A 134,858-nucleotide genomic window follows, 5' to 3' on the forward strand; every position below is an offset into this window, starting at 1 on the left:
GTTTTTCTTTTGGTTGTTTTGACAGTGTTTTTTTAAAACATAGATTTCACAGCAAATAACATCAAAAAAATATGTGGGAAGATTCTTTTACCTGTTTTTTAGACAGCTTTTGTTTATTCATGATTTTGCTTAGTTTCTCATTGGGTTATTGTTATAACAGTGAATGAGCTTACATTGGAGACCCACATTTCCTGCAACAAACCATTTAAAGAGTCTGCATTTGATTTTTGACTCAGACATCAAGAATCAGTGTATGGATCTCAACAGTGGTGACCAACAAATGAAAAGCTTACTGCCGCAATGCATGCTGGGAGTCATTGATGACTTTTGTACTTTGATGGTACCCAGAATGCATTGTATCTATCTTAAGAGTTTTTTTGGTTGTCACCATTGTTGAGACAAACAGATTTATTCTTGATGTCTGCTAATCCATTTTTCATGTGCATGATGTGTTGTTAAAGACCTTAAAAATATAATTTAATTTCGTACAGTAACACAAAAGAGGTGGACTAAATCAGTGCCTAAACTCTAAAAAAGGTTATGACACACCCAACAAAAAGTGATATGAAATCAATTTTGATTAGTTTTTCCACCTGTTTTAGTTTCAACACATAGTTATAAAAACTAGGAAAAGTCTTAACATAAAAGGCAAAGGGTCAAGATCCCAACTAAAGCAAACACTCATCACCATAATGGTGACTCAACAAAAACCGTCAACATGTAAACTTGTGTTGATTCTCAATAAGAACTTTTATAAACGTACAACAGAAATAAAGTGACAGTGGTGTCTGTAAGTGAAGGTGGTAATAGTTTTTACAAGTTTGTTTTAAACTCCACAAACACTATGTAATTTCACTGTTAATTTTACATACAATTTTACAGTGTTTTTCTGTATTTTTATGGACGTTTTCTGACAACAGGTTTTTTCTGTGAAAACTACAGAATTTCACTGTTAATTTCACGGGCACACTATCCGACATCTCAGCTCATACCCCTGATTCTCTCATATACACCCTTAAGAAAAGCAAGACAGACCAGTTTGGGGAGTCACTTCCCTATTTACATTTTTCGACTGAACTCCTTCCTCAGTCCCTATGAGCCTCTCCAGATACTCCAACCATTCATCTCCTCAAGAGCCACTCTTTCTGGCAGAAAACAGAAAACTGGCCACGAGATCTTGGTTCAGCAGACATTTTCAAAATGTTCTCAGCTCTTCTGGCATATCACCTGAACACTACTCCATTCATTCCTTTCGGATCGGAGCAGCCACAACGTCTGCCAGCATAGGCATCTCAGATGAGACAGTCAGAGCCCTGGGTCGCTTGTCATCCGAAGCATGCCGTTTGTACAGCCGTAATAATCTTAACGATCTCCTTCAAGCCCACATCGGCTCATTCAAATCTTTGGGGGTCTTTGAGCGATCTCTCCTCCCGCCGAGACGAAGCCCCCACTCTGAGTCTCCCTTGACAAGACTCCCCGATCAGCCGGACGAGAAAGCCTCCACATTTTCTCTTCTTGTTATGTTTATCAATACTATAAAATTAAATTACTACACATTACCATTGTGGCGTGGTCCTTGCTCGTGAAGGAATTATAAATAAACGTTTTGGGCCCTCTAGTGAGGAAGCCAGAGCACAACAACATCTTCACTATAGACCTATATGAGCTGCAGGTCTGATGCTTCAGCAGAACACAATCAGTTTCTTTTGTAAAACAAACATTACCGCAGATAATATGGTGTAGAAACTTCTATCCTCTATCATAATACATTTCAACAGTAACAATAATATAACAACAAGACATATTTTTCTGTGCAGGATTATGCACGATTACATCGTTAGGATGTTATAGCTAAAGATTTATAATACAAAAAACGAATGATTAATGAAATGTAAAATTATCCTGTAAAAAGCGAAACTACTATAACTATTATAGTAAAATAAAAATTTTAATCAAATCTACATTTTCTTTAACCTAAACAGACAAAGAAAGAGTTGAGAGGTAGCCGGAGAAAACATAACATGATGAAGCTTGGTTGGCCTACATAGATTTTTATCTGATCCCACCGGCTCGGACCTTCACGTCACTCGACCAACATGGAAATAACCCTTAGAAGTTAAAACACCTGTCATCACATCCAATGCAATCTCATCCAAGTCTCAAATTTGACTCTGTCAGCAGCACTATACACTCTCAGTCATAGTCATCGCATTATACTAAAAGAAAATAATGAATCAACGTTTCTTAGTATCGAGATTCACAAATGTGGACTTGCAGGTTTGTCTTTGAACATTCTGATCTGTAAACATCGTTACTGAATGTGCAAATAGTTGGGACATTTTCCATTGGGTTTCTGATGTGCATTGTCAGTTTTCACTACACTTTAACTTAAATTCAGAAAAACAAAAGGGCGATTGTGGTAAGAGGGCGAAATGTACCTTTAAATTCAAGGGAACTTCTCTTCCTTGTTTCTCATTCATACTGTTTGTTTCTGAGGAGGATTGTGATGAGGGGGTCATCCATTAATAACACATTGTATACAACTCAAAATCCAAGACACTCACTGTTGTTTTGATGTCACAGATGTTGTCAGGAAGTTTGCAGCATTACATCTGGAGTGACGTCACAAAGGAAAGCCATGCCAGGGCTTGTCGTAATGTAAGGGTTTGCCTGTATGAATCCTCCCTTTCCCAGTAACCCCAGCTGACTGTAGCAGCTCTTCAAATCAATCGTTCGCTCCTCTTCCCCTGCTGAGAAAACTGCTGGTGGTCTGGATTTTAACATCCAGCTGCTCATTGTGAAGGAGATCATCATCACAGAGATTGTGGAATTTCCCCATTTCAATAATCTCTGTAATCCCATGAGCAAGACCAGACATTTTGAGGACCAGATGTTTCTTGACATTGACATAAATGGGAATGTCGTGATGTTTTATCAGCAACAATACTCGATGTCAACAGTGCTATTGGTAACAAGACTCAATTCATCATTACTGCATTAGGAAATGACATCGCTGCTGTTCACATGCTTGCAGAGAATTTGGAACATATTTAAGCAACTTTGTGTCCAAAATCTGTGAGTTTGCCTTTCCATGGGGTTGTTTTGTGGTATTGGCCCAAGTAAGAGAGGCCGGCTCTAATGATCCTCAGCTCTCTTCTTGGCAACACTAACAGCGAATGATGTTTCGAATGTGAGTCGCACAAAAACGTACAACTATTAGACAAAATCTAGGCTCAGCCTAAGACATCACACAGACCGTTGGCTGAACGTCTGATGCATATATGGCACACTTTACAGAAAACACTTCGGGGGTATTGAGGTCGTCATCTGATGTCCGGCCAGTCTGGGAGACGTGTGTGTAGCTTTCTTTAATGGTCCACCTGGAAACAAAGCGAACTGTGACAGGTTGTTTACATGTCGGTCGATCTCTCACTTGGACAGTCCCCTGGCCAACCTTTCTGCCATCAGTCTGAAGGTCTGGCTACATGAGACTGGACAAAAGCACCCCTAAACCCAATGTCAACCAAAGCAGATCATAGAGGTATGCAAATTGCCATGAGATTGTCAATATTTGTATGACATTCTGAGAGTTGTCTACACTGTAAAAAAACTAGACGTAAAAATATAGTGAAATGCATGGCAGCACAGGGTGCCAAAGGTTTACCATTAACAGAAATAACGCTACACCCTGAACTGAGGTCACGTGTTTAAACTGTGAACATAAGAAAACCTGTGTCTACCATACAATAAAATAACATGTTTTCACTGTAGTATGAAATGATTTGTCTGTTAAAAAAAAAAAATGACTTCAACTAAAATGGTTGAATATGGTTGAAAAGCAACAGTATTCAAACTTTAAAAGTACACTGATAAAACTTTATGTGTGTGATTTACTACATTTAAATAAGTACTTTGTTAATTGGGTTGTTTATTCAACTTCTATTATTATTCTATTTTGTTTGTGTACAAAGCAAGCAAAGACTATGAGGTGATAGACTGCACAACCACATGAAGACTCAAAAGTGGACAGACCATAGAGCTTTAGCTCTCTTATATAGAGATGTGCTCTGTGTCTCATACACAAACACAAAACACCATCAGGGTAACACACGTAAATGATCGCGTAAACATTAACTAAACAACTTATAATGTTAAAAACACTCACATGTACACAGCTGCTAAAACAAATATATAAAGAAACTAAGTGATGAATGAAATATGACATGTTGTGCAGAGTTTAACAGGGAATTGTGGGAAAGTCCTTTACAGTTTTTCACATTATATGTGAAGGTTATTTACAGTTTAATTCTACAGAGATGTCAGTGTAAAGAAATAGTGAAGTGCACGGCAGCACAGGGTGCCAAACATTGACCATCAACAGAAATAAGGTCTGTACACTGTGAACTGAAGTGACGTGATCTGAACAAACTGACTGTGAAATTAACAGAGAAATTCTGTAGTTCTAACACAAGTGTTCTGGCAACCAGTGTTTTCTGTGAGAAATCCTCATTAAACTCTACAAACACCATCACCACCTTCACTTATTACAACACCACCTTCACTTTATTTCTCTTGTGCGTTTACAAAAGATCTTATTGACAATTAACACAAGTTCAGATGATGACGGTTGTCGTTTAGTCACCATTATGCTGATCAGTGTTTGCTTTTACCTTTACCTAGGTTTTGAGAGTCATCATCTACTGGCCTGTCTCCATTCATGTATTCAATGGTTACCAGACATTACAGTGTTAAATTATATTGTGAAGGACTTTAAAACACATCACGAACATTAAAAATGTCAAAACCATGAGATACGCAGACATCAAGATTCAACCTGTTCATCTCAACAATGGTGATAACTAACAAACTATTCAGATAAACGCAATGCATTGTGGGTACCATCATAGTTCAAAACTCATCAATGATTCCCAGCATGCATTGCAACATGAAGCTTTTCATTTAATGTCACCACTGTTCAGATTCATACATTGATTATTTATGTCTATGTGTGAAAAACCAGCTCCCGTAATTTAATGTACATTATGTTTTCAAAATCTGTTCATATGAATGTTATCGCAAGAAATCTGTGCTTTGAGCCAAATCTCTTTCACACAGATATAACAAAAACCCAACAAAAATATGAATCACGTAATACCAACACTCAACTAGATGACGATTCACATCATCATCATCATCATCATCATCAACCAGACAAATAAATCTGATCACTTTCTCTTTTGAGTGTCCTTCATTTTCCAGCCCAAAGAGAGATCACAGTATATTAGATGAAGGGTGAAGAGCTCAACTAAAGTAAACACTGATCACATTAATGGTGACTTTAATAACAAGGAAACGCCAAGTCATTCATGTTCTGCAGCATGTTGATTTGTGAAAGTCCCTGTGAAGCAGCAGTGGTGATTGTCTTCAGTTTTCTGACATATTTCACAATGAAACTTAATATTGAATGAGGAAGAATAGTGGGTGTGGCTCATGTTTTCTACTGTGATTTGATTGGATGAATAAAAACAACATGTTCTGCTCAAGCCGTCAAACTCACTTCATCAGAGAAAGATCATCACTAGAGGACAGAAGTGCATTTTCAGATTTCATGATCATTACTTTTGTTTAAAAGAAAACATCGTTTTTTCAGTAACATGGAAAAATGTCAATTTGGTGTAAATGTATGGTGTTTTATGGACTTTTACTATTTAAAAAAAAAAAAGTGAAAATACTGTTACGTTACACTGCATTTTACCTGAAAAAATACATTTATTTTTTACAGTGTACAGATAGCATCTAATTAATATTTACATTTATCACAAAGAACTGTGAATTCTACATGGTGTAAATAGAATATATAACACAACTAGTACATGTAGCCGCTGCTAAATTCAACTGGGAAAATATAGACTGTATTTGGTGTCAATGTGTTTTTTTAAATATTTTTTACAGTTATGATAAAAATGTGATATGGCTGTGAAATTCTAATGGATTTTTCAGTAAAAATACACTTTATCCAACTCTGACAAAAAAATAAACATGAACATTTTTTAAAGGACATGTCAGGTTAACAATACACAACAATGACTTTAATTTAAAGGAAATGGAGTGTTTTTTCCAGTAACACATTTAATCAGTTAAAGAACAGGCGACATGTACATTAGGTGTCAATGTATGCTTTTTTATAGAATTTCACAGTTCTGATTAAAATGAGATGTTACTGTTAAATTCTACTGTTTTTTCTCTGTAAAAATACATTTATTTTTTACAGTGTAGGTAGGGTCACTTATAAGCTTCAGTTGCCTATGCAGGCAGGAGACAGCTGATTAGGTTTTATAACAGAGCCAGTTAGTCTAATGTAGCAAAGGCCTTGTACTGAAGTGGATAGAGAACATGATTTATCAATGAGAGGCATCCCATGAGTTCCCCCTGACTAGGGTTGGGGTTCGATTTAATTTTAGCGATTCCGATTCTGCTTATGGAATCCGGTTCTTATCGATTCTCTGTTCCGATTCCAATATTTTTTTGGGGAGAGAAAATATAGCAAATACTTAAAGCCACATTTAGGCTATAACCAGTAGACTGTAACTGTTAACTGTGACAATTCGTTAAATAATTAAATAAATAACACTTCCATTAAGGAATAACCAGAAGCAATTACAAACCAAACTATTTAAGTATAACACAAAAATACAACATCAAATATATAACACGCAGTTGATAGATCATCCATTATCTAAACAATTATTTGTGAATAAAATACTGAATTCATTTTAAATAATTCAAATGAATATAATTTAAAATAAACTAGAACATGTTGTCCTGTAGCTTCCCGAATGTATTTAATTGTGATCACTATTTAAAAAAATAAAGTAACTCAAACAAAACTGATTGTCTTTTCATCTCTATCTGTGTTTTGTACCTCAGTGTAATACGCTGCTATTGCTGCTAATATTGGCTGTATCTGATGCGTTGTATCAGGAGGACTCGAGGCTGGAGACTTAAACATTCCTTCAGATTAATGCCGTGTTTCATCATAAATGAGGTACTTCCCCCTTGCACGAAATATCTTTACCACATGTATTGCATGTGGCAATGCTATCATCTTTTTTCGCAAAGTTTCACCAAACTTTGAATGTTTGCTAAGTTCAGTCAATAGTGCCGATGGTAATGAACTGCGCATGTGCGTAATGAGATAAGGTCGTGCGATACAGATCAGAGGACGAAACGCATGGCGTCCGTATCTCCTTTGGCCTGCAGACAGCGGATAAATGACAATGAGGCAACGTGACACTGTGGTGAAGCACCTGTCACCAGAAGGTCAGAGTGTCCCAGACAAGAACAACGTGCAGATGGACAGTCCTAATGATGCTGAATATTTCAAGAAACACTGGAAATAATGGCGTGTCAGCAGAGGGGCTTTGTTCCGCAGCTCGCTGCATAAGCTGTCCATACTTGCAAGATCAAAACGATGCCCACTAGGTGTTCATTGGTGAAAATTAGAAGCAGAACTAAACTTTAGCAACAAATGTGAAGATAAACCTAATGATATCATATCCCAGGTGAGAAAAAGTGCACTTCTGCAATGTACTTAAAGTGCTCTACTTTCACACACTAATTTTGTGCTAAAAATGATGCTTTAGTACTTCTTTAAATAATCTTAGGAACATCTGAGTGTCCTTCACTGTGCTTTTTTGAGACACCATAAATATAACCTAAAATCTGCTGATAACATACTATCTCTGTAAAAAAAAGGTGACATTCAATTGTTTGGCTGCTGCAGCTGTATTATCAAACATTTAAAAGTCTTTAAAGGAGCAGTGAGATTTTAGTGGCATTTCACGTGTCTGGACCTGCTGAAGTTACAGTAAAACACCACTTGGTGGCGCTCAAGCACAAAACGGTCTTGCCGAGCACACATCGACCAAAGGAAGCAAGATGAATTCTTCTGTGTGACAAGCGAGTGTCAGAAGGCATAAAGTTGCACAGCGCCACCTTGTGTACCGGGGTATTTCTGTTTTTCATTAAGCGTCATCTATGTCAGGGATTGAATTTGCGATTAACGTCCCAGTCTGCGCGTACCTTCATTGGAAGGCCAGTTTTTAACGCGGCATGTCAAACCAAAAAAACAAGCCCGAGGCGTTTAAAAAAAATGACGCTTTTACACCGGACGTTTTACGCGTCGGTGTGCACACTCACATTGGCGCTCTTTGTTTAATCATGATACGTTAAACATCGACGATAAACACGCGCGATTATCGTCTCGGTGTGGGCGGGCCCTTAGAAGGTTGCAGCCCCCAAATTGGAACACAGTTTACGTCAATAGATCCTCCAAAACATCACACACTGGACCTTTAGCACTCTGCACAGTCTTCTTTTGCTTCTCGTTCTTTCGTGGAACACAAAGGAGTGGCTACGCAGAATGATCACAGTGTTTACGATGAGTGAATATACACAGTAATAGACATATTAGTGTTTTGTGCCAAAGCTGTTGACCTGGTGAAAAGCGGTTCAAAACTGAGTTTAAAAACAAGCTGTCTGGGTGATAATGTTTTATGCTTCCAGACAAAGGGACACATTGATATTGGTCCAGCTCAGTTTTCTCAGACATTCCACGATAAAAAAAAACATATTACATAAAGAACCACCACACTTCTTTAAAACTCTTAACCCATCCAATTTTAAATTGCAGGTACACATTTAGGATTGTAATGCATTTAGTCTGAAGGTATCTTTTCGTGAATGATGTCAGAAGCTGTGAAGAAACAGGATACAGCTCAGCGCTTTCATTGGTACAAATTCTCAGAATCGTGACAGGAAAAAGCACTTTGGCCTGCTAGACCAAAAACACCAGATCAGCTCAGCAGATGTTGTGTTACCATCAGATCTGAACACTGAAACAAGCTTTTGATCATCTTGCAGGCCAGCAGGATCATCTTGCATGGCATGTTATTGTCTCTTTTTAATTCTCCTGAGTAATTCTAAAAGGAACATGTTAGACAAAGCAAACTGTATGAGCACTAGTCTGGGTGAAGCAAATGTGTGACCAATGACCACTTCATCCAACGCTCTCGATACCTTCTTATAGAATGTGCAGAAAGAACCAGTTGCTTACAATACAATCAAAGACAGCCCACATTAGGGCTGCAACGATTAGTCGACATTATCGATAACATCGACAATAATAAAATTGTCAACAAATAATTTTGTTGTCGGGTAGTCGTTTGATTTCACCTGATGTATTTTAAGGACCCGCAATAACGTGGTTTGACCTGTGGGGCGCTGTAGCACGACTACCCTTCAAGAGGCAATGCAATAGAAGAACATGTGACAATTGCCACAGAGAGATTTTTGCATTTTACGCCTATTTCGCCTAGCATATAATCACATTAACCCACCTTCAGTTGGTTTATTGAAAGGCACGTGTGTAATGTAATGTGACAGGATTGCATCCATACTGTGAATTTAAAATGCATCCAGAGTCACAGAGCGAGCGTCTTGCAGTGAGCGAGGAAATATACTGCAAACTCTTTCTTGATCCCCCAAAAACATGTTCTCTTAGAAGCTGAAGTGTATCATTTAAAATGCTCCATCTGTACCTGCATAAAAGGATTAAACGTCCCGGCTGAATAAACAATAGAATCCTGCCCAAAATACCATAGAAAATGTCATGGATTATGGTAATTGAATGGGTTGTAATGGAAACTATAATGGTCTAATGTTTATTGGTACGTGATGAATTCTATTGGTAGGAATAATGCCCAAAACACACCACAAAAATGAAAATTGAATTTCTTTGATGGGTTCTATTGGGTTTCTGTTGTTTCTTTCCAGCTGGGGTAGCCTACATTTATCTTAAATAAATCATGTAATTGATCAGTCTTTAGAATCATTAGTTAGAACATTATTATTTTAAAATCTATGGAGTTGTATACAAATAATTTGTATAATTTTAACATTTAGTGTTGTACTGACTTGGTTCCCTGTATAGTTTTTACATCATTAGTTGAGTTTTTCCTTAAGAAAAAAAACTTTTTTTACATTTACGCATTTAGCAGACACTTTTATCCAAAGCAACTTACAGTGCATTCAAGCTATACATGTTTTATTTATTAGTTAAAATAGGTCAAACTCAATATTTCAATGAATTGCAAAAACAGAATAATCGATCAAAACCTACTGATTAATCTGTGAAATAATGGACGATTTGTCGAATAATCAATTATAAAAATAATTGTTTGTTGCAGCCCTAGCCCACATCACCACCGGGCCTTTGATGCTGGTATCTGTACGATTGTTCATTAAAACACAGCAGAGAATGGCTTCAGAGAGACTACTGATGTTATGACGAGATCAGGTGAGAAAGAAATGCCATCCGCGGAAAAAAAACTGCACAGTATATACATGCATTTTTATTTACCGCTTTGTCTGCAAAAATTCATCATCTTAAAAATTGCAATATTATTACATATTCATACAAAACATCAACGTTTTGTTGGACTAGTTTGGGTTGGAGCCCAGCTGAGCATTTGCATGATTGTTTGGACAAAGTCCAGCAGCCTGTGAATGGAGAAAATACATATGATGCTGCATTATATCCGTGAAAGAAATACAGATAAGGGCCAGAACGGAAGAGCGAATGCAAAGCACTGACAAATTCAGTCCACCAACGCAAACTAAAAGCGCAAGATAATAAAAAGCTGTGCAAATACAGACACACTACAGACTGTCATTCAGTTATGAAGGCTTTAGGCAGAGCTGTGCTCCATCCAAGTGTTTCCAGAGCTGACAACAGGATTCACTGTAGTGTAAACTGAATTTGCATTTGAAAACGCAATGCAATTTAACATTTGTTACTATCATTTATTCAGAAGCACTTCAAATTGAGCAGGGTTGCAAAGTTATTTTCAAGAACAATGTTTAAGTTTTGCATAATAGTGACTGTACAATATTTTAGGTATAGGAAAGACATTTTGAGTTTCACTTCAGGGCTAGACTTGATTTGCCATTGGGATGGTTTTTCTTAAGGAGATCTGGCAACCCTGAAAATTGAGCCATAAAGCAGACTTTAAACATTTAAACCTTCCACAGAACTGCTGAGAATTCCCTTTTTTACTTAAAAAATAAACAGGAAATAAAAATGTCCAAATTGAGAAAACGTCAGCGAATTAATAATGACTCTAAATCAACAATCAGCTTTATGGTCATCGAGTACTATAGAAATGCGCAAGTAGGTTTGCACATCCTTAAGCAACGTTCTTGTGGCAATAACAAACCTCTCAAAGGAGGCGATAAACTTCCCTTTAAAAGGCTTGGCTGCCAGCCAGCCAAGTTAATATTCAGGTAACTAGATGTAAAACACAGTAGTTTGTTTCTGAGGAGCGCCATAAAATGTGTCCCAAATGATACCAATGCATGCACTCAAGCTCACTGCATATACAGCGCACAAAATAAACAGGCAAGAAGATTCGATTGACTTCATCTTTACAGTAACATCGTTTTTATTAAGAAAGAGGTTAATAAATAAAACAATGGAAAAATATAATGTTTTGTCAATTGTTGGGAATTGCCTAAATATTAATAATTTGTTCTTAAAAGGTAAATAAATACATTTACAACGTAAACTGGTCATTTACAATTGGGCAGAATAATCACAAATTATGCAAGAAGCTCAACAAGCTAGCACCTTTAAAACAAATGACTTTAGGACGAAACCGAGAGACATCCCAAAGTGTAAATATCAAACGCAAACCACAGTCCGGGGCAAAAAGTGGTCTGATGAGTTTGCACTGAATTATAAAATATATTATGCACTCTCTTATGTGTCACAGCGATTCAAAGTGAACGCTTGCGCCAACTGTGGTTTCATTCCATCCTCTCAAAACAAACAGTAATTGCTCTCTAAACTAACAAGATTTACCACAGAACAAGGATTGACGAAAGGAATTACGAAACGAAAAGGACCATGTTAGATATGCAAAGAGTTCTTTCCCATGTTAATGCCATGTTAAAACTGAATCACCGGTGTGCTGTATACGTCTGGATGATGAGAAAAGAATAAAAGAATGGTAATAATTTGACTGAGAACTTAAAGATTTGTTACCCTTTAAGAGCCCTTTTTTCTTTGTCGATAGGACAGAAATGAACAGGAAAGTAAGGGCAGGTGTGTGTGCTTGTGGGCAAAAGCGTTCAGCGGACCAAGAGAAAGGTTAGACCAGCTAAACCCACTCCTGCGGCTGCGAACAGTGCGGTCTTCATCGAGGACTCTTGCTTTAACTCTCTGGCGGTGTGGAAAAACCTGTAGAAACCCTCCTGAAACAGACAGAAGGAATCAGGGTGAGTTTAAGCATGACACGATGAAGACAAACGCAGCAATTGAAGACGGTAACATAACGTCATGACCAGTTCCTCACGCTGAGCATTTGGGAGAATGACCTAACACTCACCCTCACACCCTGTCTACAACGGACACGACACGACAAAAGACATTGGAAAAACGCATTAGAACCCATTTTAACATTACATTTTGTCCACACTGGATGTGGCGCGGAGCGACACGACATACCCATTAAGAACAAGCAGGTTGTCATGTTGCGTGGCGCAGGTCACGTATGGTGTGGACACCGTGTCAGCGGTTAAGACATGAGATCATGCCCTCTCTACTCTTCTGCCAGTTCTGTAACATTACACCCTATACACCTAAGCTATTGTTAGCTTAACCACAGTCAAGCTCTGTAGCTGTTCTACAGACTTGTTTCCTGACCGATGCTCACTAATCGACCATTAACTGGTAAGACTAAAGTCAAATTACAATTTGTGTATGTGAGCCATTAAAAATAGTTTTTTTTAGATTATAGGAGACTTTGTTAACAATAGTAAATTAATAACCACGAACTAACAATGTTTCTGCAGTTTCAAAACAATGCAGCTGACTCCCTAGCAACTCTTATCATGCAAAAACAGCCCAAGAGACCGTCTGACTGACTGACGCGTAAAGCAACCAATGACGATACGGCATTGTTCAGCGCCATGTTTACGGGCGTGAACATGTCGAGGTCCCTGTGTTTGAAGCTAAACATGGTTTCATAATAAAAGTATAGTGCCATGTTTTTTTGATGGATTGACTGCCATTATTATACTCATGGTTATACTACAAATACCTTGGTTAAACTAATCTCTTAAAAATAGAGGTGCTTCAAAGGTTGTTCACAGCGATGCCATAGAAGAACCATTTTTGGTTCCACAAAGAACCATTCAGTCAAAGGTTCTTTAAAGAACCATCTCTTTCTTACTCTTTTCATAATCTGAAGAACCTATTTTCGCCACAAAGAACCTTTTGTGAAACAGAAAGGTTCTTCGGATGTTAAAGGTTCTTTATGGAACCATTTAGACAAAAAAGGTTCTTATACGGCAGCAAAGAACCTTTTGAAGCACCTTTAGTTTTTTACACCAGACGTGGCGCGACAAGAGACTATAGAACGCATTATAATTAAACATTTTGTCCACACTGGATGCGACATGACAATCCACATCGCGCCGCGTCTGGTGTAGACACGGTGTAAGAATGTATTACTGAAGCAAAACCATGGTGAATCATTGCTTCCCATAGTTTAACTGTACTAACACTATGTTTGCTGTAGTAAATCCATGGATCATTTTGGTAAGGGAATAGGAATAAGCCCAAACCAAAGTAAGTAGCGTTTAACTTTACAATCAGGTTCTATTTGTACCCCAAGTAAATGCATTGACTAACATGAACTAACTATGAATAAATGTCATTTCTGAGTATTCATTAATCTTCATAAGTTCTACTAAATGCTGAAATGACCATGATCTAAGATGAATAAATGCTGTTGTTCATTGTTAGTTCATGCTAGCTAATGCACGTATTACAAATACAATCCTACTGTAAAGTTATTAGAGTTATACATAGATATGGAAATTTCACAAGCACATACGGGTGTAACTGCTGCGCATAACTGTCTGGAAGCAGCAAACAAACAGAAAGCTTCTTCAGACACAACACCTGCTCTACTGCTCCAGGCGAGTCCAGGTGCACAGCTCATAATCATACGCAATAGAAACCAACCATGCGCTTTAGACACAATAGACAAAATGGATGAGAGGCCTTTCTGCTTTCAACAGCTGTCACATAAAGACAAAGACAAAACAGAGCAGAGAAAGAAAGAAAGAAAGAGCTACGCCAGGCCTCTCAAACTGTTCATTCAAATGCATGTTGCCATTTGCCTTATGGCACAAGACTTGGAGTTGAACTGTACCATATCAAACATCACTGGTGGCATCCTTGTAGATTAGACCAAAGAATATAAACCTAAGGGGTTAAAGAGACTGTACACATTCTGTCATGTTATTCCCCACCTGTAAGAATGCATGATGCCACAAACGATTCACTCAGGCATGAGTCACAACAGACAAGGTTGAAGAGCATGAGCACAGTCAAAGACCTTTGCTCGGTTTCTTACACAAGGCAAGCAAATGACTTTAGAAGACTTATACAGAATACATTTCTGATCATTTTATGGACTTTGACAGCCTCTGGTCACTGTATGAAAAAGCACCAGCGACCTTTTCCAAAATACCTCCTCAAAAAAAAACGGACATAAGAAAGTCACATAGATTTGGAAGGACACAAAACAACGATAGGGATGAAAGGATTACCGGTTTGACGGTTAAAGGAACAAAAAACGGCGTTTTTGATCTATTGACAGAAATGCAATACAAAACTATTTCTTCAGGTGTTTAAAGACCTTACGTAATGAATCGTTATGTTTGTAATATCTTAGAATAATCTATTTATATCTACATACAGAGCGGGCCTACATACATTGAATTCGCCGCCATGTTTTGTACAGCAGCCCTAAACGGACAAACAACTCTACAACGCGCGTTTCCTCTTCCTTTCCGCTGCGGTATCGTGGTGAAACGGATCGCGGGATGATTTGTGATCCGTACGGATCGTGCTCTCCGGTGCAGAATGCATGTGACCCGCGGATTAACTGAAAGTTTATTCATCATCGAGTAAAAGAGTAAAACGCACTCTCGCTCGCTCTCCAGTTTCAGCTCCAACGCACTCTCGCTCTCTCTATCCAGTATCTGGACGAGTACAATATTAAAGCGGTTCCAGATATTATAATAATATATATAATATATAATAATATTACAACAACAACATATCTTGGTATGTTAGTATGTTACTCATACTGATCCGAATCAAAGCAACCTCCTTGGGGATGATTTTTAGACGATCTTTCTCTCCAACGACTCTGCTGGAAAGTATCTGCAGTGGATAGCAGTGATACAAGCAACGATGTTTCTTTACAAAGGTAAGGCAATATATTAACGTAATTAATCATGTAACATGTATTCTATTGCGAAAGTTACTGTTACAATTCTATAATTAGATATATTTCTTGCGTGCTATCTAGTACACGCTGAGAGTAGTGAAGTAACTAAAGTTAGCTAATCGTAAATAGCAATGCTGTTCAAAGCGTTTGATCTGACAACGACATAGGCAGTTAGGTGTAAGTTAGTAGACGTTTGTCTCCCCCTTTGTAATATCAGGAACAACCGGAGTACGTACTGCAGGGACGGAAAAACATTATTCGGAGGTTATATGGCCATTTGTATAAAATGCTAACATTACCGTTTCAACAAAACAGTTGTTTGGTAAACATTGAAAAAGTGGAAACATTGAAAATGTTGAATTATCTTACCAGTCTAGCAGAAAACAGGCAACTTCGGCGTCGCCTTGAAAACATTTGTCTTTCAACAGTGCCTTCCATCTGATAATAGATACACCGATGTTTATCCTGGATTTCTGCCGCCGTTTGTCTCTAATTCGTCTGGCAGCATCACGTTTGCGCTTCTTTGACGATGGAGATTCACGCTCTGTCGGCGCTTGTGCACAATACGCATGGTCCTCCATTTTATCAAAACTTCTAAGACAGAACAATCAATTGCTTCAGCTAGACGACGACGACTACTCCTTCTCTCCGTACTACGACTTACTACTTTGCGCGTCTTCAACTCAGTGATGACGCAAGCTGCTTCTAAAAACACACGAAGAAGACCAACATATACGAAACGCGCTCTGTAGAGCTGTTTGTCCGTTAGAGCTTACTGTACAAAACATGGCTGCGCAACATAACAAATTCCATGTAGATAGGCCCGCTCCCTATGTAGATACAACTGGTTTATGTAATAAAAACATAACTTTTCATTACGTAAGGTTTTTATACACATCTAAAGACACAGTTTTGTATGTTATATTGCATTTCTGTTAATAGATCATACAAAACATCCTGCACTGTACCTTTAAAGGGACAGTTCACCCCCCCAAAAAATCTGTCATCTTTGTTCACTCTCGGCCGGTTGTTCCAAACCTGCATACATTTCTTTGTTCTGCTGAACACAAAGGAAGATATTTGGAAGAATGTCAGTAACCAAACAGATATCATCCCCCATTGACTCTCACAGTATTTATTTTCCCTACTATGGCAGTCAATGTGGGATGAAATCTGTTTGGTTACTGACATTCTTCCAAAGGTCTTCATTTGTGTTCAGCAGAAGAAATTAATTTGTGAAATTGAATGGTGACAGAATTTTCATATTTGGGTGAACTATCCCTTTAAGAGTGGAACGATTTTGTTATCAAGCTGTCAATCTTAAAATGATTTTATTTTTTGATGTTATTTGGATTAGGGACATGACTGATTCTGTTTCACAGTTATGGCAACCCTGTCAAATCGGCCTGTGAACACTCAAGAGCAAGCTGACGGGTGTATGATTATGAAAACTTATTTACGGTTGTGTTAACGGACACGAAAAATGGCGGACACATCTACATGTCTGGAGCACTCTGATGCGGCATCTAGTTATACATATCTATGGTTGTCTGCAGGCGTCATAGGAAAACACCTGCCGGGTCCTAACGCACACTCGATTTCTGACGACACGATAGCTGCATTGGAATTGGTTCACTTATTCAATAGTCCACTACATGGGGAAGAAGTGAATGAAAAGGAGTCAACAATATCGGACACTGACGTATATAGCCTGCGTGGACATGCGTCATAATCATAACAATGAGCTTATATTACACCTATTTGGATTGTTTTATAAAATAGTTCATTTTCACTTCATTTGTCACGTTTATTGTATTAGTTTATAATAAAGAAAACAACAAAACTGTACGTCACGTTTGTTTGCTCTTGTGTTTATTTATTATGTTTAATCAAATGATTTCGTATATTTGAAATAAAACACTGCTGTTTATCACATTCATTAATGTTTATTCTTAAAAAGTAGAAAATACTGCCATCTGATTTAATCGGGTAAAATTTTGGCCTGATCTCTCCTTGTCGTCATGTAATTACAGCTGATCTCCTGGAGAGGATATTTTGGCAGGGGACTGTGGAGTAAAACATTCATAGTTCCGCGCATTCGAGTGGAAGAAGTCAAACCAAGAAAAGAGACTTGGCGAGACGTCGCAGAGCAGTTTTAAATGTAGGTTACTTTAAAGAGCAGTATAACGTCCCCACAAGCATTCGCAAGATTCTTTGGCTTTCAGCAGTCACTATAAACAGAGCAGCCACAAGGCGGCGGATGCTGTTCTCCACCAAAAGATCCCCACCTACTGATTACAGTATAAATCTCTGACATTCAAAGGACACAGATGGAAAGAAAACCCAAAAGATCAAACACGCGGCACAAATGGGCTGGCCTTTAAAATACATGAACAATTACGAGAAATGTGAAGCGAGACATTTTCAACACCCACACATCAACCAAAACGAGAGCGTGGGCTGCGTGCGTGGCTAGGTTTCTCTAGGTGTGGAAACCCCCTCGCCAAATACTCGATCAGTTTTAAATTGAAACCTATGGATAACATCCAGGGTACTGCCTATAGTCAGTTTTTCACAAGCGCTGAAACCTCGATGGGTACCAGCTAAACACAGTATTGCTATGCTTACCCAGCCTCCGTTTTCCAGCAGCCAGTCTCGCTTTTCCCCACCCAGGTAGTCCGCTACGGTCTCGGCCAGTTTCGGCGAGCACTCCGAATTCCCTCGCCTGGAGAGAAGCTCACTGGCCAGCACTCCAGCGAAAGTAAAGATGGAGACCACCCTTCCCCAGTTCAGTTTCCCATCTCCCACCAGTTCCCTCATGACCCTGTGCAGACACTGGCTGGGATCGGAGCCGCAGGTGTCCAGGAACTCCTGGGAGAGCGATCTGAATTTGCTTCTGTGCTGCTGCTCCATCTCTTTGGCCAGGTATCTCATGGCCTGTGCTGACTCGCTGGGAGGCGTCTGTTGGATCCCGCTGCAGAATCCCACGTAATCTTCTGCCAGCACAAAAGTCTCTTCCCTCAACCAACAAGACATTTTCTGAAAGTCAGGATCAAACATACATGTATGTATTACGCCGAGCTGCATGCTTTTAACAGCCTTTTCTTGTCACGTTCGTATGGTGGTTTTTGCACACAAAATATAGCTGATCTGACTAATCATGCAAACAAAACAAAAACACACACCGTTTTCAGTATACACGTACATACATGATTTTTAGCCGAACAAATGGTATGGTTTCTGATATAACAGCTTTAACTATTGTTATGGTTGTGAAACTGACAATAACCGAATATCTCCTCCCAAAATGTCATCATATAAGACGTTTTACTTTCATTTCATTCACAGTATTACTGCACATGACACCTCGAGCGCACTGAACCCAGACATCAGTAAATCATTTATAATAACGGCCTTCATCTCGGTAATAATTCGCGGAAACCTCGGGGAAAGAAACGGATTCAAATGAACCAGTAGAAACCTCGAACTTGTTTAAGTAGCGATGACCCACCGCATAAACGTAGCATCTACGCAAATGAAAGATATTTGCTAAAACAGTATATTGTCGTGCGAAACACAAAGCCGGCTGCGCCATTGCGCACCAGAACACAAAGACGCGCAGCAACACGCAGTCCGTCTAAAACATACACACATATTTCTCTATCTAATCTAACTCTGTTTACATTTCACCCACATTTTCGTATGTATTCCAAGAATATTTGTGTACAAACGTGAAAACAATACAGCGACTCACCCTCCCAGCGATGTCAGACTGCGCTCTCCACCGACAGTTGCACAAGCGTCAGCCAGATCACAGATCAGACGCTCTTCCGACATTCCGCACTCTTTCACGAGCTCTTATCCACGCCTCCTCTCTTTTAGACACGCCCCTGCTATGATGTCATACGCCGGTCGTCAGAAAGGGGTATGTCCAGTGTTGCCAGAGTGGGTGGACAATTTCCAGCAATAGTATCCAGCTGTAGGCCCGCAGCCACTCGTTTTAGGACACACGATCCAGACCACCAGTCTCAGGCCGGAAGGGGCGTGCCGGCAGCACGCGTTTCGTAGACGTTGTAAACAATCTATGTATGTATTAAGTAGGTGTTTATCGCAACTATTATGTGCGCATCTTTCACAAAGTTTAAAATCGTTGTAGTATTTCATTGTTTTTTAATAGTTTTGTCTCATGGGGAACCCTTTACATTTTTTTATTCCAGGAAGAAATGGGAGTATTTTTTGTGTAAAACGCATGATAAAATGGGACTGAAAGTGAACTCTTCTTTTTAGGAGTCTTAATATCCAATTGTTTATTATTTCTGTTGCAATTATACATCTATTACAATTTAAAAAATGTGTTTTTTGTTGAAATGTTTGTTCATATGAGAAATGCAAGACTTTATTTCTATTTATTTAAATTCTGAAAAGTAATGTCTAAAACATGTCTATTTGACATTAATAGTCTACACTTTGTCCCTAATAGTCTACACTTTGTCCCTAAGTGTTTGTTAAAAACTGAACAGATATTGATTATTTAGATATTAATTATGAACATCAAGTAAATCATATTTTGAATTCTGAAAAATAAAGTAGCCTATATTTCACATTGAAAGTCTATACTTTGTGCCTAAGTGTTTGTTTCAAAATGAACAGATATTGATTATGTAGATATTATGAACATTAAGTAAATGTTATATCTAGCAAAATAGAAAGCACTATGCAAATAATAACTACATAAAAATGTAGGTTATGCATTTTCTAGCGTTTTCAGATATTGTACATAAAAGTCACCAAAATCTATGCGAAAATAAGAACATAAGCTACAAAAACTCTTTGGTAGCAAAACCATAACGCTTCTCCTTCATTTCCGGCCTAAGACTGGTGGCCTGGATCGTGTGTTCTGTAACGTGTGGCGCTGCGGGTCTGCAAAAACCGACCCAAATTTTAACTGCCAGAATAATGTGATAGAAATTTATCGCAATGTCAATCAACGATGATAATGATCATTTTATCTCCTTAAGACGAAGTATGACAAGAAGATCAAACGGATCGAACATAGCAAATTTATTAAAGAGAGTTAGAAAATATGACTAATATGTCCAGAAACCACTTCACTTTCACACCACGTAACGTTGTATAATCAATTGCATAAAGTTGTTGTGCAATTGATTATACAACGTGGTGTGAAAGTGAAGTGGTTTCTGGACATATTAGTTATATTTTATATGCACGTGAAGTAAAGCGATTCACGCCCACTGAGTGGCAGAAAGACTTTCTGCCACTCAGTGGGTGTGAATCGCTTTACTTCACGTGCATACCCTCTAGACCAGCGGTCACCAACCCTGTGATTATCAAGCAAACCTGAACACCTTGATTAGATAGTTCAGGTGTGTTTGATTGGGGTTAGAGCTGAAATCTTCAGGACGGTCGATCTCCAGGAGCAGGGTTGGTGACCACTGCTCTAGACCAAATGTGATCCTGGACCACAAAACAAGTCATAAGTAGCACAGGAATATTAGTAGCAATAGCCAACAAAACGTGGGTCAAAATGATAAATTTTTCTTTTATGCCAAAAATCATTAGGATATAAATATCATGTTTCATGAAGATATTTTGTGGATGCAGCAAAATCGTGAACAGAAATTATGTGTAAATCTCAATTTAAAAAAATTGACCCTTATGACTGGTTTTGTGGTCCAGGGTCACAAGTAAACATTTCCCAAGTTTCTTATGTAATTATTAACATAATTTTAAACAAATTTACACATCTAAAAAACAAGAAGGCTATACCGATCATCAGTGGTATTTATTGAGATCCTCATTAATTCAGCATTAAATTGTTTAGGAAAAATATATTTCTAAAATATATGCATCTATAAACTGATCATTTACTTTGTGACAAAGAAAGATATTGTTTTGCGTAAACGATATTTAAGCAACTCCACAGCAAAAAAAATCCACACTGAAAACACTAAAACAGTCCATTTAATTCTTCTGAATACAGTGTCTATAAACAATAATTTAGACAATAAAAATAATTAATACAGAGGGTATATAAACTGGAATAAAGCAAACTGTTTGTGGATTGATACAGCAATTAGCCATTTGATTCAGATCAACACTAGAACAACATTTGATATAAAAAAGACTACTGAAAAACTGAAAAGGGTTTTCTTTACATTCTAGCGCAACCAAAACTCATATAGTTATAATAATAGCATCATGTAAGCTACACACACTACTGCCATTATTTCATATATACTGTAACAATAAAGTAAATTTTAAATACAGTTTTCAATATTTTAGGGCCGGTTTCCCGGACAGGGTTTAGATAAAGCCAGGACTAGACAATAGTTAAATGAGGACATTTATTCATTTTTACAAGCATGCCTTACAAAAAAACATTACTTGCGTGGGTTTTGAGATGAAAGAAATGGCACTGATGTATCTTAAGATGTGTTTTCAGTTTAGACAGCTCAAACAGTTATTTTGGTTTAGAGTTAGTCTTAAACCCTGTATGGGAAACCACCCAGTCATTTAAACTAGACCGTTCCACAAGGTCTTTATTTTGAAATCATTACCATAAAAATATATCTACAAAAATATAATTAAAATATACTATGCTATTCTTAATAACTACTTAAATGAATTCGTTCATTTCGTTAATAGCTTTAGAGACAAGATCAATCACATTTATGAATTTGTGTTAAGAAATAGCCTGGAAGACAAGTACAGGTAAGACTCCCTACAGTGATACAAAGAAGTCCATGTAGAAACATCTCTTATCACACTGGTACAGAGCAACGCCTCAAGCCCAAATCTGCAGAAAATAAAAACACAATGTGCATGATATTGGTATAGAAGGATTACAAAAGGAAACCAAAATATGCTTTCAAATCCAAAAAGAATTAAAGAAGGTTTGGGGGGGTGTTGTGTAAAGTCCCTCCTGCTCTCAGGCTGGTGTAAAACACCTATCACTACAGACACACCCTTTACTATAAACTACATCTGGCCCAACATTACAATCTTATGTATAATGTTTAAACGCATTTACTGTACCAACGCCAGTTTAACTATTAACTAGTTTTATAATCTCATCACACTGTAGCTCATCATAACCTGTAACCATGTGTACATTCTCACACACGTTCACAAGTCAGAATGCAACGCACACATGATTTTTGTGCATGAAATTGCAGTTAGATGTACAGATAAAATATATTTGTGGATTGTACATATGCATTAGGATGAGTGCATTTGTAAATAGAGGGCATGTGGATTGCTGTGCGTGTGGATCTCTTGCGTGCATTTGTGAATTGTAGTGCGTGAATGTGGATCTTTTTAACGTGTATTTGTGGGAAGTTTTGATACTGTTTTTACTCCACATTACATGACCATGCCCCTCCCAAACTTAATTTAATAAACTTCACAAAGTATACTGTATAACAGGTCTATCAGACGGTTTGAATTTGTATGTGTCACTACTGTAACCACAGTATATGGGTAACGTATGACATGAAGCCTATATGGTCATTTTCCTCACAAGGTCCGGAGCTGGTACTCACCCGCAAGGTGCTATCCCATGATCCCGAGCAGAATGCCGTACCATCAGGAGAAACTCGGACAGTGCTGATCCGGTTTTCATGGCCAAAGAGAACTCCCACCCTGGTACCTTTCAGCACATCCCAAATGTTAATGGTGTAGTCATTGTATCCAGCAAACAGCAACCGACCTGAGAAAAGCATACCGAGAACACAAAAGATACGTGTATTTTATCGAATGTTCAGTGTTTTTTTTCTCCAGTTATAATCCAAAAATCCCCCCCAAATTCTTTGTTTCTCACACGCTATTGAAGTTATTGAGCATGGACAGCTTTTATAAAATACTTTAAGAAAAACAGCGCTCTGTGATTGGGCCAAACATCATATTTTATGTTCCAGAAAGAAAAATCATGGGGTTTTACAATACAAAAGTGAATAAAATAAATAAAAAGTTGATTTTTTTGGGGGGTGAACTATTGCAATGAAATGACTGATTTACTCATTTTATAGGGTTGAATTTTGTCCAAAAACAGAAACAATTTTATATATATATAGCAGCACTACAACTAATATAAGCCTACATGTTCTGTTACAAGTATATAATCACGAGTGAACACAAAAGTTAGACACAGTCAAGATATTTGCCTATCCTCTCATTTTGACGTCTATGTGTAATTACAGCTGATATTAAGTGATTCACTTTAGAAAATAAAGAAAGACCTAGTAATATTTCGTCCATCGTGGATGTGTTAGGGTGCGGTTCCTGAGCCTAGTCGAGGTGCCTCAAAGGCCTTAAACTGCTCAAACCCCGCAAATGCTGCTTGCAGCTTTACTATTTCACTGAATCAGTATACTGTCTTTTTTAGTTTATATATACAGTACTGTATAGCATATGTGAAGTTTATAGAAGAGTCAAGAGAACAATTCTGTCACCATGTACTCCCTTATGACTTTCTTCCAGAAGCCACTATTTTGAATGTTCACAAAACATGATGTGACCGAGGACAACTGCCATCTGCTTATGACTCGCTCTGTAGCTCTTAATCTCATTAGTTTACACCAAGTTGTCCTCTGTGTATAAAGATTAATCTCAGCATCATACAGTCACTGGTGAACATGGGTCATGTATTCTGTGCTGTGGACTTTGTGTGAACATCCGTTGTCAAATGACTTGTTCAGGGCAGCACTATATATATTTTTCAGAGTATTAACTACTATTATAGAAATGTGTTTGGCCCTTTTGTTTTTAGTCCAAATCATCCAGTTTTTACTTTTGTTGTATGCAAAATAACACAACATTACAGTGTTCTGCTAAACTTCTTTTGAGTCTCACCACTGAGGGAAAAGTCCACACTGGAGGCTCCAAATATGACACTCTCTTTAGAGTAGATGGCCACCTCACGGTCAGCTCGCAAGTCATACAGGCGACACTGAAATGACATCACAGAAGGGTGGATTGAGATGCTTTGACTGGCTCCTCATAGATCACTGGTTGACTAACACGTCACATAATTCGATTTAAAAGGAAAGACACGTTGCATGAACCTTGATCAGTGATATCAACATCAGACAAACAACACACACACGCACACACACACACACACGCACACAAGTCTCTAAACCTGCATTTATCAACTCATCAACATTATTAAAAGGGCATTAAGATAAAAATCTGATCAAATGACCAATGAAGGATTCACTGACTAAAGCCATGATTTGGTCATCTGTATGTATGTTTGAGGGAGCATTCAGTGTACACAAGGCAATTGGAAACAGACGTGATCATCACTGTTGTTCAGTAAACTCACCGTAGCATCATCAGATCCAGATGCAAAAGCATCACCACTAGGATAATACCTGCAAATAAACAAACAAATACATGTTAATGTATAGCATTGAAATTTCCAGAGACATAGAAATATCACCAGGGTCAACAACACTAAGCTAAAGATATGCTGTTCAGCATTTCTCGATGTATTGTGTCCATTCCAGTCCAGTGTCTGTTGAATTTCAACCAAATCAAACCTCAGAAGTGGCAAAATCATCCAATATGAAAGATTGACAGCGTGACAAGACACATGAAAACTGTGATCAAAATCCAGGTTATCGCAAAAAAAGATTGTGAAAATAAGAGAATATGAACTTCCTTTGCAGAATTTGAGGTCTGAAAAAATACAGAGCATCTTTTCTGTTATTTTCACCTGTTCTCCAGTTTTCATTTTCTGCAAATATTACATATTTTTATTAGAAATTTGGGAGAAATATATATAGTAATTCACAGAATGAAACATAAATGATCATTTTATCAAAACACATAAAACCTAAACATTAGTTTTGAAATGGTCTCTTAATTTTTTCCCCGCGGCTGTACGGGTATATGGGTCATTCTCTAGAAGTGGTGCAAATGAAAATGTTTGTATCTTTTCAATTAGATTTTATATTTGTATTGCTCTGTATCTGAAATGTATAAATTTACAATTTACGTGCTTTTCATTTATGTTTATTCAGCATGAACCCCCGAGCAAAGGCATGTCCAAAAGACTTCTTGGGGTCTTGGGACCTCTGCACAGAGTTAAAACTTGCGCAGATGTGGTGTTTTTCAGACTAATTTCAGCTTTCACATTGAAATAAACTTATTGAGTTAAATGATCTGAATGCAGTAAGACTGTTTATTTGCCCTGATGGCAAGCAACCACAGAATCAATTTAAAAATGGTTGATTTGTCAATGTTAATAGCATTGGATCAATATCACTTTTGAACCTGCAATACGTTGAGAAAAGTCTTCAGTCTTTGGTTTAGTTGGGCTTTTGACTCTTCTATTTTAGTGCTAAGTTAGGTTTTCTTGAGCCATTGTAATAGTGGGTTAAAATACATTTGTTGTGGCAAAGGAAGCTAAAATACAGTGAACTCGGACTTCTAAATGATGATACAGTATACTCTATTCATTACGAAGTTGTTTTATCATTGTTAGTCATTGGGTTTTTGTTATGAATGTGTCAGCTCTGCGATACTACAATATGAGGTTAAAGCATTGTTATGACTGTGATATTGTCTTAGGAACTAACAAATATATTCACTGCTAAACAACTGAATGAATTAGACACACAAAGACATCATCATATATGAAGCTCAACAGTGGTGACAACCAGCAAAAGAAAGCCTCATGCTGTAATGCATGGTGGGTAACACCATAGTACAAAACTCGCGGTTTATTGGTTTAACGGACACCATTGTTGAGGTTTGTATGATGAGTGTTGATGTCTAAGTGTTGCAGTAAAGTTATCTGTTTAATTTGCCAAAGTAATTTTACATTTGTAAACTAGAACATTTATGTTGTTGAGGTTTGTGTTATGAATGTTGATGTCAAAGTGTGACATTGAAGTAAAGCTGTTTATTTTGTATCAGCCAGAGCACTCACAATCAGTCATTAATCACTCAATATTATTTAAAACCACTACTATATTTTATTACTTTGTGTCTTTATCAGTGCACAGTCAACAAATACTTAAATGCAAGGAAAAGATGTATTTTGATGTTCGTGAAAATTTTGTCTAGACAACACAGGCATCTTGGTTGCAACAGTGCTTGCATACAGTTTTGCAATGCACTAAAATGTAAAATACTTTTACATGACAAAAAAAGTGCATACTTTTAGTTCATAGTATAAGAAGGCGAATTGGGACGCAGCAATAGACATTCAAGGAAAAACAGGTGAATGGTTTCATTGCCACATGGGAAAATATAATGGAAATTTGCTTGCAAATTTGGAAGATTTTTTCATCGTTGGTATAGATGTGTTTTAATGGTTCACTCACTTCACACAGTTGATGTCAGACTCATGGGTCTCAAAGGACTGAACGTTCTGCCCTGAGCGCATGTCCCACACATTAGCCTTTCTGTCACAGCCCTGAAACACACACAAAGCACTCCAGAGTGACAATCCAACATAACCGATTTCCCACACAAGGGGAACAATTGCCAAAATAGTGTTTATAGATGTGTAGACGGATGAGCAGGTTTTGAAGCTCTGACCCCTGACACAAAGGTGTTTCCAGTCTCAGAAGGTGCGAGATTCAGTGAGAGAACATCTGCGGAGTGACCATGGAAACTCTGCAGTAGTTGCGCACTTTCTACATCCCATAATGCACATGAGCCATCACCGCTTGATGTCAGAATCTGAAACACACACACAAACCTGCATATCATAACAATTACCTTTAGGGAGAAATATGGTATAGAGCAGGAGTCTCCAACCCTGCTCCTAGTGAACTACCGTCCTGAACATTTCAGCTCCAACCCCAATCAAACACAGCTAAAGCAGCTAATCAAGGTGTTGAGGGTTGCTTGATAAAACAGAGTTGGAGTTCTTGTGGAGGCATTGGCAAGGAATTTGCTTTCCTGTGGCTCAATGGTTAGAACAGGAGTGTCAAACTCAATTCCTGGAGGGCTGCAGCTCTGCACAGTTTAGCTCCAACCCTAATCAAACACACCTGATTCATCTAATCAAGGTCTTTAGGATTACTAGAAATCTCTAAACAGGTGTGGGTTGGAATTGGTTGGAGCTAAACTGTGCAGAGCTGCGGCCCTCCAGGAATTGAGTTTGACACCACTGGGTTAGAGCACAGCACTAGCAATGCCAAGGTCATGGGTTCGATCCCAGGGGATTGCACATAGTCAGAAACAAATGTATAATACAACGCAATGTAAGTCACTTTGGATAAAAGCGTCTGCCAAATGCATAAATGTAAATGGAATCGGCTGTTACCATGATGGCCTCATAAAGCAGGGGTCCTTAACTTCGGATTTCTTGGTCTACTTTCCTGCAGAGTTTAGCTCCAACCCAATCAAACACACCTGAACAAGCTAATCAAGATCTTCAGCATTCCTATAAACTGGCAGGTAGCCCTGATAGCAAGAGAGCAGATGAAAACCATTGAATCAATAATAATTTTTTTTGATTTGTTAAAGGGGTGATATGACAGGGCTAAAAGGAATATTATGGTTTGTTTTAGATGTAATGCAATGTGTATACACGATTTAAGGTTAAAAAACGCTGTATTCTCCACATACCATGCATGTTTGTATCTCCTCTTTGCTCCGCCTCTCTGAAACGCGCAGATTTTTTACAAAGCTCATGGCTCTGAAAAGTGAGGTGTGCTTTGATTGGCCAGTTAACCAGTGCGTAGTGATTGGTGGAATACTGCAAGCGCGTGACGGAAATGTAAGGCCTCTTACCATATTTGGAACATCAGGTTCCTCTTCAATTGTACTGACAGGTACGCCCACCTTACTTGTGTCTACATTTGGGCGGTCTTAGTCGAATCATACCACCAACTGACGTAGATTTGTGGGGGTGTGGCTACACAAGGCGTTTCAGGCAGGTCTGGGTGAGCATTTGCTTTTACATAGAATGCATCTTTTGTTCCGACACTTTAATTTGAGCAATTTTACATGTCCAATACATGCATGGGCAACTAATAACACACCAAAGACACAGAAAAACACGTATTCACGCCATATGACCCCTTTAATGTTAATTGCATTGAATCAATATCACTTTTGCACCCGAGATTAATGTTGAAACAATGTTGACATTTCAACAAACCAACATTGTTGTGATCAGTGTTTTGAAGATAGATGATCTTTGGCCAGTGTGAAAATGTGTTCAAATGCATTCGTTGTGTCAAAGAAAGACAAGAGTCAATAGGATCAGGTGATGATGGGGATTTCTAAGTAGTGATGTAATCGTTAAGTCGTTTATATAATTGCTCTTAAATGTGCTGTGTTATTAATGCGAGAGTGTTGGGAGATTCCAGTGCTATGGCCGTCATAGTCTCAACTAACAGAACATACTCAAAAATTGCTGAATCAATTAGTAATCAATAATCAGTGTATGAAACTCAACAATTGTGACAATCAACAAAAGAAAGCTTCATGCTGCAATGCATGTTGGGTAACATCATATTCAGGGATGCACATAAGTGGTGCGCAGGTGCGCATGCGTGACCAAAATTAAAAATGCGCTCTGTAAGTAAGTTTAGAACGCTCATTTGCGTACTGACATGGTTGAAACCTTTTGATGCACAATCACTGTTTTAGACCGACTAAATGTAATACTGGATAAGATTTCCATTTGTACTGAATGCTGCTAAAACTACTGATATCTCGTTTGTTCCCGGTGATAAACGGGACCTGGGTGTAAATGATGAAAAACGGAGTATTGGTAGCTCCGCCTTTGTTGGTTCTGCTTTCGTTACTAGAGAAGCACGCGGCACGCGCAGCCTCTGTGAATGTCTGGAACTGCACTGCGCTGCGCTGCACGTCTACCAAAACATCGCTTCTCTTAAACTTTCTAAAAGGACAAGCTGTTTAAACTTGACACTTGCACGCAGCTTGTGTTTCTCTATGCTATACTCGATCCTAGCTCCGCAACGCAAGTCTCCATGTGCGTTCGCAAGTGCACTTCCCAGCAACCTGCCAAAAAACAAAAAGATTGTCGTTTCAGGTTTCAAAATTGGTGTTGAAAATTAATATTTACTAATGTAAAAAGAAAAAAAAGAAGAAATACATTACCATTGTATTTTAAGTGTACTTTAAAGTAATATAAATATAGTATTATCCCACTTTATTATTTTGTTTATTGTTCATTAAAAAGTAACTACTTTTTTACTTTTATTTTTAATAGGTAAATATAATTTGTCACACTATGTGCAATGTGAGCACCAAACCGAATCTCCAGGTGCTCTCTTGAGAACCAGAACTTATGTGCACCCCTGATCATAGTACAAAACTCATTTGTAACTCCCAGCATGCAATGCGGTTGATCTGAATTAGTTTGATGATTGTCACCACTGTTGAGGTTTGTGTGATGAGTGTTGATGTCTAAGTGTGTCACTAAAGTTATGTATAATTTGACAAAGTAATTTTACATTTATATCAGTCATGAAACCATCACCATCAGAACATTCCAAAGCAGCTTCTTACTTTATTACAAATATTTCAGCATTACAACACTCTGGGATCAAGAGCTCAACCAAAGCAAACACTGATCACAATAATGGTGATTCATGTTTTTACATTAATTGCAGGTGCAAAATTGAGATCGATTGATGACAAATCAACAATTTTTAACATTGAATTAAGGGGTTTCTGTTGCGATTGAACGTGTTTTATTTATCACACAGAAGAAGAAGAAGAGAACAGGGGACAGAACTGCAGTGACACCTATTGAAGAAATTACGATATTACAACACTCCCACTAAATTTTTTTCAATAGCATTATGACTTTTCAGTAAATTATATTACTAAACAAAAAAAACTCATTTCTTTTGTTTAAAGAATGTCATGATACCATAAATCATATTAACATAACTAGTAAGACTCTTTTCTTAGTCCTTTTCTCATGTTAACCAATTTAACAACAACAAAAAAACAGTATTGGTAATCTGGTGTTACCTTAACCAGAATTAAATCAAACAGAGCCCAATCTCACTCCTAAAATGCTCAAACTTCTGTCTCATTAATGGTTTGGTCAAAATATCTGCCTTCATGTTTTCTGTAGGACAATATTGTAAGTGAATTATCCCGTTCTGCACACATTCACGAATGTAATGATAGCGAATGTCTATGTGCTTTGTTCTTGAGTGATCCACTGGATTCTTTGCAATTGCAATGGCTCCTTGGTTGTCCTCCAGAATCACCATAGGAGTAGTATCCATTCCAAGATCACTCAGTAGTCTTCTAAGCCAGACACATTCTTGAGCCGCTTGACTTAATGCAATGTACTCAGCTTCTGCCGTTGAAAGAGCAACAGTTGACTGTTTCTTGCTGAGCCAGCTCACTGCTTCTCCACTCAGTATGAACACATTACCGGTTGTCTAGTGACGATCGTCCTGATCTCCAGCCCAGTCAGCGTCTGAGAAACCGACTAAAGTTCCAGACTCTGATCGCTCATACTTGAGAGCAAGATTAAGTGTACCCTTCAAGTACCGTAGAATTCTCTTCACTGCCGTCAGATGTGCAGAACTTGGATTTGTATTGAATTTGGACACTGCACTCACTGCTTGTGCTATATCAGGTCGTGTGCCCAGTTCAGCATACAGTAGGCTACCTACCATAGACTGGTAAGTATTTGGATCCACAGGCTTGCTAACACCATCGTTCTTTCTTAGCTTTTCATTTACATCAGCTGGAGTTGCAGTGGGTTTGGTGTCATACATGCCATATTTTTGAAGAAGTGCTTCAATATACTGCTTCTGGTGAAGAAACACAAGGTTTCTTTCTCTGTCTTGGATGACAGAGATTCCCAGGATATATGACAGTTCTCCCATGTCCTTCATCTTGTAGCGCTTCTTAAGAGCAAGTTTTAGCTGTGTCATGCTTTCCATTGACTCTGTAATCAGAATCAGATCATCAACATATACAGCCAATATCTCCAGCTCCTGTCGAGATTTTATGAACACACACGGATCTGATGCACTCTGTTGGAAACCAATGTTCATCATGAACTCTGTGAATGTTTTGCTCCAGCAGCGAGGGGACTGCTTCAGCCCATATAGTGACTTCTTCAATTTACACACCAGGTGTTCCTCCCCTGGTCTGATGTATCCCTCTGGTTGCTCCATATAGATTTCCTCATCCAGGTTACCATTTAGAAATGCGGTTACCACATCCATCTGGTGCATATACAGATTATTCTGGACAGCGAAGGACAGCAGCGTGCGAATTGAGTTGAATCTTACCACTGGTGAGAAAGTTTCATTGTAGTCAGCACCGTATTTCTGCGAGTATCCCTTAGCGACGAGTCTGCACTTGTATCTCTCCACTCGTCCGTCACTCTGATGCTTGACTTTGAACAACCATCTTGATCCTATGGCCTTCCGATCCCTTGGTAGTTCCACTAAATCCCACGTTTTGTTTTCCAGCAGCGATTCGTATTCCATATCAGCAGCCTCCTGCCATTCCTTTGCTTTAGGACTCATCATTGCCTCTTTTAGTGTGCTTGGTTCTGAAACACAACAAACATTAGCATAATGATCAACAGCCACCAGATCGGCAAACTCAGCGTATCCATATCTCTTGGGTGGTTTTCTGACTCTTCCCGGTGTTTTTTCGGTTTCATCAACAGTAGTTTCAACTGGGATTCTCTCGTCAGTTCTCATAACAACTTCATTCTCTGAATGAGGAATATCCACTTCTTTTTTCACTTCAAAGTCAGATTCATTGAAGATAACATCCCGGCGAATTAGAATCTTTCGTTTTTCCTCGTCGAACAAGCGGTAGCCTTTGGCATTGTTAGCATATCCCACGAAACGGTGCTTCACAGCCTTCTTGTCCAATTTTCGTCTTTCTGTGTCTGGAACATGTGCATAAGCTACGCAACCAAACACTTTAATGTGACTTACACTTGGCTGTTTGTCGTACCACCTCTGGTAGGGCGTTACATGCTTATGGGTGGATGTGGGTAACCTTTTCTGTATGTAAGCTGCTTTTGCGACAGCCTCTGCCCAGTATGTCTTTGGCAGTTTAGCATGAGAGAGCATGGTTCTCGCTGCCTCAATTAAAGTCCTATTTTTCCTTTCTGTAACACCATTTTGCTGAGGTGCGTGAGGTACAGTTGTTTCATGATGGATACCTTGAGATTTCAAGTATTCTCGAAATTCTTTTGATGTGTATTCCCCACCATTGTCCGTTCTTAGTCTTGTTATTTTCCGTCTGCACTCATTGGATAATGTTCTCTCAAATTCCTTGAATTTTTCAAACACTTCACTTTTTTGTTTCATAAAGTATACCTTGCAACATCTAGAATAGTCATCAATAAACGTCACAAAGTACTTTGATCCACCAATAGATTCAGTCTGCATGGGACCACAGACGTCACTATGAACCAACTCCAATTTGCGTTTGGAACGTATTTTTCCCACTGGCTTGTAGGGCTTTCTTGACAGCTTGCCTTCAACACATGCTTCACAGAAATTATCTTCTTTTTCTGCAGGAAAGTTCATTCCCCTCACCAGATTCTTAAGTTCCTTCAGCTTGGTGGTGTGTCCCAGTCGCTGGTGCCACATGCTGGCTGACTCTACCTCACTTGATGCACAGTGACTGACAAGTGAATTCCCTTCAACATCCAACTGAAACAACCCATCAGATCTTTGTGTTCCCATTCCTCTGAGTTCTCCTTCTTCACTACGGATGTAGCAGCGAGACTTCTTGAATTTCACTGCATTTCCTCTTTTAACAGCAGCTCCCACTGAGAAGAGATTTCCTGATAACTTGGGAACATATAGCACATCAAACATTGTGACAATTTTGACATCACTGACTTCGAAGGTCATTATTAGTTTAACGTTACCAAATCCTAGAGCTTCAACAACTCTCCCGTCTCCAAGTTTCACAGATTGTGCTTGTGAGAACTGCTGGTAATCTTGGAGAATTTCTTCATTTGATGCCATGTGCTTTGAGGCACCAGAGTCAATTATACACTCGACTTGTCGCATCATTTGATCCTGGTTTGCCTCTTTAGCAACAAAAGCACTCGCCGAAGAATTATCTGAATGGTCACATGTTACATTTTTTGCTTTGTGGATTTTATTTCTTTTTTTTTCGCTTGGACAGTCACGTTTGATATGTCCTTCTTTCCCACACTTGTAACATCTCCACGAGCTGGATCTGTCTGCTTTCACTGTCTTGGAATTGCCTTGCATATCACAGCGAACTTGTGTTGACATTGCTGATGCCCCACCGGTCTCGACAGCACTATTGTTACCATCAGCAGTCACTCGTTTTTGTTCTTCATTTATTAATGCTTGCTGAACAAACTGCAGCGTTAAATTGTCCAGTTTTGTTTCCAGAGCAGTGACAATTGTAGCATAATTTGATGGCAAACTACCTAGCAGCGTTACAATTTGATCCTCCTCTTCAATCACAGCACCTATCGCTTGTAACTGGTCAGTTAATTCCTTCATACGCTTCAAATGTTCAGTTATGCTTTCTCCTTCCTTCATTTCACATCTGAAATATCTTTTCTTCAGAAACAACTTATTCGCAAGAGTGTCTCTCTCAAACTGTGCTTTTAATGTGTCCCATGCTTCTTTAGGGGTCTTACAGCTTGTTATCAGATACAACTGGGGCGTACTTACATTTAGCACCAACACAGAGAATGCCTTCTCTCTCCGTTTTTCAAATTCCGCTCTTGCCTGTGCATTTGCTCCCTCTGCCATGGTCTCAGTCTCCATTGCCATGCCCCATAATCCTTTAGCTTTCATCAAATGTTCCATTTGAAATTTCCATGTTGCCCAGTTCTCTTGTCCGCTCAGCTTCTCAATAAACAGTCTATCTTCCATTGTGAATTCCACAACACTGTCTATTGTACACAAAATCCTGTGTAAAAGCACCCTTTCTTAGCGTTGAACTGGGCCCATAACCTGTTGCGATTGAACGTGTTTTATTTATCACACAGAAGAAGAAGAAGAGAACAGGGGACAGAACTGCAGTGACACCTATTGGAGAAATTACGATATTACAACAGTTTCCTATTCTCTCTTGCTAGCAGAGCTACCTGCACGTTTGTAGTAAACCTGTAGTAAGATCTTGATGAGCTTGTTCAGGTGTGTTTGATAAGGGTTGGAGCAAAACTCTGCAGGAAAGTGGATCAAGAGGTCCGGAGTTGAGGACCCCGGTCATAAAGCTTACTTTCCCCCAAACCTCAGAGACCTCAGAGTTTAATGCGTGCCGTGAATCGCACCATTAACACCACCTGTGGCATAAACTGTTTAAAGAAAAAATGGAATACAAGAAGAAAAGAGCAGTTTCATGTACTTATTCTAAACAGATTTTCACAGTTTTCAATTACAGTTATTTGGTGTGAAAAATCGCTTTAAAAAACTGGGTTTTTATTATCAGTATTATTCCTCAAATGCTGTCAATAAAGCTTATAGGTGAAGTATGTATGAAGTTGTCATTTCTGTGGAATAGCCACTGGTTTGATCAAAAACACCCTGATCTCAGGAGAAAAAGTACTAATCTTACTAGGAAGTGATTTCGAATAAATGCGTACAAAGTAAATCATACAAAAACATATGCTTATTAGAAAAATGCAAGATAGAAGCTCCAGCCCCAACCTGTTACTGAAGGAACGGAATGCAAATCATATTAAAATGTACAAATAAATCCATATTAATTCATGCTAATTAGCCAAGTTGTGAAATAGTTACGAATTGCCATGAGAATGTGAATTGAAAACATTCCAGCTCCAAACTCACATGAATATTTGAGGTAATGTTCCTGGCTGGCAGGACAGTGCAATGTTTTGATCGTTTTTTTTTACCTTATGGAGACAGCAACCCACTACCCACGTAGTGTCTCTGTATATTAATATGTGATATTAGATTTTTTTTAATTACATTTCTCACAGCCATGCACTCATATAATAAATAGAAGCACACTCTGTAGTCTCTGTAAATTACACTTGACCTGGGCAATTCCATGCAAATGTCAACCTTACCATGAACTCAGATATCAATATTCGGAATTCAATATAATGAATGGATTCTCTGAGAGGTTATATTTCAAGTTTTGACCACAAATGTCACACCCATAAATGCTGGAATTGCCCACCTGTTTTTCAAAGGTGATTTCACCAGATCACTCAATTGTTTCCTTTTAAATCACTTTAGGAGGGAAAATCCCTTCTTTGTGCAGACTTTGTACTGCTCTTTAAATAACTATATTAAATATTGACAGAAAATATTTCACTTCATCTTTTTATTACTGTGTTTGGCAGGAACCTTAAAAGAGGAACAATCTCTGACATACTGTAATACTCCAACGAGACAGAAAACCCCAACTCATTCTTCCTGTAACACACTCTTCACAAACTGTTCTATTACTGCTAACAGCTGGTGCGATCTTAGACCAGAGTAAACACACCCGTCACATGCTATATTAGTTGTAATTTATGAAGTCTAATGAAAGAATTGTTTATTCAGGTATTAATTACTTGAAGCATTTGCTACTGTAATGCAGCATAAATGTTGTGAATTCTTTGTTATGGTTTGTACTTGACATCAGTTCCGCAGTAGCACACTGAAGAAACGTTAATAAATGTAACACATTTCAGACTTGAATAAATGTTCTAAATAAATAAATACCTCGAAATGCCGACACACCAGAGAGTCCTTTGCCTGGGCTGACTGGTCGCTAAATGCAGACAGAAAAGGAGACCCCTGTTACCCAGTACTGGCAGATGTCCAGTGTCTGGACAACAAATTCTGTGAGGTAGGGAGAGATTACGCCAGCTCCAGTTAAACATCCCGTGCCATCCTCCTGTGAGAGTCTGCGGACTGACTGACCATCCCAGCTCCAGCTCAGGCAATTCCATCACCAACCAAGAGCAAAGATGGTCTACTTGTTGTCACACTAATAATAATAACATTAACAGTACACTGACCAAAATTATAAACGCAACACTTTTGTTTTTGCCTTCTTTTTTCATGAGCTGAACTCAAAGCTCTAAGACTTTTTCTATGTACACAAAAGGCCTATTTCTCTCAAATATTGTTCACAAATCTGTCTAAACCTGTGTTAGTGAGCACTTCTTTGCCGAGATGATCCATCCACTTTACAGGTGTGGCATATCAAGATGCTGATTAGACAGCATGGTTATTGCACAGGTGTGCCATAGGCTGGCCACAATAAAAGGCCACAATAAAAACAATAGGCCACAATAAAAGGTTGTACAGTTACCCAGGCAGTGTGGTGCACAGTGCATACGCTGCCGGTATGAAAGGACAATGGGCACGCGCTGCTGCCGCTCTGCCGCGCTGCTCACGGGTGCAGTATGAAACGGGTATTAGACTCAGCTGTTCCCTGTTGCCATTGGCGCTGCCGCTAAATTGCCTCGCACCTGTTCTCTCTTACCTTGATTTTCTGTGCTACTTTACTCTGCTGTTCCCGCAGCTTCTTTGCCAAATTATTGTGATATAGTTACGGAATGCTGTTCAGTTTTTCCAGAGTCTTAGTTATTTGACCCTGTCTAGTTTAGTCCAGTCGTGTCCGTGGTTTTAGATCTGTTCTCTGTCCAGTCACCCTGCTGCCTGTGCGTGCCAAGTCCTGTCGCTGTGAGCAAGAGAGAGCCTGCTGGCTGGGATTAGCGCTCGCTTCACTAACCCGTCTGCTGCCGGTTCTGCTGGTCTACACACTAGAGAGACCCTGCCTTTGCCTCCCGAGTTCCTTCCGGTTCTGCACCCGCCTGCGCCGGCCGGAACGGCAGACTGCCTTTGTTTCCTTATTCAATAAACTGTTGCATTCATCTGCTTTTTGGTCCTCCTTTATCTCCAGGGACGTTTCTAGCTGTTTGTGGGCCCTATGTGAGATACTATTTTGGGGCCCCTATTTTTTCAAACTCTGAGGTAGAGATTCCTAACTTTTTCATATATTCTGTGACGATGCAGCAGTCTGTTACATTTTAAGAGGAAAGCTGGCTAGAGTACATTAATAAATGCAACAGATACAGTGTGTTCTTGAAAAATGTTTAATGTAAACTTTGAGGTGGCATAACATAAAAAAGCTTTAACCCACCATTCCAAAACAGTAAAAAATAAATAACTAAACTTACTTAAATAAGTATATAATGGACCAGCATCCATGTTACGTTTCGATGACATTGTAAATAGCGTCTACCGTTATTCTCATCACTTCAGTGGAAGGTGGGGGGCTATCAATCATCCCGTCAGACCTGTCGGCAGACGTCACTTACCACGGTGACAGCCCAGCCCAAAGGTGATTTTGACCTGATTACCCCATGAACACGTCCATGCTTTGCAAATGAATGCATAATGAATGCATGCAATACATGAAAATAAAGACAGGTACTTTTAATTCTCCAAAATATAATAAAATATGAGGCTGTACTTGCAGTTTGGGGGGCCCCTGGTGGCTGCGGGGCCCTATGCAGCCGCATTGTCCACATATAACAAGAAATGGCTCTGTTTATCTCTGTGACATTAGTAGTTTTTGTTATAAACCAAAGTGCAGAAACCAGATTTATTGCCATTTGTATTACCATTATAATTAAACTATGGTAAATTATTTTATTTTTTTTGTATATTTTTTATTTCTTTCCCCCCCAAAAATACACAAAAACAGGAGCATCCTACATCGAGAGTATAGGCGTTTCACAATACGAAAATAATAATAATAATTAAAAATGTAATGAATAAAAATTAAATATTTATATGTATAAATACACATAAATGTAAGAAGAAGAATAATAACTAAATACATAAGCTTTTGAGTTGGGAACATATGTATACACTCGTACGATAAATATACCGTTTTATATTGATCACAAATTACACCATACTCATACACCCATACTAGTGCAAAACATAACATTTTCGTGTCTAAACAAAACAGTGACTGAACATGCAAAATTTCAATATATATATATTTTTTAATAATAATGATAATAGTTATAATAATAATAATATAATACAAAATAATTAAATACAACCTACACAGGGAAGTCGGAACATCTCCCTCCCGGAACCATCCCAAGACCCAAAAAGCTACTAGTTGAGGCGTTCTATCTATATGATTCAAAATATTTAGATGTTATGAGAATACTTTCTCAACACTATAAGCATGACACAGTCAAAACACACAGGGCACACATGTATCCTTACCTAGTGACTCCTTTAATTATAACTCAAGGTTGCCAATCAATAATTTTATTGGATTCCATATCTTCTTAAATGTCTTATGTCTATTTGTCAGTTTGTACCTTAACTCCTCTAGGGGCAACACATTAGCTAATTCTCTAAGCCAAATTTCAAATGGGCGTACGCCTGGGAAAGCGCCTTCTCCCCTCTCCAGGCAAGTCTAGCGCGCTATTTTAGCCACCCTACTTCCCCCCTTAGGGCGAAGTACAGGCATTCCATCCATTACTAAGCATTGGCAATTATGTTGTAACCAAGTCCAGTACTGGTAGAGTCACCCCTGCTCAGGTGGACCCCTATACTCGGACTGTTGCCCCATACGTAGTGACTCCCCTACAGGGTCATCCCGTATGTTGAATTCCTCACTCTTGGTTCCCCTGTCGGTGAACCTGTGACCTCCCCTCCGGTGGATTACCCCACCCAGGTTCTGTCCCCCCTATTCGGGCTGGCACAATTTTCTCACATGTTGTTCTCCCCACTGGTGAGACCATGCTGGTGTCTCCACATGTAACCTCCCCTTGTGGTAGGATGTGGCCTCCGTAACACACTCTTCAACGAGGAGAGCAGTGTTTCCCCAGTGTTCCTTACAGCGCCGGGTGGCGTCTTGCTAATAGAGACGAATGCCGCAGTTTGTGATGGCCGTCGGTACAAGCCTCTCAGGGTATGCTACTAAATGCTGATTCCACTGGAAGATTATGTCTCGCAGTAGCGCTCACTCGCTAGTTCAGTCAGTGTCGCTCCGCTGGAGGTCGTGATACGGCTCAGCGCCGTGGTGTGTAAAGATAGGTCCCCAGTCTGTCTCTCAACACAACGTCGAGAGACTGACTGAAGGGCCACAACGCATCGCCGACCCGCTGCAGCAACCGGGAGATGTCTCTCAGGTTCCTCAGCCTTAAAGATGAGTGAATGTCCGCCGCCATCTCCCTTTTATACCCGAATTTGGCGTTTTAAGATTCCTCTCGGAGATGATAGGTTCTCAAGATCAAACCCCAGTCTGTCTCTCAACACAACATGTCTCCCTTGGTCATTCCGTAACATAAATAAAGTAAATTCTTATAGATTTCTGACCTTGGACCACTGTTTAAAGCTGCTGAAAGTTGTTTAAGCTGTGAAGTGCTAATTTAACACACAATGATGCCACACATATATGCGATCTACTCGCGTTATCAGAGAAGTATGCTTCTGGTCAAAACTATGAGAAAGAGCTGGAAGTGTAAAAGTTTGAATCTAATAGAAAGTTAGAGAGAATCAGACTCTGATCACCACCTTTAACACATCTGTTTCAATCTGAGTGAAAAAGAAACGGTTTTGAATTGAATCATATTCAAATCAATTTGCGAGGCATCTCTATTAACACTTACAGTATGTTTACACAGTAATGATGGATTAGAAAATGTTTTTTCGTTTGTGTTTAGAAAAGTTTTATGTACAAACAATGGCGTTTTGCATTTACATTTGCATGGCAAACCAGACATTGGCAGTGTCACTTTGTAAAGAAAGACTACACACCTGTGCACATACTCATACCCAGTTTTAAGCCAAAAGCAATCTTTAATCTTTAATTGTGTTTTTACAATTGTTGTATGTAAATAATGTGTCTCTATTGGTCATAGTGGTGCAGTAAATCTACACTTTGCGGGAAAACGTTAATAAGTATGTTGCATAGCACAAGCACACATTACTGGAGGCAACTTTTATTATAATTATTGGTCTTACAGTTTTGCGTTTTCACAGTTTACACAGAGCTGATTTCAAAAACGTTTCAAAGGTTTGTGCTTTTAGTCCCCCAAATGCTGTTTTTGTGTAAACGAACAGCCAAAAGCATAAAACGTTTTCTGTTTTTAGTTAGAAATATATTGTGTAAACAGCCCCTTTGTCTAGAAGCTCATTTATGTTTCATAAAACCTAGTCAGTCAGTAAATATAAGAAAGTGAAAGCTGGTGGAGGGGGTTTTCCTGTTCTCTCTTTCTCACACACGCACACATAGGCTGGTTATTACAAGTAAATGTATTTGGCAACACTCTGTTATAAGGTTGTATTTGTTTACATTAGTCAATCGATTAGCAAACATGAACAATGTATTTTTACAGCCTTAACTGTGAAAATGCTAGGTTAATTTCAACCCATTGTTGGGTCAAATATGTGCATGTTCTGGGTTAATTTACCCTGCAGGTTGGGTTTGTCTCCTTTTGGCTCAACTATGGGTTGAAAATAACCCAGTGCATATGAGTTTATGCTAAGGTTAGTAATACAAATTCACAATTGTTCATTCATGATATTCATCTTCATCTTATTAGCATATTTACTTTCTTTAAAGGGACCATCGGATGAAAATCCAAATTTTTAAGTGCTACAGTGCCTTGCAAAAGTATTCATCCCCTTGTCTTATCTTAAACTACTTTAAATTATTTTTTACATTAATCTACACGCCATGCACAATAATGTAAAAAAACAGATTTGTGACTGAGAACTTTGAAAATGTATCAAAAAAAAGAGAGAAATGTATGTTGCATACGCATTCAGTAATTGGTTAAAGCACATTTACAGACTCAAATCTTTTTTTGTATGATGTGACAAGCTTTATACATCTGCATTTGGCCATTTTGTGCCATTGTCCTCTTCAAAAACTCTCAAACTCTATCAGGTTGGAGATCATCAATAAACAGACATTTTCAGGTTTCTACAGAGATGTTCAGTTGAGTTCAAGCTCAAGCACTAGCTGGGCCACTCAAGGATATGGAGTTGTCCATAAGCCACTCTTGCATTGTTTCAGCTGTGTGCTTAGGATCATTGTCATGTTGGAGAATGAACCTTCTGCTCTGTCCGAGGTTCTGAATGTTCTGGGCTAGGTTTTCATGATCATTATCTCTGTATTTTGTGCCGTTGAGCTTTTGTTCTACTCTGACAAATGCCCCAGTCCCTGCAGCTGAAAAACACCCCCACATCATGATGCTGTTTCCACCACACTTTACTGTTAAGACGGTATTGTACAGGTGTTGAGCAGTGCCTGGTTTTCTCCAGACATGATGCATGAAACTGAGATTCATCAGACCAGAGAATCTTGTTTCTGACCGTTTGAAAGATTCGTCGAAAGGTACATTTTGTGTTTGAGTGCAGTCCTCCTCTGATTAAAAGTTGCGTTAGCTCAGCTACACTGAAGTTCCTCTCGCTGCTGCTGCTACTTGCAGGGATGCTGAGGATACTACGGGCCAGTCTTGACAGTAGTATGACAAGATCATAATTCTTCCAGAGTGCAGTTTTCCCTGCATCATTTGGAACTGTAATAAGTTTCCCCTCGCTAATAATTTGCTTTACAATCACTTGCTGTGTTGTGACAACGAGGACAAGAGCCGGAGGCGGGTGCATATGTGTAGAACAGTTTATGCAAAAAACACCCGTTTGGGGTGTGTGTTTTCTCTCGTGTTTTTTGTGGTCACAACGCAGCAAACACGCAAGCACATGCCACAGCATGCAAACTTTGTATATAGCCTTTTTTTTTTTTTAGTTACAAACCCGACCGAACCCAAGGGTATTCATTAAACATTAACCTGAACCTGTTTTTCAGGCCTTGTCGGGCTCGGGTCGGGTTGCAGACCTCGGGTCGGGTTGCAGTGATCATCAGCTTCTTGGTCACCATTCTAACTAAGACCCTTCTCCATCGATGGCTCAGTTTGGACAGGAGGTCAGCTCAAGAGGCTACATGCTTCTGTGAACCTTCAATACAGCAGATTTATTTCAGGAGTCATCCCCAGATCTGTCTTGATACAATCCTGTTTCAGAACTCTTCTGGCAGTTCTTTTGACCTCATGTCTTGGTTTTTACTTTGATATGCATTTTCAGCTGTTGCACCTTTTATTGAGAGGTATTTGCCACTCCTTATTCAATTGAATTTGCCACAGGTTAACTCTATTCAAAGTTCAAATCAAATGCTTCTGAGCTAAATTTCAAGTGTCCCAGAAAAGGGTATGAATACTCATGCAATGTACTTACTTCAGTTTTTAATTTTTAATAAATTTGCAAAGGTGTCACAGCAACATAACAAAATGTGAATAAAATGAAGAGGGATGAATACTTTTGCAAGGCACTGTATAATCTTAATTTCATGATGACCCTAATAAATCATGCCAACTTGTTAAAAATGTTCATCCGATGAGCCCTTTAAAAAAAAACAATTTTAATGTTTGCTCTGTAATCAAAGAACATAACTTCAATTATATATTAATGTACCTGACTAATTTCAAACATATGCCTTCAGATCAAAGTGTTTTAAGATCATGAAAAACATTTTAAACCTATGTGTATGGTTGACTGATTAAACATCAGGACCTTTCAGCCTGCACCTTAGGGGTTTCATAACTAAAACGGGTCATGTCATGTAAAACTTGATTTGGCTGTTTTACTGAACATAAGACGGCTTCACTTAACATTCGTACTCAAACTATTGAAACACGCACATGCGCACACGCACACACTCACCTGCATATCAGACCTAGTAAAGCTGCAGGAAGACACATAGTTGGTGTGCACCGCCACAGATTTCCTCTTAGATGCCAAATTCTCATTTTTATCCAAAGAGAGAGGATAGACTGAGCATTTATTATCCAGACCACTAAGAGAATGAGAAAGAGAGAAAGCAAATAATATTATATTTTCAGTAGTTGACATTACGCTCGTCTTACATCTGTGTTGCTACTTCCATTTTAACAAATCGTAGCTTGATGACGATGTGAAGGAGCGTGGAATGGCGGGAGTTGTGGTATTCACTTCCACTGGAAATCAATCTGATGAGACTTACAAGTTGTGGTCATGGATGGCACACCGTTCCGGGGCTCACAAACGACCAGCAACCTGCTCATAGACACCGCCAAGTCTGCCTTATAACCAGGCCTACACTACATGCTACAACAAATATTTCTGCCTTCATTCATGAGCCTCACTGTTTTGCCATGCACAGATCGATCGGCATATACAGTCAAACCAAAAATTACCCAGACACAATATATCATTTTTTATATTTTTTTACTAGTGGGTGCGGTACACTATAGTTCATTTATGTGTTTTGAGGATAGCAAAATAAAGTAAACTATGACATAATATACCCAAAAATGCTTCATACAGTGGACTACCAGTAAAACTGATAAAACTTTAGGACTAAATTATTAGACACTTTGACCTAACCATGTTTCGCTTGAGTGTTTTTTCTTTAACTGCTAATGCGACCTTCTTACACACAGACTGAACAAAATGAAGCATTGCTTGGTTTCCCTAAATTGGCATGCAGCTGACAGCTATTCAACCTAATCCATTATACGCCTTTCTATCAAAGTTATCTGACGTTGAATTTGTTCTAAAACTTTGAGTTCTTTTCGTATTTTATTACCATTTTCTAAACTATGGCCAAATGTGATAATGAGAATATTTGAAGGTGTCTGAATAAATTTTGGTTAGACTGCATCACGAGAGTGACTCGACAGTACTGCTTTAAAAGCGCTCTCGCGATACTTTGATGCCATAAACCAATCAGCCAGCACAACACTGATGCAGTCGAAACCACATGATTTCTGAAAGCAGAAACCGATGATACCCGGACATGATGACAGGCGACCCTATAAATGGGCGTGACGCTGGTTAAATGCGATTTTCTGTGGAGTCAACAAAATATATAATACAGTATAGGGGGCCGATCACATAGAAAGCATTTATTGCTGTTAGACGCGCCTCTTTTGAATTGTTTTCAGTTGGCAGGGAGCGTGTTGCCTGCTGCTTGTACGCGCCAGGCACCACGCGTTTTTGTTGCCTGCTGCGTCTCTCGTTGTGAAACCCCCCCCTGAAATAACTCAACTCTGAGCAGAAAAGCGCTTGACGTCATGCGCCTTTTTTCCCATTGTCCAATCGAATGAAAGGAGAGGCGGGCCTTCCGATGTGGTGACAGAACTTTACAGTTGCTTGAAAGGTCTGGAAACTGCAATGATGGAGAAAATTGTGTTGGCTGACGCGAGGTTAACCGAGCAAGGTCATTGCAAGCGCCCTCTGCTTGTACCTTTTTAAAGTGTCTTATAATATGACAGTTAAAAGCAACTAGAGCGCTCGCGCTATAATCCTTGACTGACAGGACAGCTGTTTTGGTGGTTACCTAGCAACTTAAGAAAACCGCTGCATGCTGCTCTTTTCAAAGAGTCAAGCAAAAGAGCAGCGCGGCGCGCCTCGCGGTTTCGAACATGAAAAGCACGTTCTATGTGATCGCCCCCTAATAAACCAAATATATAATACAGTACTAGTTACAACATTGTTGACCTTTAATAGCTAAATCATTGAAATTCAGACCTACCCACATGCCACAGCACAGCCAGAAGGGGCGTAAGCACACGCCATCACCCATGTGCACGGCATAGTGACTACGTGCTCCTGTGCAATACACACACATCACAATTACTCCTAAGAAATGTGACCAGCATGACAGAAGAAACAACGGGCAGATATAACAGCTGAGGCAACAATGACATTTTTAAGAAACAGTTAGGAAAATATGAATTCTGTGCATATCATTGACAGGGCACCGAAGCAGCCAGTTACTAGAGATCAATTGGCTGCGCGTCGCTATCGGCCGATAATCACATTCTGTGACTCGATTGGCACTAAATTTGGCCGATCTCTTCGGAAAAATCACTTTCTGCTTGTAATCAATAGGTTCTATCTGAAGCAATTAATTTGAAGCAACACAAACAGTTTACTTATAATTGGTTTTAAAACATAAAATTGGTGTTTTAATTGGTGTTTGTATAAAAATGGTATAAAAAGTTAAATTTAATGCTTTATTATTATTATTTCTTATGTTACATTATATTGTTATACTTAATATATTATTTCATATTTTAGGATGGACAACTTTTTGTCTTGTTCAAGTTAAGCATAAAAGGGAGTGCTAAATATTTTGTTTAGTTCAGATGTTAATTTTAGGTAGGAACCTGGACTTTATTCCACAGAAAGTGGGATAGGTGAAATGACTTTCTAAAGATACATTCGGCTGAAATAACATGCTAATGTTTATTGTTGTAATTAATGCTGTCTTCGTGTGAATTTGATAATTCCCACTTCTTAAATCATGATTCCGAGGTGGTTTTGTTCAGGTGCTTTGATGGCTTAACGCCAGATGACGCCAGATTCCTGCTTGCATGTCACAATCACCAGCTGGAGTGCCCTCTCAGGTCCACTAGAGGGCACTTTCCACATCACCTGGACTATCAGTTCACACTACAATTCCCATAACCCATTTCTGGACGTATTACCTACACCCCCCCCCCCCCAATTGCAATCACCTGTCTCACTAGCCTTGTTTTTGCTTCGCAAATTGTATGGAAGTATTTCAATGCCATTAGTCTTTGAAGCAAAAAAGCATGTTGAATTACCACTAATCAAAAATAAAGCTGTTGCATTACCAGTGCTTGCATTTTTTGAGTCTGCAATTCAATATGGTTGTATATTTAAGCTGTGAATATTTCAAATTGAAACATTTCACGCACAATTTCACCGTTAAAAAGTTCAATAATCAAAATTCGCCTTTTATATTTCACTTAAAATTTCAACTTGTTATAAAATACAACCTTTAATTTTCGACAGACAATTTTCAGTCCATATTATTTCGGTTTAAAAATTCGCTTCCACAAATTCAGTGGTTCAAATTCGACTTGAAATTCAAAGTTTCACATCCGGGAATCCCAGGAGAAGCAATAGAACGCCGATTCCGCCAATGCGTGATCTCTACCTGCTGCCTGACCGCTTCACCAGCAGGTGGTGCAAGTCGCTTCTGACGAAGACCAAAGCAAGAAATGCAGATACTTTTTATATGTTTGCAGCACAGTCCACTCATCTGCTCGATTAAGTGAATTTATTTGATCTCATAGATCTCTTCTTATGCATCATCAACATCAGAAATTTTAGGTTTCCTGCTCTGGCTCGAAGGAATTAAGTTATTTTTTACTTCAGCACATCGTGTTCACATAAATACTATGCATCATCAGCATTTACAGGACATGTATTGTGTTTGAAGCGGTCAAATAACTGAGATCTCAACTAGGAGCTTATTGACAAATGCTCTGATTTTAACGCGTACTCTCCCATGTGCTTCTGTTTATATGACGTAGCTGCAATCTCAATAAACATTCTTTTTATTTTCCTTGCATGATCTTGTTTTAATTTGAGACTCTCAGAAAATGCTGGATGTTGTGGAATTGTGGAAACGTTCGTTTGTTAATACGAGACAGAAAAACTGATATTTTAGCCAAGCGAACTTCTTGAGCAGGCCAGATAAAATAGACCAGATAAAAATAGTCAGCACTTTCTTTAGAACCCGACTAGACCCGAAACGTCTTGTGCAGCCTGCAGCCAAGCAAGATACCTCACGGCGTTATGGATCTATACGCGCAAAGATAAAAACTTTTGTTGCATGCTGTGTGCGTTTCCCAATAATGTGCCACACACGAACATGCGAGTATGACTACACGCTAATTGCTTGAGTTGCTGTCTGTTCATTAAATGCTAAAATGTCAATCACTCACGGTATATTAACCTAATTATGTCTTGTAAAGTTTGGCGTAACACATATTTGTTGTTTACCTAACCATAAAATGTAATTAATTTGTGTCTTTCGGGGCGATTGGTAAAAGCACATTCATTATAAATTACCAGAGACCCGATGCCATATCGGACACGACCTGTGCCCAAGGCATATTTTGTCAACGTTTTAGACCCGAAGCCGCTGGGACACATGAGGACCTCTCTAACATACACCTCAACGCAAGTCAGTTTGCATGGCCGAGCAGTGAAAAATATATTTAATTACTGGTCAGAAAACAATATGAGTGCTCCATGGCAATATACACAACTATCTGTAGATGTTGCTGTTTGGCAACATCTACAGATGTTATAATAATTTTTAATCTATATGCTCACATAATAAGTCAACATATTGTTAAATTTATGCATTTTAAATCACAGAAATACACTGAAACCACGTTGGAGAAACACGTAATGTACGTGTCTAAAATGTATGTGTACAGTTCAGTTAAATTATCAAATTTACCCTCTTTAAACTTACGCTAAACATTTAGCTGAATATCCACAACATGTATGGTGGCATGGTGGAACAAAAACGTTATAAGCTTGCAAGATTTGCTAAGGGCCTACTATGCCCCTTTAGCGTCCACGGACCACGCCATCACGGCCGGTGTACCATGCTAAAACGCTTAATGTTGCTTAATCTTCAGACCAGATGATTAGTATAGCCTACACCTTTTTAATAACCGTAGGCTACAGAAATGCGGAAGAGCCCTAAATATGAATGCAAAAAGCACAAAATGACACAATGAGAATTTTAGCATGTCCCCCCGTATTTCTCACATAATACCAGAACTAGGTATAGGTGTCTTTATTGTTGCAGTATTTCAGTTTGTTTTTTTATTCATTCGTTCATACAATAGGTTATAATTGGCTTTATTTTGTTTGCGTTCTCAGATTTCAGATGAAAAGTATAGGCATAATTATTTCCATTGATATTTCTCTTTTAAGTGGTGTAGTTATTCCTTTGTTTAAGTTACATTTATATCCTACATTTACTAAATATTTTACAATTACGTTTTTAAGAAAAGACTGTTATTTATATTGTAGATTATTTTACGTTCTGATGAAAAATTGTTCATGGCTTGTTCTTACATCTGTTTTCATTACTATTTCAGTTAGCCTACTACTATTGTCTGTTTAAAATGTATAATTATTGCTATTTTTCCTATTTAGTTTTAAACCGAAATAAAATGTTTTATTTGAATTTAAATGTTAAGTTTATTGTGATGGTGTTATGTAACTAATGTAATGATTTAAAAACTTGTTGTCTTGTTTTCTGGCACATTTAATCAGATACCATTGCATGTGTCATTCAAATAGCTTCATGCAATTAGCTTATTTTATTCAAACACAGTATGATTCAGTAATTGACTGTAACATACAATTTTCTCATCCTCGAAACTCAAACCATTATTTGATGACTTAAGATCGTGCTTATCAAAAGCACGATTTTATGTTTGCATTTGGCGAGCTACAGAAATTATATTTTGCGTGCATATGATACGCATGTGTTTTGCGTGCACTTTTTATGTACATACCGACTTAACCCACACCATACCAAGGGGTAATCATATGCACGTAAAAAGTAATGAATGCGTATAAATAGCAAGCCAAATACAAACATAAACTCTTACTATAGATAGGCAGTACTAGTAGATCGGGTAGGATATTTAAATAATTAAATTAATATTATAAATGTATGAATAGTCCACTGATTCCAGGCCACCTGGAATTGTCCCCGTGCTCCATGTCCGTTCCAGGGCTGATAGTGGTGAGCTAAGCTGCCAGTACAAGAAACAATTATTTTTTTCTTGATGATGCAGAAGAGATCTATGAGATCAAATAAATTCACTTAATCGAGCAGATGAGTGGACTGTGCTGCAAACATATAAAAAGTATCTGCATTTCTTGCTTTGGTCTTCGTCAGAAGCGACTTGCACCACCTGCTGGTGAAGCGGTCAGGCAGCAGGTAGAGATCATGCATTGGCGGAATCGGCACTCTATTGCTTCTCCTGGGATTCCCGGATGTGAAACTTTGAATTTCAAGTCGAATTTGAACCACTGAATTTGTGGAAGCGAATTTTTAAACCGAAATAATATGGACTGAAAATTGTCTGTCGAAAATTAAAGGTTGTATTTTATAACAAGTTGAATTTTTTAAAATTTCAATTTTAAATTGAAATTTAAAAGGCGAATTTTGATTATTGAACTTTTTAACGGTGAAATTGTGCGTGAAATGTTTCAATTTGAAATATTCACAGCTTAAATATACAACCATATTGAATTGCAGACTCTAAAAATGCAAGCACTGGTAATGCAACAGCTTTATTTTTGATTAGTGGTAATTCAACATGCTTTTTTGCTTCAAAGACTAATGGCATTGAAATACTTCCACAAAAATGACTCAGGTTTTCGAAGCGTTCGAAACACCACATGCTGGTGCCACCTACTGGTGAAAATGTTGTAAAAGCATTGAGATCTTATTCCAAACTCAATGACAGATTATACAAACAATTGCTAAAGTTTTATTAAAATTGTAAAATAAATTAGAAATCTATGTTTCATTAAATATTAGTGCATGCATTTTGTGTTTTAATTGTATTTAATTATAATCATCAGAGCATTAACACAATTAGGATAACCATCACTTTCCCCTTTTAATTATACACTTATTTGTCATTAAAGCTGTGTAGACAAATAAGCAGGTAATGTCATTGTTTGCAATGAGGACCCAGGTGCAGACAGTGATGGACAGGAAACAAAAAGACCTTATTACAAAACACAAAGCAAAACACCCATGATGGGGGAACAAACGACAACAAGACTATCAAAACATATAAAACATAAACCAAAACCTCCCACAAGGGGGACAAAACAGGCGAACAGGGAAACTAACTAAACTATATAAAACTTAGACAGGACTAACACTAAATACCCACTAGACCAGGCAAGAGCAATAAACGTGGCAACTTACTAAGGAATCAACAATGATGGAAAGCTAACAAGGGAACGAGAGGGTCGGGGCTATAAACGAGACCGCAGAGAACGCATATTAAAGGAGAGGTTGTTCGAATGGTTTTACTAGATGTGAAATAAGTCTCTGGTGTCCCCAGAGTGTGTATGTGAAGTTTTAGCTCAAAATGCCCAGCGGATCATTTATTATAGAATGTTGAAGTTGCCCGTTTTTGAGTGTGCGTAAAAACGCACCGATTTTGCTTATATCTCTTTAAATGTTAATGAGCTTTTCATCCAAGCCCCCTCTCCAGAGGAGGGTGGAGTTTCAGGAACTCGTGCTGATGCGTAATGTTACCGGCCAAAACAAAAAATCAAAATGTCAGTAATTGTTAGTGGTGTTCAGCCCTATATGTACGAACCGGAGTCTGAGACTGATGGAGAGACACAAGAAGTGACAACCTTAAGAATGGAATAGGACGTTTCCGAATGGTTAGTTGTCATTTTGCAGTTATTGTGAAATGAACGTTCTTCAAGTGATCGATAAGCATTAGCATGGTCCGTCATGATAATGTATAAATCGCTGTGCAGGTGCTCGTGTGGGATTTGCAGTAAAATGACTACAGAGTGAGAGAATAAATGCTGCATGGAGGTCGAGCAGGTATAGTTTAACGTTACTACAGTTATAATACGCTTTCAACGTTGTTCTATCATTTACTGTCACTCTTACTTTACTTATTGTTTACGATAAGCCTGACAGCATGTGAGGGCAGCGTCAATAAATACATTTAGACGCTGTACTTCTATTGTTAGCAACATTACCAATATAGCGCGATAACAAGCACATTAAGAGTGGCAATTTTCAAAGACTAATCAGCAACAATATGATGTGTGATACTTAACGTTACTGCTTCTGCTGGATATTAGTGATGGGTCGTTCATGAACGATTCGTTCTTTTTGAACGAATCTTTAAACGAGTGTCTCAGCGAGTGATTCGTTCATTTTGTGTTGACCGCGCATGTGCAACATTGTACCAGAAACAGTAATGAAGTTCGTCTCTCGAGTCATCGGGTCCGAGTCCTTTCGTTCTTTTATACCGGAAAGAGAAATGATTAGTTCGTCTCTCGAGTCATTGGGTACGAGTCCTTATACCGGAAAGCGAAATGATTAGTTCGTCTCTCGAGTCATCGGGTCCGAGTCCTTATACCGGAAAGAGAAATGATTAGTTCGTCTCTCGAGTCATCGGGTCCGAGCCCTTTTGTTCTTTTGTCAAATGGTAGCTCCGCAGGCAAACCTGCAGCCTGTACCGGGGTCTTCGAGTCCGAGTCTGAGTCTTTAACGTCAAGGCGGGCATACACTGTGCGATTTCAGCGAAGTTCTTGTGAAATACCAACTCACACTGTACGAGTAAACCGCATGCGAAGTAAATATCAAGCTCGCGATTTATGTGCTCTCACTGTGCGGTCCGATTTTCGCTCTGCGACTTGCTGCTTTCTCACTGCGTGTGAAATACACACGTGGGAACTCCGATCACCTGGTGTGGCAGTTTACTACATGCTTTCAACGAAGAAACGCACTGCCTTGGCCACCCTCGCAGTTCTGTGTGTCGAAACGCCTAAAAAAAAGAGAGACGCCGGCATATATGGATGCGCAGGTGGCTTGGAAGACGCGGCCAATGTGGTTTATCAATTTTGCAACGCGAACTTGAGATAAGCAACAGACCTCACTCTTTGCGTTTTATGTCGAAGAAAGATTATGCGTTTGAATGGATTGTGGCTCATCATAAGATCTTCAAGCTAAATATAATCTGTTCACAGTACATACAATCTTGTATTTTACCCAGACTATCACAAAAAGTGATACATACTCATACCTACTTACAAAAAATACATCATATTAAGGCTTCACTTGTATGTTTACGTCAGCAAATGTGTATTTCACTGCTTTCATGAGCTGATATCACTGTGCCATTTCTGGTCTTGAAATTGTGCATGTTTAATGTAAATGGATGATGGGCGCGGGACCTTCTTAGAATGTCTGTGGAGGACTTTCATTTCCTCTTTGAGAAAGTGACTCCACACAATAAGACATGAATTTTGCTACCATAATTCGACGAGTTTTGCCTCCATCACTTCTGTCCACTTCACACGCCGCGAAGCCATGGTTTGGTTTTAGCGCAGGCGCAGTGAGAGAAAACATAACGAATGCGATACACTCACGACCAACATTTCTGACATGTCAGATATTCGTCCGACCTTCCGATTGCCGGTCGGGAGAGGGTAATCGGCTCTCGAATCCCACTGTACACTGGATGACAAACGATGTACGAGAAAGGATAAATTTGGCCCGACTCAGAATTCCCCTCAAATTCGGACCGAACTCGCACAGTGTAGCCTATGCCTGCCTTTACGTGACCACTTCCCGGATCATCAGTCAAATGCATGATGTACGTGTTATGTTGTATTATAGGAAGAAATATAAAATGATCAAAAGATATGTGCAATAAACATCTTCTCTAAAACGTACCGTTCTGTTCTTTTTTCTGTCAGTATATTCATAAATGTTTCTTGTGGATTTCTGCATGTGTTTATAATTTACCTTAATAACTAACTATTTTGCATAAGAACTGTGCTGACAAAATATAAACATAAGCAACACTAGTAAAGTCAGTGTTTATGTCTAATGCATATATTATACAAGTGATCTCTTATTAAATAATTGCACATTTAAATGATTTCAATAGCCTATACTTTTCAAACTACATGAGACTTTTTAGTAAAAAACAACAACCTGTAAACCTTATTGCATACCTGAGTGACCCAAAATTGTTAATGAATTATAAATACATAACTTTACAGAAATGCTGCCAGGAAATAATTAAATAACTGTTTTTCATAACTTGTCCCTAACTACAATATAAGTTATTTCTTATTATACAGGTGCTGGTCATATAATTAGAATATCATCAAAAAGTTAATTTATTTCACTAATTCCTTTCAAAAAGTGAAACTTGTATATTATATTCATTCATTACACACAGACTGATATATTTCAAATGTTTATTTCTTTTAATTTGATGATTATAACTGACAACTAATGAAAATCCCAAATTCAGTATCTCAGAAAATTAGAATATTACTTAAGACCAATACAAAGAAAGGAGTTTTAGAAATCTTGGCCAACTGAAAAGTATGAACATGAAAAGTATGAGCATGTACAGCACTCAATACATAGTTGGGGCTCCTTTTGCCTGAATTACTGCAGCAATGCGGCGTGGCATGGAGTGGATCAGTCTGTGGCACTGCTCAGGTGTTATGAGAGCCCAGGTTGCTCTGATAGTGGCCTTCAGCTCTTCTGCATTGTTGGGTCTGGCATATCGCATCTTCCTCTTCACAATACCCCATAGATTTTCTATGGCGTTAAGGTCAGGCGAGTTTGCTGGCCAATTAAGAACAGGGATACCATGGTCCTTAAACCAGGTACTGGTAGCTTTGGCACTGTGTGCTGGTGCCAAGTCCTGTTGGAAAATGAAATCTGCATCTCCATAAAGTTGGTCAGAAGCAGGAAGAATGAAGTGCTCTAAAACTTCCTGGTATACGGCTGCGTTGACCTTGGACCTCAGAAAACACAGTAGACCAACACCAGCAGATGACATGGCACCCCAAACCATTACTGACTGTGGAAACTTTACACTTGACCTCAAGCAACGTGGATTCGGTGCCTCTCCTCTCTTCCTCCAGACTCTGGGACCCTGATTTCCAAAGGAAATGCAAAATTTACTTTCATCAGAGAACATAACTTTGGACCACTCAGCAGCAGTCCAGTCCTTTTTGTCTTTAGGCCAGGCGAGACGCTTCTGATGCTTCCTGCTGCTGACCAACTTTATGGAGATGCAGATTTCATTTTCCAACAGGACTTGGCACCTGCACACAGTGCCAAAGCTACCAGTACCTGGTTTAAGGACCATGGTATCCCTGTTCTTAATTGGCCAGCAAACTCGCCTGACCTTAACCCCATAGAAAATCTATGGGGTATTGTGAAGAGGAAGATGCGATATGCCAGACCCAACAATGCAGAAGAGCTGAAGGCCACTATCAGAGCAACCTGGGCTCTCATAACACCTGAGCAGTGCCACAGACTGATCCACTCCATGCCACGCCGCATTGCTGCAGTAATTCAGGCAAAAGGAGCCCCAACTAAGTATTGAGTGCAGTGCATGCTCATACTTTTCATGTTCATACTTTTCAGTTGGCCAAGATTTCTAAAACTCCTTTCTTTGTATTGGTCTTAAGTAATATTCTAATTTTCTGAGATACTGAATTTGGGATTTTCATTAGTTGTCAGTTATAATCATCAAATTAAAAGAAATAAACATTTGAAATGTATCAGTCTGTGTGTAATGAATGAATATAATATACAAGTTTCACTTTTTGAATGGAATTAGTGAAATAAATCAACTTTTTGATGATATTCTAATTATATGACCAGCACCAGTATATCTGATCAAAACTAGCATAAATAAACGTTATGGGGTAATTCGGCTATTAACATGCAACATTAATTTAACTCTGCTCAGATGAACGAAATGAACGAAATGACTCGAAAAAAGATTCGTTCATTTTGCTGAACGAGATTCAAACATCCGAATCGCAAAAATGACTCGAACTTCCCATCACTACTGGATATGAGGACTGGGCACGAAGTGTTGGTATTGCTCCCGGTTTCAGTAGCAACCTCATTAACAGTCCAGCGTTGTACTGGCCCTCATTCTTGAAGCAGTCCGGCGTGAAATGATTGGCGGAAACGTGAAATACATTACCGATTCTCAGCGGGACATTGCCTTCATGAAGGAAATTGAACCATGCTGTTCTCTGTAACTCAGCTTGCGGGAGTCTATGGAGACAGTTATGCTGGTCGGTACATCCTAATACAGAACAACTGTAGTGCCTCCGTGGCGCAGACATTGTTTAGCTCCAGTGACGATCTAACGATGGCAATTGTTGTACTTCCCACATGGGATGGGACTGTGTCTAAGCAAATAGGGCAGATCGTCACCACTGCAGGGCGGGCTTTGCCGTTGAGTGACGACATTAACGGCAGAATTCAAATCTTTGCTTTTACCAACAGGGTTTTTGAATTACGCAAATTATTAAAAAAGGAGTGAGCACATTTTTTACTGTTTAGACTGCTTGTTTACAGACACTGTGGACACGTATTAATGTTTTAACACATTATAAGTCGTGCCCTTTAAGTCGTGACAGACAATAATATGCTTCTCTCCACACAAAACACAAGGCTCTGTCATGATCCTGCCACCAGACCAAGAAAGACATGACATGATGAGGCAGAATCATGACAGGTAAAGTGAAGATACTGTTATACATCTGAAAAGGATTTTTTAAATGTTTCAGTGTCATACAAAGTTAGCTTTATCTTTATTTCCAGATATTAATTGTAAGAACTCAACAAGATGTTTCACATTTAGTTTTAAACCACACACACTTATGTATGAAAGGGAAATTATGTTTGACAAAGATTAAACTGTGATAAGACTACAACAAGACAGAAGCATCCTTTTATATTTTTATTTAACAAAATAAGCTTTTGTAATGTTTAAGCAATTGCAGTTAATGATTCACTTTTTGCAACACAACCTCTTTTTGAAAAAACATATCTCGCCCCTGAAGCCTCATCCTCCACCACTGAAAATGGCTGTCTCTTTGATCATGTCCACTAAAGCCTCAAAAATCCCCTTTGGTCAAGCTAAAAATAAATTTGAAATGATTCATGTATACTGTGTGTATTTTGTAAATATTTATAGTGTGCAGTTTTTCGGATTTGAGAGGTTAACGTTTCTTTAATCACATCAAAATTTGTTCTTTAATCACTTTTGTCTGTAAGATGTCCAGAAGAGTAAGTGTGAAGCACTTCATGCATGCTTTGTCTATGAACATCATCTCCATCAGATGTTTGCCAATCCAATAAATCAGGGTTTTGGGAGTGCATTTGTTTTAACATTGATGACATGGTTTTAAGATAACTTAACACTTAGTTAACTTAGATAACTTAGTTGCGGATCACAAACCATACACCTCAAAAACTTCACTCCACTTATCTTAGATATTATGTATTTAAAAGCCAAATGATCATTTTTGCCTACTCAGTCTTGTTTGTGTTTATAGTGAAATTTCTCTAGATTTCATGTCAGGTAGCATTAGGACATCTTAAGATGATAACTGACTATAAATTTCTACAAACATAATTGATTCATTTCTGGTTTATTTTAAATCTACATAGTAAAACTTGACCACCTATTAGTAAAAACCATAGTAGACACCGGTTTATGAGTTCAATTTCAAATCAACACCCCTTAGTGGTGAAACATGGGAGTTACAAAACCTTTTGAAATGGTAATGATGTAACGAAGCCTCGTTTCCCAAAGGCACGTAATTTGGCCAGTTTGATACGCGCTCCGAAGCACTGATTTGAAACAAAAGATTCATAAAGGTTTCGAAGCTTCATGAAGCAGTGTTTCGAAAGCGCCCATCACTAATAGATACCTGGTTCTTTGTTTTTGCCTTGTTCGTCAGATTACCCTGTTTTGCCTTTGCTCTTTGGATTTATTTGCCCTGTGTGGACTGATTGCCTGTGTTTGGATTATTTGTTTCATGGATTATTACGTCGGGAATAAAGGTGCATTTTTATTTTCAACCTATGAGTCTCGGAGCAGTGCGGGACACAATATAGTAAAAGTTTTCAACCATACATACTACTGTAAAGTTTTACCACATATTGGTGAAATACATGCTGTTTTTGCTGTGTATAAAACATACAGTATGTTTCAAATGTTTATTAATATATGTACTAATTACGTAAATATGACCAAGACAAGGCAATGAAGCTGTTGCGGAAAAAAAACAAATGAAGCATATCTGTCACAGCAGAAATCCTTCTCCCATGCGCCATGTTTGAAGTTTAAGGCCCGTCCATCTGGGGAATTTGGGTATCAAAATGATTTCCCAACTTCCCAGTGGGAAACGTGTCATCAGAGTGCGTTCATGTGCATTTTTTACCTCGGAAATTCAGAAACTTATTTCCGATAATTCCAAGAGCATGTGAAGGCAGCATAAGACCACATCAATGAATTAAATTGTTGACTTTTTGAACTTTAAGGCTTAATATTGTAATTTTAAGACATTTTAAGAATTAATAAAAAGACATTTTAAGAATTAATAAAAAAAAGATGGAAATAGGGATCAAAGAAAGCCGATCCTGATTTGGTCCTCTTGTGTGTATTCAAAGTGCTGATAAACTTACAAATAGAACCTTACAGAAGAACCAAGTTTGAGTTTGACTAGTTGGAACCTCTTAATGTTATAACAAAAGTCTTACAGAACTTAACTTACAGAACAACCATCACATAATGTAAACAAGTTATCACAGAATAGGAAAATGTGAATATTTTCAGAACCTTTTAATTCTAAGGTGATGAATTATATTCATATTTTCTGTAAAAAATAATATAAACAAGGCAGCAGCTTTATCAGAAATATTTGTCAGTCATCAGTGAGTCATTCATCAAGAGAATTTTTTCGTTTCTAACGAATTGGTTTAATGATTCACTGACTCAGTTAAAATATTCTGCCAACAACTTGTCATTTTAGTTTTAAATTTAAAGTAAGCCTAACATTTCCCTTTCTAAACTTTGCTGTATAAATAAATATGTCGCACATTTGAATGAATTTCCACGTGAAAAATGGTCTAGTGTACTTTAGTATTTACTATAGTAAACTGTTACCATGGTAAATATGAATTCATCCAATTACTATAGTTAATACCACAAAACAGTGTGGTGAACAGTATAATACAGTTTACTGTAGTAAATACAAAATGTTTCATTTAGATATGTGCATTAAGAAAATGTGGTTTATTTTGTAGATTTTAATTATGAACACGGCACAGTATGGTGATACTTCAGCTGGTATAGTATCGTAAGAGATGTTTATGTTATCTACACACATGTACAAAAACTAATGGTTACTTCAGATAATCTCTCTCTCTCTGTCTCTCTAGCATTTAAAACCCAAACCCATGTACCGTGTATGTAAAACCTGCAGATTAAGCTGCACAGAAAAAAAAACATTTCTCTATTTTACATACAGAAAAGTATAGTGCCACATATTGAAATATTTACCTTATTGGTTGTGTATGCATCCCACACAATGACTTTTCCATCCTACAGGAGACATGATAAAATGGCTTGATAACTAATTAACTATGGCTTCTAACCCTTTAGGACAACAGACAACATGTTAAAAGCAATTTCTTGTTTTTCATCCATGAAAACTGAGAAGTGATCAAGCAGTATGAGTAATGTTACCTGAGAGGAGCTGACCAGTCTTCTCTTGTCCAGGCACCAGTCCATACACAGCACTTTATTCCCGTGTCCTTTTAAAGTTCTCCTCGTCTTCATGACAAGCTGACCGAGAGTCTCTATCTTCTCTGCCACCTGATTCACTACAGCCAGACAGATACATCACCATTTAAGTGATAGTTCACCCAAAAATGAATTCCGCAGAACGCAAAAGAAGATATTTTGAAGAATGTTGTTAACTGGACCCCTTTCACTTGCATTGGTTTTGTGTCCATACAATAGAAGTGAATGGGTGCCGGCGTTTCTTTAAAATATCTTCTTTTGTGTTCTGCTGAAAAAAGAAAGTCGCACAGGTTTGAAATGACAAATGGGTGACTAGATGATGACAGAATTGTCACTTTTTTGGTTTGTTTATTTTGCATGTGGTATTGAGATTATTAATAAGGCAGCTTTTTAGACCTCTCACATTTACAACTTAATAAAGTATTTACATGGATTTTAAATAAATGTTAAATCAGAATAAAAATCTTAAAAAAGATCTTAAAGTACGCTTAATACTCCCCCTTCTCATTCTCCTACTACTACTAATCAGAGCTGTTGAAAGTTGCGACACTCCCGTAGACGTTAGACATAGGAAGAATGGAATGCGTAAGTAACTCATTGCATTGAAGCCCCTTTATTTCAGTGTTTCCCAAACACATTCACTGGTAAGTTGATAAAATACATCTCTGTTAAACTGGTGTTTTATTATAAGGATGTTTTGGGAAAAAATATAGTTTTGTGTGTTTGTATATGTGGTTGAATGAGTTTCTATGAAGACTGCTCATTAAATGAAAATGTTATCTACACTCTCCCTGTATAAATGATGTAATAAAATGTCTTACTGACTGCAGTTGGTTACTTTGTTTACTTTTCGGCATTCTTTATAGTGTTGCCAACTTGCTTTCCTAGCGCAGGATCGCCTCTCTCTGTGTCTACTCTGTTCACCAAGCGGCAGGGAGAAGCAGAACATTCATGGACAAACAGCGTTTCCAATAACTAATTACTTATTGACCTTGTTTTTTGCATTTATGATTCAAAATGCAATAACTGTCTGGGTATATAAACATGAACACAGACGGATTTTAGCAGTTCAATGAAAGAAACTGCTGGTGTGTAGTTTTAAGTGGGGGGGGGGGGGGTGGAATCAATTCTCCTAACTATCGCTATTCTTTTTTAACATTTTATTTAAAAATTGATTGGTTTATCTCAGAATCGATTTATATTTATTTATTTTACTTTTCCTAAGAGGTGGTGGAGTTACCACTTTTATTCCAACAGACGGCAAAAGGCATTTGTTGTTATCTGTATTAGATGACGTCATATCCGTTTGAAGCTGGTGCGAGAAAGCAAAACCATGGTGGAGGCCATGAGAATGAGAAACCTTGAGAATTATTTCGGCACCTTCACGTTTTAAATCCCAAGTGTGGAAACACTTTGAATTTTACACTTTGCCGGGAAAAGCAGCACTAGACATGACTAAAACAGTATGCAAACTCTGCCATACACTGATAGCATATTGTGGCGATACGACCAACTGAAGTGCACACCTTGCTCGGCACCATCTAGAGCTGAATGTTGAGCTGAACGCCAAACAACCTGCAGCAACCCAAATGACTCTGGATGTGACATTGAGTAAATTACCGAGCACTTCGGAGAAAGCAAAACGCATCACTTTGTTTTTACAAAGACATTTATCTGTGTAGCATTGGGGAAAATGCAGGTTTTAGAAATATGATCTATACTTTGGAGTCGAGGTACGTTATACCATCGAAGATTCTTTTTCAGAGACAGTCAAATCTTGCAGAGCTGCTTCGTCATGTAGTGACTGAATAGAACTTAACGGGTAAAGACCCTGCTTTAGTCACAGACAATGCATCTAATATTGCTATAGCTGCCCAATTTCTCCATATCAAATGCACATTCTCAACCTGGCCTCACAGTATGCACCAAAGCTGCCAGCTGTTGCAAAGTTACTTGGATGAGTACGACGCGTTACCGGATTTTTCCACGGAAGTGCTGCAGGGCTTCATGCTTTGCAGAAAAACAAGTTACCGGAGCTCCCTCCTGATAACAGACGTTTTAACGAGATGGAATAGTGCCAATGAGAAGGTTGAACGTTTCCTAGAACAACAGCCTGCAGTAACAGCTGCACTGCTCTCACCTGAGCAGTGGAAGAGAGAGAATGATATCAGCACCTTGACTGAGTCGGACATATCCAATGCAGAGGAATTCATTCAGGCCATGAAACCAGTGAAGGTAGTGCTACATGTGTTATGTCAGATGAGAATAACCCGATACTCTCTGTCATAGCCCCACTACATGCACAGCTCCTACATGACACCCAGAAGAACAGCTCAGGGGAGCGACCATCTTTACCAAGCTGGACGTCTGAAGCGCTTACAATCTGGTGCGTATAAGACAAGGAGAAGAGTGTAAGACGGCATTCGTGACACCTACAGGTCACTATGAATACTTAGTCATGCCATATGGACTGAATAACGCACCTTCAGTATTCCAGGATTTCATGCATGAGGTCCTCAGAGACTTTATGCATCAGTTCGTGATTGTCTACATAGACGACATTCTGATCTACTCCTCAAAGCCTCAGGAACATCAGCACCATGCTGCGGAGGTCCTACAGCGCCCCAGGGAACATCACCTGCACCTCAAAGCTGAAAAGTATAGCCTTCCACCTATCTTCCATCCAGTTTCTTGGTTAACACATCTCCAGTAAGGGTATCGCCATGGACGAGCGGAAGGTGGCAGCAGTACGCAACTGGCCAACACCCACAACCATCAAAGAACTTCAACTTTTCTGGGTTTTGCCAACTTCTACCGGCAATTCATTAAGAACTTCAGCTCCACAGTTCTCTCACTCACAGACCTCCTCAAGAAGAAACCCAAATCCCTGTGCTGGTCTCCCTTGGCCACCGAAGCATTTGAACACCTGAAGGAAAATTTCTCCTCAGCGCCACTCCGACGACGACATCCCGATCCATCTCTACCCTTCATCGTCGAGGTAGACATCTCATCTTCCGGGGTAGGAGCAGTGCTTTCTCAGCAGCAGGGCAAGCCATCTGTACTCCATCCGTGTCCCTTCTACTCCCATAAACTCACCCCGGCGGAAAGGAACAATGACACCGGGGATAAAGAACTACTAGCAATCAAGTTAGCATTGGAGGAATGGAGGCATTGGTTGAGGGGTGCTCACAGATACACAGACCACAAGAATCTGCAGTATTTAACTGCAGCACACAGAAATCCACCCAGGGGCCAATGGAACCATCTCGCTTCTCAAGGAGAGCTTCTGGTGGTCCGGTATGGCAGCGGATGTGAGACGGTTCATCCAGTCTTGTAGAGCCTGCTCCATCTCCAAGAGCTCCAGACACTTACCTGAAGGAAAGCTCCATCCTCTCCTAATTTCTCATCAGCCATGGTCACACCTAGGAGTGGATTTCATCACAGACTTACCTCCATCCTCCGGTAACACTTGTGTGTTTCCCCTCAAAGGTCTTCCCACAGCCATGGAATCCGCACAGCTCCTAATGCATCTTTTGTTCCGGTATTACCTGATCCCAGAGGACATTGTCTCTGATCGTGGACCTCAATTTATTTCAAGGGTGTGGCGTGCATTTTTCTCTCTCCTGGGTATGACTGTGAGTTTGTCCTCAGGTTACCACCTGATGAACCTGGTTAACAGGTTCTTTCTGACATTTTGCCATGACCACCAGGAGTCCTGGAGCCAGTTCCTCTGCTGGGCCAAGTACGCCCAGAACTCTATACGTCAGCCAGCCACCGAGCTAACCGCCTTCCAATGCGTACTCGGTTACCAGCCACCCCTGTTTCCCTGGTCAGGGGAACTGACTGAGGTGCCAGTCATCAACCACTGGTTCCAGGAGAGCGAGAGGATCTAGGACAACGCTCATCACCATCTGCAAAGAGCCATACGTCGCCAAAAGATTCAGGCACCAAAAGATTAAAAAATGAGACCTCGCAGTATCAGCCTGGGCAGATGGTGTGGCTCTCCATTAGAGACATCCGACTCAAGACTCCATGTCGAAAGTAAAGTCCCAGAATCATTGTCCGTCAAATGAACCCTGTCACATAACTCCTCAAGCTCCCGCCCTCTTATTACATTCAACCATCCTTCTATGTCTCACTTCTGAAACCATATCTCTCATCTCCCTCTGATCTCCCCACAGAGCCTTGCCAGTAAGAAGAACCCCCTCCTCCTAAACCTGAAAGACGGGACCATCTACTTGGTGAAGGAGATCCTGGACTCCCATTGCCGTGGTGGTAGACTAGAATGCCTGCTCGACTGGGAGGGGTATGGACCCAAAGAACGCTCCTGGGTCCCAAGGGACGACATTTTAGACCCCGCTCTCCTCACCACCTTTCCCCATGAGCATCCCAGTCGACCCGCACCACGAGGCAGAGGTAGACCACTGCGACGACTGGGTCCTCGGCCCTCAGGAGCGGGCTGTGGAGAGGGAGGTACTGTCATGGAGCCAGGCTCTCTCACCACACCTCCACCATGAACTCTCTCACCCGAATATTAATCACCATCACCTGTTCCTCATCAATCCCAGCATACAAGCACACACTCCTCACTCAGTTGTTGTATGGTCTCAGCAATGAAACAGACTCTAACCTGTATTACTTACCCAAGTACCTACCTGAAAGTCCCTCGTCGAAGTCTCCTCGTTTGAGTGTGTTCCTCGTCGTCATCTGTGTTCTACTTATCTTCTTTGTGCTACTCCTACATCTTCTTCCAAGCCATCAGATCTTCAGCTCAGCGTCCACGATCTCCTGTTTCACAAAGGATAGTATTACCATTCTGCTACTTGCATCCGCTATTTATATCTTCACCAACACTTACCTGCTATTGACTGTGTTGTGTTCAATAAACGTTGTGCAAAGTTACTTACCATATGCCTCCAAAGTGTTCCATTACAGTATCAGGATAGTATTGAATTGGAAGATTAGTGTATCGTTCCAGCCCTAGTTTTAAGTGGTCGAGTTCACTCACTATTACATACGTTTTTGTTGTCTGCCAACAGAAACATAAGTAAGTAAATAAGAACCATAACCTTGTTATGGTGTTAGAGTGCATTTTGGTGAATAATGGTTTTGTCATCTTGATTGGATTTTTTTGGGTGTAATATAACATATCAATTGATATTTTTTTTAAAGCATGATTTGTCACATATTTTACATTTATTGCTGTTTCCCTCCTCCTGAAAATTTTGTCCCTTGTTCGGTGAAGCCCCTCCCTCTGAAATGCGTGATGCACTCAGATGGGTTAGCTGGCCCAGTGTACTAGGCCCCTAACCATAACGGGTAGATGCATGTGCTCCGGTATATATTCTAACACTAGTTAGTGAAAGACCGTTTCATCGGACGTGCGTGCGCCGGGACTGCAGTTAACTTCCGGTCTGTGTTTGGCTAGTGTCTGATAATGAAACTATTTATATTTTATTTAATTTATGTTAATATTAATACAATTATTATTATTTAATTGCAAAGTAATTGTATTAAATAAACGATTTGTTAAATGGGTCCTATAGTTTGGTCACATTTAAACAAACCATCTGGGACATCTAGCGGTTGGGCTTGTTATCGCAGTCTAAATGAAAAATATCAAAGAAACTAGTTTAGCAAAGTAACGGTTCTTTTCCGTTTCTTTCGCTTGTTATCAGAAATAATCAACAGGCACTCTATTGTTTGCAAATGTGTACCAGAAGTTAAGGGCAGTCCACGAACGTGCGAATGCGCAGTAACGTTTGTGTCATGACAGAACCACGGGAGACCCAAGTGCGGGGGGGGAAGAAACAGAGTCTTTATTATACTGACGAAGACAGGGAGAAAAGTAACAAAAAACAGGTTGCAGGCGTATCCCTCCGGAGGAATCAACAGTCAGCGCAGAGAGTCGAGGATTGGCTGCCGGTGCTGAGAGTTGGGCGGTAGCGCCTGGTGACCTCACTCGACTCGGAGTCCGCGTAGACAGAGAGGGGAAAAGCCGTGCCTGAAGGAGTTGCTGGAGAGTCCACCCACGGGGAATCCTCTCGTTGAAATGACCACTGACCGGAGCGCCGATGCAAGCTGCTGAAGGGAACAGAGCAGAAGACAGAGCGAGGAAAGCAAGGAAGGTAAGTGCTATTAAACTGAGACAAGACTAGACAAGACTTGGCTAAGGTAGGCAAACTTGACAAGAGGTTTAGTATAAGGCTTCTACAGGCAAGCCGCAGCTACGCCTGGGGCAGTCTGAGGCAGAATAATCCACAACGAACAGACACTGGACAAGAAACACTGAGGAGTTATAAAGAGAACGTAACGAGGAGATCATAACCAGGTGTGGAGTAATTAAGGAAACGATAATGTCTAATGAGTGAAGTGCCAACAGGCGTGTGAACACGGAGTGGAAAAACACCAGTGCAGGGGAAGTCATATGGAAACACGAGGGTGGGGCAAATGACGCAGACACAAGCACGAAGCCAGCTGAAAGCTCGGTGACAGCCATGTGCTTGACAAAAAACAAAACAATCCCGTGCCAGAAGATGACCCGACCAGGCCGTAACAGTTTGTTTATGTTGTCTCTTTGAAACCATCTATAAATAGTAACAATGGCATCAGTTTAACACACAAATCGATCAGAAGCATTTTTTTCAAACGTAATGGTGGCATGTTAGTGTGTGAAAGTGTGCATGTGTAAACATCAATATTTTTTAGAGATTGCAAACACTATTTTTTCCTTCTATGGTGAGGGATGGAACACAGAGCGGTTCTGCGTTACGCAAACCGTAATAACAGTCAGTGACGTCGCTAGGCCTTTTTGAGGTGGGCTTTAGCCACCCTTAATTTCTAGCTTTGCCCCCCTAAAAAAAGCAATTTGAAATCGCTTTAGTCCTCTTTAAAACTCTTACTAAGAAAACGGTGGCAGGCTGCATTATTTAGTGCATTCTTCAGTTCACAGCAGCACAGAGTGGAGAGAATGTCATAAGCAGAATACAAGGTGTGTGCATTAACATGACCTCTGCATCTTTGCCCTTCTTTGTTATAAATGCAGCTTACATAATATGATGAGCGATACAAGACCCTTTTCCATCAACTGTAAAAAGTTTTGTCTGCGTTCACCCCTCGTCACACTGTTAACTAGTTGTTTACCTCCAGCAAAATGAAAGCACTTCACACCAATGACGGCATTCTTTAGAAAATGATCATGATGATATTGTTGAGCACAGAAATGTGTCATTCATGATGAAGTGCTGTTTTATTTTTCTGCACCCATTTATAGAGAGCTGACGGTAGTTCGTCCACTCCCTCAGTCTCCAGTGTTTGACTTCATTCGGTGTTGCGCAGACCGAATGGCATAAAAGCATCGTGGGACAGACTGCTCCATATGCTTTTAAAACACATCAGTTTCTGAACTGTCTCTCTCCCTCACACTTTAATCAAAAGCAAGGTCGGAAGCCAGAATCAATGTTTCACGTGGCGCATTCTGAGAATATTTTTACCTGAATTGCAGCTGGGTGTGAATGTGCTCAAAAACATGTTGACTTTTCTTCCCTTACAAGTGTTCCGCACATGAAGCTGACATAAAGGAAAAATCCTATCCAGTGAAGTGTTTTCCTTGTTCAATTCAATTAAATTCAATTTATTTATATAGCGCTTTTCACAATTTGCATTGTTCCAAAGCAGCTTTACAGGAGCAAATAAGAAAAACACAGAAAGGTAAAACACAGCACAGTGCATGGTGTTTACAGACCAAGCAAGATCATTATAATAAATAATATCTAATAAATAAATAAATGCAGTCTCACCGTGAGCATGCCAACACTGCACTGCTGTGGCGAGGAACCCAAACTCCAATGATGAATAAATGGAGAAAGAAAAACTCGGGAGAAACCAGGCTCAGCCGGGAGGGCCAGATCTCCTCTGACGTGTCAAAGCTGCACTCAGTGACCCCGACCAAAGCCACCGAGCAACGTCAACGAAGAACACAGAGAGCCCACGAGCCGCGACCCAGGAAGCCCCACCCGCCGAAACCGTGCAGGTCCAACCCGGTCCCATTCCGTGATCAACAACAGACAACAGAGGAACAACCAGGGAAAAGTAGTAATGGCATAATTAACTTTATTCCTCTGTTGTCCGACATCGACCACAAAACAAGACCAACCAGACCAGACCCACACAGTCCCAACAAATGAAACGCCCCGAACCACAACCAACAAGCCCCCCCACTCCCTACAAACACCCACCCAGCAACCTCCAATCAAAGTCACTGAGTGCAGCCATAACTTCAAACTGCTGTCATGTGATGTAAGTTTAGCATTAAATACGAAGTATTGTAAATTTAGCATTAATGTGACAAGTAGTCCGTCTTTGCTCTCGGTTGGGGATGGAATTGTCTGAGCTGGGCCGGTCAGATGGTCGCCTTTTTCTTGGGTGGTGATGGAATTGCCTTGGATGGAGCTGGGATGGTCAGTCAGTCCGCAGGCTCTCGCAGGAGGATGGCACGGGATTTTCCGATGTAGCTGGCTTAATCTCTAGTTGGGGATGGGCTTATGACGTTCATCTGGGCCTGGCGGAATCTCTCCCTACCTCGGGATGGGCATCCCGAGGCGAGGGCAGAAAGAGAATAATTAGCGTAGCTGCTGTTCATTAGCTATGTTTTAGTGAATGCTTGGCTGAAAAGATGTGTCTTTAATCTAGATTTAAATTGGGAGAGTGTGTCTGGCCCTCGAATAGTATCGGGGAGGCTGTTCCAGAGTTTAGGTGCTACGTATGAGAAAGCTCTACACCCTTTGGTGGATTTAGTTATTCTAGGTGTTATCAAAAGTCCGGAGTTTTGAGATCTTCGAGAGCGTGATGGGTTGTAGTGTGGTAGAAGCTCTGTTATGTAGGTAGGGGCTAAACCGTTTAAGGCTTTATAAGTAATTAAAAGAACTTTAAAGTCAATACGATACTTAATGGGTAACCAGTGAAGGGTTGATAACATTGGGGTTATGTGATCGTATTTTCTGGACCTGGTTAGAACTCTGGCAGCTGCATTCTGAACTAACTGTAGTTTGTTTATTGATGCTGCAGGACAACCACTAAGCAGTGCATTACAGTAGTCAAATCTTGAGGTCACAAATGCATGAATAAGCTTCTCTGCATCAACCACACATAAAATATTTCGCAATTTGGTAACATTTCTAAGGTGGAAGAAGGCTGTTTTTGTGACATTTGAGATGTGATTTTTAAATGACAGGTTGCTGTCTAATATAATGCCGAGGTCTTTAACTGTATTTGTTGGAGTAACAGTGCAGCCTTCAATTTGCAGGTTATAATCTGAAATATTCTGCTCACGTGTCTTTGGTCCGATAAGTAATATTTCTGTTTTATTAGAATTTAAAAGAAGGAAATTACAAGTCATCCAATGTTTTATATCGTCGATGCACTCTGCCAATTTGGATAGTTGGAAGGAATCATCTGGTCTTGATGAGATATATAGCTGAGTATCATCTGCATAACAGTGGAAGCTAATTCCATGTTTTCTAATAATGTTTCCAAGGGGCAGCATGTATATGGAGAATAGCAAGGGTCCTAAAACGATCCCTGAGGTAATCCATAATTTACTTGCGTTAGATTTGATGATTCTTCATTTAAATGGACAAATTGATGTCTGTCTGATAAGTAAGATCTGAACCATTGTAGTGCCTGTCCCTGAATACCGGTATAATTGTGTAAGCGATTTAGAAGTATTTTATGGTCTACAGTATCGAACGCAGCACTAAGGTCAAGCAGGACTAGGAGTGAGATGTTACCTTTATCTGATGCTATTAGCAGGTCGTTTGTAATTTTAACGAGCGCAGTTTCAGTACTATGATGCAGTCTAAAGCCTGACTGGAATTTTTTGTGTATGTCATTATTTTGTAAGAAAGAGCACAACTGAGTGGACACTACTTTTTCTAGTATTTTAGACAGGTAAGGGAGATTTGAAATCGGTCTATAGTTTCCTAGTTCATTGGGGTCTAAGTTTGGTTTCTTGATAAGAGGCTTAATGACAGCTGTGAATAACAAACAGCGCGTCATTGTACGCTAATGTCTGATTCGTGACGTAATGACTCATTTGAACCAATTCATTTTGTTGAAACAACTCAAATGTCAAACACTGAACTCATGAGAATCACTGTCTGAACCCATCAAATCAGTCAGTCAAACACCTCAGAACAAAAGCGTGCTTAGACCATTTAATAACAAGAGTGGTTAGTAAGATTAAATTTTTAACGTTTATTTATGACAATGTGTAGTAATAAAGTACATATATAATAATTTAGTTCTGAGTTACTTTTCAGTTTTGAGCTAGCTAATTTAATTTTATGTGGTAAAAATTAAGAAGGCCAGTGGCAAAAATACAGCTTTTTGCAAAGAAGGCAATAAAGGAGATTGTGAAGAGTGACAGGTTATATTTGTGTCAGATCATTTCATAGCCAATATATAACTTGCATACTAAATAAACTAAATAATAACAACTGTATAAAATAACAAATACAAAGTTTCTTTGCATTTATTTTGGATTTATTGGGCTCGCAAGTGTTAAAGCGCAAATATGAAGTGGTCTATAGCCGACTATTTTAAAAGACATTACAAATTAACAGAATGATTCATCAACTGAGGTCATTATGCAAGGTTTTTATGATTACTATAAAAAAGGGTGCGACCAATTTGTAAGTTGGTGCGACCAATGGAGAAAGTGGGTTGCAACAGTGCGACCAGTGGGAAAAATGAGTCTAGAGCCCTGTTATTCATTTAAAACATTGAGGATGTGATAGATGAACACGCAGTCATGCACAGGAGTGATGGGGCTCGTGCTAATCAGAATGAATGGCAGGGAAACATCATACAAGTTATTCCTTCTACTAAATAATGACTCAGCAGTTGATTGTGAAATTTATTATATGGATTTGTGGCTGTTATTGTCACTTTTAATTATAAATGTTGCAGATTGATAGATTACTGTGATATTAATTTTAAAAACAATAATTTGTCTTTATTCTGCATATTCTTACTTAATTATTTATTTTAGTAATGTATAGAGTATGTGGTGCTATATAGCCTATATATAACCTCATTGGAGGCTGAGCCCCCCCACTGAAAACCTAGAATCGCCCCTGATAACAGTAGCATCAGTTCTGCCAGTTCTGAGCACCAGCGTGTCGCGTGACAAATCAGCACCATCCGCATCACACATTTATTTTTGTAGCCCACCACATGTACTGTATAATAATCATAAAATAAAAAAATCTTAAAGATAAAAATGCAGTCATAATGTAAACTACTATGCATTACATTAGGGCTATGCAATTAATCGAAAATTAATTGTAATCGTCAATTTTGGCTTCAACAATTACAAAAACAAAATAATCGAGGTAAAACGATTATTGTGCCACATTCCATTTTGCAAGGATCCTCTCTTTTCTCGTGGTATAAATCCACAGTGCACCCCCTTCTTTTACAGTGGTTCAGCTGTGCTATTTCTTTACATTTATTTTTCAATTGAATTCACAGTTTAAAAGCAAAGTTATTTATTTTCTATGTTGTTTTAAAAGTTAATGAGTAATCGTGTTAAATAATCGGGATCTCAATATTGGCCAAAATAATCGTGATTATGTTTTTTGTCATAATCGAGCAGCCCTACATTACATAGGCTATTTCTTACCTTCACAGAAATAAACATATTACAAAATATCTCCCTTTGCAGTGAACTTTGAGCGTTGTAACTTTGTAGACGTTTCTTTATACCCAGACAGCAACATTAGACACCGAGTATGTTTGAAAAACATAGAAGCATGAGAAACATAAATGCATGCACACTGTTAATGTTTCCTAAATTATGCATTCTTCCTAGTCAAATTAAACACACACATTTGATTATTACTGTCTTTCTAACAATCGTCAGACAAAATTTGCTATAAATGTAATCAACATAACAATCACTCGTCAGACAAAATGTTACTATAAATGTAATCAACGTAATAATCAGTGCATATAATATGTTTGTATTTAGTGAAAATTGCTGCAAATACAGCTTGTCAATAGTCTCTCCCCTTAAACCCATTCAAACAGACTGACAGTTTGGAACTATTGAGAGCTCCATGAACCACGTGACCGCGCGGCAGCGAGATCAAAGTGTGTCGCAATTCAGATTTCCAACGGCTCTACTACTAATAATCCTAAAAAGAAAGTGCAATGCCCGTGTTGCGCAACTACAGTAAATCGGCTTTAGAGAAACCGCAGTCAAGTGTTTTTACTTACGTTCGACATCCTGCAGTTTTGCTCTCTCCTCCTCCAGTTTGGCTTTGAGAGACTCAGACTCGCCCTTAAGTGTGTTTATGGTCTCGCCCTTTGCCAGTCCCTGACATGCCATCTTTAAGGAAGCAAAGTTAGATTAAGGATGCATAACTACATTTGGGTTTTTCAGGAGCTGTAACTGATAGGCTACTCCACACACACTCCGCGCAGCTAATGATGCGCAAACGTCACCAGCACCAGCATGTCACGTGACAAATCAGCGCCATCGCATCACACATTTATTTTTGTAGCCCACTTTGACTGTAGCACGAAATATTCTGTGTACAGTACTTCAAAGTTTGCACTGCATGTACTGTATAATAATCATAAAATGAAAAAATATTTAAGGCTATAAAAGATAAAAATGCAGTCATAATGTAAATGACTATGCAGTAGGCTATTTCTTACCTTTACAGAAATAAACATATTATGGTGCTGGTGCGGATTATTTTTTTGATGGTGCTCTTGTTATAATGTTTATTTGCCATTTAGAAATTGTGCAGTGTGGTTGTGAATATATTTTTACAGATACTTTTAGCCATATACGTGCATACGGACTGAAGTTGAAACAAACTCAACTCTGAGCAGAAAAGCGCTTGACGTCATGTGCGCTTTTTGCCATTGTCCAATCGGATGAGTGGAGAGGCGGGGCTTCCCTTGTCGTAATGCTCGGAATGCCTGAAGACGTGGAGGAGAAACTTGTTGTGGCTGTTTCGGGTTTCGGGAACGTATTTTGAGCAGGGGGTGCTGTGATTTTTTTTATGACTGTGCCATGGGCCAGCCGCTTAAGTTTAACGTTAATAAATAACGGAGGCAAAAATTAGTTGCTGCCGAGAATAAAGAAGATCCCAGTGTGATTATAGTATGCAGCATAAAAACAAACATATAAACGCATGCATGTTATATGTATGCCTATAGCCAAAGCAAAATCTGTTGTACGAAAACTAGCTGTGCGGCGGCAGCTAAACCACCCAAACAAAAACCATGGGCAAACCGGTCACGCGATTAAACACAACTGCATGCTGCACGGCAACAGCACAGAAATCAACCCGTAACGTTACATATTCTGCCTGTAGACCTAGCCACAATCTCAAATCAAGAAATGACCGTCTTACATTTCTGCTGGCCTGCATGCAAAACTCCGAAAGTGGCATTTCTTTCTGGGTTGACGCTGCTGAAGTCCTGCGTCAGGTAAAAAAGTCTGAAATTCGTTTTTGCGCCATTTGGACAAGACCGCTCATGACACTTGACCTTCACTAACGCCGTGACGTCATTAGACACTTGCGTTGTCATTGTAACAGTAACGTTATTAATGTTTTAAATTGATATTAGTGCATTAATAAAATGTATTATATTTATTTTTGATAAAACATTTCATTTACGGAGTGTCTATTTACACAGAGTAATTTTACAAATAGCCTGCCCAAGGCAGCAATGCTTTTTACTCTAACCGAAAATAGCTCTATTTTCTTTGGATTAAGTAAAAATAGTAGTTAGATGCTATTGATACTTATAAATAGTGGCAAATAACGTTACTTTACCCTAAACTTTATGAATAATTTTTTTATTGAAACCAAAAGAGAGAGTTTGATTAGAACCCCGACCTCCTGTGTCACACTATACAGACTTCCCAGCAAACACAGAACGTTCCCCTAACGTTAGTTTTTGGTTCCCTTTTGGTTATTTTTGGGAACCAAAAAATAACGTTCTAAGAACGTTCTTTTCAGGGGTTTTTGCAACCAGAAAATAACGTTCCCAGAACGTTGCAGGCTGTTTTTTTAATAACCAGAAAATAACGTTCTCTGATGGTTATTTATTGGTTATTTTTGCAACCAGAAAATAACGTTCTCTGATGGTTATTTTTTGGTTATTTTTTGCAACCAGAAAATAAGCAGAAAGTAACGTTCCCTGATGGTTATTTTCTGGTAATTTTTTTGCAACTAGAAAATAACCAGAAAGTAACGTTCCCTGATGGTTCTTTTTTTGGCTATTTTTTATGGTAAAAATAGTCAAAACTGGTAAACGTCAGTGACATGTGCAATACATTAATTATAAGATCACATTGAAAACCAAATGAAATTAATAAATGTGCCCTTTAATGGCTGAAAATAATAAACTAGTTAAGCTAAATGAAAATACAATCATCTATATCCATGTGTATTTCTTTAGTGTGGTTGTCTGTTACTGTATGTGTGTGCGCTCGAGCACGTGCATTCTCCGCTCTGCCGCGCACTCCCGTCATTTAAAAATGAACGGTCATTTCGTTTTACCTCACCGACTAACACATTAGTTTAGCGGTTTATTTATTTTAATTTTTTATTTAAAACCGTACAGATTTGAGAGTAGACTTATATTTTCGTGATTTTCGATTGATTTGACACATCTAAATCAACAGACCATGATGAAAGGACTGAAACTCAGGGCTTTTGATTGTTATATCTAAAGACGGAGCCGCGCTATACTTCTGTGGTGGGACAAGAATACTGGTAGCCTGAAGAAGATAATTAAATGTTTATTCTTCTGTCAATAAAAATCTGCTTTAAATATTGTGTTGAAGTCATTGGTTATTTTATTTCGATATCTATAATGTCTGATGTTGAGGTAGGCCTACACACAGTGTGGTTTTATTAGAAATGATATGTGCTGTTTAAATCTAAAATTAGGCTACTTCAGTGATGAAAAAGGAATTATTAGGCTAAAAGAATAATCTAATGCATTGATTTCATCCTCCATATTGTGTGGGGTGATGTATTTTACTTATTTTAATTAGATTAACGTTAGACAAGCGATGGATAAAAACACAGCATGGATGTATTCATTACTGATGTGTAAACGGACCGAGAAAAATATTTTAGGCTAACGTTCTGGGAACGTTCCCTAACGTTAGTTTCTGGTTCCCAGAAAGTTTTTTTAAGGTTTGTTTTTGGTTATCTTTACAGAAATAAAACGTTAGTGTAACGTTCCCCTAACATTAGTTTTTGGTTCCCAGAACGTTATGGTAACCAGAAACTAATGTTCTATTAACGTAAAGAAAACTTTCCTGGAGAATCAAAAACGAACCTTAGAAAATAACGTTCTGTGAACCAAAAACTAACGTTAGGGGAACGTTCTGGGAACCAAAAATTGTTAGCTGGGTTTACACCTTATGCCACTGCAGTCATTGTTCAAAATGAAGTCGTTCTTACATATTCTCTATTCCAATCACATATTGGTGGGCGGACCTGGTGCAAATAGTCTCTGCCTTTATTTATTTATCTTTCACACTGTTTCAGTTTTTCTTTTCGCTCGACGCCAGGGGGTGCTGTTGCTGTAGCCCCCGCAGCACCCCCACTTCCCGCGGCTATGCCTCTGCTTGTACCTTTTTAAAGTGTCTGACAATATGACAGTTAAAAACAAAGAGCGCTCGTGCTATAATCCTTGACTGACAGGACAGCTGTTTCGGGTTTTCTCGCGTTTTCGAACAGAAAAGGCGCGTTCTGTGTGACCGCCCGCATAAGGGTCTGATCAGACAGAACGCGTCTTTTGCTGTGAGATGCGCCTCTTTTGAATTGTTTTTAGTTTGCAGGGAGCGTTTTGCGCGCTGCTTATTCGCGCCGGGCGCCTCGCGTTTCTGCCGCCTGCTGCGCCTCGTGTTTTAGGCGGAGCGCTCTGAGCACCAGAAGTTGAAAAAAACTCAACTCTGAGCAGAAAAGCGCTTGACGTCATGTGCGCTTTTTTCCATTGTCCAATCGGATGAGTGGAGAGGCGGGGCTTCCCTAGTCGCAATGCTCGGAATGCCTGAAGACGTGGAGGAGAAACTTGTTGTGGCTGTTTCAGGTTACCTAGCAACATACAAAAAAACGTTTCTAGATCCTTGCTAGATCGGACTTGGCAAGTTCAGACTCGGAAGTTTGAACTCAAGAAGACGGGAGGACGCAGTCCGGTTACATTACATATGGAACAGCAGAGATCTTGATGCATCACTCAAATTCAAGCAATCCTAGTTAACTCATAATATTTATTTTAATGTAGCTTTTCGTTTAAATGAAGAAAAATTTAACAACATGACGTAAAACACAACAGTGCTTCCTATAATTTTAATTTTACAAATATTAATATGTGAGTTTCAGTAGCACTTGCTGATGTGAGGCGGTGTTGGGCGGGGTAAATGAGCACTGAACGCCTAGTGATCGCCTTGAGCTCACATCTCCGAAATCGTCCTAACTTTATTAACCGACCCCAGATTTGAACTTTAAACACATATATTCTCACCTAAACAACAAAAATAACAGTAATATTGTGAGGATTGTTCCATTTTACTGCTTCACTGCCATTGTTGCGCAATGCATGTCTGGAAATATAGCGTCTTAGGGTACAATCACACAGAACGCGCTTTTCATGTTCGAAAACGCGAGGCGCGCCGCGATGCTCTTTTGGTGACTCTTTTAAAAGAGCAGCGCGCAGCGGTGCTTGTTTTTAAGTCCATGACCTTAGAAGGTTGCAGCCTTCGAACTGGGACACAACTTTAATGTACCGTATACTCCAAAATAGACTGAACGAAGGACACAAAACAAAGGCTGCCTTCCAAGTGTGGTATGGAGCTCAGGTTAAGCGGGCTGGGCAGGAACCAGGTAGATATTTAAAGGCACAGTATGTAACATTTTTGCAGTAAAATATCCAAAAACCACTATGGCAATGTGGTTTTAATGCAAAATAAACTTGTGTGGTTTTGCTCATTCAAGCACGAAAGAGAACTTAGTGACTGTATACACCAGACTGGACCTCGCGTTGCGTTTTGCCGCATCCCACCGCTACAAGCTGTCTATCTTCACTGAACGTGTCAAAGCAACTGTTTCAAATCACACTTAAGTGGTTTAAAAGCCTGTACATGAATAAGAGTGTGATTATATACTGTAACCTAGACAAAAGATGACAAAACAAACGGATGCTGCATTAATTGAGTAAAATATTTTTAACGTGTTAATCTGAAAAAAATAAGCGTATGCATTAACAGCCCTACTTATAATCAAATAAAATCATGTCATCAAACACAACGTTTATACAATTTTATTCTTGAACATTATTTCTCATCATGTTCTGATTGATTGCCATCAGCAGTTGAGTTGAAGGTGATAGTTCCCATCATTCCATGCTCCATCACAGCATTATCAAGCTAAGTCATTGTTGTATTGAACATAGATGCTAATGCGGCATCCAGTTATTTATACAGTATCTCACAGAAGTGAGTACACCCCTCACATTCGAGTAAATATCTTTTCATGTGACAACTGAAGAAATGACAAGTAGTGAGTGTACAGCTTGTATAACAGTGTAAATTTGCTGTCCCCTCAAATTAACTCAACACACAGCCATGAACCCTCCTGTTATGTGCAAATTTTGGCAACGCTTTTAATGTGTTGCAATCATTCAAATTGCAAATGTTACTTGTTTTTGTTTACTCTTACTATATCTACCTAATATTTTAAATAAAATATAAGGACAAAACATACGTTTTTATTATTATTTATTTATTATTTAAGTGTTCCATTTGCATAGAAAATACAAACAGGCGTATAACACAGACAAGTTCACATTTGAGTCCAAAATTAACAAACATTTATTTTTACTTGTAGCACATTAATTTACTAAACATTTAAGAAAGCAATAACATTTATAACCATTTATAACCAGATCAGTTTTACCAATCGGAACAAGTCTTAGACATATTAATTAAAAAAACTGATCGTAACAATAAGGGAACAAGCTTACAGGAACAATTCATATTTAATTTATGTATACTGTACATATACAGAAATATAACACTAAACATTCAACAAACACTCAATAACAAATACAATTTCAGAATAGAAAGTTAAGTATGCTATTCCATGCTACTGAGAACATGATGTACAGATTGTGTATGTGTGCTCTTTGCAGATAAAAAGATTGCACTTCTCACATCGTGTGCTTGTCTTACAGTCATTTCTGTGAGTACAGACCTGGCACCGGGATCTTTTCTGTCCTTGTGGTGGACTTGCTACAGCTGGTCTTGGCTGTGTTGCTTGAATCTCTTTTACCATAGCAGCAGCCGCTGATGTCTTTGGAAGGCTCCTTCTTCTTTCAATGTGAGGCCTTACCAGAGCTTGGCCTAGCTGCTCCAGGAAGATCCTTCTTCGGTTCAGCTTTCCATCTACCCAGTCATGATTTATTTCCCTCCAAATGACGAATGCATTGTATGCACTCACATCAATTATGTTGTGGAAAATGACTAGAGGCCAGCAGGCGGTCATGCGCTGACAGCTGTATGTGGCTGTCACTTTGTCCAGATTATCAACGCCCCCCTTTGTTGCGTTGTAATCAAGTCAATTATCAATTATCTGTGGCTTTCTGTCTTCGCTGCTGCTCAGGGTAGCATCTTTGTGCAAAGTGCTCATTAGCAGCACATTTTTGTTTTTTTTGGGACAGTAAGAGACAAGCGTGGTGGTGTCAGTAAAAGCAAAAATGGAGGAGGTTACTTTTTAGTTTTTCATGTTGAGAAGCTCTTTTGGAAGTTCAGGTTTATTTTTTCTAATGGTTTCCAAGATGGTTAGCTTCCTTTTTAGTAACTCCTCTCCAAGGAGGTAGGAGGTCAAAAAATTGTCACAGACAATGTCACTCAGACCTGTGGTCATGTCAAGCACCACACGCAGGCCCTGGTTCCTTTCTGGAGCACCACCTGAAGGCTTCCCAGTGTATACCTGCATGTTACAGGCATAACTGGACTGGGCATCGCATGCAGCCCATATTTTGATTCCATACTTTGCTGGCTTGTTCGGCATATATTGCCTAAATGGACAACTTCCACGAAATGGGACTAGCCTTTCATCTACTGTTACATTAAGTCCTGGATTGTATAGCAGTGGAAGACGTTCCACCCATTTGTCCCACAGTTCCCTTATGGGAGCAAGCTTGTCTAATTCCCTTCGCTGAAGCCTGGTTCTTTTGTCATCAAAACGAATTATTTGAGAGATAATGTGAAATGACTCTAAGGACATTGTTGCTGGAAAAATAGCCCTGCCAGTCTCAGCATTCCATAGGCTAGATGTAGATTCACCATTGGATTTGAAAACCCCAGCTAAAATCAATAATCCAATGTAGGCCTTGAGGTGGATCTCATCTAGAATTTTCCAGCTCTCACCATAAACTGATGAACATATAAGAAATTCATCAAACATAAGAGAAAAAAATCATCTGCCTATAAAAAATTTTTTTCACAACAAGAAATTGGGGTCAAAATGACCCCAGACATCACCGATTAGCTCAAAATGTGTACAGGCACTTTGAAAGCTCTGCAACACAAAATGCACACATTTATAAATTATTCAAATGAATTTAGAAAAAGTCATAAAGATTTAAGGTTTAAAAATGAATTTAGGATATTTTTCAGCGATACCAAAATTGCTTTGATACCAAAATATGCCCAAACATAACAGGAGGGTTAATGTCTAAACCGCTGGCAACAAAAGTGAGTACACCCCTAAGTGAAAATGTCCAAATTGGGCCCAAAGTGTCAATATTTTGTGTGGGCACCATTATTTTCCAGCACTGCCTTAACCCTCTTGGGCATGGAGTTCACCAGAGCTTCACAAGTTGCCACTGGAGTCCTCTTCCACTCCTCCATGACGACATCACAGAGCTGATTTGTCAATGTTAATTGCATTGAATCAATATCACTTTTGCACCCACAATTAATGTTGACAAAACGTTGAAATTTCAACAAATTACCATTATTGTGATCATTGTTTGATTTAGTTGGGCTCTTGACTTGAATTTTAACGTTAAGTTATTTTTAGTTGTCCATGTGTGATAAAATACTTACTGTATATTGTGGTAAAAGAACTAAGATCAGAAAATTATATTTTTTTAGTCACTATGAATTTCTTTCAATTACTTTTAAGTGTGTTCTGTTATTAACATGTGACTACCGAGTTATGATACAGTTTAAAGCGATGAAAGCAGTATTATGGACGACTAACAGAATAAATGATCTTCTCAAAACTGTTACATTTCTGAATCAGTTAGACATGAATAGTCGGTGAATGAATCTCAACAATGGTGCCAATCAACAAAAGAAATCTTCATGCTGCAATGCATGCTGGGTAACATCATAGAACAAAACTCAGTGATGATTCCCAGCATGCATTGCAGTTGATCTGTTTAAGTTTGATGATGGTCACCATTGTTGAGGTTTGTATGATGAGTGTTGATGTCTGTGTATCAGCAACTTTTACTTACATTTTTTATCATCTTTGTACCTTTATAATTGTGAACCAGAATTCAACATCAATCATGAATGGACCAAACACCAATATTATTTAAATAAGCTTAACTTATTAACTTACTTTACCCCTGCCTGACACTCAACATAAAGAAAATTGTTCCAACTTCAGCTTTTCAAAACACCTCTTTCTTTATCAATGTACAAGTGTTCTAATTAAAACACACATGTAAACATTGAAAGAGTTGCCTTTAAAGGAGAGGTTGTTTGAATGGTTTTACTAGATGTGAAATAAGTCTCTGGTGTCCCCAGAGTCTGTATGTGAAGTTTTAACTCAAAATACCCAGCGGATCATTTATTATAGAATGTTGAAGTTGCCCATTTTTGAGTGTGCGTAACAACGCACCGATTTTGCTTATATCTCTTTAAATGTTAATGACCTTTTCGTCCCAGCCCCCTCTCCAGAGGAGGGTGGAGTTTCAGGAACTCGTGCTGATGCGTACCGGCCAAAACAAAACATCAAAATGTCAGTAATTGTTAGTGGTGTTCAGCCCTATATGTACGAACCGGAGTCAGAGACTGATGGAGAGACACAAGAAGTGACAACCTTAAGAATGGAACAGGACGTTTCCGAATGGTTAGTTGTAATTTTGCAGTTATTGTGAAATGAACGTTCTTCAAGTGATCGATAAGCATTAGCATGGTCCGTCATGATAATGTATAAATCGCTGTGCAGGTGCTTGTGTGGGAATTGCAGTAAAATGACTACAGAGTGAGAGAATAAATGCTGCATGGAGGTCGAGCAGATATAATTTAGCATTACTACAGTTATACTACGCTTTCAACGTTGTTCTATCATGTACTATCACACTTAGTTTACGTATTGTTTACGATAAGCCCGACAGCATGTGAGGGCAGCGTCAATAAATACAGTTAGACGCTGTACTTCTATTGTTAGCAACATTACCAATATAGCGCGATAACAAGCACATTAAGAGTGGCAATTTTGAAAGACTAATCAGCAACAATATGATGTGTGATACTGCTTCTGCTGGATATGAGGACTGGGCACGAAGTGTTGGTATTGCTCCCGGTTTCAGTAGCGGGGTAAAGTTAGTTTTGTTTTCGATATTCCCGACACATTCAGCGATTAAACGCCAATACCTCCACAACGACTTGCCCTTCTAATATATTAATAATATTACCGCTAATAGGACAAGGCTGATAATGTTTCACAACCTTCTTTTATATTGTTTTCGCTCGATATGACAAACACTGCCCCGCTAAAGCCGTCGCAATGTGCATTTAGCCGGGAGACCTCGATCTTTGCGGAGCTGTGAGTAAGGGACCGTAGGAAAAGTGCAAGTTTTCTTCGTTTAGTATCTAGCCCGGTGGGTATTTTTAATAGCTTTTTTGTTACAGGGTATAAAGACATGAGACCTGTGTCGTTCTGTAGAGGGGGACAGTAGGCATATTTCACAACCTTTCTTTTTACCCCTACTGGTGGAAAAGGGAACTGCACGTCCAAAATTGACCTTTTTGTAATAACTTTGTCCAAGAGGTAGACGGATCCATACAACCTGGGTCATTCAACAGAGGGGGGCAGTGGGCAACTTTCACAACTTTCTTTTTACCCCTACTGGTGGATAAAGGGAATTACACGTCCAAAAATAACCTTCTTTTTGTAATAGCTTTGTCCAGCAGGTAGACAGACCTATACAACCAGGGTCATTCAACAGAGGGGGACAGTGGCCATCTTTCACAACCTCTCTTTTTACCCCTACTGGTGGAAAGGGAATTGCAGTCCAAAAATAACTTTCTTTTTGTAATAGCTTTGTCCAACAGGTAGACAGACCTATACAACCAGGGTCATTCAACTAGAGGGGGACAGTGGGCATCTTTCACAACCTCTCTTTTACCCCTACTGGTGGAAAGGGAATTGCACGGTCCAAAAATAACTTTCTTTTTGTAATAGCTTTGTCCAACAGTGTAAAGAGCATGAACACAGTGTCGTTCTGTAGAGGGGGACAGTAGGCATTTTACAACCTCTTTTTACCCCTACTGGTGGAAAAGGGAATTGCACGTCCAAAAATAACTTTCTTTTTGTAATAGCTTTGTCCAGCAGGTAGACAGACCTATACAACCAGGGTCATTCAACAGAGGGGGACAGTGGCATACTTTCACAACCTTTCTTTTTACCCCTACTGGTGGAAAGGGAATTGCACGTCCAAAAATAACTTTCTTTGTAATAGCTTTGTCCAACAGGTAGACAGATCCATACAACCTGGGTCATTCAACAGAGGGGGGACGTAGGGCCATCTTCACAGACTTTCTCTTTTACCCCCTACTGGTGGAAAAGGGGAACTGCACGTTCAAAATGAACTTTTTTTGTAATAGCTTTGGTCCAGCAGGTAGACAGATCCATACAAACCGGGTCATTCAATAGAGGGGGACAGTGGCAATCTTTCACAACTTTCTTTTTACCCCTACTGGTGGAAAGGGAATTGCACGTCCAAAAATAACTCTTTTTGTAATAGCTTTGTCCAGCAGGTAGACAGACCATACAACCAGGTCATTCAATAGAGGGGGACTAGGGCACTATTTCACAACCTTTCTTTGTACCCCTACTGGTGGAAAAGGGAATTGCAGTCCAAAATAACCTTTTTTTGTAATAGCTTTGTCCAGCAGGTAGACGGATCCATAAACCGGGTCATTCAAGAGGGGGCAGTGGGCCATCTTTCACAAGCTTTCTTTTTACCCCTACTGGTGGAAAAGGGAATTAGCAGTCCAAAAATAACTTCTTTTTGTAATAGCTTTGTCCAGCAGGTAGACAGATCCATACAACCAGGTCATTCAACTAGAGGGGGACAGTGGGCATCTTTCACAAGCTTCTTTTTACCCCTACTGGTGGATAAGGGAATGCCGTTCCAAAATATACTATCTCTTTTTGTATAGCTTTGTCTACAGGTGACGGATCATCACCAGGGTCATTCAACAGAGGGGGAACAGTGGGAGTTTCAAAGGTTTAGGTTCCTTATGCTTCTTACTTATAAGTCACTCCCTTATAAATTAACTGATCTGTTTTTAATGTCTTTGTCCATGCAGGTACGAAGCTTCTTCCAGTGCTACTTTCAATCTAGCCATTTCTACAGTTCTACACTTTTCTCTTTCCTTTTGGAAAAGAGGTATTGCATGTTCCTTAGCCTTCTTGTTGTCTTGTTCTTTGTAACAGCCCGATCCTATGATTTCTGGCACTCCCTTTACTTTCTCTCTCTGTTTGAAATTGCACTGTTACTCAAAGTAGTCTACGTTCCTTCTACTTTTGTAATACTTTTCCACAGGTGCACTCTTCGCTCCTCTTCTCTGCTCTTTCTTTCCCCCTCTGTTACCTGCTGATTTTTCACTTGCTTCTTTTACTGTTTACCCACTGTGGAAAAGGGAACTGCACGTCCAAAATTGAATTTTTGTAATAGCTTTGTCCAAGAGGTAGACGGATCCATACAACCTGGGTCATTCAACAGAGGGGGGCAGTGGGCAACTTTCACAAGCTTTCTTTTTACCCCTACTGGTGGATAAGGGAATTACACGTCCAAAAATAACGTTCTTTTTGTAATAGCTTTGTCCAGCAGGTAGACAGATCCATACAACCAGGGTCATTCAACAGAGGGGGACAGTGGGCATCTTTCACAGCCTTTCTTTTTACCCCTACTGGTGGAAAAGGGAATTGCACGTCCAAAAATAACTTTCTTTTTGTAATAGCTTTGTCCAGCAGGTAGACAGATCCATACAACCTGGGTCATTCAACAGAGGGGGACAGTGGGCATCTTTCACAACCTTTCTTTTTACCCCTACTGGTGATAAGGGAATTGCACGTCCAAAATAACTTTCTTTTTGTAATAGCTTTGTCCAGCAGGTAGACGAGACCATACAACCTGGGTCATTCAATAGAGGGGGCAGTGGGCAATCTTTCACAACTTTCTTTTTACCCCTACTGGTGGATAAGGGAATTGCACGTCCAAAAATAACTTCTTTTTGTAATAGCTTTGTCCAGCAGGTAGACAGATCCATACAACCGGGTCATTCAATAGAGGGGGACAGTGGGCATCTTTCACAGCCTTCTTTTTACCCCTACTGGTGGAAAGGAATTGCACGTCCAAAAATAACTTTCTTTTTGTAATAGCTTTGTCCAGCAGGTAGACAGACCTATACAACCAGGGTCATTCAAAGAGGGGGACAGTGGGCATCTTTCACAACCTCTCTTTTACCCCTACTGGTGGAAAAGGGAATTGCACGTCCAAAATAACTTTCTTTTTGTAATAGCTTTGTCCAGCAGGTAGACAGACTATCAACCAGGTCATTCAATAGAGGGGACAGTGGGCATCTTTCACAACCTCTCTTTTAGCCCTACTGGTGGAAAAGGTGCAAGTCCAAAATAACTTCTTTTTGTAATAGCTTTGTCCAACAGGTAGACAGACCTATCATCCAGGGTCATTCAATAGAGGAGGACAGTGGGCATCTTTCACAACCTCCTTTTACCCCTACTGGTGGAAAAGGGAATTGCAGTCCAAATAACTTCTTTTTGTAATAGCTTTGTCGCAAGCTGTTTTTTATATTTTAAGAACTTCCCAGATAACAAAATCACCTTCATGGTGCTCAGTGTTTGCTTGAGTTGGTCTTGCAGTGCCTCTTGACTTTGCCCACTCTCCCTATGAACTGACTGGTTTTATGTTCTGTCTATGTTGGACAAAGCTATTACAAAAAGAAAGTTATATTTTGGACGTGCAATTCCCTTTCCACCAGTAGGGGTAAAAAGAGAGGTTGTGAAAGATGCCCACTGTCCCCCTCTATTGAATGACCCTGGTTGTATAGTCTGTCTACCTGCTGGACAAAGCTATTACAAAAAGAAAGTTATATTTTGGACGTGCAATTCCCTTATCCACCAGTAGGGGTAAAAAGAAAGCTTGTGAAAGTTGCCCACTGACCCCCTCTATCGAAATACCCAGGTTGTATGGATCCGTCTACCTGCTGGACAAAGCTATTACAAAAAGAAAGTTATTTTTGGACGTGCAGTTCTCTTTTCCACCAGTAGGGGTAAAAAGAAAGGCTGTGAAAGATGCCCACTGTCCCCCTCTGTTGAATGACCCTGGTTGTATGGATCTGTCTACCTGCTGGACAAAGCTATTACAAAAAGAACGTTATTTTTGGACGTGTAATTCCCTTATCCACCAGTAGGGGTAAAAAGAAAGCTTGTGAAAGTTGCCCACTGCCCCCCTCTGTTGAATGACCCAGGTTGTATGGATCCGTCTACCTCTTGGACAAAGTTATTACAAAAAGGTCAATTTTGGACGTGCAGTTCCCTTTTCCACCAGTAGGGGTAAAAAGAAAGGTTGTGAAATATGCCTACTGTCCCCTTCTACAGAACGACACAGGTCTCATGTCTTTATACCCTGTAACAAAAAAGCTATTAAAAATACCCACCGGGCTAGATACTAAACGAAGAAAACTTGCACTTTTCCTACGGTCCCTTACTCACAGCTCCGCAAAGAGCGAGGTTTCCCGGCTAAATGCACATTGCGACGGCTTTAGCGGGGCAGTGTTTGTCATATCGAGCGAAAACAATATAAAAGAAGGTTGTGAAACATTATCAGCCTTGTCCTATTAGCGGTAATATTATTAATATATTAGAAGGGCAAGTCGTTGTGGAGGTATTGGCGTTTAATCGCTGAATGTGTCGGGAATATCGAAAACAAAACTAACTTTACCCCGCTGTTTCAGTAGCAACCTCGTTGAAAGTCCAGCGTTGTACTGGCCCTCATTCGTGAAGCAGTCCGGCGTGAAATGATTGGCGGAAACGTGAAATACTTTACCGATTCTCAGTGGGACATTGCCTTCATAAATGAAATTTAACCATGCTGTTCTCTATAACTCAGCTTGCAGGAGTCTATGGAGACAGTTATGCTGGTTGGTACATCCTAATACAGAACAACTGTAGTGCCTTCGTGGCGTAGACATTAGGCTTGTTCGATCTGATGCGGCGCCGAAGATCCGACAGGCGGATGACATCAAAGTACCGCGAGAGCGATTCGAAAAAAGATAAAAAGTTTGCTTTCGAATTGGTCTCGCGGTACTTTGATGTCATCCGCCTGTCGGATCTTGCGGTGCCACATCAAATCGAACAAGCCTATTGTGTAGCTCCAGTGACGATCTAACAATAGTGACTGTTGTACTTCCCACATGGGGCTGTGTCTAAGCAAATAGGGCAGATCGTCACAACTGCTGGGCGGGCTTTACCGTTGAGTGACGACATTAACGGCAGAATTCAAATCTTTGCTTTTACCAACAGGGTTTTTGAATTACGCAAATTATTAAAAAAGGAGTGAGCACATTTTTTACTGTTTAGACTGCTTGTTTACAGACACTGTGGACACGTATTCATGTTTTAACACATTATAAAAGTGAATTTTGCTAAATATGTGCCATTTAAAGAAAGTCCAGAGTCAAGAGCCCAACTAAATCAAACACTGATCACAATAATGGTGATTTGTTGAAATTTCAACGTTTCTTCAACATTAATTGCCGGTGCAAAAGTGATATTGATTCAATGCAGTTAACATTGACAAAACAACTATTTTTTAACATTGATTCTGTTAACATGTTAAGTTCCCCTTTGTATAATGCACTTTGGTACGGTGTGCTTCTACACCATGCACTACGGTACAGGGTACTGGGCAAGCGCATGCGCCAGAAAAGACATGACAGGGTTTTTGGGGGAGAAACTGTTTATGCTAGGTTTGTTGTTTTGCACCAAGCTGTAACGTTTACAAGCAAAAAAGTGTGTTAACAGAAACAAACGTTGTGTTTATTGTTAGTAACATGGTAGCAGAGGATGGCTGCTAGTTATAAACTTCCGCCGAAGTTTGATGAAGCCAGGCCATACGAGTGTTGGAAAAATGAAGTTAATATCTGGACGTAGGTTACCGATCTCGACAAAAAGAAACAAGCCCTTGCTGTTGCTTTGGGGCTTGAAGGGAGAGCCCGAGAGACGGCGATGGAATTACCGGCAGAGGATTTGGACAGTAATGACGGTATGGCAACGCTATTGGCAAAGCTAGACAACGTGTTCCTAAAAGAGGAAAAGATCACGCATATGAAGCGTATTCTTATTTTGATGGCATAACGAAGAATAGTTCAGTTTCTATGGCGGACTACATAGTTGACTTTGAGCAGAGATACAACCGGATGAAAAAGTACAAGAAAACAAAGCCAAAGCCTGCTGTTGGATTACCTTTAGTTTCAGAATACAACGAGACAGTGGCGATGGCTCTACATGAGTTAGAACCTGGTGTATGGTATCTTCACATCATTGACCATTTCACACGTTTCAGCGCTGGAAACATTGTGAGAACAAAAAAGTCATCTGAGATTGTCAACTCTATCATTCCCTCGTGGATTAGTGTCCATTGCGCCCCCCCAGAGGCTGTACAGTGACAATGGAGGCGAGTTCAATAACGCAGAGATCAGAGACATGGCAGAAAACTTTAACATTGAGACACGAACAACAGCAGGATACAGTCCTTGGAGCAATGGACTACTTGAGAGACACAATCAAACACTCACCGAGATCATCCAGAAGGTCAAAAGAGAAAATGGATGTGACTGGCACACTGCCCTTGATTGGGCCCTCATGGCTAAGAACAGTATGTTGAATGTTCATGGATACAGTCCATATCAGCTAGTGTTTGGATAGAATCCTAATCTTCCTTCTGTTTTGATTGATAAAATACCTGCTCTGGAAGGTACTACTGTGAGTGCTAGAACAGGAAAACACATCTCAGCTTTACATGCTTCTAGGAAAGCATTTACAGAGGCAGAGTGCTCTGAGCACATTCAAAAGCATTCTAAAGTCTGCATTTCATGTCAGATGTGAGGAACATGAACATTTTTGCTATGTGGGAATGGACTTTGCTACTATCAGCGCCGGCGCTATGGTGGGGCATTCGAGGGCCGTGCCCCCCCCCTAGCAGTCATTGATGCCCCTCCTTCCACAGGCCATGGCGTGGCCTAAAAATATCCCTTTTAGTTATTCTTTTAATATTTAAGTAGGCCCTACTTAATGGTTTTCTGGAAGTGCATAAACTGTTGAGAGGTGGATAAACTATTTCTGACATGTGTTGCGGGAATATGGGCATTGTCCCTTTAAGAAGCATGAGGTTTGTAGTCCTAGCCGTACTGAATGATGGGAAAAGTAGTGCGGGTGCGGGGTATTCACGTATGTGAGAGAAAAGTAGCAGACGGAGAAAAGGAGAGTAAGCTGCTTTAGAGGTTTTGTTGTTTTCTTTATAAGTTCGTGAAACCACCCGAGAGTTCAAGTGATTGTCAAATGGTATAGTGATGGTTGGAGCTTTCGCTGATGAGATTAAACAACTTGCTTCGTAATTACTTTGTCGGCTCATCATTGTGAGAAATGGACCAGAGCAAACTGTTACAGCTAACATTATCCGCGATCGGAGAGGCTGATTAACAAAAAGGTAATACATGTCAGAGATGGGTTAACTGCATTTATTTGCGTTTAGCCTCCACTACAGCCCTCCGCTGTGTGTGACTGTGCTGGAGTAGAGAGAGGGCATAACTTTACCCCACCCCTTTCTGCCTTTTATTATCGTCTTCGTGTGTGTGACTGAGTAAACTGTGTGCATAGGGCTACCACATAGCCTCGACTAAGTGACATGATATGGAAATTAACAACAACAAGAATAAACGAAATTAGCAAATAATAATAAAAAAAACGTGTTTAGTTTTTTATAGCATTTCTGCTGTGTTGGACTTGACTATGATGTTCGCCACTGCGTCAAAATATTTCTCAAATGGCAGTGCCCCCCCAATGCCCCTCCAGTAGATCTGCTCTGGGTCGCAAGACAAACCAGGCCAGACATTATGTTTGATGCATGCAGCTTGGCGTCAACTATAAAAACTGCTACAGTCCAGTCTATCCATGAGACAAATAAGGTCATCAGAAAACTTAAATTGGAAAAAGTGACACTGAGGTTTCAACATTTGGGACACAATGATGCTCTGAACTTTATGGTTTTCAGTTATGCTTCTCTTGGAAATCTCTCTGATGGGGGTACTCAGGGGGGGACATTAATCTGTCTTATTGGAGAGGGAGGAAAGTTTTCCCCTCTCTGTTGGCAATCTAAACGTATCAGACGTGTGGTGAGGAGTACTCTGGCAGGCGAAACCTTGGCCCTGTCAGATGGAAATGCTGAGCTGAATGCTCCTCCCTTGGTCTGTTACGGACAACCACTCTTTGTTTGAGTCACTTAAGTCTACAAAACAGGTGACTGAGAAACAACTTCGACTGGAAATAAGCAGCATTAAAGAGCTCATACAGAGTAAAAGGATTAAGAAAGTACTCTGGTCGGACACAAAACCTCAGATTGCTCACTGTCTTACCAAAAAGGGAGCGTCTTACCTGGGGCTATTGAAAGTACTTAGTGAAGGGCTGTGGTGCTATTAAATAGCACTGTGAAATATAAAAAGTTTGTACACATTCAAGTACATATGTAACAACTGTTTTGTTGTGATAATTGTTGCTTTTGTTATGCACATGTTATTTATAATTTTCTTTGTTTAAAGGATTAGGAGATTGTTAACATGTTAAGTTCCTCTTTATATAATGCACTTTGGTACGGTGTGCTTCTACACCATGCACTACGGTACAGGGTACTGGGCAAGCGCATGCGCCAGAAAAGACATGACGGGTGTTTTGGGGGAGAAACTGTTTATGCTAGGTTTGTTGTTTTGCACCAAGCTGTAACGTTTACACGCAATAAAGTGTGTTAACCGAAATAAACGTTGTGTTTATTGGAAGTAACAGATTCAATGGTTGCTTGCTATCTGGGTTACTAATGGAAACTTGACTTGACCTGCGTAAAAACTAAAATAGTTTAGTGCAACGGGTTTCCACGCAAATTTCTAGTAAAGTCAACAATTTGGGTTAAGAGTGCACGATCAAGTCACCACTTCAGTTGAGGGGCCACACACATGATGAAGTCCTGATAAGCAAATGATTAGTTAATAATAAGTACTATATTTGGATGTCAACAGAATTCATGTGCTATGTGCAGTGTTTATCCAATTTTGGGATCTGTGCCTACAGGCTACTATGACATAATCATGCTTGATAACTCGGATCATGATTACTGAAAAACATTATTTCTTACAATAATTGATATTCTGATCTAACCTTTAATAATGCATTAGGTAATGTACTTTTTTGTATATTCCTTTAACCAACAGGGCACGTTAAAACCGCCAACACTTATTTTGTCACTGTATCACGCCGCGATCTTCTCAAACTCTTCTAAACTCCTCTAAACTCTAGGGTCATGATTATTATTAGTCATCAACTATGTTTTTGTTATATTGTTTTATGTGCAGGGCTAGTTGAAGCAGGCTACACTAATCACTTTTCTTAACGGTCGGTGAATATAGGCTAAACTGCAATGACAGAATTAGGAGAAAATAAATACATGTTTGAAATAAATGAATAAAATGACACACTTTTAGTCAATGATTAGGAGACTTGGATACTTTATTAATTATATCATGATCATTCGTAATAAATCCTAATTCATGATGATGTACCCATCTTAGTTAATGTTTTAATTAAGATGTTGTTCTTTCATGAAGTCATGAATGGAAGACTTTGAACTAAGGTTACTTCCTGATAATGCATGAGGTATTAATGTGTCAAGTAATGTTTAGTCCAAGCATTAACGTATGCCGGAATTCATGATCATTCATGTACCCTTACCGTAAAGTGTTACCAATATTCCTAACACAGATTTAACTGTTTTGACATAATTTACTTGATCTTAGAATGAACGTAAACCAGTTCAATAACGACTGGATATACGTTTTTGCAACACAGAGAATATTAGACCATGAATGTATGTACTAGTTCATTCAATCTCTTTTAATTTAAATGACTCGTTCAGTGGGCGTATTCATTAGGTACATTCAACCAATGAAACACTCTGACAGGGCTCACACTGAAGCGCTATTGGCTCTTTGCATGAAGAACAGAGCTGCACTCTTTGCTTGAGAATATCTTACAAAAATACATATTATAGAAACTGTCTTAAATTTCTTCAATCATTCAAGCATGTTACATTCTTTCTTTGATCTTTAGCATGTCATTCAATCTTTTAATGTACAATATGACTTACTTCATCACTTCGCTAATCGGCAGGGCCGGACTTAAGAGGATGGGGGCCCCTGGGCTTGAGTTGTTTTCGGGGCCCCCCCGTACTATTTAAAATCATGTGTTTGTTAGCATTAGTAAATGTTTTTTTTCTCCAATGACTAACAATGACACGTGTTCATTGGTTTACACGTTTATAATGCTTGTTTTGACAGTGGGAGCCACAAGTGGTGCATTTATAGCGTGTAGGAAGTTTCAAACATACTTAAATGTAAAATCCAATCAACATTACAATATCAAGGGGACTAATATAGTTTTTGACATAATCATACAGCCCTACCATTATGTATTTTAAAATTAAATTTATTGATCCATAATAAGAAAACTACTAAAAAGTAACAAATGTGTGTGTTTTGCCTGTATTTCTGGAGGATCTTGAGAGATTATACGTCTCGGATCTAAAATTTGGGAACACCTGCATTAACATGAAACCAACAATGAGCAATACAGTTGTCAGCATTTATTAATCTTGTTTATTGTTAGTTAATGCCAAATACAATTGTTCATGTTAGTTCATGGTGCATGTTCAATGTTTTTAAAAATATTAGTAAATACTGAAAATAAAGATGAACAAATGCAGACATGTAATCTAATGCTTAACTAATGTTAACAAATGCAACAGTGTAAAGTGTTAAAAATATATTAGTATTCTATTGCAATTCCATCAGTAAAGCATATGACAGATCTATGAGTTTGAAATGCACATTAAAATTGTATTCATATAATGAGATGAAACGTCTTATTATGGCTTAAATAGTTTCATAATAATGAGATGGGTCCATAGTTTTGTAAAGTCTAGTTAACTGAGGTTGTGCAGGGCAAATAGGGCACCCCTCTGTTATAAATCGTTTTAATTACTTTATGACTAACATAACATCATTTTAATGTCAAATTCTTAAATGTAAATCTAAGAGACAGTTTAATGCAGCTCACAGGCCATGAATCCATGAATGGTATATCTGCAAGGTATCATCTTAATTTAGCATTTACATTTTGCCAGAGATCTCAACGTCAGAAATGAAATAACTATCTAAACGCAGTTTGTCCCTTCACGCGTCCCGTAGTTCGGTTGTTTTAACTTTGTTTATTAGTTAGCAGAATGTTTTCATTTTTTATTTACATGGATGGATTTAACAGTGTTTGCGTATTATTTACAAGAACCGCTTATGGCCACAGAACGGGAAATATTAGAAATAAACTCTATATTACCTGTTTTTATTCAGAGATGTCTGCAGAACACAACACTTTTCATAACACGTTTTTTGTAAAAGCAAAGAAAGTGTAACAACAACAACAGCTAGTAGACTCTACTGCATCTACCTGTCGATGAAACAATCTGTCGTCTTCAGTGAGCGGACACAGACTGTGAGGCGCGAGCGTCAAATGGAAAACGCGGAGTGGAATCATATAGCGGTGTAATAAGAGAAAGTTTTTCGCGGGGATGTGAATCCTCTCTACTCTACTTCGGCTACCGTTCAACTTCGCCTACCAAAGGCGGGCGCCAGCCACGTCGGTCCGCGAGTTTCAAAGGAGAAATAACTGAAATAAAACCGGAGGGTGGCGGCCTGGCGGGAGATGGTGACAGGTATGCTCTGGATTCTCTGCCTAAAGATCAAGGTGTGGTGCCATGGGTGTAAAGAATCATTATTTCCTAAATGCTGTTCTTTCGCGTTCTTGTCTCTCAGTTTTTGGTTTTCTTTAAGCGCGGCACTGCGATTGCGCTTGTCAGCCATTAGAACAAGCGTCTTAATGAGCAGACAGGTTTCAACTGAGGTAAACATGACGGATAGAATCCACAAATGACCAATCAGGAAACGCCAACATGACTGACGGAACGTTTAGCCAATTAATCGACATCATTCCTTACATAAGGCAGTGTTATTGAACCTTGGTAGGCCAATGCACAAAGTTTAAATGAAAAATAAAATGACTGGCATATAACTAAACAAATCAAATGAACGAGAGCAGGCGGCCCCCTGAAGGGCGGGGCCCCTGGGCTGGAGCCCAGCCAAGGCCAATGGTAAGTCCGGCCTTGCTAATCGGTACAGGACAGCGCTGGTTTATTGTGGCTTAACTGTTACTTTATGTTGCATTTCACGTTATGCAGCAGCTCTCATTAGTGGATAAGTTAACATTATATAAACAACATATAAAATGTTCGTGCTTGCCTTTATAATGAGTTCAGGATGACTCGCCTGAAGTTGCGCTTCAAGTTTGTGGCATTTTTCCGGCGATTGTGAAGGAAAATAAGACACTTAGTAAACCGCGTGGAGACAGAATACATGTCGGGGCTTCCTCTTTACCCAGAGACTTCTCTCTACCGCTTATACGAGATAAGCAGCGCAAACTGATGTCCGCCAGGTCGGACAAGAATATTTTCTTCTCGTTTTTATAAATTGACAAAAATGTCAGTATTTTTTTATTATAGTTTTCATTATCATGCATTCATTTTTATTTTGTTATCGTCTCGTTTTCGACAGTGAAAACGTCTTGGTTACGGATGTAACCTCGGTTCCCTGATGGAGGGAACGAGACGTTGTGTCGAACCGACAGATGGGGTTCGTCCCTGAGAACCAATCGCTTCCGACTTCTTAGAAAAGGCCAATGAAAATTGGCGAATGAAATTTGAATGCCAGACTCCGCCCCCGGAAATCCGGGTATAAAAGGGAGACGGCGTACCTCATTCATTCACCTTAGTTCTGAGGAGCCTGAAACCTCTCACGACTGCTGCAGTGGACAGCACGTGTTGTGGCAAGGAGGACACAATGGAGGTTACATCCGTACATCTCTCGACGTTGTGTCGAACCGACAGATGGGGTTCCTATGGAAAATGCCATAACACTGTGCCCTGTCACAATTTCTAGTGAAGCAACGGTGACTGGCCTGGGCGTGTCAGCCGTGAGTGCTACCGCGAAATTTTAACCTACCAGTGGGTAGGTAGGGGGTCCCAGAGCTTTCTTGAAAGGTGGGAAGGCTCCTGCCTTCGGCCTCACAGGCGGCGGCCTTGTTTCTCTAACAGCGAGAAGCCGCCCGGTACCGTAAGGCCACTGGGTAAGCGCTACTTCCTCAATTGGGGGATGAGCTACAGAGACCACTTCCTACCGCAGGGAGGAGTCTAGTGGAGATACCAGCATGGTCTCACCGATAGGGGAGAGCTCAAGGGAAGAAGTGCGGACTGAAGGAGTTAACCGCGAGGTGGAGGTCCACCTTAGGAGGTCATGGGTTACCAAGGTGGGAACCAGCATGAGGATACATCAGACGGAACCGCCCAACTGGGGGGTTGCAATGTCTGGTAGCACTAGGTCCGGTTAGAGCTATGTTGCGAATAACTCCGGATATAGTGGTCTTAACCACCGCAGGGGGTAGGCCACTCAGGATCTCCTCGTTCCGTCCAGGGGCCAGACATGGAGGTTCCAGAGGTCTAGCCCGTGATGCCATAACGTGCCCTTCCCCTGGGAAAGCAGGTCCTTCGTCAGGGGAATCGGCCAGGGGGGAGCTGTCGTCAAGAGCATTAGCTCCGAGAACCAAGTCCGGTTGGGCCAGTATGGCGCAACTAGTACACTTGATGCTCCTCTTCCCTGACCTTGCACAGGGTCTGTGCAATGAGGCTCACTGGGGGGGAAGACGTACTTCCGCTTGTCCCACGGCCAGCTGTGCACTAGAGCATCCGTGCCGAGGGGGGCCTTGGGCAGGGAGTACCTTAGCGGGCAATGGGTGGTGTCCAGGGAGGCGAAGGGGTCTACCTGAGCCCGCCCGGACTGTACCCGATGAGCTGGCTGCACGGGGGTGGAGTCGCCACTCTCCGCGAGGCGTCAACTGACGAGAGAGCTCATCGGCTGTCTGGTTCAGGTCGCCTGGGATATGTGTGGCTCGCAGGGATCTGCTCACCTGCGGACTCCACAGGAGGAGGCGTCGGGCAAGTCGTGTTTGCTGCCGTAAGCGAACGCCACCCTGGCAGTTAAATACACTACGGCAGTTGTGCTGTCCGACCGGACCAGCACGTGCTTGTTCTGCACGAGAGGTTGTAAGCCTTTCAGTGTGGGTAGCACATCCAACAACTCTAGGCAGTTGATATGCCTGCGCAGGCGGGGGCCCGTCCATCGCCCCGACACTGCGTGCCCGTTGCACACGGCACCCCAACCCTGCAGGAAGGCGTCTGTCGACCCTGACGCGTCTCGACCTGCCCGAGAGGGACCCCACGTCTGTAGAAAGGTCATTGAAGACCAAGGGGTTAGGGTGCGTCGGCAGAAAAGCGTAATCACCATCCGCCTGCTGCCGGTGTGCCACGCTCTCCAGGGAACTTATGCCTGACCCTTATGCCTGACCCTCGAAAGCGAACCGTAGGAACGGGCGATGACGAGGGAGAATTGAGACATGAGAGTAAGCGTCCTTCAGGTCGATTGCCATGAATCCATCTTGACATCTGATAGATGCCAGGATGCGCTTCTGCGTGAGCATCCTGAACGGCAGCTTGAGTAGGTGCCTGTTCAGCGTACGCAGATCTACCGACCCCCGCTCTTTTGGGGACGATGAAGTACGGGCTGTAAAACCCGTTGAACATCTCGGCTAGAGGGACGAGCACGATCGCTTCCTCACCAGAGGGGTGGCGACCTCGGCCCGAAGCACGGGGCCGAAACTTGGGCGGGCGTACGGGGAGTTGGATCGCGTAGCCGAGACGGAACGTATCCCGTAGTCACCGTGATGGTTTGGGAGCTCTTGTCGAGTTGCCGAACAACATCGTGTAGAGGGTGATAGCGGCTGTGATAAACGCCCAGAGAGGGAGAAAACTTTTAGAAATGGGCTGTTGGGACGGGGCAGGAACCGTCCCGGATCGACCACCAGCAATGGAATGGCTGGGGTCGGGCCCGAAGGTATTCTCGATCTCCCTGGGGTCTTCCCATGAGGGCCGCTTTGGCTTTCGCTGCGGCTGCTGACGGGGTGGTGGTCTCCTCTTTGATGTCTCGAAGAGGACCAGGGCTGCTGGGAAGCAGACGGTGCATGGGATCTCGGCGGCCAGAGGGCGGTCGAGTCGCGGCTGGGGAGGACATACTTGATATCCTCTGTCTGCTCCCTAACTGTCGAACTCGACAGTATCACCAAACAGCCCCCCCTTGCGAGATGGGTGCATCGAGAAAGCGGACTTTCTCAGTGTTACTCACCTGTGCAAGGTTCAGCCAGAGGTGTCTCTCCTGGACCACAAGCGTGAACATCGCCCGACCCAGGGCCACGCGATGACCTTGGTCACCCGAGAGCAAGGTCGGTGAAGCCGCGGAGTTCCTGCATAAGCGCTGGGTCGGTCTTACCCTCGTGGAGCTCTCTCCGCGCATTGGCCTGCAGGAATGCCATAGCGTGGAGAGAGGGGACAGCTTGGCCCACAGCAGAGTAAGCTCTCGACACTTTGGACGGGAGTCTAGGTCGAGCCCTTGGGGGACATCGACGTATCCTCTAGCTGCCCCACCATCGAGTGAAGAAAGGGTGATGGAACTAGTTGACATGTACGCGCTGAAGGGGGCATTCCAGGTCGTACTAGGTTCCTCATGCACTTCCGGGGGAACACGGCACTGGGGGCGAGTGCGGCTTGGAGCCGCTCTCAAGCCCGATGTACCGTGTATCCAGCCGCAAGCGTTGGGAGAGGCAGTGCGGTGCACCGCAACCCAATGCCGGTGGCCCGGGAAAGCATGACTGACATTTCGACGTCCGCTTCTTCCTGATCTCGACCCCCCGAGGGAGGGAGCTTCAAGGAATCGTCGGAGTCTGATGCCAGTAAGTCACCCTCCGATGCTGCAACAGACATCTCATGATCACGTACTGTGTCCGATACGTGATTGAGGGTCAGACGAGCAAGACGAGGTGCGAACGGTCCGCGAGCCAGTGGCTGACGGATTAGCGCTCACAGTAATCCTCATATCACCCTCGCTGCTCGCCGTAGCGGAACGGGAAGCAGACGAGGTGGTGGAGTCCCGTGGGAACACAGCCACCCGTGACGCAACGTCTGAATCGTCAACCGCGGGCAGGACGTATCCACAACATCTGCCCCAGCATACTGGAAGCTGACATCGTGTCCGTCCACCTCCTCGATGAATGTGTTGCACCCACGAGAACCGCGGGACATGCCACGCTGGAGAAATTTGCTGTTTTAGAGAAAAAACTCGAACACTTCTGGAACCGCCGAGACGCCCAGGGGAAGTCGCTGCAGGAAGGGACAGTCCGCTGCACCACGTCGTAGAGCCGGCAGTCTTATAGCGAAGTCTGTTGATCATGAGCGAAGGCCCCGAAGAACAAAAGGTGAATGAATGAGGCACGCCGTCTCCCTTTTATACCCGGATTTCCGGGGGCGGAGTCTGGCATGCAAATTTCATTCGCCAAATTTCATTGGCCTTTTCTAAGAAGTCGGAAGTGATTGGTTCTCAGGGACGAACCCCATCTGCCGGTTCGACACAACGTCGAGAGACCGACAGAAAGGGAACATATCGTTAACGAATCATTTTTGTCATAGTTTTTGTCAACGATATTAATATGTAAACTATTTAAAGTTAATCATCCATTATCATATCTGCTCAACATAAATGGTCTGGACAGGAGCTCCTAAAGTAAGACTTGGCTACAGTTTATTCGTTTATAACTATACGATGAAGACGCGTCCTCCAGATGCGTTGCGCGTGTACATAATAATTAATGCTGACTTTGTGTGTTTAGAGACGAATTGTTGTGACATTTTCTGCAGAACATAATTATTGGGAATTAATAGAAAAATGTGGTATGATGCTGTCATGTGGGGTAGTAAAGGAAGAATGTGAATGAAATGTTCTACCAAAATGATTTGCTTTTTTTACGAGTCTCATGAGTCATGAGTCCAAGTCAAGTCACAAGTCTCTGTTTTTGTGACCTAAGTGCGACTCGAGTCTAAGTCGCTGACTCGTGTTTCCATCTCTGCTACACGACATACCAGAACCAGCCACAATGAAGCATCCAGATCTCTTTAATACTGATATATTATATAAAAGAACCCATGCGATGTGATTGGGGTTATTTATAGCTGGTGTGGTATCAAAATCCTCTGGTGAGATTATGACTCCCCTGTTTCTGGCTAGCACACTGGACTCGGCCCCACCTCCGCTTTAGAAATGTGAACTGTAGATGGTAATGTTAAAGAATTTGGCTAATGTTAATGCTGTGTGTGGTGAGGGGAGCGTGGTGTAGCGAGGTATGCGGCAGGAGAGAGAGCCGGGAGACGAGCGGTAAGTGAGTGGAGTAATTACAAACGACCAACACCTGTGTCTCGTTCCAGTAAGGGCGCGGGGAGAGAATATAAACACCCGACGGAGGCACAATGGAGAGAGAGAGACGGACTCGACACGAGCTGCCACACACGGAAACCTCTCAGTCAGCAAGGAGGACCTTCGCTGACTTCCGAGCGACGCAAGCCAGGCTGAAGGAGAAGCCGTGGATATTTATGCTGTTTACTTTGGGTGCTCTATTTAAGTTGTTTTTTCTGTGGAATAAAGTCGTGTCAGTCTCGCCAACCTCGTCCTCTTCCTTCCTAACCATAACGAACCCGTTACACTGGTGCCGAAACCCGGGCAGGAAGAAGGAGGGACACTGCCATCATGCAGGCAGCATCGGGCACGCCGTTTGCGGACATCATCGCGTCTCTCGCGGTCCTCCACCGCGAACAACACCAGGCGCTGCTGGACCTTCGGAATGACCACGAGCTTCGCTTCCAGTCCGTCTTCCAGGCCCAGCGAGAGGACCGCGAGAGCTTCCGGAGCTGGATGGACCAGGGGGTTCAGGCAGAAGCGTCCGCGACAACCGCCGCGTTCCTGCCGCTGTCGAAAATGGGGCCAGAGGATGACCCCGAGGCATTTCTCGACCTGTTCGATAAGACGGCGGAAACTAGCGGCTGGCCCCCGGAGGACTGGGCGAGGCGACTCCTTCCGTTGCTGTCGGGGGAGGCGCAACTGGCGGCCCGGCCACTGCCCTTCCAGAACCTCCTGGTCTTCGACGACCTGAAGAGGGCCATCCTCCAGAGGGTCGGCCGTAGCCCGGAGGAACATCGGCAGCGATTCCGGTCGCTGGGGCTCGGCGAAAGCGGCCGGCCCTTCGTGATGGCCCATCAGCTCCGGGATTCCTGCCGCAAATGGCTGCTGGCTGGGAAAGGTGACGTCGTGGACATCATCGACCGCGTGGTGCTGGAACAGTTCATCGCTCGGCTGCCCAAGAGAACGGCCGAGTGGGTCCAGTGCCACCGCCCGACGTCGCTGGACGCAGCCATCCACCTGGCGGAAGACCAGATGGTGGTGTGCCCCGGGGTTGGCGAAGCCCTCCCGGCGGTCTCTCTCTCCTCTCCGGAGACTGTTTCTCTCTCCCCCTCTTCTCTCTCTTCTCCCTCTCCTCATCCTGTCCCTGCACCCAGGTCCCGTCCTCCCGGTCCACCACGAGTGCCGCCGCGACGACGATTCCCACAGCCAGGGAGCTATACGAGCCCGGGGATTCCAGGACGGCAATGGGTCCAACCTCTCTCCGCGCCCTTCCCGTGCTCCACTTCCCGCCACTCGGATGGCGGAGACGCCTGGGCCGGCCTGTTGGCGCTGCGGGGATCCGGACCATTGGGTCGATCAGTGTCCAGTAATGGAGGTCGGGACGATGGTCCGGGTTCCCAACACGCCGCAGGCTGCCCCCGGTCAGAACGGAGGGTACCAAATTCCTGTGAGTATAGGGGGGGGTACATACCCGGCTCTGGTGGATTTTGGTTGTAACCAAACCTCCATCCATCAGAGCCTGGTTCGGCCCGGGGCATTGGATAATAGCCGTATGGTTCGGGTACGGTGCGTACACGGGGATGTGGTGAGATATCCTTTAATCCCCGTCTTTATTCAATTCAGGGGGGAAAAGCATAGAGTGGAGGTGGCGGTTAACCCACACCTACGACACCCGCTGATCTTGGGAACCAATCGGCCTGCATTTACGGAGTTATTGGGATGTTTATGTGCGTGTGTCGCTTGGGGTCCAAAGACACAGGGAGTCGGCGCGGTTGTACAGACGGGAGAGTCTGTTACAGGGGAAACGAGTGGATCCGAGGGGCGAATCCTCTCGGAACGCGATGACTTCCCTCTGGAACAATCCCGGGACGAATCACTTAGGTTCGCCTGGGAACAGGTTCGCTGTGTGGACGGCCAACCTCTCCAACCTGACCAACCGCGCTCCTACCCTTATTTTGCAATTATAAAAGACCGGTTGTATCGAGTGGCCCAAGACGCTCAAACAAAAGAAGATACAACCCAGTTGTTGGTACCACGGGGCCGCCGGGAAATGCTTTTCCAGGCGGCACATTGTAATCCTATGGCGGGGCATTTAGGACAAAACTCGACACTAAACCGTCTCATGGCCCGATTTTTTTGGCCGGGCATTCACGAGAACGTACGCAGGTGGTGCGCCTCGTGTCGTGAATGTCAGCTGGTAAACCCTCCGGCCTCCCCAAAAGCGCCATTGCGCCCTCTACCGCTAATGCAGGTCCCCTTCGATAGAATTGGTATGGACCTCATCGGGCCATTAGAGCGGTCAGCGAGAGGACATCGATTTGCATTAGTCTTAGTAGATTATGCAACCCGATATCCCGAGGCAGTGCCGCTCCACAGCATCTCCGCTAAAAGTGTGGCGGAGGCACTGTTTCGCGTCATCTCCCGCGTGGGGATCCCCCGGGAGATCCTCACGGATCAAGGCACGGCGTTTATGTTACGCACTATACGCGAGCTGTATGAATTATTGGGCATTAAATCGGTCCGTACCAGCGTCTTTCACCCTCAAACAGACGGGTTGGTGGAACGGTTTAATCGCACGTTGAAAACCATGATTCGGAAGTTCGTACACGAGGATGCCAAAAATTGGGACAAATGGTTAGAACCCCTCTTATTCGCTGTGCGAGAGGTCCAGCAAACCTCCACGGGGTTTTCCCCCTTCGAGCTTCTCTTTGGACGACAGCCCCGAGGGGTTTTGGACGTCCTGAGAGAGACTTGGGAGGACGGACCCTCCAACAGCAAGAATGAAATTCAACATGTCCTGGACCTGAGAACGAAACTCCATACACTGGGGCGGCTATCTATGGAGAATTTGTTACAGGCCCAGGATAAACAGAGCCGGCTGTATAACAGGGGAACCAACCTCCGGAAATTTTCACCGGGAGAAAAAGTGCTTGTATTACTCCCCACCTCGAGTTCCAAATTACTAGCCAAGTGGCAAGGGCCGTTTGAGGTCACACGGCAAGTGGGAGATCTTGATTATGAAGTAATACGGTCAGATAGGAGCGGGGCGCGTCAAATTTACCACCTCAATCTCCTAAAAAAATGGCAGGAGGTGGAGCCCGTGTTGCTGGCGACGGTAATTAGTGGAGAGGATGATCTGGGACCAGAAGCGAATATAAAACCACAATCACTCGCTCTGGCTCTGGGGGGAGATCACCTCTCACCCTCCCAGCTCACGGACATTGCCAGGTTGCAAGCGGAATTCGCAGACGTGTTCTCGCCCCTACCGGGACGCACGAAACTCATTCAGCACCATATCGAGATGGTGCCGGGCGTTGTAGTTCGTAGCCGGCCCTATTGTTTACCTGAGCACAAGAAAAATGTGGTTCAGACGGAATTAGCGGCAATGCTCGAGATGGGGGTAATAGAGGAATCCAACAGTGACTGGGCGAGCCCGATAGTTTTGGTTCCCAAGACGGACGGCTCGGTCAGGTTCTGTGTGGATTATCGCAAGGTGAACGCGGTATCGAAATTCGATGCCTATCCAATGCCACGGGTCGATGAGTTACTGGACCGGCTAGGCACGGCTCGGTTTTATTCGACGTTGGACTTAACGAAAGGGTACTGGCATATCCCCCTATCGCCATTATCTAAAGAAAAAACTGCCTTCACTATGCCGTTCGGGTTACACCAATTCGTGACGCTTCCGTTCGGTTTGTTCGGGGCACCGGCCACCTTTCAGCGCCTCATGGACCGTATCCTCCGGCCCCATACGGCATATGCCGCTGCTTATCTGGATGACATCATCATTTATAGCAACGACTGGCAGCGGCATATCCAACACTTGAGGGCGGTTTTGGGAGCGCTGAGGGCGGCCGGTCTCACGGCCAACCCGATGAAGTGTGCGGTTGGGCGGGTGGAGGTTAGGTATCTGGGCTTCCACTTGGGGCACGGGCAAGTGCGGCCCCAAATTAATAAGACCGCAGCCGTTGTGACCTGCCCGAGTCCCAAGACCAAAAAGGAGGTAAGACAGTTCCTGGGGCTGGCGGGATATTACAGACGGTTTGTGCCCAACTATTCGGACCTCTCCAGCCCGCTGACTGATCTTACTAAAAAGGAGGCACCAGATCCGGTCCAATGGTCAGAGCAGTGCCAGCAGGCGTTTTCCCAGGTGAAGGCTGCCCTGTGTGGCGGGCCGCTCTTGCACTCTCCTGACTTCTCTCTCCCTTTCTTGTTGCAGACTGACGCGTCGGACAGAGGGCTGGGTGCTGTCCTGGCACAGGAGGTGGGGGGTGAGGAGCGGCCAGTGCTGTACATTAGCCGCAAGCTGTCAAAGAGAGAGGCTAAGTACAGCACTATTGAAAATGAATGTTTGGCCATCAGATGGGCCGTTCTCACCCTTAGGTACTACCTCCTGGGCCTGGAATTCACCCTCTGGTCGGACCACGCTCCCCTGCAGTGGCTCCACCGCATGAAAGATACCAACGCCAGGATCACCCGTTGGTATCTGGCGCTACAGCCTTTTAAGTTCCAGGTGGTCCACAGGCCGGGTGCGCGAATGGTTGTAGCCGACTTCCTCTCCAGGAATGGGGGGGGGCTGCAGGCCGGACGGTTCCCCGGCCTGAGTCAGGCGGTGGGGGTATGTGGCGAGGGGAGCGTGGTGTAGCGAGGTATGCGGCAGGAGAGAGAGCCGGGAGACGAGCGGTAAGTGAGTGGAGTAATTACAAACGACCAACACCTGTGTCTCGTTCCAGTAAGGGCGCGGGGAGAGAATATAAACACCTGACGGAGGCACAATGGAGAGAGAGAGACGGACTCGACACGAGCTGCCACACACGGAAACCTCTCAGTCAGCAAGGAGGACCTTCGCTGACTTCCGAGCGACGCAAGCCAGGCTGAAGGAGAAGCCGTGGATATTTATGCTGTTTACTTTGGGTGCTCTATTTAAGTTGTTTTTTCTGTGGAATAAAGTCGTGTCAGTCTCGCCAACCTCGTCCTCTTCCTTCCTTACCATAACGAACCCGTTACACTGTGTAACTGTAGTACACTGTGTAACCGCTTCAGTGCTTTTATATATTTAAAGAAACCGAGAAGAACTGTTACTTGGCTACACTTGTCTCTCCAATATTTTTAATTTAGACTGCGATACCAAGCTCAACCGCTAGATGTCAATGTACCATACGGTTTCTTTAAATGAGTTTATGAAATCGTTTATTTAACACAATTATTATACAAGAAAATAATAATACAAATTAATATTAACATAAATAAAAATGTATATAAATAGTTATAATATTATACACTAGCCAAACACAGACAGAAGTTAACTGCAGTCCCAGTTCACACATCCGATGAAACAGTCTATATACCCTCTCTGTTTACGCCATCATTGTCCAGTCTCGTAATTGTTGTAGTGCTATTCTGTTGTGATTATATATAATAAATACTGTAGCGAGGAAGGCGGGGCAGGTGGCGTGAGTGATAATGAGTATCAGCTTTGCGCGCACCGGTCCAGCATGCCTCACGGGGGAGCTAGGGAGCATAAGAGGACGAGCGACGGGACTGCCGAGGAGAGAGGACCGGTCCTGGAAATGTTAAGTTTTGTGTTTATGTTTGTGTGGCCGGCAGTCGTCCGTGAGGGGCTGCCGGCCTTTTACTTCCGTGTTATTGTTTGGTTATTTTGATTAAAGTTTATTGTTAAATGTGCGCCGGTTCCCGCTTCCTTCCTTCCCGTTTTATTGAACTTTGCTACATTGGTGGCGAAACCCGGGAGGAAGGAGGGACATGCTGTCAAAAAGTCCTCGCCACCGAGGGGGATCGCGGTGCTGCAGAGTTCGGGCAGCGCGGAGGAGGGAAGTCCACGAGTGGCTGCCCGAGGCGGTGGTGCTGGATCGTCGGTCGAGTGGGACGAAGACCTCGCGACCGTCCTCGTGGGCCGAGGTGGGATGGTTGCCATCTGGGAGGGAGCCAAGTGTTGGCGCCATTTGCCGGAGCCTGCTGCCATCCGCCAGGAAGGGGAGGAGCAGGGAACGGGAGACCCACTGCCCTCAGCCGGAGGAGCCATCGCCAGCCGCCAGGAGGCGGAGGAGGATCGGGATGTCCACCAAGCGTCCAGTACCACCGCATGGCACCGCGAGGAAGAGCCTCTCGGCTGGCTGAGGACCGAACGACAGCGTGTCGGGGAACCGGACTATTTTTTTTTTCTTTTTTCCTCTTTCCCCTTTCTCGTCCCTGTCGCTCGGGGTGCTCCGGGCTCCGTTCTCTCGTCTCGTCGGTGCGTACCCCCTGGCGCTGGGGCTCTCAAGGGGGGCCCCCCGGGGGGGAGTAAGCACAGGCGGGGTGGTGCCCCCCGGCCTGTGAGAGGCGATGGGGGTATGTAGCGAGGAAGGTGGAACGAGAGCCGTGGGGCAGGAAGGCGGGGCCGGTGGCGTGAGTGATAATGAGTATCAGCTGTGCACGCACTGGTCCCGCATGCCTCACGGGGGAGCTAGGGAGCATAAGAGGACGAGCGACAGGGCTGCCGAGGAGAGAGGACCGGGCCCGGAAATGTTAAGTTTTGTGTTTATGTTTTTGTGGCCGGCAGTCGTCCGTGAGGGGCTGCCGGCCTTTTACTTCCGTGTTATTGTTTGCTTATTTTGATTAAAGTTTATTGTTAAATGTTCGCCGGTTCCTGCTTCCTTCCTTCCCGTTTCATTGAACTTTGCTACAAATACTCTTTGTGAATTATCTCAGAGTTGGCTTACGTTAACCAAATGTCATTAACAACCAACTTGTAGGCATGCGCATACAACTGTTTACATTTGCATGCGCATGCCCAGCGCGCCTGAATGGTGATGTGACATGCGATTTCGACAGTCTAGTGTAAACTGAGATTTTTTTCTGAAACGCGTGTGGAAACACCAGTATAAACAAAGATAGATTTTGTATGAAACGCGCTACTGTAAACAGGACCTGAGCCACAGGAAGCACTGTTCCTGGAGCAATAGTACCCAGCAAACAAAGGATATGCCAGTTGGTTGTCATTTGGTCAGTGTGACGTAACTTTATGAGAGTGCAGTGACAATGTTGTGGTAAAGTTACATTTTTATAATCTTGGCTAATGTCCCAAAAACATTGTGGCCACATCCTGAAATACCGTTGTGACTTCAACTCACAGAGAACATTGTCGCAACGTGATACACTGGTCTCCAGATAAACCTGGACACTGGTACACTGGTTATTTTATTTTAATGTATTTAGCCATTTTTATTTTGTGTTTTAAGGGAAAATTATGATCACAGTAAAATTATATGTGTTATAATGTCTAGATAAATATCATAAATCCTAACTTGAACAGTTGAAAATATCAAACTGGATTTTTAATAAGATGCAAGAATGATAAATATCTGTTATAACTACTTTATTCCTAGAGCTTTTCTCCAGTATGCACTTTCTCCTCTGATCTGCACAGAGCTGCACACTTACATCATTTAAAGGAGAGATTTTTTCTACTTTTACACAAATGTAATATAAATCTTAGGGGTCCACTGAATGTGTCTGTGAAGTTTCAGCTCAAAATACACCACAGATCTTTTATTATACCATGCTCTAGATTCCCAGTTTTACATGTGAGGAGAAATGCGCTTTTGGTGTGTGTATCTTTAAGTGCAAATGAGCTGCTAGTCTCTGCCCCCTTTTCAGCAGAAAACGCAGCAAGGGCTCTGAGCCTGTGCTTCCAATGACAAAACAAGAAAGAAGGGTCACATAAAGCAAATGAGAAACACTGTCTCGTCTTTGAACACCAAACACATTGTTTAAGCATACCAGTTTCCCCCGGGGCCATTTGCGAAGGTGCTCCGGTCCCCGTTGGTCCGGTCAAGACCACTTTCGGGGGTGAGACCCACAATCACGTCCCGGGGTTTCATGGGTGAAATAACAAAACGGGAGGGTGGTGGGAGATCGGTTTGAAAAACGGGAGATTCTAACGGGAGTGTTGACAGGTATGTCTATAAGCAAACGGATTCCTAACAAACGTGTCACGTTATCTATATGCGAATAAGTACACATGACAAACCGGTCAGGTATTTACAAACCATACACACTGCATTCTATAAGTGAAAGTATCCATGACAAACCCGTCGTGTGTTTACAAACCATGCACACTACTTTCTATAAGTGAAGGTACTCAAGACAAACGCATCGCATTTTCTCTAAGTGAAGGTAACGTTACACAGGACAATCCCGTAGCATGTTTACAAGCCATACACATTGCTTTCTATGAGTGAACGGACAAACGTTTCACAGTGACATTTTATCTAGTTTTAAGTTGCCACTGGTCTCTGAGGTCTTACTTAAAGCGGCCGTGCAACGGCGTTTCGTGCATTATGACTTCTTTACAATGTTAAACGTGCTGTCTTCTCATGGTTAACATGGTCAACTTGTCAAAAAACGAGTTGGGCGTATTACGTAGTATTTCTGTGCTCGATACACTCCCCCAGCGATCGTACAGGTTTCGGAAAGTTTTTTTCGAAAATATAAAACTTATAATATAAATTTTTTTATTAGTTCCTTATTGGACAATAACGGGGCAGCAAGGAGAGCAGGAGAAGGAGCATGCACAGATGTCACTTTCACTTGTGTGCAGGAGAGAGAGAGAGAGAGAGAGAGAGAGAGAGCATACGTTCGCGAAGTTCGGGTGTTTGTTTGTTCACTGCATTTGGGTGATGAATGTTATATAAACAGTGGATATAAACTGATGTCTGTGTTTTGTTGGCAATGGGTGTGTACGTGCTTTATTTCAGCCTACCCCTCCCCCCCGCACGCGCCGTATGCTTTCAGAAATAATCGTACAGCTGTATTTATCTTTTATAAATGTGATCAAACTAAATACTTTTTGAAGATACAAAGTATGCAAAGCTACTCTATAGGTACTCAAGATTAATATGAGATTGGCAGAAACCACGTGTTACGGCCGGGAACAGAAACGGTGTTCTGAGCTGGTCTGTGCAGCCAACAACAGAAAAGGTAGCATGCTTTGCTCTGCTTTGCTTACTTTTTTCACGGTGTCGGAACTAATTCACGTATGTCACTTGTGAAAACAAAAATGGCGGCAGCGCCATGGGTGGACACGTTCAGAAAAAGGGGCGGTAATAGAGAATGTGAAGCTGACGTCCCGCCATATGTTGCATGTTGCGGTGGTGCCGCCATCTTGGGAGGATAATACTCCACTGCTATTATTGTTTTGATATGTACCGTTACTTTTTTTGTTTAATATATAGAGAAATCAAAAGTTAAATTACTGAACGACTCTGTGTAATGCTATTGCAGTTTTTAAACACAGCAAGACCGACCTACCATAGTTATATTTCCTAATCAAACAAGAAAAACAAAACACTGCATTGAACGTCCCAAGATGGCGCAACATTCAACGTGGCGTGACGTCGATTAACAAACTCTATATGATATAAAAATGGCTACCTACGTCAGAAGCGAAGCAAAATCTCAACGGCTCGTTTTCTCCTAGGCTTGCTGAGATAGGCTCACATAAACTTGTTACTGGCTTGTCATTTTTCAAGTTTTCTGAGTTGGTAGATGCAGCAGAGACCCGAGTTTGATCGGTAAGACCTTTTTGTCCTGTTCCAGCAGAGTTCAATGTTACGTTGCCAAAACGAATATAGGGTGCTTCTCAAACCGAAGGCTGTGTCCTTTCTAGACCAATCTTTCGAAAGCTTCTAGACCTTTTAGTGCTTCTTAACATTAAACACTAAAATGAGACGGTGTAGTCAGTATCCATGGCAGTGTCATAATGGTTTCTGCCCCCTCCAGCGGCAGATTAACCATATGGGCCATCGGGCGAGTGCCCAGGGGCACCAAGACTTCAGTAGCACCAAATAAACCAGCAATACAAAATACAATTTTTATAAATGTACATAAATGTACGTTCTTTCCCCCGCACTTTTTCGACACACCTCCGCCAACATTCTCGCCCATGTTATCTGGTTTGTTACATAGATTTGAGTGAACTAACATTCAGCCAATCACAAGTGAGTGTTATGAGGCGAGTCGTCTTTCGTGTACACTTTAAGCTTCAAACATACGGAAGGGGGAACGGTGCAGAGCGCATTGTTGTAGCGGCGACTAAAAATGCGGGGATTAGCACTGATTAATAAAGATATACAGTATATACATGGCATGCATCAGAAATAAGCTGGTATAGTGCCAATAATGTATGCTAATAGTACGTGGAGGTAAGGGCACTATTTAAGGTCCAAACCTGCATTTTAAAGTGAAAGTGAAGAAAGGCGTCATCACTATAGCAATCAATTCATATGTGTACATTTTAGTGGAGTACACTTTTATCGCAGTACTTATGTGATCGTTTAGGAGTCTGTAAGAAGAATATACACATACTGTGCTTAAAAAGAGCGTTTGAATAGCTGTATGTGCAATGAAACCCGTCTGTTTAGTGCGTCTCTCTAGCAGTTAAAATAGTAATAATAACGTTTCATGTTATTTTTATAAATAACCTTGCTAAACATTGTAATCACTTTGGTGAATTAAAGTCCCAATGTCTTGAAAATCTGTACATTGTTCCATTGTCGCCCTAATGTGAATACATACATGCAAACTATACATTGGTTTTATATATATATATATATATACATATACATATACATATACATATACATATATGTCCCTGTACCCCCACTCTGTGGCACGCACAACATTTACACCTGTTAAAAATAAATGGTTAGTGATTTTTTTCACTACATCAAAACAAGAAATGTAACAGAAACCAGGTGCCCTTTAACTACAGTAGGCCTAATTGCTAAAAATACTTGATGAAAAGAGTTGTTTTTTGTGTTCTTTTCTACAAAAGTGTCATGTTAATGTGTAATTCTTGAAATAGTATATTGTAAATTGCTGAGTTTCATTCTTATAAAATCTTTTAATATATAAATCTTTTAATGAGTGGATTCTTGTGTGTGGGTAGATGGGTGGATGGGGGCACCCATGGTTGCCCAGGGACACCATGAGGTCTGGCCCCCTTAGTCACAGCATGAAAACTTCAAAGTAAAAAAAATGTATATACCGCCACAAATGTTTAAGTTATGCCATTAAAACAGCGACATCTGCTGACGGACACCATGCTGCATTGTCACACAAGATACTGAGGTAATTACGTCGCTCCCTTTGCGAAGTTTATTCCAAACGTCTACATAATGGCACGCACATGCCCTGCCACTCCAAAGTCTAAACTCCAAGCGCTCTACCCTTCGAAGGGAGTAGGGCATAGGAATGATCACTTCCATGTGGAATTTTCCCTGTGACGGTTCATATATACCGTTTGTGGTCTCCCAGCGCTTCATAATATGTGTAGTTAAGCATTATGTGCTTAGTATACAACAACAAAAAACGCTTTCATTTCTGAAAACTTTTTCTTTTGGTTTACCTTTGATAAAATTGGGCAAGCTCAGATCGTCGTTGTAGGACAATTTAATCTGAAGGATCCTTGGGAGGCAGTCTTTGTTTTGTGTCCTTTATTCGGCCCCTTGAAGAATGCATGAAATGCATCCTCCTTCAGTCCTTCAATCACAGACAATTCTTTGCACACATCCTTCAGATTAAGTTGTCCTACAACAATGCTTAATGACGAGGCAGCCAAGATATGCAGGCTTCAGTTTGAGAAGCACCTGGAATCACAAATTTATGTGCTTGGAATGTTATTTGATAGATCCCTGCAACAAATATGGTTTGGTCGAGATACGCTGTCACAACAAAGCTGTATTGGCAGGGTAGTCTGTGAAAACATACCAGCTCCACACAAAGCGAGCAGTAGTTGATGGGCTCATTCTTTAGATAGATGTTCATCAGAGGTTTGTTCTGACTGCAGTTATCACACTGGCCAAACGTGATGGCCAAAAACGTCTGGTCACACATCTTTGTGTCTTGTAGAGGATGAGCCTGTAAACAAGAGAAGCAAACAAATGCATGCACTTCAGCTAATAACTACAGTTGAAATGTGACCTTTGTGAAGTTTAATCAATTAATATAAGCTTTTAGGTCATTTATATGCTAGTATTGGAAGATTCTCACACAATTTCTAAAAAAGGTATTCTTTTTTGGGGGGGGGGGGAGTGTGGCTGTAAGTTATTATAATAAGATCACTATTTCCAATTAATTTTGTAAAATTTTCAGGTCGAAAATTTTGTTGCTAAAAGTTGCTAAATGAATTTGTTAGGTAATTATGTCATGATGTCATTACATAACGTCACAAAACTGTGTCACTTCGTAGAATATTGTTGTGACGGTGTGGGACAAACAGGCAGAAAGAGCGGATCCAAATGCAGTCATTGAATACAATTAATCAAAGTACCAAAATAACATGAGAACAGGGAAACAAGGAGGAGGATCACTAAGAATGGTATTAAACTGAAAACATGAAACACCAACATAACAGGAATAACAACAGACAACACTGGGGTTTAATCCTGCCTTCACGTGCGTTCGGAATAATTGGAAATATGAGTTTCCGAGGTAAAATTTGCACATGAATGCCCTCTGATGTCGCGTTTCCCACTGGGATATTGGGAAACAATTTTGATACCCAAGTTTCCGTGATGGACGGGCCTTAAACTTTAAACATGGCGGATGGCAGAAGGATTTCAGCTGTGAAAGCTGTCAACCACATCTCTCACAACATTCAAAAAACTACTTAAAACCCGTCTCTTCTGTGAATACTTGACAGCCAAATGAGAAATAAAAAACACGAACCCTCTTTTTTCTCTCAACAGGTATTGTTCTGGCTTTTGTTGAAACTAGTAACTCTGTATTAGCACCTATTGTATTATTGCTCCTGTATGACATATCGCTTATTGCTCCCTGAACTCTCTGTAAGTCGCTTTGGATAAAAGCGTCTGCTAAATGACTAAACGTAAATGTAAATGATATGATTTATTAGTTTTCCCGCAACAGCTTCTTTGTATCGTCGTTAAATTAGTACATATTTACATATGTGAATAATCATTTGAAGCATACTGTATGTTTTCTACACAGCAAAAATATAATGTATTTCACCAATATTCCAGAATTGTCAGCAAGCTGACTAGAACTATACAGGATGTATGGTTAAAAACTATTACCATATCTGATTTCCCCAAGACACACGCAAGCATGAATCTGGCTTCTTCCATTTTTTCCGACAACAAAGCACCTGAACTCAACCGGTTCGGAATGACTTCAGAACTTGAGAACTGACAAATTTCTGAGAGCTTGTGAAGGCAGCATAAATATACAGAACTAATAAGGGCTCTAACAACAACGAAACAAGACACACCTGGGAAACCAATGAACAAAAGAACTACAAAGGACTACACAGGAAACAGGAAGGATCAAAATACAAACTTAAAGTCCACCTAACAAGAACATGGAACATGGAACACATACCAATTGTAAAAGCAACATAAACACAAGACATGATCAGATATTGTTATTTTTAAATACATTTGCAGTCATTTTAAAGGCTGCATCCTCCAGGTCACATTTGTCAGCTTTTGAAATGAGACACAGCTAGTCGTGTTGTGACTAAGTGTGTGACAGTGAAAATATGTGTATGAAATAAATGTATTGCTTTATTTTTCATAGCTGAAACGATTTAGGTAAAAGTGACCCTTAAGTATGCTTTCTAAGTTTTCTTTGAGTAATCAATAACAGAAGCAAAGGTTTAGTGCAATGTTATTGTCAAAAATCTATCAACACTGTAAAAAATGAAAAGTTGACTTATCTTAAAATTTCAAGGCAACTCGCTGCACAGCTTTTTTGAGTTTACTCAACTTTTGGCCAAGTATTTCGCCTAACTGAATTATCTGAGTAATGTCACATGACTGTCAATTGAAATAAATAGTTGAACCAACTTAAAATAAAAATGCAACAATCAAGTTTATGAGTTCACTCAACTATGGACTTAGTTGGCCCAACTCATATAAATATAATTGTTTTATTATTATTTACACACTCTTAATACTCAATTCTACTTAATGCTATTAGATTATTAATTATTAATGATAATCTTAAACTGTAATTTATTTTATTATTAAGTTTATTTTTTTTAGCCTTGTTGTGCAAGTTCTCTGGAGCTTGTGCAGAGGCAGCAGCTTTTGCCAGAGGGGAACTGGAATCCCCTGGTTGGGCCTGGGTTCTCCTGAGGTTTTTTTTCTCGATTAGAGTTTTGGGTTCCTCGCCACCGTTTGCATACTGTTTTTGCTATCTGCCTGACCGGGGGGGCTGCTTTAGAATTTTAAAGTTTTACTTAATTAATATTGCATATAGGAATTTATTATCTGTTATATTTGACCTGTGCTTCTCTCTCCTTTATCCTAAATGTGTGCTCTCACTGAGCATGTGTGTGTGTGTGTGTGTGTGCGTACTTATGCGTGTACGTACGTGTGTGTGTGCGTGTTGTGTGTGCGTGCGCATCCGTGTGTGTGTGTGTGTGTGTGTGTGTGTGTGTGTGTCTGTGTGTGTTGGTGCGTGTGCGTGTTGTGTGTGTGGAGTGTTTTGTGTGTGGGTATGTCTGTCTTCTGTGTTTTCAACCTTTTCTTGTTTTTGCAGGTACAACTTTGATTGTTTTGCTTGTAGTCAATGTGTTTCATGTGCAGCTGCTTTGTAACAATGAAAATTGTAAAAGCGCTATATAAATAAAGTTGAGTTGAGAGTTGAGTTAATAGATATGTTATATACACACTCTGCTTATGTAACTGCTTAAGCTGTTTGTGTTTTAAACATTTAGTGGACTCCCTGTGTCATTTACTTCAGAGCTCAACACTGAGCGCATGAGCCTCAATCATGGTAACAATCATCAAACATCATTAAACATCATAGTTAAAAAGGAACTCTAAATACCAAAGGTAACTTACAATGACAACAAAAACAAAAAATATAGCCAGCAAACACTAAACTAGCAATCATTTTAATAATTTTAACCAGCGAATTGAAAATTCTGCAATGCATGCTGGGAACTTTCAAACACTAGAATTGTTTTTTGAGATTACACAGTTTGGCAAGTTGGTTAAACTTCTTGACGCGCTTTGGACAATCACTTAGATATCTAAGTACAGTCAACAAAATAATCTTTGTTGGTATCACATTTAGACTCATTTTGTTCAGCATACTCAAAATAATACATTCTTCCTCTTCTACTAAAAAACTTTGTTCAAATTACTCTGTTACCTTTGTTGGGTGAACAATTTGAAGTTGTATTTTTTACAGTGAATGCAATATATTCACTAAAGAAGAAAAGTAGCCTATTGAGTGACCTATTTAATTTTAAGTTTAATACCATTAAGGCAACGCTTTATATTCATCCACAGACATTTTTATAATGACATAAAATATCTTATCTTTGAAAGCAGAATACATTTGTTCAAACATACCTTTCAATGGATGTGTGCTTGAAGCAGGCTGCAGTCTTAAGTGGTAGGAGAAAGGGATTAAAGCTGTAAAACGTACAGTCAGTAATCTCCTTACAGGAGCATTAGTGTTTATACCCTGGAGAAGTTTTAGTAGCCAGTCAGAAACATGGAACAGAAACTCTCATAAACAGTGTAGCTTAAGCTGGTTAAGACTAAGGCCATGTAGTTTGATGAAACACACGGAGCAGTAACATCCCTGATAACAAGAGAGCAGGTGAAAACCCTTGAATCAATGTAAAAAATTGTTGATTTGTCAATGTTAATAGCATTGAATCAATATCACTTCTGCACCCGCAATTAATGTTGGAATTTCATCAAACCACCATTATTGCGATCAGTGTTTGTTTAAGTTGGGCTCTTGACTCTCGATTTTCATTAGGTTTCTTCTCTTTGCTCTTTAAGTGCTTACAATAGTGTTTTAATGAGAATTAAGGGATGTTTTAAAGTTAATTTGGAGTAGGTTACTTTTTGTGATGGGTGTCAAAATAAAGATGTAATAAAGATGAAAAATAATCCTAAATAATGTTAAAGTTGATCTTTCATGACTGATTTGAAGGTTTTGGTTCACAAATGCAAAGACACTGTGACCAAAGTAGCAGAAAGCTTAATTTACACACTTACACCAGCATGCATTGCAGCTTGAAGCTTTCTTTTGTTGATTATCACCATTGTTGAATTGATTCTTGATGTCAAATTGATTCAGCATTTTAACTATTGTTTATGTTAATTCATAGAAGTATGATTGCAGTACCACAGCCTTAATCTCACACTGTAGTATTACACATTAATAACACAACACACACGTGAGCAATTATTTAGATAACCTCACAGCAATTAAAGTCACTTGATCTCAATAGATCTTAGATTTATTGCCTCAACAAATGTATTTTAAAACAATGTTACAACAGACAAGGAAAACTAAACATTAGACAAGAGCCCAACTAGACCAAACACTGATCACAATAATAGTGGTTTGTAGAAATGTCAACATTTTATTAGCATTAAAGGGATACTTCACCTAAAAATGAAAATTCTGTCATCATTTACTCCCCCTCAGATTGTTTCAAACCAGTGTAACTTTCTTTGTTCTGCTGAACACACAGGAAGATATCAGCTGAACTTCGCAGACCATGTTGCCAGCACCACCCGGTCCTGTAGATTCATCCTCTACAATATTAGAAGAATTAGACCTTTCCTGTCTGAGCATGCACTGTAAAAAAATTCCCTGTTAAATTACAGTAAATAACTGGCAGCTATATTTGCCAGCACATAGCTGTAATTTTACAGCATACCTGCTGTAATCTGCAACAACAGTTTATTACTGTAAAATACATTATAATTTGCACAATATAATACTGTTATTTTAGTGTTCGTGCTGTGATTTCCATTAATTGTTTATTACCAGAGGTAATTGGTGATTGAAACAGTCATAAGATTGATGTTGTATTTATATTACATACTACTTTCCCAACATTTCTTATGTAGACAATTGAGTGTCTCTCTCATCTGGCTGCCAACCAGCTAGGGATGGGGAAGTCAATATATATCCTCAATCACTACACAGCATTTGTGATTCTCCTTGGAACAAAATCGCAGCTTGCACGGCAGAACATGCCAAAGGTAATCAAAGTGGCTAGACTATACTGTTGATGTGCAATTTTGTGTACAGGAACAAATATTATAAATATATTATTGTTATATTATATACAGTGTTATCTTTCATTATTCATGTATGAAATATAATACATTATTTATTACAACCTAACATACAGAATTTACAAAATCGGCAGCTTTCCATGTAGCTTAAAAAGTTAACTGTACTTAATGGTTGTTTAAAATGCAAATGTAATTAATATTTACGTTCTTAATTAGGTCAACTCTGACGATTATCAGGGAGTAGTTTTATTTGTGAATGCTAGCCACTAGAGTCCACTAGAAGTTGCTGGTGAGTTGGTGAATGATATCTATATTACATAAGTTAAATCGTCTGGTTTATTATTTAAAGGTGTACTCAATATTGTTTACATATTTCTTTCCTTATCATTTTCAGTACATAAATTCTGTCAACCACACTGTGTACATTATTAATTCTTCAAGAAGTTCCAAGGAGGAAGCTGAGTCCATTCGTGCTGCCAACAGATTCAGGTATATTTCTTGAGTTTTCATAAAAAATATAAAGAAACTTACATGCCAACAATAATACTCCAACAAAAAGTTTTCCCCTAGGGTGCATAACTGTGATAGCACAGAATGTGTTCAAGGGGTGGATGCTGATAAAGCATTTTGACAATGCTAAAGATAAATTCTCAGTGATTAACATTCACCAAAGGGGTACACCATGCATATACTCAAGAAATTGAAAGTCAAAAGTCATATTTTTTCCCGCATGACAATAACCTTAAGGTTAAAATGATTCAGGTCAAAATTTATGTAAATGTTACAAATATTGTAAATATGTTGCATTCCAGTGACAATATTGCATTTACATAAATTGCATATAAATATATATATATATATGAATATGTATATACAGTATATATAATATGAATTATATATTTTGTTACTAATTAATACATCAATATAACACCTCACATACCTAGGTACCTAAAAAAGGAAAACAGTCCATAAAACAACGAAGTGGGTGGACATAGAGTGGAGAGGAGGAGTTATGCCGCATGCAGTCCAGCAGGATTCCAACAGCTGTGATGTCATTGTCATCTTGCTATGTGAATTGCTGTACATTGTATTGTAGTTGGGAATGCTGCCCTACGTTGAAGTCTGACACAGTTCACATGATGGTTTTAAATACTGTTTGTTTAGATGGCAAGAGAAATAATCAGGCCGTTTCCAGCTGTTCCAGATTAACATTTAGGAACATCTACCAAGGAAATGGCCCATGAACGGAAAATGATGGCTCTTCAGATAGTGGAAGCATCAGGTTTGTAAAGCAAGTCTTTGTCTGTTCTGTCGAGGAATACCAAATAAAATGCAGCTTTGCAGATCAGACTTAAGTAATAATTTAAATACACAATGCGGAAGTCATGTGTAGAGTAAGACAGTAGTAAATATTTTATAAATATAAGTATTTTGTTAAATAATACTTTAATGAAGTTATATGTTTGGTTATAGGTAATACACTATTTTGAATCCTGTTTTAAAGGGTGCATTTAATAGTCCATGAATATCAAACTGTGTGTTGTTTATTGCAAAATAACTGGAAATAATGCAGTCTTTGCAGTGTTTAATATTGATATTATAAGGTTGTTAAACTAAACAAATACATAAACATGAAATAGACAGTAAAAACTTTTATTTCTGCTACCAACTTTCTCTTCTGTTTATACTTTAGTGTTCAATAAGGCCAATAACTGTGCCATGTGTTCACTGGCAAAGCCTGCTTTATCTCTGTGTCCAGTGACAAATTGGATGAGTTTTTTGTTTACTAATGAAAGGTGAATAGAAAAAGTAAAAAGTAAAAATATTACACTGCACCAATTTAATGGAAGCTGTTCATGGTATTTCCACCTTCATACTCTCTAGAATTTCTTTCAAAATTTGCATAATGGAAATTTTTATTTTTAAGTATTGTATATAGTTCAAGTGTGTGTTCTTATAAAAAAATCTATTTTTATTTCAAAATTTCCACATTTAAAATTTTAATATAGTTTGTCAGGTACGGTGGAGACAGAACCCAAGTGCAGGCAGTTGAAGGGTTTAACTAAAAGACTTTATTATTAAACACGAAAACAAACACCCTCGATGGGGGAAAGATACAATAAATAATATAAGGCTTCAAACCAATAACTTCCCACCAGGGGATAAAACAAACACGATGAATAACCCAATAGTCCAATACAAAAAGGGAAGGTCCACAGGACCACGTAATCCACAAGAAGACGCCTGCACAAGGGAAATATACATAAACGGATACAGATGGTACAATGTGGTAAAATGAACCGACACAGGACTGGGAATAAACGGGACTTATAAAGGGGAAAACTAATGAAGGACAATAGGACAAGGACGGTAACGGGCAGGTGACAAGACTTAACATTAAATGGAAACTAGCAGGGAGATAATAGGACAGGTGAGGGAGATGAAACACTAACGGAGAAACAAGGGGGCGGAGCTAAACGAAAGACAGGAGGACACGCCGCGAAATGTTAAAACAAACCGCCACGTGTCTCCACACAAGACGAAACACACACACAAGACATGGTACTGTCCCGACCCTGTCCACAAGACACGAAAACTCAGAATAGGAAGGACAGGATGCTGACAGTTTCACTCTGTGTTCTTGTAAAAAGCAATCTTGTACATTATTGCCAAAATTGTAAATATTTTCAATATAATTCCAAGAAATAAAAACAAATGTAGCAGTAATCTAAGATACTTAATTTTGGATAGAAGTTGTAGTTCACAGTTTTCTTCACTGGCTGTTACCGTATAGGCATTTTTTTCCACAGATGAATGTACTGTGTCACTTTTTCAGATGTTAAGCTTCCAGTCCCAAAACTTCCAGTAGTCAAAACACAAAAAATTAGGGTAAAACCACAGGTACTGGATCTTCACTCCTTGACGTGTGGACTGCGCTTTTCTACACTGAACACTCTTTGCGGATTATCCCTTAATGATCACGAGGACTTTCACCTCACGGATTACGTCGGGCAGTTGTTGCCAGATTCCTGCACATGCTGAGTCGCTACCTGGTACTGGATTTTAAAGGACTCATTTTGGGTTTTATTTTTCCCTCAGGGAATTCAGCCAATTTTTGGCATTGAGACCGCCATCTTTCTCTTAGAGACTTCTGTTGTTGCCACTCCCCCCCGGTCGATAAGGCCGAGCACTCGAGGCACCTGTCCCACTTCCCACTAGATTTTCTAGTGTGTTCTCCGTTTCAGACGGTCAAGTGTGCCTTGGTGTTGTGCAATTACTATTTCATGTGTCTAGTGCCTTTGTTGGAATAAAACCTGTTAACCTTGCATCTGACTCCTGAATCGTTCCTGACACCATGATCACAGAAACCATCACGGTTGTCATCTTTCGTCTTGGACAGCCCAAAATCGTACAATCTGAACCTGGCTTAAGACTTTGTTGAGACAGCTTTGCTGGAGGTTCATACTGTAATAAATAAACCATAAATTTTACGGTAAAAAATGGGCAGCTGTAGTTGCCAGAATTTCATTATCAAAAATATGGTAGCAACGTTATTGGTTGTACGGGATGGCACCTACTGTACTGTATATTTTACAGTCTTAAATTGTCTTTTTTACAGTTCATAACTGTCTAATTAACATGTTTGGTGGACAAAGATGGTGGCGCGCACAGACGCAGTGGCTTTAAGCTCTCCCGTTCGTTGCTTTTCGTAGGTGTTTTTGTTTGTTTGTTAACTTGTAATTGGTAAATTCAGTCAGGCGAACTACAGTTACAGGCGACTAGATATCTTACACATTGGTTTTCAATGTAATCAAGCAGTTACAAGCAAATTTTTGGAGCTACACAACATACCGGAGGAGATAGCCAGGACAGCAGGCTCTCCATGGATTGTTATCAGCTCTAAACCATCGCTTCCGAGTGTATTTCTCACTAACGCCAGATCACTTGCCAACAAAAGGGACGAATTACAACTGCTGATCGCCACAAACAATATCATGAAGGACTGCTGCATTCTTTTTATAACAGAGACATGTAGTGCACCAACGCTAAAATCATAGACAATCACTGTTCTCCCGACTTGAAATACTTAACTGGTAAATGCAGGCCTTTCTATCTGCCTCGGGAGTTTGCCGCTGTTTTGGTTACAGCTGTTTACATCCCACCTGATGCTAACGCAAATACAGCTCAAAGCTACTTGCTCCAATCAGACTATCCATCCTGATGCCGGTCACATCGTAGCAGGGGATTTTAATCATGCAGACTTAAAAATAGTTCTTCCCAAATTCCACCAGCACATCAAATGTGCAACAAGGGGGAAAACATCTTGGACAAGGTGTACTCAAATGTCAAGAAGTGTTACAAGTCCATTTCACTGCCTCATTTAGGGCAGTCAGACCATCTTTCTATGTTTTTAATCCCTGCACATGTCACGGGGGACTAGTTGGGAATAATTGACTGAAGAGTAGGATCTGTTGGCTCTGGAAAGTTGGGGGCGGGCTTCATTTTTCTTTATAGGTCATTACCGTGGAGAGTTCAAGAGTGCAGTGTGTCAGCAATCGGAATTCGCAAGTTCGGGAGTAAGGCATTGTTTAGCAGACACGAGGGGAGAATTGCGGAATGGACATCGGTGAGAGTGTTGCTGGACGGGCTGGAAAAAGTGTTACACTGGGAAGCAGAAGTGAGGAGTATAGCCAGCGTGGTGAACACGACTCGGGAGTTAAGGACGCCATTTCTATCTACACGGAGGGGCAAGTTACTCGCTCCCCCGGCCAGTTAAGTGACCTTCTCTGGTTGGAAATTATTGCTGTGCCATCTCGGACATTTATTTTGTAAACTTTCCTGGCAGAGTGAACGTTGTCATCTCTGGAGTGAGCCGAGCAGAACGGATTGAGTGGAGGAGTTTGGGGTGAGATGCTAAGGACCACAAGAACGTGGGCGATAGAAGACTGACGACTTTTCTTTTACCTTTTGGACTGTGTGAGTTTTTATTGTGTAGCCAAGGTAGACTTATTGTAAATACAATCTTATTGGAGCACCACTCGACCCTGACTTCGCTTGTGCCTTATGCTGAATTTAAGCTTGGTGTGGAGGAGCTGAGAGTGTGATTCTGTAAACACAAATGATTTAAAGGGTCTACTCTGCTTATTCTGGATTTAAAGGTTGTTTGCAGTGTGGGGTTGTGACTCCTTTTGGTGTGATTTGTCCCTCTACTAACCATCATACAAATCTTTAATCTTCAAGACCTTAGGCTGAAGCCAGTTGTGAAATTGGAATCCAAATGGTGTAAAGTGTGAATTGTTTTGTCTGGGACTGCCTTGTTTCTTTTAAAAGTGTTTATGCTATAGCAATTTTAGATTTAGTGTGCCATTGTAAAATAGAGATATTATTTTGAAGTAACTGTTCCCCGTGGCATTATTGAGGAATTCAGTTCGCTCCGCGGAAGTTGTGAGAGGAGTGATAATTAAATTGGTGTAACCTGCCACAACTTTGGCGTAGTCGGCAGGGTTTGTTTTAAACTTAGGTTGAACAGCCGATTCCTCAATTATGCTTGGGGACGATCCTCAAGCCCCGGGGGTTCCAGTTATGATGATGCCATTTTTTATGGGCGGACCGTGGGTACAGAAGTTTAGCGAAACATACTCAGAAGTGACTTTTGGGGACTGGAAAGAGCAAACAAGAAATATATTGACTCTCCAAGGACTAATTGTTGGACAACAGCTACATTTTATTTTGGGAGTCTTGGAGGGGGAGGCAAAGAGGGAAGTATTCACATTATTGAAAGAACTGTATGGTGATAACACCCTTGTTGCTGCATTGAGGGCACAGTTTTTTAATTATAGACAGGAAGATAGGCAGTCCATTAGAGCCTTTTCTCTCCAGTTGCGTGAGTTATTTTCCAGATTGGAGCGGCGAGATGCCATCGGCTTGGAGGCAGGAGATACGCTGCTGAGAGAACAGTTTGTGATGGGGCTGCAAGAGGGCCCTATTTAACAAGAGTTGCGGGCTCAGGTTCGGAGGAACAGGCGGCTGGCATTTGAGGAGGTGCGGAAAGAGGCACTGTCTCTGGAGAGCGATTGGCAAGATCTGTTGACTTCCCCTATGCCAGTACTTGTACAGAGTGTTGCTGCGGAGCCTTTTGCTGACTGGAAACAGTCGCTGTGCTGTGAGCTGATGGCAGAGGTAAAAGAGCAGTTCACTGAAATGTCAAAAACTTTTTTTGAAGAGTTGCGTCACAATCAGAATTGAATACCCACCGACACTGGCCGAATTGAGTCCTATTTGGCTCAAACACATGGCAACCAGAGGCCTTTGAGTCATCCTGTTACTGGAAGATTTAAGTTGGACAGTCAAGGCAGACGAGTGTGTGATGGATGTGGGGAAGTGGGGCATATTCGACGACAATGTTCTGCCCGTCAAAGTTCTCGGCGGGATTTTTGAGAGTACAAGTTACTGTGGGCCAAGTAGCTGGACCAGTTTTTTTTAAATGTGGCAGCCGCAGCAAGTGCGCGTTCAGAGACAAGCCCCATTCACGACTTGTATTGTCCTGAAAGCGTGGTCTGTGGTCTGTATAAAAACATTAAAAATGAAACTGTTGATCCAGTTTACCAAATGAAAGTATGTTGTGAAATATATGCTGTTACACCCCATCTAGGGGTAAGGGTGCATCATGAAAGAGTCAGAGAAATGAATGAATGATAATAATGAAAATGTATTGTTTTAACTTGGGACCTAAGGATTCAAGAGTTGACATAGCCAAAATAATAAACAAAACTTCCTTTATTTTAAACCTTCTTGCTAAACCCTAATAGCAACAGAAGAAAACAAAAATACAATGTATAACCTAACTCCCTTAACAGAAACAAAGATCAAACTTATAGCAAAACAGTCGCTTTCAGACTCCCTACTTTCCCAAGTTAAGCGGTAATTACAAATATATACAAGTTAGAATATTTACAAGGAATAATCCACAGAACAGAAACGAAAGCCTAGCTCAATGTCAAACAGGCAAAAGGTCTAGTATCACAGTTAAGTTCAACAAGCCAGAACAACACAAACAGCAAGTGAGCACAAATGCGCTGTCGAGAGAAGTGAAGACTGGATTCTTATAGGCAACAGGTGTCGTCATGAACCAATCAGGGCAAAGGAATGATCAGTCGTCAGGAGCCAATCAGGTTTCTTCCTGGACAGAGACACAAACAAACTTCTCCCACAGGCAAATAAACATAGAAGGTCATAACATATGCATTAAACAGGACGTGATGAGATCTTTGGATAGCTACCGGAACCGCGGGTTAGCCTACATAAACATTGAAAAACATTGTTTCTTTCTTTCTTTGTTTGACGCCTCATGCTTCTTATCATTCGTTTCAGAAACTACCTTTTTACCATTAGAAAGTTAAAACTGATCATAATATTGAATCGACCAAGCAAAATGAGGTCTGTGCGGTGCGAGGCAAGAAACTTGCGACTTTAGCCGGTTTGTGAATACTTTTCGTATCATCAGCCAAAATATCAGAGACGGTATATTTGTTTTGTAGCTCAACTTCTGACAAGTTAAACATCTTATTTGTAATACATTTTAAAACTGCTACGTTCCGAAATATTTCGGTTCTTGAATGACTTGCTCAATTTGAGACGGCTCTTTCGCAATTCACATGAAGCAGCATTTAAAAGGGGATTTCTAGCGCAGTTTAAGCTTAGGAAACTATATGTATGATATAATTGATGTCAGGGTTAATTAATGATCGGAAATATGTTGTTTAAGTGTGATTTTGCCAACAATTTTAGAAATGAATGTTGCCAGGCTATCTGAACCCTGCACTTTAAAAGAGATATATAGTTACTGCTCACACAACCTCCATCAACCCCCACCTCCTGCTACTGCAAGAAGAAATCACCCTATAACACTTTAGCGAAAACTCAACAGAGGTGTCTATTGAGAAGTTGCATATTTAAAAATAGATCGAAATGTAAACAGGGATTTTTACCTTAATTACTTCATAAAGTGCTGTATTGATAAAGAAGATATGAAAACATTTAATTGTTTGTCATTTAAACGAGAGGGCATTACAGTAATATATAAAATGTAATATTAAAATAATTGAATATGTTATGTAAATTAGGAGCATTACGATTATAAAAAGCATATTTTGGCAAAGATGTTTGGTTTATGTTTGGAGTTAAAGGTGCAATGCGGGATGTTTTGTATGATCTATTAACAGAAATGCAATATAACACAAAACTGTGTCTTTAGATGTGTATAAAAACCTTACGTAATGAAAAGTTATGTTTTTATTACCTTAGAATAAACCAGTTGTATCTACATAGGGAGCGGGCCTATCTGCATGGAATTTGTTATGTTGCGCAGCCATGTTTTGTACAGTAAGCTCTAACGGACAAACAGCTCTACAGAGCGCGTTTCGTATATGTTGGTCTTCTTCGTGTGTTTTTTTTTTGACGCAGCTTGCATCATCACTGTGTTGAAGACGCACAAAGTAGTAAGTCGTAGTACGGAGAGAAGGAATAGTCGTCATCGTCTAGCTGAAGCAATTGATTGTTCTGTCTTAGAAGTTTTGATAAAATGGAGTACCATGCGTATTGTGCACTAGTGCTGACAGAGCGTGAATCTCCGTCGTCAAAGAAGCTTAAACGTGATGCTGCCAGACGAATTAGAGACAAACGGCGGCAGAAATCCAGGATAAACATCGGTGTATCTATTACCAGATGGAAGGCACTGTTTAAATACAAATGTTTTCAAGGCGATGCCGAAGTTGCCTGTTTTCTGCTAGACTGGTAAGATAATTCAACATTTTCAATGTTTCCACTTTTTCAATGTTTACCTGTCATGGTCCTGGTTGGGTCGGGGTTTCGATTTGCACGTGGGTTGTGGTGTTATTGTCGAGCACGTGGGGAGTCGCCGGCTAGCCAATGTTCAGTGTCTGCGTCACTTTCCCAGCCCTTGTGTCTCCGATAGGATCTCCTTGCACGGGTGAATTTCCACTCAGCACTCACACGTCTGTTTAATTATTTACTCATTTAGCGTTCTCATTCCCATTATTGCCACCGCACCTGTAGCCCATTCACCGCTCACTAATATTCCCTTTATTACCCATCTGTATCTCTTGTCGTGTGTCTGACCGTTGCGTGTTTATGCCAGTTCAGACTGCCCTAGGTTAAGCTGCGGCTTGCCTACAGTTCATAGTTCTTGTCCCTCCTGGCGGAAATTTCACGAACTAGTTTCACATGTAAATGTTTTTTAACTGCCGCCCTTCCCCAATGGTGGCACTCAACGCGGCGGTAGAGAGCATTCTGGTTAACTACCTACTGTATGACTATAATACAAATTGCAGTTTTTGGCAGAGGAAGCATTATCTGTCGACGACGACTTTACAGTTAACGTATGGTCGCATCTTGTCACCTGACATGTCAAAACACGTCCATCATCGATATGTTCCTTTAAGTGGCAATTTCAAGTTAAGTTTTTATTAGGGCCTATGTATTATCTGGCTTTCTAGCTCCAAACTAAATGTTTATTGTACACATACACAAAGTGTGTTCATTATTGTCACGGTTCAGCAAGGAAAACAAGGAGAGGATCCCCGTGCAGTAAAATATTTAATCAAAAAGACACATAAAGGTAGCTCAATGGTCCAAGAAACACGAGGGAGCACATACTACAACGATTCACAACAGACAACTGAACACCAGGGCTATACACTGTATACACAGATGAAGGGACAAACAGGTAATGAGACGCAGGTGAGACCAATACACAATAACGAGACAAAGCATGATGGAAACTGGAGTCCTTACAAAAACACAGGCAGTACACAGAGTAGCATAGTACCCCCAGGTGGCGAAATGAGGCGTGACATAGCCCCCCCTATAGCCCCTCTCAAAATAACAGTCCCGGATGGCGGTGTAGAGGAGGCAGAACAGGGAGAGGGATGGAGGGCCAGGCCATGTAGGGAAACAAGGCTAAGGCCGTGGTGCAGAGGAGGATCTGGGCCGTGGTGGCCGTCTGGAGGCCAGGGAGGTGCAGGCTGGGTAATGCTCTCTGGCGGCTGGGCAGCGCTCTCTGGCGGCGGGGCAGAGTTCTCTGGAGCGGCAGAGCAATGCACAGCCCAAACACACACCAAGGCAGCAACCATCACCAGCGGGGCAGACTCCCAGGACAGGACCTCAGGAGCAGACACCTCCATGACCACCGGACTTGGGACCACCGGCTTGGCGGCCATGATGGCTGGAGACTCTGGCTTGGCGGCCATGACGGCTGGAGACTCGGGCTTGGCAGCCTCGGGCTTGGCGGCCATGATGGCTGGAGACTCAGTGATGGCTGGAGACTCAGTGGCCACTGAGGCCCCTGGCCCACTGCCCCCTCTCAAAAAATATTTAGGACCGACCTCTTCCTTCACCTAGCCTACGGTGAATGTGGAACCAGACCGCAGCAGAGCATAATACACAAATTCGGTTGGCGACCCTCGAGGACCATTACGATTGAGGTGATAACGAAGTGTTTGATTTAATCCATAGCAAAAAATCTATAAGTGCAAAGTCTGGTAAATTTGTAAAATTGTCAATGTCCAGAAAATCTGTAATATAGTCCTCGAGGGTACGGTTACCTTGGCGCATGCTGACAAGACGTACTGCTGGATCCATGCTTTGGTGAATCGTTCTGTCACGATTCAGCAAGGAAAACAAGGAGAGGATCCACGTGCAGTAAAATATTTAATCAAAAAGACACATAAGGGTAGCTCAATGGTCCGAGAACCACGAGGGAGCACATACAACAACGATTCACAACAGACAATTTAACACCAGGGCTATATAGAGTATACACAGATGAAGGGACAAACAGGTAATGAGACACAGGTGAGACCAATACTCGATAACGAGACAAAGCATGATGGGAACTGGAGTCCTTACAAAAACACAGGCAGTACACGGAGTAGCATAGCGCCCTCAGGTGGCGAAATGAGGCGCCAGCAACAGGGCGTGACCATTATGAATATGAACCTTTCAATAAGAGAATGATAAAGGGAAGAGCTAATCAATCCAATTTCTCAGCAAATCAGGCATTCAGTTTGTTTAAGTAACCTATTGCCTTCTGAAGTTGGTGGAACATATGCTAGGCAGTGTGTGATATATAAGGTTTATAACAGCCTGAAAACCTTTAATCACATGGTTCCTCTAAATAATTAGAGGATAGTTCACAGTAGTCTCAACGAAGAAATTATGGCTGCATTAAACAGCAGCAGGAGAAAGACAAAGACACTGACAACCAGCAAAAGCATTTTGACCATTTCTCTTTAAACACAGCATTTTTACTTTGCATAAAATGTGGAGTAACTTTAATACAGCAATCCAGCAACAAACATGCATCCCTTGTTATTACCAACAACCTGCCCATACTAGTGACTGATCTGATCTGTCCAAGATGGCGCCACGGATGGCTGCCTCAGTTTGGAGCTCTCTAGTACGTATGTATTTTTTGTTTGTTTTTCCTGGCTTGAGCCACTCTTCTCTAATCACTTTTACCAAGGACAAATTGCTTAACATTAAGCAATGCACCTCTGTAAATCTTTTTCATAATTTTGAAAATTCTGACGTTTTACTGGACATTTTACTCGGAGGAGTGGCAGCTCTATACAAACGCTCTAAAAGACGCAAGCGGGGAAAGCGAGCGGGTGCGCTTGTCAGACTCCGATGACGCGGATTTAGGTCCCCACTGCCGAGTATACACCTGGCGAATGTCCGCTCCCTTGCCAAAAAAATGGACGAAATACTCTTACTCACCCGGACAAAGAAAGATTTTTCCAACTCCGCTGCGCTGTGTTTCACAGAAACATGGCTCAATGACACCATACCGGACAGCGCGTTACATCTGCCAGGTTTCCTGCTGTTCAGAGTGGATCGCATTGCCGAGTCTGATCTGGATGAGTTAACTGACACAGTGACATCATACATCAGCTTCTGTGAGGACATGTGTATTCCCACCAGGACCCACTTAACATACAACAATGATAAACCATGGTTTACAATGAAACTGAGACAGCTTCGTCAGGCCAAAGAAGATGCTTACATAAGTGGGGACAAAGTCTTGTATCAACAGGCCAAAAACACACTGACAAAGGAGATAAGAGCAGCTAAGAGAAGCTACTCTGAAAAGCTGAAGAACCAGTTTTCAGCCAACGACCCTGCATCAGTTTGGAAAGGCCTGAAAGACATTACCAACTACAAGCCATCATTGCCTCACTCTGTGGATAATCAACGACTGGCTGACGATCTAAACGACTTCTATTGTTGTTTTGAAAGGCAGAGTCTCACCCTACACACCCGCCCTGGCCCTATCTCTGCTATACCATTACCAACTCCTCTTGACACTCAACCTGCAATTAGGATCTGTGAAGAGGATGTGTGCCAGCTTTTCCGCAAATAAAAGATCAGAAAAGCACCAGGCCCAGACAATGTCTCACCCTCCTGCCTGAAAGTCTGTGCGGAGCAGCTGTCGCCCATCTTCACTCATATATTTAACAGATCTTTGGGGCAGTGTGAAGTCCCTTCATGCTTCAAATGCCCCTTCATGCTTCAAACGCTCCACCATCATCCCTGTACAGAAGAAACCCAAAATCTCTGGACTTAATGACTACAAGCCTGTTGCTTTAACATCTGTGGTCATGAAGTCATTTGAGAGACTTGTACTGGCCCACCTGAAGGATATCACCAGACCACTTCTTGATCCCCTCCAGTTTGCTTATTGAGAAAACAGGTCTGTGGATGACGGAGTAAACATGGGACTGCATTACATCCTACAACACCTAGACAGACCAGGGACTTACGTCAGGATCCTGTTTGTAGACTTCAGCTCGGCCTTCAACACTATAATCCCAGACCTCCTTCTGCCCAAGCTTACCCAGCTCTCTGTGCCAACCTCTACCTGTCAGTGGATTATTAACTTCCTGTCGAACAGGCAGCAGCTAGTGAGGTTAGGAAAATTTTTATCCAGCACATGTACCATCAGCACCGGAGCTCCTCAAGGATGTGTTCTTTCTCCACTGCTATTTTCACTCTACACAAACGAATGCACCTCTACAGACCCTTCTGTCAAACTCCTGAAGTTTGCAAATGACACCACAGTCATTGGCCTTATTCAAGACGGTGATGAATCTGCTTACAGAAAGGAGGTTGCTCAGCTGGCTGCCTGGTGTAGTCAAAACAACCTAGAGCTGAATGCATTCAAGACAATGGAGATGATAGTGGATTTCAGAAGGAAACATCCATCACTTCCTCCCCTCACCATCCTGGACAGCACTGTGGATTGTCATGGCTCTGCCTCACTTGGTCATGTTTTTCTTGGTCCTGTGGCAGAGTCATGACAAAGCCTTTGGTTATGTGTGGAGAGGAACATATTATTGTCCTTTTGACAATAATATGCGTTCTCTCCAGTGTCTCGTCATTGGCCCCGCCCCTCTCGTTTCCTGTATTGTTTCCCGGCCGTGTTTGATTACCCTCACCTGCCCTGTGTCGTTATCCTTCGTTTGTCTTCCCTTTAAATAGTCCTCATGTGTCATTGTCTTGTTGCTCGTGGATTACGTTGTGTATGTGTGTTTGGTGAATGTCCGCCGTAAATGCTACTCTGTGACTTCTCGTCTTGTTCCTGCCTTGTCTTTGGGATTATTATTTAACGTTTTGGACTTCCCTGCCTTTTACTTTGACGTTTGGTCGTGCTTTGTTTTGTTATTTCATTCTGCTGTTTTTGGCCCCCTCGTGGGAAGTTTTGTTCTAGTTTTGTATTTTAGTTCGTTCTTGGTTTGACACCCCCTCGTGGGTTTTTCCTTTGTTTTGTTCATTTAATAAAAGTCTTTGTTAACCCCGTCATTGCCACTGCCTGCGTTTGGGTTCTTCCCTCCGTGATTCGTGACAGTGGATACTGTGGAGTCATTCAGGTTCCTGGGCCTGAAGTGGGACTCCCACATAGACTCCATTGTAAAGAAGTCCCAGCAGAGGTTATACTTCCTCGGCCAATTGAGGAAGTTCAACCTACCACAGGAGCTACTGACCCAGTTTTACTCAGGGATCATCAAATCTGTTCTGTGGACTACAATAACTGTGAAAACAGGGCATGAAAAATCATCATTGACCCCACACACCCCCCACACTTTCACTACTCCTATAGTGTGCACTATAGTGCCTTATTATATGTACATTTTATTTCTACATGTATATAACACTACCTCTACTTACAACATTTGCACAAGTGTACATACAATCTGTTAATATGTATATTAACAGTATGTTAATATTCTACTATATACTACCTTGTAAAATGTCTCTTATATGTTATTATCCCCCATTTTCTGTACAATAGTCTTTTATTTTATAAATGCATATTTTAGAATATTTTAGACTGTAAATCTTATTATATTTGTATTGTCATTGTGTTGAATGTCTCTACTAGAAGCTTCCAACACCAAAGAAAATTCCTTGTGTGTGCAAGCACACTTGGCAATAAAGCTCTTCTGATTCTATATATTTTTTATTCTTTACTTTATTAATGTATGTTCAGTCATTTAATTTTTATTGTACTTTATTTTTATTAATTTAGTTCAGTAATTTAAAAGATTTAAACAAACAAAAAAATGATAAGTCACATATAGGCGTGTTTAAGTTTAAGCGCAATTCTCCAGTTGTCCTGCAGGTGACCTCATAAATCTGTTTTCCTCAAGATGCACTTAGGGCTTTGCGATTATTCCAGAGCACTCGTAGATCTATGATGATTTTCAAGTGCTACTTCAGTTACAATGCATTTGGGAAACAGACCGTTCCCTTTCTGTCGGTCTCTCGACGTTGTGTCGAACTGACAGATGGGGTTCATCCCTGAGAACCAATTGCTTCCGACTTCTTAGAAAAGGCCACTAAAAATTGGCGAATGAAATTTGCATGCCGGACTCCGCCCCCAGATATCCGGGTATAAAAGGGAGACGGCGTGCCTCATTCATTCACCTTTTGTTCTTCGGAGCCTTCGCTCATGATCAACAGACTTCGCTACAAATAGAAACTACAAGACTGCCAGCTCTACGACATGGTGCAGCGGACTGTCCCTTCCTGCAGCGACTTCCCCTGGGCCTCTCGGCGGTTCCAGAAGTGTTAAAGTTTTTTCTCTAAAAGAGCAAATTTCTCCAGCGTGGCATGTCCCACTGTTCTTGTGGGTGCAACACACTCATCGAGGAGGGGGACGGACACGAGGTCTGCTTCCAGTACGCCGGGGCAGATGTTGTGGACACATCCTGCCCGCACTGCGATTCAGACGTTGCGTCACAGGTGGCTGTGTTCCCACGGGACTCAGCCACCACCTCGTTTGCTTCCCGTTCCGTGACGGCAGGACTACGGCGATGCCGCCCGCTACTGCGAGCAGCGAGGGTGATATGAGGATTACTGTGAGCGCTAATCCGTCAGCCACTGGCTCGCGGACCGTTCGCACCTCGTCTTGCTCGTCTGACCGTTCCCCATGAGACGGTCCCACCGTCTTGTTCCTCAATCACGTATCGGACACGGTACGTGATGATGAGATGTCTGTTGCAGCATCGGAGGGTGACTTACTGGCATCAGACTCCGGCGATTCCTTGAAGCTCCCTCCCTTGGGGGGTCGAGCTCAGGAAGAAGCGGATGTCGAAATGTCAGCCATGCTTTCCCGGGCCACCGGCATTGGGTTGCGGTGCACTGCACTGCCTCTCCCAACGCACGTGGCTGGATACACGGTACATCAGGCTTGAGAGCAGCTCCAAGCCACACTCGCCCCCAGTGCCGTGTTCCCCCGGAAGTGCATGAGGAACCTAGTACGACCTGGAACGCCCCTTCGGCACGTACACGTCAACTAGTTCCATCACCCTTTCTTCCCTCGATGGTGGGGCAGCTAGAGGATACGTCGATGTCCCCCGGGGCTCGACCTAGACTCTCGTCCAAAGCACGTAGGCTTTTCGGCATCTGAGGTGTCGAGAGCTTACTCTGCTGCGGGCCAAGCTGTCCCCTCTCTCCACACTATGGCCATCCTGCAGGTCCATCAGGCCAATGCGCAGAGAGAGCTCCACGAGGGTAAGACCGACCAAGCGCTTATGCAGGAAATCCGCGGCGTCACCGACCTCGTTCTACGGGCGACCAAGGTGGTCGGACGATGTCCACACTTATGGTCCAGGAGACACCTCTGGCTGAACCTGGCACAGATGAGTAACACCGAGAAAGTCCGCTTTCTCGATGCACCCATCTCACAAGGGGGGCTGTTTGGTGATACTGTCGAGCTGCAGTTCTCGACAGTAAGAGTGCAGAAAGAGGATATCAAGTATGTCCTCCCCAGCCGCGACTCGACCGCCCTCTGGCCGCCGAGATCCCGTGCACCGTCTGCTTCCCAGCAGCCCTAGTCCTCTTCGAGACATCGAAGAGGAGACCACCACCCCGTCAGCAGCCGCGGCGGAAACCAAAGCGGCCCTCATGGGAAGACCCCAGGGAGATCGAGAATACCTTCGGGCCCGACCCCAGCCATTCCATTGCTGGTGGTCGATCCGGGACGGTTCCTGCCCCGTCCCAACAGCCCACTTCTAAGAGTTTTCTCTCTCTCTGGGCATTTATTACAGCCACTCTCACCCTCTATACGACGGTGTTCGGCAACTCGACATTGTGGCAAGACCCAATGTCGAGGATAATCAGCAGCCTAAGCACTCTCAATCGACGGTGCGTTGTGCCACATCATCGTCTGGGTATTATCACAGCCGCTCTCACCCTCTACATGATGGTGTTCGGCAACTCGACGTTGCGGAAAGACCCAATGTCGAGGATAATCATCAGCCTAAGCACTCTCATTCGATGGTGCGTTGTGCTACATCATTGCCAGGCAGGTAAAACTGCAGAGCCGATCTCCTCTCCGGGCCCCCCCCCCCCCCCCACGGCGAGGGATCCGTACTGCCAGCCATCGAACCACCCCCGGGAGGTCGATGAAGCAGAACGTACCCCTAGCCTCCCTGTCTCGGTCCCTGCGAGCCTGACAAGAGCTTCCCAAACCGTCACGGTGACTACGGGATACAGTCCGTCTCGGCTACGCGATCCAACTCCCCAGACGCCCGCCCAAGTTTCGTGGGCATCCTCTCAACCTCAACAGAGGAAAGGATGCTCCCGTGCTTCGGGCCGAGGTCGCCACCCCTCTGGTGAGGAAGCGATCGTGCTCGTCCCTCTAGCCGAGATGTTCAACGGGTTTTACAGCCCATACTTCATCGTCCCGAAAAAAGTGGGGGTCGCTAGATCTGCGTACGCTGAACAGGCACCTACTCAAGCTGCCGTTCAGGATGCTCATGCAGAATCGCATCCTGGCATCTTTCAGATGTCAAGATGGATTCATGGCAATCGACCTGAAGGACGCTTACTCTCATGTCTCAATTCTCCCTCGTCATCGCCCGTTCCTACGGTTCGCTTTCGAGGGTCAGGCATATTCGTACAGAGTCCTCCCTTTCGGTCTGTCCTTGTCCCCACAAGTCTTCACGAAGATCGTGGAAGCCGCCCTCACTCCCCTCAGGGAGAAAGGTGTGCAGGTACTAAACTATCTCGACGACTGGCTCATTTGACACACTCGTGAGATCTGTTATGTACACACAGGGACCTAGTGCTTCGGCACCTAGATCGATTGGGACCACTGGTCAACCGAAAAAGAGCAAGCTCTCCTCAACACTGTCTCCATTACAGCGCGACTGCGCTCAGTCAGTGTTGAACTGCCTGGAATATTTCAAGCAGTCAGCGGGCACAGGAGGCTCCTGGGCACATGGCATCCTCGACGGTGGTGATTCCCCTCGGGTTGATGCACATGAGACCGCTCCAACACTGGCTACAGAGTCGAGTTCCCTGGAGAGCGTGGCACACCAGCAGCAGGCGGATGGTGATTACGCCTTTCTGCCGACGCACCCTAACCCCTTGGTCTTCAATGACCTTTCTACGGACGGGCGTCCCTCTCGGGCAGGTCGAGATGCGTCATAGTCGACAGGCACCTCCCTGCAGGGTTGGTGTGCCGTGTTCAATGTGCATGCAGTGTCAGGGCGATGGATGGGCCCCCGCCCGGGCCGGTCGGACAGCACAACTTCCGTGGCATATATAAACTGCCAGGGTGGCATTCGCTCCCGGCAGCTAACACGACTCGCCTGACGCCTCCTCCTGTGGAGTCCGCAGGTGAACAGATTCCTGCGAGCCACGTATATCCCAGGCGACCTGAACCAGACAGCCGATGCGCTCTCTCATCAGTTGACGCCTCGCAGAGAGTGGCGACTCCACCCCTGCGCAGTCCAGCTCATTGGGTACAGTTCGGGTGGGCTCAGGTAGACCCCTTCGCCTCCCTGGACACCACCCATTGCCCGCTAAGGTACTCCCCACCCGAGGCCCCCCTCGGCACAGATGCTCTAGCGCACAGCTGGCCGTGGGACAAGCGGAAGTACGCCTTCCCCCCAGTGAGCCTCATTGCACAGACCCTGTGCAAGGTCAGGGAAGAGGAGCATCAAGTGTACTAGTTGCGCCATACTGGCCCAACCGGACTTCGTTCTCGGAGCTAATGCTCTTGACAACAGCTACCCCCTGTCCAATTCCCCTGACGAAGGACCTGCTTTCCCAGGGGAAGGGCACGTTATGGCATCCCTGGCCAGACCTCTGTAACCTCCATGTCTGGCCCCTGGACGGAACGAGGAGATCCTGAGTGGCCTACCCCCTGCGGCAGTTAAGACCACTACTCAGGCTAGGGCCCTGGCCACTAGGCGACTATACGCCTATAAGTGGTGCCTCTTCTCATCCTGGTGCTCTTCTCGAAGAGAAGACCCGCGGAGTTGCTTGATCAGGTACGTGCTTTCCTTCCAGAGACTCGAGAGTAATCTCTCCCCTCCCACACTGAATGGTTATGGAGCCGCTATTGCCGCTCATCACGACTCAGTTGCTGGTAATCTCTAGGACAGCACAACCTGATCATTTGGTTCCTAAGGGGCGCGGGAAGGCAACCGCCTCACCCGTGCTCCGTACCCTCTTGCGACCTTGATGCAGTCCTGGAGCCCCTCGGAGATGCCGCTCTTTCTCACCTCACGATGAAGACGGCTCTCCAGATTGCGCTCAAGAGGGTAGCGGACCTAAAAGCATTCTCCGTGTCCACAGATTGCCTAGAACTCGGGCCCGGTGATTCTCACGCTATCCTGAGACCCCGGCCCGGCTACGTGCCCAAAGTTCCCACCACTCCCCCTACACCAGGTGGTGAACTTACAGGCGCTCCCACCGGGGAAGAAGACCCAACCTCATCTGTGTTGTGTCCAGTACGCGCATTGCGCCTCTGCTTGGACCGCACGCAGAGCCACAGGAGCTCTGAGCAGCCCTTTGTCTGTTTTGGAGATCAGCAGGGAGGGCTGTCTCAAACAGAGATTGGCGCACTGGATCATGGATGCCGTCACTATGGCGTACCTGTCCTAAGATCGCCTACGCCCACTGGGTGAGAGCTCTCTCCACACGGAGTACAGCCTCCTCGTGGGAACTGGCTTGAGGCGCCTCTCTGGCAGACATCTGCAGAGCTGCGGGTTGGGCTACACCCATCACCTTCGCGAGGTCCTACAGCCTCCGCGTAAAACCAGTATCGGCTCGAGTCTTGCAGGCGTCAGGCAAGACTGGCGGCCGGTAGGGTGTACGCCTATGACAGTACCTTCCCCCCTTTCTCCTAAGGGGGTCAGCGTACGAACTAGCCTCCCTTCCTCCCCCACTGGGTGAAGAACAGGCACTCCATCCATCACTAGCAAGCACCTCCTGTGGGCAGGCTGGGCGGGGCAGGGCTACCCCTTAGGCCGGGTATATCCGGAGATATTTGCAACATAGCTCTAACCGGACCTAGTGCTACCAGACGTTGCAACCCCCCAGCAGGGCGGTTCCGTCTGATGTATCCTCATGCTGGTTCCCACCTTGGTAACCCATGACCTCCCAAGGTGGACCTCCACCTCGCAGTTAACTCCTTCAGTCCGCACTTTCTTCCCATGAGCTCTCCCCTATCGGTGAGACAATGTTGGTATCTCCACTAG

The 134,858-nt window shown here is 41.5% G+C and overlaps 4 protein-coding genes and 1 long non-coding RNA gene across 8 annotated transcripts; 3 read left to right on the forward strand and 2 right to left on the reverse strand.

The window, feature by feature from the left end:
• Positions 1–10,419: 10,419 nt before the first annotated feature.
• Positions 10,420–19,143, reverse strand: bcl2l10 (BCL2 like 10). The gene is made up of 3 exons (XM_057347332.1): positions 19,120–19,143; positions 17,994–18,404; positions 10,420–12,312 (listed from the first exon to the last, which is right to left on the reverse strand). Exons 2-3 carry the CDS (start codon positions 18,399–18,401, stop codon positions 12,190–12,192), a joined length of 531 nt encoding a protein of 176 aa, XP_057203315.1. The 5' UTR covers positions 18,402–18,404; positions 19,120–19,143; the 3' UTR covers positions 10,420–12,189.
• Positions 19,144–21,157: 2,014 nt separating this feature from the next.
• Positions 21,158–113,114, reverse strand: gnb5b (guanine nucleotide binding protein (G protein), beta 5b). Of its 4 annotated transcripts, none has more exons than XM_057347328.1 (13): positions 113,092–113,114; positions 109,475–109,624; positions 70,906–71,017; positions 58,570–58,706; positions 58,384–58,425; positions 44,949–45,025; positions 43,097–43,229; positions 26,937–27,080; positions 26,720–26,811; positions 24,712–24,760; positions 24,237–24,333; positions 22,928–23,094; positions 21,158–22,182 (listed from the first exon to the last, which is right to left on the reverse strand). In XM_057347328.1, exons 2-13 carry the CDS (start codon positions 109,598–109,600, stop codon positions 22,171–22,173), a joined length of 1,188 nt encoding a protein of 395 aa, XP_057203311.1. In that variant the 5' UTR covers positions 109,601–109,624; positions 113,092–113,114; the 3' UTR covers positions 21,158–22,170. The 4 variants fall into 4 exon arrangements, with proteins under 4 accessions (XP_057203311.1, XP_057203309.1, XP_057203310.1 ...); XM_057347326.1 differs by lacking the exon at positions 113,092–113,114 and adding an exon at positions 110,803–110,911; XM_057347327.1 differs by lacking the exons at positions 109,475–109,624; positions 113,092–113,114 and adding exons at positions 71,521–71,619; positions 72,057–72,110.
• On the forward strand, positions 59,778–63,848 carry LOC130562399 (chromobox protein homolog 7-like). The gene is made up of 2 exons (XM_057347331.1): positions 59,778–62,667; positions 62,808–63,848. The coding sequence occupies exons 1-2, from the start codon at positions 62,659–62,661 to the stop codon at positions 63,141–63,143; spliced, it is 345 nt and encodes a 114-aa protein (XP_057203314.1). The 5' UTR covers positions 59,778–62,658; the 3' UTR covers positions 63,144–63,848.
• On the forward strand, positions 64,740–99,281 carry LOC130562398 (uncharacterized). The gene is made up of 2 exons (XM_057347330.1): positions 64,740–64,754; positions 97,732–99,281. The coding sequence occupies exon 2, from the start codon at positions 98,051–98,053 to the stop codon at positions 99,197–99,199; it is 1,149 nt and encodes a 382-aa protein (XP_057203313.1). The 5' UTR covers positions 64,740–64,754; positions 97,732–98,050; the 3' UTR covers positions 99,200–99,281.
• Positions 79,663–116,314, forward strand: LOC130562401 (uncharacterized). The gene is made up of 5 exons (XR_008963945.1): positions 79,663–79,814; positions 114,616–114,750; positions 115,003–115,075; positions 115,181–115,275; positions 115,731–116,314. It is a non-coding gene; the product is annotated as an uncharacterized LOC130562401 (long non-coding RNA).
• Positions 116,315–134,858: the final 18,544 nt, after the last annotated feature.

Source organism: Triplophysa rosa, linkage group LG12 (assembly GCF_024868665.1).
Source record: "Triplophysa rosa linkage group LG12, Trosa_1v2, whole genome shotgun sequence".
In the NCBI taxonomy this organism is placed as follows: domain Eukaryota; kingdom Metazoa; phylum Chordata; class Actinopteri; order Cypriniformes; family Nemacheilidae; genus Triplophysa; species Triplophysa rosa.

What these genes read in the sequence shown, in the direction of transcription:
- bcl2l10 (XM_057347332.1), bottom strand. Translation starts at nt 18,401, where the DNA reads ATGTCTTGTTGGTTGAGGGAAGAGACTTTTGTGCTGGCAGAAGATTAC. An exon ending in TGCTGGAAAACGGAGGCTGG is followed by an intron (nt 12,313 to 17,993) that starts GTAAGCATAGCA and finishes TGTCTGTTTCAG; the next exon opens with GAGGGTTTCTACAGGTTTTT.
- LOC130562398 (XM_057347330.1), top strand. Translation starts at nt 98,051, where the DNA reads ATGCAGGCAGCATCGGGCACGCCGTTTGCGGACATCATCGCGTCTCTC.
- gnb5b (XM_057347326.1), bottom strand. Translation starts at nt 110,853, where the DNA reads ATGGAAGAAGCCAGATTCATGCTTGCGTGTGTCTTGGGGAAATCAGAT. An exon ending in GACTGGTCAGCTCCTCTCAG is followed by an intron (nt 58,426 to 58,569) that starts GTAACATTACTC and finishes TGTCTCCTGTAG; the next exon opens with GATGGAAAAGTCATTGTGTG. An exon ending in ATGCATACACAACCAATAAG is followed by an intron (nt 45,026 to 58,383) that starts GTAAATATTTCA and finishes TGTATTGCACAG; the next exon opens with GAGCACGTAGTCACTATGCC.